The sequence below is a fragment of the Panthera tigris genome, chromosome C2 (assembly GCF_018350195.1).
Source record: "Panthera tigris isolate Pti1 chromosome C2, P.tigris_Pti1_mat1.1, whole genome shotgun sequence".
Classification (NCBI taxonomy): domain Eukaryota; kingdom Metazoa; phylum Chordata; class Mammalia; order Carnivora; family Felidae; genus Panthera; species Panthera tigris.
Window position 1 is genome coordinate 132,693,071 of NC_056668.1, and position 120,966 is coordinate 132,814,036.

General features: G+C 39.9%; 2 long non-coding RNA genes across 2 annotated transcripts; both read left to right on the forward strand.

The window, feature by feature from the left end:
- The first annotated feature begins 2,046 nt into the window (after positions 1-2,046).
- Positions 2,047-65,955, forward strand: LOC122230622. The gene is made up of 3 exons (XR_006207627.1): positions 2,047-2,061; positions 7,028-7,094; positions 65,653-65,955. It is a non-coding gene; the product is annotated as an uncharacterized LOC122230622 (long non-coding RNA).
- Positions 65,956-96,816: 30,861 nt separating this feature from the next.
- LOC122230621 lies at positions 96,817-120,090 on the forward strand. The gene is made up of 4 exons (XR_006207626.1): positions 96,817-96,912; positions 106,092-106,197; positions 118,099-118,296; positions 119,874-120,090. It is a non-coding gene; the product is annotated as an uncharacterized LOC122230621 (long non-coding RNA).
- Positions 120,091-120,966: the final 876 nt, after the last annotated feature.

Consider the following 120,966-nt stretch of genomic DNA (forward strand, 5'->3'; position numbering starts at 1 on the left):
AAAAGCACAGCTTTTGTAAAGGAAAACCTTGTTATTTTGTCATGAATTTCAAAGGCCTGCTTAGAACCTCAAAAGGCATAGAATCAGACTTCAGATTCTTTGCAGTCACCATCTGAGGCAGAAACCCACAGGCCTCAGCCTGCCCTCACCATGCAGTGAGGATAGGGGAAGGTGTAGGGTGAGAAGAAAGTCACTACTGGGTATGGAAAACAGCAGTTAGTATATAGGTATATACACACACACACACACACACATATATATTTGAATGTTTATTTTTGAGAGAGAGAGCATGAGCAGGGGAGGGGCAGGGAGAGAGAGGGGAAGAGAGAATCCCAAGCTGACAGTGCAGAGTGCAACACAGGGCTCAAACCCACAAACCATGAGATCGTGACCTAAGCCAAAGTGTGACACTTAACCGACTGAGCCACCCAGGCGCCTCGGAGTAGCTAGTATATTAAAATAATACCCCCTCTCTCCCATATCTATCAGAAAACATCCCAAAGAAACCAACTCTCCCCACATCCTCCATGCTATGGCTTCTGAGATATACAAATGTCAAACTTTGGACGCAAATGGTCACATCCAAAGATTTTCTCTTAATCTCACTTCCTAATGGACAGAAAGGCCTGTAGATACTGTCTGTTGTTTTCACTGCCCAATAGTATTTCCTAGGAAAACAACAATTTTCTTATAAAGACAAGAGTGGGGCACAGTTCCGGAAAGTAACATAGATTTTTTCCTAGCTTTTTCCCCTTGAAGTAAGGATAGTTAGCAATTATCAGAGCACCTCACAGTTCAGGCTTGAGAAGCTACTGAGCCATTTCAGTTGCAAGCCCACGTATTAGCATCCCCTGTGGTTACATGCTCTTTTTCCTTAGGCTAGTTAACCCAGTTGATTACTGCATGTTGCTGTTGATGTCAAGGTTAAGTCTTCAGTCTCCACAGGGTCTAATGACCTTTGCTGTGTTCCAGCCCTTTCTAAAATACATGCACTTAGTCACCAGGGGGACGAGGCAATGTAATAGGTTGAAACAAAACTTTCAGAGAAATTCCAAGCCTTTGTGAGGGAAGAGGCAAGAAGACACATGTTTTTCTTTTCTGGAAGCCAAATAACAAATTTTGGAAAAATTACAATATTTACCTAATTTTTTGCTTTTCCCCAACATTTTAAATTTTTTGAATTTCAGACATGCAGAAGAGTTGAAAGAATTTTAAGTTAGCACCCATGTACCCATCACTTAGATTCTACCATTAACACTTTGCTATGTGTGCTTCATCATACATCTAAGTACCTATCTACCCCTCTATCGGTCCCGTAAACCTTTTATACACACACACACACACACACACACACACACACAACACATATATATGTTGTGTGTGTGTGTGTGTGTGTATCTTTTTTTTAACTTTATTTATTTTGAGAAAATAAGAGACAGTGCAAGCAGGGAAGGGGCAGAGAGAGGGAGAGACAGAATCCCAAGCAGGCTCTGTTCTATCAGTGCAGAGCCTGACGTGGGGCTTGAACTCATGAACCCAGTGCAGAGCCCAACATGGGGCTCAAACTTAACAAACCGTGAGATCATGACCTGAGCTGAGATCAAGAGTTGGATGCTTAACCAAATGAACCACCCAGGCACCCCAAACCATCTTATATTTTTGATGCGTATTGAAGAAAGTTTCAGCAATCAGTATACTTCACTTCAAAAAATTCTGGCATATTATTAGTTTTTCCTGTTGTTGCTATAACAAATTGCCATAAGCTCAGTGGCTTAAAATAACATGAATGTATTATCTTACAATTCTGGAAATGAAAAGTTTGAAATGGGTCTTCCGTGGGCTAAAATCAAGATGTTGGCGGAGCTGTGTTCCTTCTGGATGCTTTAGGAGATAATCCATTTCCTTGTCTTTCGCAGCTTCAAGAGGCCACCTGCATTCCTTCACTCATGACCCCTTCCTCCATCTTGAAAGCCAGCACTATAGCATCTACAGATCTCTCTCAGATCTCTGCTTCTACCGTCCCATCTTTCTGACTCCGACCCTCCTGCTTCCCCAGAGAAGGTACTTTGTGATTCCATTGCACCCATTTGTATAATCTAGGACCATTTACCCATCTCAAGATTCTTCATTACATCTGTAAAGTCCCTTTCACCATGTAAGGTAGTTGTATCAATCTGGTTGGGCTGCTATAACAAAACACCAGCGACTGGGTGACTTTAACAATAGAAATTTATTTTTTCAAAGTTCTAGAGGTTGGGAAGTCCAAGAGTGAGGGGCTGGTCAATTTGGTTCCTGTAAGAGTTCTCATCCCATCATGCAGATAGCTGCCTTCTTGTTGTGTCCTCACATGGCTAAGAGAGAGAGCTCTCTGATGTCTCCTCTTATAAAGGTGAGTACCTAGTCCTATCAGATCAGGAGTCCCCATCATGACTTTATTTAACATTAATTACCTTATTTTAGGCCTTATCTCCAAATGCAGCCATATTGGGAATTAGGATTTTTTGTGTGTGTTTGGGGAGATACAATTGTCCACAGCAGTAATATATTTGTAGGTTCCAAGGATTAGGACATGGACATCTTGGGGGGGGGGGGCACTATTCTATCTACTACAGCATGTGCAACTTTTTCATTTTTTAAAAATGTTTATTTTTGAGAGAGAGAAAGAGCATGAGGTGGGAGAGGGAGGGGCAGAGAGAGAAGGGGACAGAATCTAGAGCAGGCTTCAGGCCCTGAGCTGTCAGCACAGAGCTGGACACGGGGTTTGAACTCACGAACCATGAGATCATGACCTGAGCCGAAATCAGACACTTAACTGACTGAGCCACCCAGGTGCCCCATCTTTTTCATTTTTAACACTCTCTAAGGACAGTCAGATGAAAATTTGGGAGTCAACATATAGGTAGAAACAAATATTGATACAAAAAGAAGTCTAAGGACTAAGTCCAGGGGCACTTCCAGAGATGAAGGAAATAAGGAAGAATCAGCAAAGGAGTCTCAGGAAGAATAGCTAGGTGAGGAAGAACCCCAGTAAGTGTGGACTTCTGAGAGGCAGAAGAAGAGAGTATTTTTAGAAGGGGCTGATCAACTGGATGTCACTGCTGCTGACAGATCAAAGAGATGAGGGTTGAAACTTGGCCACTGGTGCCTTGGTGGGGTGATCAGGGGGAGTGCTTGGCTAGAGTGGGAGAAGAGGAGAAGAGGACCTGGAGAAGGTACAGTTGTGAATGGAGGAGAGGAGAACACATCAAATAGGTTTCTCAAGGAATTCTGATAAAAAGAGGAGTAGAGGAAGGGATGGTATCTGATGTCATCAGCACTATCAATTTCATATATTTGCATATATGTTTGCAAATATATGACCAAATTTTTTCATGAGCTCCAGAAATTAGAGAATAAAAGAAGGGTAAAGTAAGAGTCTGCAAGTGTTTCATTTGTAAGTCATCTCTACTGCCCCAATTTAGCAGGGAAACTCCTGAAAGAATTCGAAGGGCACTGATGCCCTGAATTCTGATAGTATTATCAATACTCTTTCCTTCTTCCTTCCTTCTTTCCTCTTCCCCTTCTTTCTTTCATCGTATTTTTTACTCGTTTATTCATTCTTTCCTTCATTCATTCCACAAACACATATAAGCCACTATCTATACCTTTGACACTTGGATCCACAAAAGGGATTAGTATGAATTAGCTAACTGTAAAATTCTTTCCATTTTGAACTTAAATTTTTCATTTTTTATCTTCTCCGATACTTGAGAATGAAGATATTCTTAAATTTCAAAACCAGTTGGTTTTATCTGCCAAAAACGCACTCCCTGATTTAGTTGCAGACGTTCCTCTAAATAATTTTTCATGCAAATGTCCCTATCATATAGTTTTTAGGAGTAATTTTTGGAGAGCAAACACTGGGCAGCATTATGCAAATAACTTAGATCATAAATTTCATTCACTTAAAAAGATAATCCATTCTTTTTTGGTTTTCAAAACTTCCCTCAGAAATGAATGGGGAAATTTTATGAATTTTCCTTTTTTTTTCCCCCCAGGACTTCTCATTTCTGAATCTAATTCTTTCTTGATTTTCCCCAAATCCAGAATCTTCCTTTTCCCCATTTCTATACCCACACTATTTGTTTTTGTTTTTGTTTTTGCATTTCATTGTGTCTTTTCCTCAGTCTCCTTGTGATTTCTCTGTCCCAGGCATGTCTGGTAATGATACACATGCCTAAGAAGACTGCTTCATATTGTTCTTTTAATCATTCTGTTTCTATCAGTTCGTTCCTTCAAGTCCATTCTGTGATTAGAACAATCTCACTCTCCTTTGCTAGGATGATTTTCTCACATCTTAGGATTCCCTCTCAGAAGCTTAACAATTAAACTATTTCACTGAAAACTTCCAGGTTTAAATAAGGAAAAAAAAAAGAATTTTTACAACCTTGATATTCACCTGGCCAAATGTTATATGAACACCCAAAACATTACATTCTGGTCTGGACACACATCTTAAGATGGACAGTGATAATTAAAATATGCCCATTGGAGAGTGATCAGGAGTTTCAAAGCCATGACATAAGGAATGACTGAAGGATTTTCGAATGTTTTGTTTGGGGAAAAATAAGTCTTGGGTGGGAGTGAGGCTTGGGGCAGTCAGAGATACCAGATTGAGAGACAGTTTGATTGAGATGGTGACTACCACTATGAACCAAATTGGCTGGCTGTCCCATGAGAATATTGGTAGCTGGGATGAAGGGAAAGGGCAGTACCCTGAGAGGCACCCAGTGGAAAACTGGGTGTTTTTAAGCTTGGACGTTGCTATAGCTTCCAGGTAGATCCCAGAAGCAGAGGTGGTTAATAGTCTCAACAGACTGAAGATAAGCCCACAGCCAAAAATCATGGAACAATTTAAGAAAAACAATTACTGTGAGAGAATAACCACAAACAGAACAACCTAAATCAGAAAAAGACTTATCGATAAGATATGAACAAGAATCTTAATCCTAAGTAAGACATTCCAAATATGAAACAAGAATTGGTGGTTTCAACCAAGGGTACTAGCTTTAAAAAATGTAATTGCTAGCCAACTTTGGTTCAGGTCATGATCACACAGTTCATGGGTTCAAGCCCCATGTTCCATCCCTGCTTTGGATTCTGTGTCTCCCTGTCTCTCTGCCCCTACCCCGCTCACACTTTGTCTCTCTCTCCCACTCAAAAATAAATTAATGTTAAAAAATATAGTTGCTGAGGCGCCTGGGTGACTCACTCGGTTTCTCCCTTTCTCTCTGCCCCTCTCCCACTCACACTCTATCTCTCTCTCAAAAATAAATGAACATTTAAAAAAATTTTAATGTAATTGCCAAAATAAAGAATTGGTTGAAAAGCTGAATGGGTGCCAAATGGATAGAATGTAGAAACCAACCCATATGTACACATTCAAGCTTGGTGTATATAGCACCATCATAACTTGGTAGGGAAAAGATGGATTATTCATCTGTAGTCTTTAGAAAACTGACTCACTATATGGAGAAAACTAGGATTAAGTCTCTACCTTGTCTACACACAGAAATGAATTTTAGGTAGGTTAAAAGCCAAATATGAAAGACTTAGAGCAGGGCACCTGTGTGGCTCAGTTGGTTAAGTATCTGACTCTTGATTTCAACTCAGGTCATGATCTCATGGTTTGCGGGATTGAGCCCTGCATTGGACTCTGTGCTGACAGCATGGAGCCTGCTTGGGATTCTCTCTCTCCTCCTTTCTCTGCCCCTCCCCCTGCTCATGCTTGTGCACACTCTCTCTCTTTCAAAATAAATAAATAAACTTTACAAAAGAAAGACAAAGCCATTTATCTATTAGAAGAAAATGTATTTTTTATGAAATTGGAATGGAGAAGAATTTCTTAAGATGTCAAAAAGTAAAAACCATACAGGAAATAACTGATGAAGTTAATGACACCAAAATTAAAGATTTCTGGTACCATAAACAAAGTCAACAGATGGGTGATAGACTGGAGGTGACAGAGCGGTAATAACATACAAGGAAGTGATACATAAAATATACAGAGAATTCCCACAAATCAGATAAAGAAAAGAAAAGAAATGGATAAAGGAGATTATAGCAGACCCTGCTGATGTATTGCCCACATCCCTTGGCGTACCTCTGAGCTCACCTGCAGCTGTGGTGAGCCGATGGTTCCCTGAATCACACAAGCTTCCTGCCTCAGTGTGGAACCTCTCTCGGTCTGAAGGTTCTCTGAGGTACTGTGGGGCACCCTTCATTTAGGTGCAGTGCAGACTGGAAGTGCTGGTGGCTGGATCCCCCCAGGAACAGCTCTCAATCAATGAGGACCAGGGGGTGGTATATAAATAGCTCAGCTACCCCATTTCTTGGTGGGACAATTCTGAGGAATGTTCAGCACACTTCCTCAGAGAGTCCGCATCAAGACTGAGCCTGGTTGCCTACTCATAACCTACCTTTTTTGTTTGTTTTTTTGTTTTTGGTTTTTCTCCTTTGTCTCCTTGTTCTTACTCCTTCACTTGTGCTTCTGAATAAATGACCTTCTCTCATGAATGGATATTCTAGGCAGGGAGACATAAAATAAATGTGAAAATATGCAATCTGTCAGGAGGCTAGATGTGCTAAGAAGAAAAATAAAGCACAGTAAGAAGGAAGAAGCCAAGGTGGGGATGGGACTGTTACTTTAGACGGGTGGACAGGGAAGGTTTCTCTGCTGAGGGATATTTGAGCAGAGACTGTAAGGATTGAGGGAGCATATAGCAGGTGTAAAGACCCTGCAAGTGGGAATGCTCTTGGCCTGTTCAAGGAACAGCAAGGAGGCCAGTGTGGCTGCTGCCTGGTGAGCAGCAAGGAGGAGAGTGAGGGAGATGAGGTCTTCGAGAGAATAGGGAATAGGGAAGGGAAGGCAGACCATGGAGGGCCTTGCAGGCCATGGTAAGGACTCTGGATTTCCCACCCCCCACCCCCCAAGTGATAAAGGGAACTTCTGCACACAAGTAACGTGATTTTACTTTTGTCTTTACAGGCTCCCTCTGGCTTCTGTGCAGCAAAGGGACAAGAGTAGGAGCTGGGAGTCTGTAGGATACATACAGGTGAGAGAAGGTGCTGGGTGGGACTGAGGTGGTGGAGGGTAAGGAGGAGTGATCTGACTCGAGATGTATTTCAAAAGTAATGTTAACAGGCTTCTCTGAGCCCCTCATCAAAACCAGGTCAGATTCCCTTGTTATATTTTCTCACTGAATCATTGACTTGGCATTCATTCAGTTAGTAATTATATATTCTTTGTGTGATTGGGTGGCGAGATAACATTTGAAACTACTTTCTGTCTTAGGGAGAGAGTAGACCGCTCAGAAAAAGGAATCTTCTCTTAAATTTTGAGATTGAAAAGTTTAGGCCCTGCCTAGAAGGGCCTGGCAAAGATAATAGGTTTGGAAGAATATAGTATGAGGGTCATCAAGACCTTCTACCTTCAGAATGAGCTAAGGATTGCCCAGGTCAGCAGCTGGTGGCTGAGGAGAAATATGGAAAGGTAGGAAAAAGATCATCCCAAAAGACTGAGTTTGTGCCTGAAGGAAGGGAGGGAACAGATATACAGATATATCCATATGCTAGGTTTAATTAATGTCTGTGTGCCCAACTGAATGGTGAACTCCATCAGAGCAGGTGTATCAGTAAAGGAACATTTCTGGCTACAAGTAAAAGAAATGTAAGGAGTTCTATGTTAGGTGCTGGACAGTTGCTGATGCTGGTTCACTACTCAGTGATATAAAGGATGGTGTCTCAATTATTTTCTTTTTGTCTGTATGATTTTCCCTCATGGTTGCCATTACTCCAGCTGTCATATCTGTATTCGGTGCAGAAAGAAAGGGAAGGTATGGCTCAAGCTATATCTATCTCCCTTTATTAGGAAGGTCATGGCTTTTCCAGAAGTCCTCCAACATGTTTAGCTTTATAGTTTTATATCTCACTGGCCAGAACTAAGTCATACAACCTTACTGCAGAGGGAAGCTGGGAAAGTGGGGAAAGGAATTGCCATTATTATCAGAGACCCATAATGATTCATCAGCAGTGACTGGATACATTGCTGCCCTGAACAAAAACCGGGGTTCTGTCAGCAAGGAAGAAGGGGCTCACTAAGAGTGTAAGTGAAAGCAGAGATAATGACTGGGTTTATATGCCCAGTGCTCAGCACATCTTAAATGGAAATTCAGTTCTAAAGCCAGGATTTAAGGTATAAATTTCATACAGTTAAAATTGCCCTTAAACACTTCCTTAGAATTTTGCTATGTTGGAGGCCAACATGCCATCTCTTTAAAAGACTACACTGTCATTTTTACCCTAACATTGGAACGGATCACTATTTCAGCAGGTGAACTATCTAGTTTATGTTAATGCTTCAACAGTAGGATCTTTAAATAACAGCATCACCCTCAATACAGCAAGATACACTTATTCTAAGAGGCACAGGGAACCCCTCTCCCTAAGCTCATTAAATAAACTGGTAGGTAGAAATGAACTCACTATTTAAATAGTCATCTACATGCTAGGAAGCAGATGGTGTGGAGGTATGGTTCAGAGCCTGTCCACTGGAGACAGGCTGCCTAGGTTTGAAGGTCTGTTCCATCACTGACTACTTAGTGTCAGACTCTGGACAAATTATTTAACTTCTGTGTAGCTGTTTCCTATCTGTAAAATGGTGATAATAATGGCGCCAACCTTGGGGAGGTTGTGAAAATTAAATGAGTTAATACTGGTAAAGCCTGTGTGTCTGGCCCATTATAAGTGGTGCAGAAGGTTTAGCTATTACTATTGTTGTTACTCCATAGTTGTGTTAACTTCTGTTAAATGTGCATATGATGCCACTCCCAAGTAGAAGGCATTCAATAAATATTTGTTAGGCAGAAAATTACCAACTTCAGGGTCTAGGTTACATCAAGGAGACTTCCCTTAGGCAGAACTCCAAGTGTTGGAAGAAAGTCTTTGAATTACAGTTAAATTGACTGTCGCACGAAAGATGTTGCTTGCAATTTGCCTCAACTGAAGCCAATTTGCACCGTTTCCTCCCACTGCAGCGAGGTTTATGGGCTGTGAAACTATCTCTCATAATTCATGTAGGTAACATCTACTGGGCCTCCACTGGACCCAGTGGGAAAGTGGAGGAAGCCCGGAATAACTGGACTAGGGCATCACCTGCAGGACTCACTCAGCTGTAGGAAGAGACCAGCAGGAGGTGACTAAATATCCAAATCTGTGTCCATAAGAGAAGAGCAGCTCAAATCCCACCCAGACTGACATTGCTCAAAGCAAGTACATCTGGTGGGGACAACGTGGTCCTGATGCTTCAAAGCCAAGGTGGGCAAATCTATGCAAGCTGTCCTACATTTCCCACTCTGGCATGTGTGCAGTTTCATGATGAGCTTGGGCATGGCCCCAGAGCTCCAAACACCTATCAGCAAGTGATCAGAGTTCACGCTCAATTACCATCCCAAGTCTGGGCTTAACTATTCTCAGAGTGATGTGGGTGGCAATGCTGGTAGGCATCAAGGTCTCATTTATTTATTCAATCATCCTGATATTGAGGAGATAGAAATATGTGCCTAGCACTGTAGTAGGCTTTGGGGACACAATAGTGAACAAAAATAGGCATAGTCTCCACACATTAAAAACCAGCTAAACAGGGACACCTGGGTGGCTCCGTCAGTTAGGTGTCCGACTCTTGATTTTGGCTCAGGTCATGATCTCACGGTTTGTGGGTTGAAGCCCTATTTGGGATTCTCTCTTTCTCCCTCTCTTTCTGCCCCTCCCCCCCAAAATAAATAAACTTAAAAAAATAAACATGTAAATACAAATTCTAGTGAATGCTACTGAGGGTCCAGGAGGCTAGTAATTAAGTCACTGACCCCCCTGCCCCCCCCCCCCCCGCATTCACATCCCTCCTTGGTTTAGAAACTAAGAGACACAGAAGTAAAGGAGATGGAGATAAAAATATCATCTTCATTGCTGTTCAAATGAACATGGCTGAGGTATAGCCAGCTCAGCGTGTTAATGTTTCCCTCCTAAATTGGACATATCGCCCTTCTGCTTCAAAACCTCAAGCAGCAGGGCTGAGCCTGACCCATCAAGCCTACCTTGCAAGCATAGAGGAGTTTAAAGAAGCATCCTCTTCTGGTGTGAGGAATAGGGCCAGGCGTGCCCAGTTCCTTCTCTCAAACCCACCAATCGGAGGAGTTGTTGCTCCTCCACTAGGGGTGGGATAAGTGGTGACACATGTTAGTCTAGTAGAAAGTCCTTTTACTTGGAAACAGGAGGAGTGCAGAGTAAACGATCCATGGCCTCCTCCACAAGGGCTATGATAGGCAAGTAAAGGACACAATGAGGGATTCTAGGAGTTATTCAGTTAGGATCTGGATGTTGGAAAGGCTCCTCCGAGTGGGATATTTAAAATAAGCTCCCAAGCAGTTTGGTTCCAGAACCTAAACCATTTACCTTCAAGAATAGATCTTCAGGGCTTACTTTTAAGAAGTTGGGATTCCCCCACCCCCCAAGAGTAATGACACAATATTGAACAATTTAAGCATGGGATCAAAGTAACGTGATCAGTTTGGCATTTTCAGAAGCTTACTCTGCTGACTGTGAGGACTGGAGACAGACAAGAGGCAGGGTTGCAAGCGTTAGCAAGTAAAATTACAAGATTCCCAATTGAATTTGAAATTCAAATTAACAATAGGTAGGCATGCCCCAAATATTGTATGGGATATACTTAATACTAAAAAGTGTTCGTTGTTTATCTGAAATCAGTGCTTATCAGTTGCCCAAGTTTAACTGGGTGTTCAGTGTTATTTGGCAAGCCTGGCAACGGGGAAGACACAGAGAAACCAGGTAGGATCTCATCACAAGAACTGGTGATGATGGAGATGAAAAGATGGGGTGGATCCCACTCCTGTTTTGCAAGAAGACTCTTGGTAATGAATTGATGTAGTGAGTGAGGAAAAGAGTCTTGGGTCAAGGGTGACTCAGACTCTGGGTGAGCCTTTGGATGGATAGAGATTGCAGTATAGTCAATGTCACAGAATGAGAATAATATTAGTTTTTACATTTCAATCTGCCATTGTCTTGTAAAGCTGTGCACCCTATGTAGTCATATTTATTACAATACTTACCTGTTTATTAACTGACTTCAATATAACCTGGTATTGAACCTGAGACAGAGGGAAAAGGCTTGTGTACTGCAAATAAAAGTAGCATAAACACCTTGTGGTATTAGCATTGCCATACCTAATGTGACATTGCATGTGGCTGAAAAAATTATTAGAAGCCTCTAGGCTCATAAGACAATGAAATTAGTCCAGAGGTGAGGGGAACACTGACTGTGTCACTCTGGGAAAGTCCCTTAGGGTGTTCTGGATTGTGTAATGTGATATAAATGTAGCCTCCCCTATTACATGGCTGTTATGAATGCCATGAATTAAAAATATAAAAAATCCTTTAATAATATTCCAACACTGTTATGGATAAAATATTTGTGTCCACTCCTCCCCAAATTCATGTGATGAGGCCCTAACCCCCAATGTGATGGTGTTTGGAGATGGACCCTTTGGGAAGTAATTAGGGTTGGATTAGATCATGAGGCTGGGGCCTTCATGATGAAATTGGTGGCCTTATGAGAAGAGGAGGAGACCCTCCACCCCATGTGTCTCCACAAGCACACAGAAGAAAGGCCATGTAAGGACACAGTGAGAAAGTACCTTGTTGCAAACCAGGAAGAGTCCTTGCCAGAACTTGGCCACACTGGCCCCCTGGTCTCAGTTTTCTAGTCTAGAGAAATGTGAGAAATAATTTTCTGTTGTTTAAGCCATCTGGTCCATGGTATTTTGTCATGACATCCAGAGATGATTAAAATAGGTACTATTATTTTTACAAAAGTAATCAGGTGTAAGCAAACTAGAATTTTAACAGTAAAGTAAAATCTCTTGCTATTTTTAGTCTGCAAGTGAATGTTTTGAATTTATAAGCTAGGCCGCCCCTCACATACAGTCTCAAGTCTTGGGGTAAATTACATTTCATGTATTTCCATGTCTTCTCCTTTTCTTTCTCCCAAATGCACACTTTAAAGGTAGCTCAGTCAGTTGAGTGCCTGAGTCTTTTTTTTTTTTTTTAAATGTTTATTTATTTTTGAGAGAGAGAGAAAGAGAGAGTGTGAGCAGGGGAGGGGCAGAGAGAGAGGGAGACAGAATCTGAAGCAGGCTCCAGGCTCTGAGCTGTCAGCACAGAGCCCAACGTGGGGCTCGAACCCACGAACTGTGTGATCATGACCTGAGCCAAAGTTGGATGCTCAACCAACTGAGCCACCCAGGCACCCAAGTGCCTGAGTCTTGATTTCAGCTCATGGGTCATGAGTTCAAGCCCCGCATTGGGCTCCATGCTAGGCGTGGAGCCTACTTTAAAAAAAAAAAAAAGTAGGGGCACCTGGTGGCTCAGTCGATTAAGCATCTAACTCTTGATTTCAGCTTTGGCCATGATCACACAGTTTGTAAGCTTGAGGCTGGGTCAAGCTCTGTTCTAACAGCATGAAGCCTGCTTGGGATTCTATTTCTCCCTCTCTCTCTGCCCCTTCCCACACTTGTGCTCGCTCTCTAAATAAATAAATGAATGAATGAATGAATGAATGAATGAATGAATGAATTTGAAAAATGAAAAAAAAAGTAGTCTTAAAGGAGATGTCACAAAGGTGTGTCAGGAAGGGGAAAGGGAACTTGGTTGCTAGAAACCAGGCTAGCTAAACAGTGCTATGTGTTCAGGGGCTGTGTGGATTGTGCTGACTACATATATGTGAGCATCAGGGGCATTTCTCTTTTAGCATCAACTGGAAAACTGGAACATCCAGCCCTCCAGTCAGAAATCTGGCTCTGACATCAGTTGTAAAAAGATGCTGAATAAAGTACTAAACCAGTAAGGCTTTCCATTACTTGAAAATAGAGAATTTTTTTATATAACTGGGAAGTCCAGGGGTGGATATTACTTCAGGCAGGGCTGCATCCAATAAGTAGAATTATGTCATTAGCCCATTTTGAATCTCTTTCTTTTGTGCAGTGCTATTCTCACTTATTTTTCTGCTTCTGAGTGGGCTCCCTGCAGGTACTAGGAAAGAGGTACTTGGGCTTGAGAGAGCTCCATGTTCCTATGTCTCAGGGAACTAAGCCCAGGCAGAGAAAGGTCCTCTCTTTTCCACCATCCATATGTAAAATCCCATGGAAGGAATCTGATAGCTCTGCTTGGGTCAATAGGTCCTGTTTGACCAATTACCATGACCCAAGTAGCAGGGTGCTCTGATGTGCAGCCCCACCAGAACCATATGGAATAGGGAGAGGCAATTCCCCAAAGAAAAATGGGATCTGTTATAGGAAGAGGAGGGAACGTAGTGGGCAGATCAAACAGCAGATACCCACTATCCACTACGTACCTGTAAGGACATAGTGACATGTGACTTTTATCCACAGGAAAATTTTTATAAAAAATTACTTATGAAGGATGCCTTCTGAAACATTGTTTGTAATGAAGGAAAACTGGAAACAATTCCAAAGTACACCTTTAGAGAAATGGCCAAATAAATGGTTACATTCATACAGTGTAATACTAAAAAGAAATTACAAAGGAGGTAGAATTTTATTTACTGACTTAAGAATGTGATTTTGATATATGCTAAGAGGAAGAATAAATTGCAAAATATAAATTTTACAGTATGTAACCGTATGTAAAATGTGCAGTTTTGGTAAAAAATTAATATTTAGAGAAATAACCCTAGTGGCATATGCCATCCCCCACCAAATTACTCTGACTTCCTTGTGGGAACTTATTGGATTCTTTTTTTTGTGTTATGAACTTTTGAAAGTATGATTATTTTACATAAGCATATATTACTTTTATAGTTAAGAAAGATGAAAAAATCAATACGGATGTTTAAAAAGTGACAGCTTTATTGAGCTATAACCCATGTATCAGAAATGCATCCTTTTAAATACACAATTCAGTAGGGATTTTTTTTGTATATTCAGAGTTGTGCAAACATTACCACTATCTAGTTTATTGCCACTATCAGCACATTTTCATCACCCCAAAAAGGAACTCCATAGCCATTTGCAATCACTAGCCAGTCTCCCCTCTTCCACAGCACCTAGAAAACTCTAATTTACTTTCTGTTTTTATAGATTGCCTATTCTGGGTATTTCCTACAAACGGAATCATACAACATGTGGTCTCTTGTGTCTGGCTACTTTCACTTATGATAATGTTTTCAATATTCATCCATGTGATAGCATGTATCAGAGCTTCACTCTTTTTTGTTGCTGATGAATATTCAATTTTATGGATGTACCACATTTTTAAAAATCTGTTCATCAATTGATGGACATTTGGATTCATTCTATTTTTGACTATTATGAATAACACTGCTATGAATATTCACGAATAGGTTTTTGTGTAGACATGTTTTCAGCTCTCTTGGGTATATACCTAGGAGTGGAATTGCTGTGTCATATGGTAACTCAGTGTTTAACTTTTTGAGGAACTGCTGAAACATCTTCCACAGTGGCTATACCATTTTACATTCCCATCAGCAATGTGTAAGGGTCACAGTTTTTCCATATCCTTGTCAACACACTTTATTGTTTGTTTTTTAATTTTAGCCATTTTAGTAAAATGGCTTTATCCACATTTTACAGAAGAAGACATCCATGTTTTCTTTGGAGAAATGTCCATCCAAATCCTTTGCCTATTGTAATAATTGGATTATTTTTTCTCTCTTTTTATAAGTTTATTTTTATTTATTTTGAGAGAGAGATAGAGAGGAAGTGGGAGAGGGGCAGAGAGAGAGGGAGACAGAATCCCAACCAGGCTCCACACTGTCAGCACAGAGCCCAATGTGGGGCTCAAACTCATGAACTCATGAGATCATGACCCAAGCCGAAGTCAAGAGTTGAACTTACACTTAATCAACTGAGCCATCCAAGCACCCCATGGTTATTTTCTCTTAAAAAAAATTTTTTTTTTTTTTTATTTTAGAGGTAGAACGTGCCTGAGTCAGGGAGAGGGGCAGAGGGGAGAGAGAGCAAGAGAGAGAGAGAATCTTAAACAGGCTCCCTGCTCAGCATGGAGCCCGACGTAGGGCTTGATCCCATGGCTCTGGGATCATGACCTGAGCTGAAATCAAGAGTTGGATGTTCAACTGACTGAGCCACCCAGGTGCCCCAAGGGTTATTTTCTCTTTATTGTTGAGTTGTAAGAGTTTTTTATGTATTCTGTATGTAGGTGGAATATTGTCTCCTATTTTGTGGATTTTCTCTTCATTTTCTTGATGGTGTACTCTATTTTTCCTTTTACTTTTGGTGTCATATCTAAGAAACCACTGTATAATGCAAGGTTATGAAATTTTACACCTATCTTTTATTCTAAGAGTTTTAGGGAGATGAAATTATATTTCATTATGATTTTGATATACATTTCCTTAATGACTAATGACATTGAGCATCTTTTCATGTATTTGTTGGCAATTTGTATATCTTCTTTAAAGAAAAGTCTATTCAAGTCCTTTCCCCATTTTTAAATTGGTTTGTTTTTCTTTTGTTGTTGGTTTAGAGAACTTCTTTATATATCCTGGATATAAATCCTTGTTGGATATATAATTTGCAAATATTTTCTCCAATTTTGTAGATTGTCTATTCACTTTTTTGATGGTGTCATTTGACAGGCAAAAAGTTTTCATTTTTATGAAGTCCAGTTAATTTATTTTTTCTTTTGTTGCTTGTGTTCTTGGTGTCATATCTAAGAAAGCCTTGTCAAATCCAAGATCACTGAGATTTATACCTATGTTTTCTTCTAAGAGTCTTATAGTTTTAGTGCTTATATTTAGCTCTTTTATCCATTTTGAGTTAATTTTTGTGTATGGTGTGAGGTAAGGCTCCAACTTCATTCTTTCACATGTGGAAATCTAGTTGTCCCAGCACCATTTGTTGAAGGATAGTAAGCACTTTTTGACACATGGTTTTTGTGGCTGCATACTATTCCATAGAGTATTACTCTTTGGGTACACATTCTTCCTTCACCTAGTGGTATTTTATATATGCATATAATTTAAACTTTTCCCATATCTTTCTTTAAGGAACTTATGCAGCTAACAGCTCTAGAAAAAGCAACACTTAGAGATTACATGATCATTACCTTTAGATATGGCTGATCAGACCACAGGTAGACTACTCAGCTAAGGCTGAGTCCATCAGATTTTTCCTTTGGGAATTTGACATTAGCTACTAAAACTATGTCTGTTATATTTATGGATATGGGTTTAAGGGTAATATAAACTCTGGAGGTTGAGGTTATTACAATGAAGTCTGTATAGAGAGGACAGAAGAAGCTGGCTATAAAACAGAAAGAAATGCTATAGATACATTTAAAATAGAGACTATGTGAAATGGAGAGGTTTGTGGCTTGGTAACTGGTAACTGTCCAGTACTCATGAAGCCCATAAGATCTTCTCCTTCCTTTGCTTCCTCTCTTTTTTGAAATTAATTTGAATGGATGTCTGCTTCTTTGCAAACAAAGTTTCCCTAAGACAGGCCTTTTATTGATTAGGAATCTTGGTTTCAAGAAACAGAAAACTTAATTTAACTGGAGTAAGCCAAAAAAGGACTCTTGTTGGCACACATACCCAGAAAGTCCAGGGAATAGCTTGATCTAGGAACTCAAAAACATCATCAAGACCTGGTTCTCTTCATCCTTCAGCTCTACTGCCGACAGTGTTCACTTAATTCCCAGCTTCTTAGGAACTCTTGTCTTCAATCATTCAGACTATCAGTAGTCTCAAAAAAAAAAAAAAAGAAAGAACTTATTCCCTAGCTCCTGTACAAATCTGAGACTCACTCTGATTGTGACCATATTGTATGAGTCATGGCCCATCCCTGAACTAATTCCAGGGGGGATCTGCCACTGGATCTGAGTCATATTTCCACTCCTGGTGCATAGGGAGACCTCATTGGAACCACATTGACTGAAAATGAGGAGGGAGGTTTACATAAAAGGAATTCTGGATTCTGTTATGAAATAAAAGGAGAAATGGATGCTGAGTAGAGAAAAGAAAGAAACAGCAGAAGTTCAACACAGATATTTCGATTAATTCTATTATTTTACTTATGCAAACAGACTTGTACATTAATATTTGTTGATGTCTCTCATTATTTCTTTAGGATATTGTTTCAGTTCTGTTTGTGCATTACAGACCATCCCAAACTTAGTGGCTTAAAATAACAACATGATTTCTCACTATTCTGTGGGTTTATTGGGTTCAGCTGGGGAAATTCCTTGTGATATAGCCAAAGTCACTTATGTGGCTGCATTGAGCTCTTGGGCTGCATCGTCAAAGACAGTCTCACCTCTTCCATGGTTCTCCATGTGTCTTTCTTTTTTTCAATCCATAGTGAAACCTGAGCTTCTTTGTAGTATGGTGGCTGGCTCACAAGATGGACAAAGTGGAAACTACCAGATAAGCCTTTTAAGACTCAGGCTTGGATGTCCCAATGCCTCACTCTTTTTTTTTTTTTCCTTGCTTGTTAGTCAAAGCAAGGCCTAGGGTCTACCAAGGATTCAAGGGGAGAGGGATATAAATATATACACCTAGAAATGGAAATACTGAGAGAAAGAGTATGCATATGTTAAGACTCATGATGCAGATTATCAAATTGTCCCCCAGAAAGGCTCCTCCAATGTATAACCACAACCCCCAAGCAGCATATAAGAACATGCTTTTCACCATGCAAATGCCAACCCTTAGCAGTTTCATAGATTTAACGACAAAAGTGTGATTGTTGTTTTATTAATGTTGAAGAGTTTCAACTTTTTCGTATACTTATTGGCCATGAAAATATGTTAAATATATATGATATCAAGAATTACAACAAAGCATACATACATGTGCCACCGTCTAGTTTAGTAAAAAGCGTCTTGCTATAAAATGTTCTGTGGGTCCTTCCTTGTTTCCAATCCCTTCTCTCCCCCCCAAAGTTAACTATTATTCTGAATTTTGTGTTTACATTCTCTTGCCCTTATTTTTTCAGCTCTACTGAAGAATTATTGACAAAGTTGCAAGATATTTATCTTTTAAAAGATATTTAAAACATGATTTGATACATATATGAATTGTGAAAGGATTCCCTCCATCAAGTTAATTAACACACTTATCACTTCACATATTTACCTTTTTCTTTTTCTTTTTTAAGTTTATTCATTTATCTTTGAGGGCGAGAGAGAGTGTACGAGGAGGGGAGGGAAAGAAAGAGGGAGAGAGAGAGAATCCCAAGTAGGCTCTGCACTGCCAGAGCGGAGGCTGACATGGGGCTCACACTTACAAACTATGAGATCATGACCTGAGCTGAAACCAAGAGCCAGATCTTAACTGACTGAGCCACCAAGGCACCCCTATATTTACCTTTTTCATAATGAGGCTTGCCCTTATTTTATTTTATCTTTTATAACAGCTTTTCTGAGATATAATTCACATACCATGCAATGAATTTATTTAATGTGTGTAATTGGATGGTTTTTAGTACATTCAGAATTGTGCAACCATCACCACAATAAACTTTAGAACATTTTTGTCATCCAAAGAGAAATCCTAGGCTCTTTTCCCCTTACTTTTCCATTCCCTAACTTGCCCTGTCCCCTCCCTAGGCAACTATTGATCCACTTTATGTCTATTTAGATTTGCTTATTTGGGGCATTTCACATAAATGGAGTTTTACACCACATGGCCTTTATGACTGGCTTCTTTCACTTAGCGTAATGTTTTCAAGGTTCATCCACATTGTAGTCTGCATTAGTACTTCATTCCTTTTTATTGCTAATAAGATTTCCTTGTATTGATAGACCACATTTTATCCATTCGTCTGTTGAAGGACATTTAAGTTGTTTCCATTTTTTGACTATTATGAATAATGCTGCTGTGAACACTTGCATATGTATGTTTTACGTGGACTTGTTTTCAATTCTCTTTGGAGTGTTTCAATAACTCGAAGTGGAATTTCTGGGTTATGTGGTAATGCCGTATTTAACCTTGTGAGGAGCTGCCAGGCTGTTTTCCAAGGTGACTGACCCATTTCACATTCCCACCAGAAACCAGAGGGTTTCAATTTCTCCACATCCTTACCAATATTTGGTATTATCTATCTTTTTTATTATAGCCATCTTAAGGGTGTGAAGTGGTATCTTGTGGTTTTGATTTACATTTCTCTGATGGCTAATAATATTGAGCATATTTTCATGTTCTTATTTGTCCTTCTTTTGTGATAGTATAAGCATGTTTATATTTTTAAATAATATATTGATTAACTTTACATATTTTGAAGTTTGTGTTAATGGATTCTTTATGCAAATTTGATTTATATAGGTATATATTAAATTTGATACTTTAGAGGTTCATCCGTGTTGATGCATGTTGCTACAGTTTATTTTTACTTCTGCATAAAATTTCATTATGTGTATCTAACACATAAGAAATTATTCATTCTTTTTTATTAAACTTTTATTATTTTTTATTGTTTACTTTTGAGAGAGAGACACACACACAGAGCACGAGTGGGGGAGGGGCAGAGAGAGAGAGAGAGAGAGAGAGAGAGACAGAGGATCCAAAGCAGGCTCCATGCTGACAGCAGAGAGACCGGTGAGGGGACTCAAACTCACAAACCATGAGATCATGACCTGAGCCAAAATCAACCAACTGATCCACCTGAGATGCTCAACCAACTGATCTATCCAGGCACCCCAAGAAGTTATTCATTCTTCTATTGATGCACATTTGGGTTATGTCCCTTTTTTTTTTTTTTTTTGCTATTATCCACAGGAAGCTATAAATATTGTTATACACAGATGCAAGAAGTTCTCTAGAGCATATATAGAAGTGGAATTGTTGGATCATAAGGTATACAAAATTTCAACACTACTAAATAATATCAAAGTTCAATATGTTGTACCAATTCATATTCCCCTAACAGTACTTGAGAATTTCGGTTGCTCTATAATCCCTCCAACATTAGATGTTACCAAATGTCATCATTTTTGCTAGCCGGTAGGAGTGGTGTGGTTTTAATTTACATTCCCCTCATTACTAATGAGACTGAGCATCTATTCACATGCTTATGGGACATTCATATTTTCTCTTCTCTGAGGTGCCTAAGTCTTCAGTCACTTTTCCATCTAAATTTTTCTTATTGATTTGTAGAAGTTCTTTTTTTTTGTTTGTTTTTTTTTTAACGTTTATTTATTTTTTGAGACAGAGAGTGACAAAGCATGAACGGGGGAGGGTCAGAGAGAGGGAGACACAGAATCTGAAACAGGCTCCAGGCTCCGAGCTGTCAGCACAGAGCCGACGCGGGGCTCGAACTCACTGACCGCGAGATCATGACCTGAGCCGAAGTCGGACGCTTAACCGACTGAGCCACCCAGGCGCCCCTGTAGAAGTTCTTTTTATAGCGTACCTTGTTACTGATAATTTGTCCATTGTATATGTTGGAAACGTTTCCAAATTTTAGACTCTCTTTTTATTCTCTTTCAGTATCTTTTGATAAACAAAAATCCTTGGTTTTAATGTAACTAAGGCAAGCTATAATCATATTATATGATTTTTGTGCCTTTTGGCATCTTATTGAAGAAATCCTTTCCTTACTTCAAGGTCATAAGTCTCTACTCCTATATTGTCTTCTAAGTGCTTGGCATATGTCTGTTTTTTACATTTAAGTATTTGCTTGACCTAGAACTGATTTTCATGTATAGTATGAAGGAATATGTATAGTGTAGAATAGATAACCAACAGTCCCAGCGCAATAGAAAAGCCCATTCTTTACCCACTGGCCTATTTTGCTGATTCTGCCATGTATCTAGTTTCCATATATGTGCAGATCTATCTCTAGGCTCTCTATTCTGTTCCATTGGACTTTCTGTCTATTCTTCTGTCAATTATGTAGCATTTTAACAACTACATCTTTATAATATGTATTGACATGTGATCAGGCAAGCCCCCATCTTATTCTCCTTTTGGGGAATATTTTGGCTCTTCTTGACACTTTGCTTTTTCGTATAAATTTTTGAATCTAGGTTGTTGAGCAAAAATTAAAGGCTTGTTGCAGTTTTTGTTAAAATTACATTGATTTGGTAGGTTAATTAGGGGAAATTGATAAATTCATAACATCAGATTTTCCAATTCACCTGCATAGTGTAATCCCTCTCTTATTTTTGTTGTTTTAAATATATTTCACAAAAGTTGTATAATTTTCTCCATTATGCTTTGCATATCTCTAGTACAATTATTTCTAGGCACTTAATGGCTTTTTAATGTTACTGTAAATGGTGTCCCTTCAAAATTATTCTTTCTAAATATTGATTATATATAGAAATTCACTAGACTGTTATGTACAGATTTTTGTATCCAGTGAACTGGTTCACATCTTTAATGAACTCTAATATTTTTGTGTAGGTTCTTTGGGCTTCATGTGTAGATATCATATCGACTATAGATAATAACTGTTTTATTGTAAATCACATCCTAACTTTATTCTTTAATATTTTTTTTGTATTGGCTAGGACATTTAGTATAAGGTTGAAAATAAGAGATGATGGCAGGACTCTGTTGTTTTGTTCCCCTCCTGAACTTAAAAGGAATGTCGTCAATATTTCACAATTAAGTATAATGTTTACTGTAGGATCTTGGTACATAACATTTATTGGTTAGGGAACTTTCTTTGTACTAATAGTTGGTTAAGAATGTTTATCAGAAATGAAGGTTTAATTCTAGGAAATATTTTGACTATGTCTATTAAAGTGATTGTATGATATTTCTCCTCTAAAATTATCTTTTATGTTTATTTCTTTTTAAGAGATAGAGACAGAGTGCGAGTGGGGGGAGGGGCAGAGACAGAGGGAGACACAGAATCTGGAGCAGACTCCAGGCCCCAGCTATCAGCACAGAGCCCGACGTGGGGCTTAAACCCATGAACCATGAGATCATGACCTGAGCCAAAGTCGGACACTTAATTGACTGAGCCACCCAGGTGCCCCTGACATTTCTCCTTTAAACTAAGATTATAGTTAATTATATTAATTGATTTTATAATATTAAACTAACCTCTCATTCCTGTGATAAACCTGCTTTAGTCATATGTTACTACCTTTAAAAATATCTGCTTTCTGTATTTAGTTTGCTACTGTTTTGTTTAGGATTTTTGTATCTGTGTTCACGACAAATTGACTTTCAAAATTTTTTTCTCACACTATCTTTGTCAGCTTTTACTATGAAGATTATGTCATCCTCATCAAATTAGTTGAGGTATATTCCTTCTTTCTCTATACTCTGGGATATTTTTCACAGGATTAAAATTTTTGTTACTGAATGTTTGCTAGAAACCACTGGTAAAACAGCCTAAGTCTGGTTTGTTTTGTGGGATTAAAAAATTTTGCTTAACGTTTGTTTATTTTTGAGAGAGAGAGAGAGGGAGCGCTTGCATGCGTGCACGTGTCCGCAGGGGAGGGGCAGAGAGATCTGGGGACAGAGCATCCAAAGTGGGCTCTGCAGAGAACCCCCCTTGGGACTCAATGTCACAAACCTTTGAGATCATGGCCTGAGCCAAAGTCCGACGCTTAACTGGCTGAGCCACCCAGTTGCCCCTGTTTTAGCGGGATTTTAAAGTTTGGCTTAGTTTATTTCATAGTCTTACAAATATTCAAGTTCTATATTTTTTCGTGAGCCAATTTTGTTGTTTTCTATTTTTCTAGGAATTTATACATTTCGTTTAAGTTTTGAAATGTACTGGCACTTTTTTCATAATGTTATCTTATTTTTTACTATATATTTTATTAGAGAGAGAAAGAGAATGAGAGAGAGGCAGAAGCAGAGAGAGAGAGAGAGAGAGAGAGGGAAAATTCCAAGCTTGATCTCACAAATTGTGAGATTGTAACCTGAGCTGAAGTCAAGAGTCAGATGCTCAACCAACTGAGCCACCCAGGTTCCCCTAATATTCTCTTATTTTAATAACAGAAGTATTTGAAATTATCTCTTCATTTTCACTTTTTAGACTTGTCTTTTTTTTTCTTCTTTGATCAATCTAACCCATTTTGATCTTGTTGATTTTTTGATTATATATATTAATGTTTACTTATTTTTAAGAGAGCGCAAGCAGGGGAAGGGCAGAGAGAGAGGGACAGAGGATCTGAAGTGGGATTTGCGCTTACAGTAGTGAGCCCGATGAGGGGCTTGAACTCACAAACTGCGAGATCATGACCTGAGCCAAAGTTGGACGCTCCACCGACTGAGCCACCTAGGTGCCCCGTTTTGATTATATTTTTGATTGTATCTTGACCAACGTGTAGAGTAGTATAACTACTGTGGCAATAAAGATATAGAGCATTTTATCACAAAAGTGTTTTTTCATGCTGTAGCCTGTTCAACCTGAGATTTTATAGTCAAACCCTCATCCACCTCTAAACCCTGTTTTTACTACTGATATGTTCTCTCTCCCTATAGATTTACCTGTTCCGGAATGCCATTTAGTTTAAATCTTACAGTACACAGCCTTTTCAGTTTGGTTTCTTTCACTTAACATATTTTACTCTTAATTTTACTCCATCTTAATTCCTACTGACTTCTGAAACAGTACCTGTGTTTAGAAGCAGAAATTATTGCAGAAGAAATAACCAAACTATTAGTAACTTGCTGCTTTACCATCCCAAGGACAATTTCTTTATCATTTATGTATATTTCTATCTAGTTTCTTGATCCACTCTTTTATCAATTTTTTCAATTGCCAAATTAAAATTTCAAATCATAAAAGCAATATGTACTCATGGTGACAATTTATACAGTGTTGAAGGGCTATAAGAAGCTGTCAGTTTCTTGAGTGTTTTTTTTTTAAATTTTTTCTAATGCTTTTATTTCTGAGAGAGACAGAGTGTGAGTGGGGGAAGGGCAGAGAGAGAGGGAGACACAGAATCCGAAACAGGCTCCAGGCTCTGAGCTGTCAGCACAGAGCCCAGCGCGGGGCTCGAACCCATGAACTGTGAGATCATGACCTGAGCTGAAGTTGGACCCTTAACCGACTGACCCACTCAGGGGCCCCTTGAGTGTTTCTGAGGACATTTTATATGGATATGCATATATTCTTTTCTTCACGTATAGTATCATAATATACAAGCTCATCTTCTTCTTATTTACTTAGTGCAGAGACTTCTGGCTATTACCGGTACCTGTTTTCTTCCTCTTCCTTCATTAAAAAGCCTCAGACTTTTAGCTTAGTATTTGGCTGCCCAGAATAAAGACTACCTCTCATACCTCCATTGTAAGAACACCTGATCCTGTGGCTAAATTCTGGCTGATGAGATGTAAGCACAAGTACTATGTGGAATTTCTGATATTATCCATTGAAAGATAGGTGGTCAACACTCTTTTCTCCTTTTTCTTTTATCCTAATGCCTACTATGCAGATGTTGTGTTTGGAGCATTAGCTCCTGTCTTGGACCATGAAGATAAAGGCTATCCCATAGGGATGACAGAGCATGGACCTGGGGAGAATCCTATGTCCTTGAGGACTTCATTTAGCAGAGCTGCTACACTACCTTAAATGCCTTTCTCCAGACATTTACATGAGACAGAAATAACCCATCATCAAACAGAGTTAAAGAATCCAAATTTTTTTATAGAATCCAAATTTTTAAGCACTGACATTGTCAAATGTTTCTCATTTTTTTCCATAAAAGTTTGCACCATAGTGTTTGAAAGTGCCAGTTTCCACATATCTTAAGATGTTTTCAAATCTTAAAGGAAGATCTTCATCTTAAGATGAAGAGTAACTATACATAGAGTTGGTTTATTGTGCTAAATTTATCAAGTTAGTACAAAGGGAAGACTTTACTCTTGCTGGAACTGGCTGGCACCCCCACGACTCAGAAACAGACTTGTTGGCTGTTAGGTGGAGAACTGTAGCTTGGCTTTTACAAAGAAAATGCCCTTGGAGACCATCTGCTAACACCCCTCATTTCCAATTTATAGCTGAAGACACTGTTTCGCAGAGAGCTTCATGTTGCCTGACTTAATGAACAGAACACATCTGGACTGCATGTTCTGGGTGAATCATATCCTCTTCAGCCTCAGTTTCTTTGTGTGTAAAAGGAGACAACACTCAAGTCTCACAGAGATGTTATAAATATTAAACAGGCTCTTCTATAATATGTGCCTTATACAATCCCTGGCACAGAAATGCTCAAAAATAGCCCTTCCTTCCCCTCTGCTGCCTGCTCACTCAAGACTGTAGCACACTGTCTTCTGTGGGCTTCCAGCCTCAGCTGGGGTATGCTCATAAATGGTCTTAAAGGATGGTTTGCTGAGGCATTTGGCTCTTCAACTTTATTTCTATATATCAGATCAGGTTTCTCTCCTGTAAAACTGCAGCGTTAATTCTTAAGTAAGATCTTAGCAACTGTGATAAACCTGTGACTGGGGACTAGCTTTGGCAATGATGATAAAACAGATTTCCTCAGCAGGTGTTCGAAGCCATGTTTGGCTGAGTTTTTGTTGTTAATCCCTGGTTTCAAAGGGGAAAATGATCTTCGCCTGTCTACTTTGCTTGAGTGGTCTGCTGAGGTCAGCAGAATCATATTAATTATTGAATTAGAGAAGTAGTGGCTTCCTTTAAATCTCCCTGTTCTGAAACTTTGTGTTTTAGAGTTTGGGTTTAGATAGTTTCTGAATTGGAATGGAGCTTAGGCTATGTGGAGCCTTACAGGTACAATTAGACTCAATGTATGCTTGTTTTATTATCTCAGTGAGTTGTCCATGTTCTTAACATCAGCTTTTCTTGAACTTTCTTCTTTGGTCATCCACATCTGTATTTTCAAATTAGATGTCCTTTTAGGGTAGGCATCAAATTATTTGTGATTTTTGTCCTCTACAACACCTAAGACAAGTACTTTTTCTATAACAGATGCCAAATGATTAAGTTAATGAATAAAAAAAAAATGAATGAATAAGCAGACAAAAGCTTTGCTCCAGTTTTCTTTCTTAGATTAAATATTCAAGGGCCGCCTGGGTGGCGCAGTCGGTTAAGCTTCCGACTTCAGCCAGGTCACGATCTCACGGTCCGTGAGTTCGAGCCCCGCGTCGGGCTCTGGGCTGATGGCTCGGAGCCTGGAGCCTGTTTCCGATTCTGTGTCTCCCTCTCTCTCTGTCCCTCCCCCGTTCATGCTCTGTCTCTCTCTGTCCCAAAAATAAAATAAACGTTGAAAAAAAAAAATTAAAAAAAAAAAAATAAATAAATATTCAAGTATGTCATAAAAGTCATAGAAATTTGTGGCCTTAACAGATCATAATCCCACCATGAGAGAACTTTCTTTAGTCTCCATTTTTAAGAAATAAGTGAGTTCTGTATCAAGAATAGGTTCAGCAGAGACTGATAGTCTTTTTTTTTTAACGTTTATTTATTTTTGAAACAGAGAGACAGAGCATGAACAGGGGAGGGGCAGAGAGAGAGGGAGATACAGAATTGGAAGCAGGCTCCAGGCTCTGAGCCATCAGCCCAGAGCCCGACGCGGGGCTTGAACTCACAGACCGCGAGATCGTGACCTGAGCTGAAGTTAGATGCTTAACCGACTGAGCCACCCAGGCGCCCCATAGAGAGTCTTGAATAAGAGTGGCTTGAATAGATGTGTACTTTAGTGTAATCTCCTCTCACATAGTAGAAGCCCAGAGGTATCCATCCAGAAGTAATATGGCCCCTCATGATGACAGGCAATCAAGTTTCATTCGCTTTGTGGCATTGCTGTCCTCAGTATGTGTCTTCTACCTTCATGGTCCAAGGTGACTACTCAAACTCCTGCCATCCTATTAGCAATTCCACCTGAGAGAAGAAATAATACACCCTCTTCTTTAAAGATACTTCCTGGAAGGTGCTTCTATCATTTCTGTTTATACTTCATCGGCGAAAACTCAGTCACGTAAGGGTCTGGGAAATGTAGTCTTTATTTTGAGCAGCTGTGTGTCTGGCTACATTCTGGAGTTCTATTGCTAAGTGAAGAAGGTGTGAACAGATATTGTGGGACAAACAGGGTCTTAGCCATAGTTTCCCTTTGCTATTTGGATAAAGTATGAACTCATTGTTATGGCCAACAAATCCCTGACTGATGGGGTCACTTCTTGGTCTCTGGCCTCATCTTTTATTTGTACTTATTTCTACTGCTTAGCTGTTTTCTCCCTCTCATTTTCTCTGAAGGATCGGGATCCAGTCCCCCTCAGCACCTTTGCACATGCTCTTATTTCTGGGATTTAGGAATCCTAGAATAGGTTTTCTCTGTCCCCATGGCAATTTCTTATCATATCTTGTACTTCCCCTTTATAGGACCTACCACAATTGCAATTGTAAATTATTCATGCAATTATTTGTTTTCTATCTATCTTTCCCACTATTCTATAAGTCATGTGAGTACAGGGACTGTTTTTTGGTTCATGACTGTATTTCTAGAACCTCACAAAGCATTTGGCACAGATTGGGCACTTAATAAGTCTTTGCTAAATGAACGAATGAACTTTCTAATGGAACTTTCTTATTTTACAGGTGAGATAGTAGTTTAACCAGAGTATTCAAGGAATCTGGATTCAAAAAATCTGGATTCTAGGTTTTTAAATCAGTTAAAATGAAGGTTTTTAACTGAAGTTGAAAATGTTTCTGAGATGTTATTAAATTACAGAAATTTAACCAAGTGAAATTTGAAGACCTAATTGACTTTATTTAATGATTCATGAATCAGGCAGCATCCCATCTAGCAAGTAGAAAGGGCTTCCAAAGAACTGTACAGAATGGAAGGTTTTTAAAAGCAAAGAAGGGGTGGGATAAAGTCATTAACAAAAATAGAATTATTTCAGTCAAAGTCACCTTCCTTTGGGGGACAAAAGGGCCCTATTAGGTAGATTACTGGAAGGTGCTGACCAGGAAATTCTAGACTAACCACTTAAGATTGTGTTCCTAAGGAAGATTGAAGCTCCAGTTAAGTTAGGTGTTAAGCCCTGGTTTAGTGGCATGGGCCTAGCACAAGTGACTCCATTTGGGGCCTGTGATTTTCTTTTTAATAATGTTCTGGACTAATTTCTTGCCTTGATAAGGACATTGCACCTAACAATATTTATTTATTCTTCCTTTGATGGTCAGGATCTTTACATGTATAAGGGTCAACATTATAACCATTGATCAACACTGACCAAAACTAGAGATGCAGAATGAGAAAGAAATTGCTGGAATCTGCCCTGACTCTGGGATACAGCTTGGACACTTGCTTTAAACAAAGGTGCTCAACATTAGCCTGTTTTCTTATCAATCACCTCTTTCTCCCAGAGTAGAGTGCCAAAAATTTCTAGTGATTGTGTTTTCCAGTTGATGGAGGATTTATTTTATGCAGGAACTGTTACCCTTGTTTTGAAGGAAAAAAATAGCTTTTTAAAGTGTCAGTCATATGTTGGGGCTGTGAGTGACAGTCATGTCTGAGTTCAACAATTCTTTTTTTAAAACAGTAGAGGAAAATGGCATTTCTTGTCATCCTCATCTTTAAATATCAGCTGCTAGAATCAACAAGAAGAAGGGAGGCCAGGAGAAGGATGATGATCTTTGGAATACCCTGAATTCTGGTGATGGCCCAGAAGCTTACCAAATATCGTGGTTTAGAAGTTTAAATTGCTTTGAAAGCTGTGAGTTTCAGTTTTTCTGGGATAAAAGACTTCGATGGATTGAGGAAACAAAATCTTTACATTTCTCACAGGTTCCTCAAATTACAGTATTTTTTTTTGACATTTGCTTAAGGTTTTAATTTAATAAGACATGTCTTTCATCTTTAAAGAGTTTAGTATTTTTAATCTTTTTCTTTAATTCCCTGTAACTAAAAATGGACACTCCCCCCCCACCCCCAAGCATTTAAAATTTAAAGTAACATTTAACTGTTATATATTTTCCCCAAGGTCAGAGTCTCCTTAGCTTCCCCCAGTACCTCACTGCCTCTGTCAATGTTGGCATCTCTCACCTTTGAAATACTAGAGAATTAGCAAATCACACAGCTAAAAGTAGGAGATGAAAGGATGTAGAAGTAAAATGTATGATGGTGACAAACTTTAATTTGAACAAAAGCCAGTTCTATTCCCAAGCTGTTCCCAAAATAAATTATCATCTAGAGAAATTTAGTCGTCAAAGTCTAAACACCAACCAGGAGTAAAGGCTAAAATTTTATCCATTTAAAAATGTTACTTCACAGTGTATATCAGCAATTAACACTTCAGATGGGGTTGGTGTAGTTTAAAATAGGCACCTATCTCTTCTAGTTAAGAGAGTACTTGTTGACCTCATCTTAGTAGGGAGGTTTGAAATGATAGGGACAACTAAGCTTTCAGGCAAGGTAACTGTCAGTCAATGAATGTTCTAGCTACTTAATATTCAGTACGATATGATCAAGTAGAAAGGCAATCAATCAAATAGGGTGTCAGCTGGGGGTAGAAGAGAAAGGTGGAGAGAAGAAGTTCCCAGGGCAATGACAGGATACAGGTAGTGTCATGGCTACAGTGTTTCTGCCCAATGGGGAAATCTATTTTAGTCTTGGATGCCAAAGAGAAAGTGACACTTCCAGTCACCTAGATGTTAAACAGTACCTCCCTTTGACCTGGCTGGGTGGCAGATACCACCCAAATGTAGGTGGAATAGAAAAGAGTCTTGCACAGCTCAGAATAGAAGAGTCTTGCACAGTACTGCCATTCCTGGGAGAGTAGGTAAAGTAGGGAGCCAGCATTTCTGGTAGGCAGAGCTTATGAAGGGAATCAAAACCTTCTTAACAATACTATGATGAAAGCACAATTCTGTTTCACAAATAGAAATAAGGAAGCAATCAGGGCCAATTCTGAGAGGATGGGTGGGAACAGAGCATGGGGCTCACAATAGAAAACCAGTGCACCATGGAAATTAAACAAGTTGGAAGCTCTGAGTGCCACTCAAAGTACAGATTGGTGGTGGTCTACGGACTATTGGTTACCGGTCTGCAACACAAGAAACAGAGATTTAGAGAAAGCATTCAGAAAAGATTATAGGAATTTGATATTGCTGCAACAACCAAATGTGGTCCTGGATTCTTGTCATTCATCTTGTACCAGAGTTATCGTTTTGTTTTGGTTGGAGGCAATAAGAAAACATGAGAGGTATACACCTGAGATGACTCAAGCCATGCAGAAAGCCATGGGATTCTTGGCTAAATGTGTGGGTATATAAGAGTGAGACTAAGGACAGGTATGAGCCCAAGGGAGCAGAAGCAAGGTAGAAGAAACAGTGTACTTTTCTACTTGAACGAGGTATAGACCTGTTTGAGTGTTGTCAAATTCACACGTAAGTCATGTGTGGTGTAATAGTTTAAAGATTGTTTTGTCAATTTTAACCCAAAAGCATATAAAATCTACAATCCCATTGTTCACCATAAGATAATTTAAATTTACTACTTAAATGGTTAAATGGCTAGAACTGGCTACAAAAGAATTATGATGGGACCATAATTTTTTTAGTATAATAGTGATTCTCAATATTAATCCCACCTACATACATGCTGATGATGAAGCATGTGTTCAATTTTTGTAATTCTTTTCCTTTATCCCTTGATATATTTGTCAGACAGCTATCTGAACCACGTGGTCCCACTGGAATGTTTCAGAAAAAATGCTGTTACTTGGAATGGTCACAAATGGATGCTTTAAACCCTTCTGGAATATTTCTTTACCTAGTGAGACTGAGTTCTAGTGAGGTATGCCACAGATAAATCTTCCCAGTCCTCTGCACTTGAAAGGCTTACATTTCTTCCTCAATAAATTACAGTTTATAAAAAACAACCACCTACATTATCAAAATTTATGGCTTTGTTCCTGGATTCCTATAACTTATCTTGTAATAGCACTATGTTTGAGTTGAAGGCAACAAGAAAAACATGAAGATATACATCTAGATTACTCATGCCATACAAAAAGCTGTACATCTATTGAGGGAAGCCGTTGCCTGAATGGATGAGTATTTAGGAGTTAAACTAGGGACAGGCGTGACAAAGCCCAAGAGAGAGCAGAGGCTGGGTGGAAAAAACACAGTTAAAGTCAGAAGAAGTGTATTTGATTCTTGTGCCTACCTTTCAACCAGCTGTGTAATCTCTGGCAAATAACCTAGCTTTTCTACGCCTTAATGTTCTCATCTATGAAATGGAAAAAACTTGCCTGGGCTCTTGTTCAATCTAAATGAGAGACTGTATGTGAGTTGACACTGTGACTGCAGGTGATGTGAGAGTTAGGAATTAGGGGATAAACAATGGCTTAGAACAGGACAGACATTTTCTGCAAAGGGCCAGATATTTGGCCTAATGATGAGATGAATGTCCTAATAAAAGTTTATTTATAAAACTAGGCAGCAGGCTGGATTTGGTCCAACTTACAAAGTTTGTCAGCTTCTGAAACTAGAAGCCTAGATACCTGAATTCTGGTCTTGACTATCTTTTTAGCTGGCCAGGTGACCTTGTGGAGTTATTTCTAGTTCCTGAACCTCTGTTTCCCCACCACCATTGGACTGTCCTAGGTGTTTTCAATGCTGTGACATGGGGAAAAGTGAGGCAGAAGACAAAGAACCTTGTAAAAGTGAAAGGATTTGAATGAACATTTTGATTAAAAATGAAAATTATTGTTGGGGCTCCTGGGTGGCTCAGTTGGTTAAGCATCTGACTTTGGCTCAGGTCATGATCTCACAGTTTGCCAGTTGAAGCCCCGTATCGGGCTTTGTGCTGACAGCTCAGAGCCTGGAGCCTGCTTTGGATTCTGTGTCTCCCTCTTTCTCTCTGCCCTTGCCCCACTCACACTCTGTCTCTCTTTCTCAAAAATAAATAAACATTAAAAAAAATTTAAAAATATATAGAAATACAGAAGATAAGATGAAAAATTAACTGAAATGTAAGTACAGTGTGAGTATGGGTAGGAGGAAGCTTAAAAAAGTCAGCAAAGAATTGTGTGACTTCTTTATACCCTAATAGATCAAACAGAGTAATGACCTCAACCTCCCTGCTGTCAGGAAATCCCCCTTAGCCCAAGACCAGATGTTGGTCTGGATATCAGGGACTTGACTTCCTTTGTCCCCCAGCCACATGAGCAGAGCTCAGGGCCTAAGTGAGAGGGAACCAATAGCAAATGCCTCAGTGCCCCACACATAAACCCTCCCTCCCTTTGCCTGCTTGGGGAACAGGCCAGAAGTGCTGGGAGTTAACTTTCACAGGAGCTGCCCTGAACCAATCAATGGGAGATGGGATTTGGTGGATAAATACCTCTGCTCCTTCTTTTCTGAGCCAATTCTGAGATGTTTTCTATACTATTCCCCAGATATTCACACAGGTTTGAGCCCCAGATTCCTATAGCAGTAAACTCACTAGCACACCCTTTACTGGCTTCCTTCTCTTGCCTATCTTACTTCCCCTCTCCCTTACCAGTGCTTCCTGGGATGACCTCTCCAATAACCTACTAGTAACCAGGTCTTGTCTTAGGATCTGCTTCTTGGGAAACTCAAAAGAAGACTAAGCCACACAGATAGATATACAGCCATTAGGAGATAGCCAAAGACTTAAAGAGTTGTCTTCATAGGCAGGAGCAAAAGAAAGATTCCTTCTGTCTGACCACCATGGAGCACAGGGTCTTCTAGAAGAAAATTAGAACTTGCTCACAAGTCAAGGAAAATTTTAGTTGTGCAATAGGTGCTGAGTTCCTTCTCTGTGTAAGAAAGCTAGTCCTCTGTGGCCACAGAGATGAGAAGAACACAGTCCTGTCTGGCTAGGACCTTACAATTTGGTTCTTTCAGGACAGCAAAAAGACTTTTCAGCTAATAGACCTCTTTTTCAGTTCAAGTAAAAAAAGGGCTTTTCTGTGAATCTTCACACTTGTTTATGGTTCAATATATGGTCCTATAGAATGTCTCTGTTTCTGAAGCTCTTCTGGCTTTAGCTTGTTTCTGGACTTTTGCCTGTGCTTTTCTTTCTGCCCAGAATACTCATCCCCATTCATTTTTCCTGGTTCCTCACTCAGCACTCCACATCATTTTCTATGGGAAACCTTCCTTGACTTCTCTAGATCAATGTGAGTATCTGCTTTTACCATGTTCCTATAGCGCCTTGTTCTTCTACTGTCATTGCGCTATCAAATTGTATTTGATTATAAGAGGTCACAGTCACAACTTATTTATATCTTTATCTCTAGTGCTTTAGCACAGGGACTGGTGTGCTTAATAAATATTTGTTGAAAAAATGAACAATATGCTTAATTGGTGGAGGATCCTAGGGCTCCACAATAGTTTATAGAGCAATTTTTAAGGAGGATAAGTTGATACAGAGGTATCAGAAGACCACTCATAAATGTCCATATTCTTTTTACTCCTCACCTACACATATTCAAAGGCTCTAGGCCAAAGTTTTTAAGTACTAGAATAGTAAGCCTCCACTGGAGTGATAGGCTAGCCTTCATATATCCAACAGGAAATGTTATCTGTCCATCCGTCTATCTACTCATCCATTCATCCATTCATCCATCCATCCATCTGTCCAGTCAGCCAGCCAGCCAGCCAGCCATTCCCTCTATCTACCTCTTTATCAAAAAATTATTGAATTCCTGTTCTCTTTCAGGTATTATGTTAACCACTGAGAACATGAAGATATCAGATCCCTGCACTTTACACATTAAAAGTCAGCCCAATTGAACAAATAATTAAAAGCTATTGCAATAAATGGATCAATAGAGATATTATGAATAACTTGGAATACATAGGGCAGGAGCTGCTACACTATTATGGTTGCATTTTCTCCCATTCTCCCAACAATGTATAATTTGTTCACAAATGTGGCTCCAGGAGTCAGAGTTACCTCTTATCCGTGGCTAAATGCTTGGCTGTGATGTCACCTGCTTCCCACATACATTTCTATATTCTTCCTCACTTCTTCTTATCTTTATTAGGAGAATATTCTTTGGAGCCTGGAATCTGATGTATAACTAAAGGTTCACACAGGGTGGATGGAGTAGTGGGGATTTATCTTGCCATCCAACGCAAGGAGGATATAGTGATGCTTCCACTGACCCTATCAGAATTATCTGTCTGTCTGTCTGTCTATCTATCTATCTATCTATCTACTTATTTAGAGAGAGCATGGGGGAGGGGCCAAGGGAGAGGGAGAGAGAGAATCTCAAGAAGGCTCCATGCCAACACAGGGCTTGATCCCATAACCATGAGATCATGACCTAAGGTGAAATCAAGAGTTGGTTGCTCAACCAGCTGAGTCACCCAGGAGCCCCCCTGCCCATTAGAATTATTTAGCTTCTTTCCTTGACTTTCAGCTACCTACCAATTTCTATTAAGTCTCTTCTTGTTGGGCCCATAGAATATACATTAATAGCAATACATGCATTTGCATAGTGTTTTATACCTTTTTAGGAACTTCATGGAATTTAGGATTGAAAAAACATTAAATGTCATCATTTATTTATTTTTTTTCAAAGTTTTATTTATTGAAGTAATCTCTACACCCAACATGAGGCTTGAACTCACAACCCTGAGGTCAAGAATCACATGCTCTTCTGACTGAGCCAGCCAGGTGCCCCTAAGTGTCGTCATTTAGTTCAGTCACCCATGTGATGTTCAAATCCTTTTTATAGCATATGCTGAAGTCTACCCATTGGCTTCCAGGATAGCCCCCTCTGCCTCCTTGATCTGGAGCCACTCTTTACTGCAAGGCAAACCAGGCTCTTTGGAAAGTAAATGCCTACTTACCACATGCCTAGAGTCTCCTGGTTCTCAGATTTAGTTCTCAAATTCTCTGATCCCATCTGTTCCATACCTTTCTTTTTACTTTATTCTCCCAATACCCTCGCCTATCTCTTGATACACCCTGACCCCATCCTTCCAGGACAACCCATCATTCAGACTCTCTGCCTTATTCCTGGGTAGGGGGCCACAGTAGTCCTTGGGTAGAACCCCTCTGTTATAGTTACTTCGGTTGATATAACAAATTATCCCAAAGTATAGCAGCAGAAAAACACCATTATATGTTCATAGATTCTCTGGGTCAGGAATTAAGACAGGGTGTAGCAGAATTGGCTGACCCTCTCCTTCACAATGTCTGGGGCCTCAGCTGAGGTGTCAAAGGATGAGAAATATAATCTTCTCAAGTTTCATGCACTCACATGTGTAGCAGTTGATGCTGTCTGGGAAGCAGTTGATGCTGTCTGTTGATGATGTTGGCTGGGAAGACTTAAGTATCTAGGAGGACTTAAACAATAGCTAGAACATCTACTGCATGTAGCATTTCTGTGTGGCTGCTTAGCCTCCTCACAGCTTGGTGACTGGAATCCAAGGAGGAGAACAATGAGAGAGAGGGAGCCAAGCAGAAGATGTATAATTTTTATGACCTATCCCCAGAAGCCACATAGGATTATTTTCTCTGATGGTCAAGATAGTCACAAAGATCTTCTTACATTCAAGGAGCAAGAATATAGGCATTCATCCCTGTTGTAGGAATGGTAACATCACATCTAAGAACATATGGGATGGAATATATATTAGTATGACTGTCTTTGAGAAATATAATCTGCCATATCTCCCTAGTTCCCAATGGCTATTTTTCTATGCCCTGCCCCAAGGAAAGCTGCATGACATGGACAACATCATGGACACAGTTCTGTAGTAGCCAATATTCCTTTGTCATAAATAAAAATCTATTACCAAAAACATCCAAGGAAGATAGAACCCTAAGCTCATCTTGGCCTACCAGTACAACTAGATAACACCCACATCAGTATAAATAACCCAGAAAATGACCCAAAGTCTGGCAGAAAAGACTCTCCACAGCTAAATGTAGAGAAGAGGGAACATTGAAGAGGGAAGGAATAGTAGAGATGCCATCAGGAGCTAACTAGATCTATGGGAGTGTTCATAGGAGGGAGGGATGTCATGGGCATGGAGAGGGGAGAGAAACAGACCCTCTTACCAGGAACCCCAGGCATGGGGAGTTTGCACAAGCAAGATGAATCCCTGTAACATTTGGCTTTGAAAACCAGGGAGACATAATTTCACTAACTCTTACAGTCAGTGGGGCTTAACACTTGGAACTTTAAAAATTGGTGAGATTGGCTCTTGGCGGGGGGGCGGGGGGGGGGGGTGCAGCCAGGAGGGCAAGAGGGAACTGAGTCCCTGCCCTTAAAGAGACAGCACAACAAATAGCTCTGCAGAGATACAACATAGAAGCAGCAGTTTGAAAAACACCTGGGATAAATGGGAGGGAGATTTGTTTCCTAATCTCAGAGTACATGCTGGAGGTTCAGGGATCATTGGGAGATTTCTCTAAGAACAAAAGAGCTGGCAGATGCCATTTCCCTTCCCTGTCCCCCAGCCTGGACACACAGACACCAGAGGGAACCAGTGCAGTGCCAAAAGTTACTACCTAACTTGTTACTGTGTGCCCTGCCCCCACATTCTCCTGCAGACATGCCTCCTCCAGCCCAGCTTCAGGTTCCCTCTTATAGTCGACCCACCTTGCTAACCTTGCTAACCTTGCTAACACCACATACCCTGCCTGCATGGTGTCCTGAAGATATGTCCCCTCCAATATACCCTTGGCTTGAGGCCATCCAAAGTGGTGCCACAAGCATGGCAGAGTGTAAGCAGCCTTGACAGAGACCAGCATCACTCCAAAGTGACTCCTTCCTTAGGAAGAGGGGGAGATAACCACACATATCAGTTGGACTACAGCCCCAGCAGTGGGCTGGGGGCAGATATCTGGTCTGATTGAAGGCCTCACCCACCAATGTAAGCTTCTCAGGGGATAACACAGGGAAAGTGCCCTGCAGTTTGGTGCCACTGCATCTCTGGAAAACACCTAGTCTGACTCAATTCAAACTCAAGGAAGCCCCAGACTTGTCCATTAATACTACAGAGACCAAACACTTCCCACAACAGGCAAGAGAGCCACTGCAGATGACTAGACTAAAAGCAAAAGTGGCTGAGCCACACAGTAGGGTGCATGCAACACAGGTGACACCTCTGAAGCACCAGGTTCTGGTGAACAGGGGACATTTTATTGAAGGGCACTACAGCATCTCTTATTCATAAAGTCACTACTTTCAAGAGCAGGAGATATAGCTGAATTTCCTAACACAGAGAAACAGACAGAGAGTAAGACAAAATGAGGAGATAGAGGGATATGTCTTAAATGAAAGAACAGGACAAAATCAGAGCAAGAGAACTAAACAAAATGAAGATAAGTAATGTGCCTGATAGAAAAATTAAAAGTAATGATCATAAAGATACTCACTGGACTTGAGTGGAGGACCTCAGAGATATCCTTAACAAAGAGATACAAAACATAAAAAGAACCAATCAGAGATGAAGAACTCAATAACTGAAATTAAAATATACTAGATGGAATAAATAGTAGACTAGTGGAAGCAGAAGAATGGATCAGTGACCTGAAGGACAGAGTAATGGGAACAGGAGAGAGAAATGATAGTGATAATAGTGATAATATAATATAATATAATAATAATAAATAAAAATAGACTTAAGGAACTAACTCAGTGACACCATCAAGTGTAATAACATTTGCATTGTAGGGATCCCAGAAGGAGAAGAGAGAGAAAGGGGCAGAAAATATATTTGAAAAAATAATAGCTAAAAACATCCCTAATCTGGGAAAGGAAACAGAAATCTAGACCCAAGAGGCACAGAGATCCGCCCCTCAAATCAACCCAAAGAAGTCCACACCAAGGCACATAGAAATTGAAATGGCAAAGAGTAGTGATAGAGAATTTTAAAAACAGCAAGAGAAAAAGAAAACAGTTACATACAGGAGAAAACCCATAAGGCTATCAGCTAATTGTTCAGCAGAAACTTTGCAGGCCAGAAAGAAGTGGCATGATATATTCAAAGTGCTGAAAGAAAAAAAAAAAAACTGCAGCCAAGAATACTCTATCCAGCAAGGTTATCATTCAGAACAGAAAAGATAAAGAATTTCCCAGACAAACAAAAGTTAAAGGAATTCATGACCACTAAACCAGCCCTATAAGAAATGATAAAGCAGGGGGGAGGTGGCTCAGTCAGTTAAATGTCCAACTTTGGCTCAGGTTGTGATCTCACAGTTCATGAGTTCAAGCCCTGCATCAGGCTCTAGAACCTGCTTCAGATTCTGTGTCTCCTTCCCTTTCTGCTCCTCTCCTGCTCATGTGCTGTCTCTCTCTCTCTCTCTCTCTCTCTCTCTCTCTCTCTCTCAAAATAAACATTAAAAAAAATTTTTTTTAAGTGATAAACGGGACTCTTTGAGTAGAAAGGAAAGACCATAAGCAGGAGTAAGAAAAGTCTGAAGCACAAAAGCAGTAAAAGTAAGTATATCTGCAAAAAATCAGTCAAGAAATTCACAAAATAAAGATTGCAGCATATAACACAATATACCTAAAATGTGGGGGGGTGGGGTGGGGAGTAAAGAATTGATTCAAACTTAAGTGGCCATCAACTTAATATAGACTGCTATATGCATAAGATGTTATGTTTAAACCTAATGGTAACCACAAACCAAAAAACAGGTAATAGATACACAAAAATTAAAGAGAAAGGAATCCAAATATACCACTAAAGAAAGCCAGCAAACCATGAGAGAAGACAGCAAGAGAAGAAAGGAACAGAGTAGAATTACAAAAACAACCATAAAACAGAATAACAAAATGACAATAAGTACATACCTATACATACCTATCAATAATTACTTTGAATGTAAATGGACTAAATACTCCAATAAAAAGACATAAGGTGATAGAATGGATAAAAAAGCAAGACCCATCTATATATATGCTGCCAACAAGAGACCCATTTCAGACCTAAAGACACTTGGAGATTGTAAGAGAAGGGATGGAAAAGCATTTATCATGCAAATGGAAGTGAAAAGAAAACCAGAGTAGCTTCTCAAAGAATACAAAAACACTAATTTAAAAAGATATATTCATCCCTATGTTTATTACAGTATTATTTACAATAGGCCAAATTATGGAAGCAGCCCAAATGTCCATCAATAGATGAATAAAGAAGATGTGGTATGTATACAAAATGGAATACTACTAAGCCATAAAAAAGAATGAGACCTTGCCATTTGCAACAACATGGATGGAGCTAGAGAGTATAATGCTAAATGAAATAAATCAGACAAAGACAAATACCATACGATTTCACTCATGTGTGGAATTTAAGAAAACAAATGAACAGAGGAAAAAAAAGACAAAAAGAGACTCTTAACTATAGAAAACAAACTGATGGTTACTAGAGGGGAGGTGGGTGCAAGGATGGGTGAAATACGTGATGGAGATTAGGAGTGCCCTTGTAATGAGAACTGAGTAGTGTGTGGAATTATTTAATCACTATATTATACACCTGAAACTAACATAACACTGTATGTTTTGTGGGTTTTTTTGTTTTTTTAATGTTGTTTTTTTTCAATATATGAAATTTATTGTCAAATTGGTTTCCATGCAACACCCAGTGCTCATCCCAAAAGGTGCCCTCCTCAATACCCATCACCCACCCTCCCCTCCCTCCCACCCCCCATCAGCCCTCAGTTCTCAGTTTTTAAGAGTCTCTTATGCTTTGGCTCTCTCCCACTCTAACCTCTTTTTTTTTTCCTTCACCTCCCCCATGGGTTTCTGTTAAGTTTCTCAGGATCCACATAAGAGTGAAAACATATGGTATCTGTCTTTCTCTGTATGGCTTATTTCACTTAGCATCACACTCTCCAGTTCTGTCCACGTTGCTACAAAGGGCCATATTTCATTCTTTCTCATTGCCACGTAGTGCTCCATTATGTATATGAACCACAATTTCTTAATCCATTCATCAGTTGATGGACATTTAGGCTCTTTCCATAATTTGGCTGTTGTTGAAAGCACTGCTATAAACATTGGGGTACAAGTGCCCGTATGCATCAGTACTCCTGTATCCCTTGGGTAAATCCAGTGCTACTGCTGGATCATAGGGTAGGTATATTTTTAACTTTTTGAGGAACCTCCACACTGTTCTCCGGAGTGGCTGCACCAATTTGCATTCCCACCAACAGTGCAAGAGGGCTCTCGTTTCTCCACATCCTCTCCAGCATCTATAGTCTCCTGATTTGTTCATTTTGGCCACTCTGACTGGCGTGAGGTGATATCTGAGTGTGGTTTTGATTTGTATTTCCCTGATGAGGAGCAACGTTGAACATCATTTCATGTGCCTATTGGCCATCCGGATGTCTTCTTTAGACAAGTGTCTATTCATGTTTTCTGCCCATTTCTTCACTGGGTTATTTGTTTTTCGGGTGTGGAGTTTGGTGAGCTCTTTATAGATTTTGGATACTACCCCTTTGTCCGATATGGCATTTGCAAATATCTTTTCCCATTCCGTTGGTTGCCTTTTAGTTTTGTTGGTTGTTTCCTTTGCTGTGCAGAAGCTTTTTATCTTCATAAGTTCCCAGTAGTTCATTTTTGCTTTTAATTCCCTTGCCTTTGGGGATGTGTCAAGTAAGAAATTGCTACAACTGAGGTGAGAGAGGTCTTTTCCTGCTTTCTCCTCTAGGGTTTTGATGGTTTCCTGTCTCACATTCAGGTCCTTTATCCATTTTGAGTTTATTTTTGTGAATGGTGTGAGAAAGTGGTCTAGTTTCAATCTTCTGCATGTTGCTGTCCAGTTCTCCCAGCACCATTTGCTAAAGAGACTGTCTTTTTTCCATTGGATGTTCTTTCCTGCTTTGTCAAAGATTAGTTGGCCATACGTTTGTGGGTCTAGTTCTGGGGTTTCTATTCTATTGCATTGGTCTATGACATACCACTGTATGTTAACTACACTGGGATTTTTTTAAAAAAATCTATTTCCCTGGCATTCTTCTCAAATGAGTGAATACATACCTCAGATGTGGTTCCTCCATTTCAGATTAGGAAAGGATGAACATACCTTTTGATCTGGATCTAGACTCCTTTTAATCAGCCCAAGTCTTCTTTGGTTGTTTTTTTTTTTTTTTTTTGGTAGTCACGTGGTACTCTTGACTCATATCCAGCGTGTAGTCAACTAAAACTCCCAAATAATTTCATATGTGTGGCTACTAATCCCTTGTCCTCGTTGTGTACTTGAACTGGAATTATTTTTAGGCCAGAGTTCAAAAATTTTCATTTTCTCGGTTAAATTTCATCACATTAAATTTATCCCATCATTCCAGCCTGTTAAATGTTTTGGGATATTGAGCATTATCTGGTGTATTAGCTCTCTCTCCAAAGCTGCATGTAGCCTAAACATTCTATTATGCCATTAGGGCTTACATCCAAGTCATTGATAAAAATGTTGAATACACATAGGATTTTTCATTTGATGTATACATCAGAAAATCAACCAAAGCCATCCTGGCTTTTGAGATGAGGGCACTAGAACTCAGAGAGGTCCAGGGATATGCTCACAGTCATATTAATAATAGATGTGACAAAAGAGGAATTTGAACCTATGTTTTCTGCTCTTTCTGCTATACTGGGATATTCGTCCTGCCCTGGATGCTTGCCTAAGGAGGGGCTGGGGAAGAGCAAACAAAATATAAGCTATGACTAAATACAATTAGAATGATAAAAATGATGGGCTCTGACAATGACTTCTGGGAAAGATAGCATAGGACATTTCTTTTTTTTTTTTTAATTTTTTAATTTTTTTTACAAGAAAGAGCACGTGCTCACAAGCAAGCGGGGAGGAGGGGCAGAAGGAGAGAGAAAGAGAATCCTAAGCAGGCTCCACACTTAGCATGGAGTCAGTCACTGGGGTCTATCCCATGACCCTGGCATCATGACCTGAGCTAAAATCAAGAGTCAGATGCTCAATCAATTGAGTCACCCAGGCATCCCAGCATAGGACATTTCTTTCTTACTCTCACTTTCTACCATTGCACATTTTTTCTCCTTACCTGCAAATATCTGTATTTCCAATATCAACTTCAGAAAGCTATATCCTGAGCTGTCTCCTTGAACCACAACCCACATGAATACCAATCTCTTGCAAGAAGATGTTACAGTGCAAAAGTGGGAAGGACCTACTGTATCTGTCAAGGTCATAGTGAATCAAGAATGAGCCGAGTAGGTAGAGTGACCAGCCAACCGTGTTTGCCTGAGATAGTCCCAGTTTTAGCCCTAAAAGTCCCCGGAAATCCCTCAGTCCTGGAAAAACAAGATGTTTGGTCACCCTATGAGTAGTTTAGTGCAGCATTTTGTTCTCCAGTCTTCTCTTTAATGGTGTGACAGAGTAAAGATGACCACAGAGTCTTTGACACCCTTTCTATTGAGAAGTGCGGCCTATATTTCCTTCCCTTAAACCTGGAAAGTTCTTTGACTATATAGGATACAGGGGAAGTGATGCTGTACCAAGTTTCCAGTTCAGGCTTTAAGACACTGGCAGCTTCCACTTTCCATTTCTTAGAACATTTTCTGTTGGAGCCTCGAGCTACCATGTATGGAGTCCAATTACTCTGATACAGCTCTGCTGGAGGAATCACATACAAGCACTCCTGTCAATGGTATCAGATGGACACAGCCTTCTATCCATCACCATGGTGCCAGACGCATACGTGAAGCTGTCCTGGACCGTGCAGACCAGGCCATATGTACCAACTGAATATCACCACTGAAATCACCAAGTGATCTCAGTTGAGGGCATACTGAATAGGAAAATTATGCTGCTGTGTTGTATTCAAATTCCTGGCCCACAGAATCCTAAGATATAATAATAAAATGGTTGTTTCCTTAGGTGCTATGTTTAGGGGTAGTTTGTTATGCAGCTAGAGATATCTGAGGTGAATAAACCATACCTAAGTAAATAGATATAAATAAACCACACCTAATTTTTTTATTCACCATTATAAACAGTAGTGGCCCATCTCCAAATTAACATTTTACTTAAGATCTATGCCCTCCTTGCCCAACCTCAGCAAGCCTCTTCTGGATGGGCAAATGGTGCAAGGTGAGCTGAAGTGCTGGCTTTGACTACCTACATCCATTCTTCTTGAACCACCTTGGCATGCCATATTGGCACATTTCTTTCCCTATGATGCTGGCTCATCTCAGTGCCATATGCTCCAAAGTCTCCTTCTTGATGAGATTTACATCTTTCATTCCAGTCTTTGGCATTTTGTTGGCAATAACAACCACACCCTGTAGGGCAAAGTCTCCACCAAGTGAATTTTCATGCAGCCTCACATTTATCTAGAGCAGCAAACACTTGACTGCTCCTTTCCAATGTGGCTCCATGATGGAAAATCTGATTGATGAAACTGTACATTCCTGGAGGGCAAGGGCTGTGTTTTAAGTGTCCTTGGGTCCCAATAGCTTCTCTTCGGATGAATGGACACATTGTCACCATGCTGGCAGCTCCAGTTAGTTTTGCTTCTGCTACTTCCTTTGCTTATTTTTTTTTTTTTCACTTAAGCTTGTACAGGGTCTCCTTATTCATAGAAACAATAGGTCTTAAAGAGCAGAGTCTACTATTGTTTGCAAGGGATTAGAAAATAAGGTAACAAAAGGATTCTGCATCAAGTTTGAGACCTCTCAGCTGAATAAGTTGCTTCTTATTTTCTCCCACTTGAAATCTTTGAAGATTCTTAGACAATGGGAAAAAGGAAGGTGACATAGATATTCATTTGTGATGCATTGGGGTGTCAGGAGAAAATGTCAGGGATAAGGCTCACAGAGTCAGCAGGTAGTGTCAGTTATATGAAAAAAATATTCCCTAAAGAATCTTGGAATGTTGGATCTTAAATACAGAGAACAAATTGGTGGTTATCAGAGGGGGGGATGGGTGAAATAAGTGAAGGAATTAAGAGTACATTTATCATAATGAGCTCTGAGTAATGTATAGAATTGTTGGATCACTATATTGTATACCTGAAACTAATATAACACTGTATGTTAATTATACTGGAATTTTTTTAAATAAAATTTTAAATTAAAAAAATAAAATAGTATTTTAAAAAAAAATCTAGGAATATTGGAGCTGTAAGGGACCAATAAGGAAAAAGAGTGTAAGAACATGGTGACATAGACAGCGGTGGAATTAGGACAAGGACATTAGTCTCTAGCCACCTTGTCAAGTGCCTTTGACACTTCACTATTATAATCAGGTTTCCAGGTCAGGATGAGGGAGCCACATTCAATTGTCTCTCCATTTTCTTTCCAAATCCCATTGAAATTGTGACACAGAAGTTCCAGAGGAAATAAACCCCTAACAGTGTGGAGAGTAGGAGCAGGTTTATCATTACATGGGAGTTACTAATGAATGTTTGGATGGCAGATGGTGAACAGGAACACACTGGCAGGTAAACATATGGAGGAACCCACCACTGTTAGGATGAAGACTGTGGTTCAGCCTGGAGCCCGTCTCCCCCAGGAGCCCCAGAAATGCTGGAAGCCTCAAGTCACCAGGTAGAGAGAGTTAGCATGGGAGGTGGGATAAATTGTGGAGGAAGTGTTAATTGGAAGGCTGCCTGTGGTGAAGCTGTGCCAATATCCCCACCACCACCACCACTCCCCATGGAGCTACAGGAGAACTAGCAGCCACAGGTTCATCCCCCAGGCCAAACCTGGGAGCACTGTTAGCTACAGATGTCACAGGAGCTGCCTGGGGAGAGAGTGAGGCCTTCCAAAGTGGAGTCCCGAAGCAAATCCCCTCCAGATTCTGGTGCTTTGAAGGAGTTCTCAGTAGTGGCCAGCACCCAGTCTCACATTCTTGCTGTGTCCTCACATGGCTTTTTCTCTGTGTGCTTCCATCTCTGGTGTCACTTCCTTTTCTTATAAGGACATCAATCCTGTTGGAGTAGGGCCCCACCCTTATGACCTTACTGAACCTTAATTGCCTCTTTAAAGGCCTGATCTTCAAATACAGTTGCATTCTGAGGTATTGGGATTTTTAAGACTTCAACATACAAACTTGGGAGAGACACAATTAAGTCCATAACACCCATCCTTAGAACAGTTGTTGAATAGACCATAAGATATCCACACAGTGGTATACCATGAAGTTGTAAAACCAGAAAGTATGAGGAAAGTCTCTAAACTGATATGGGACAATATCCAAGACATATTCTTAACCAATAAAAAGCCAAGTGAAGAATATTTTATGTGTTATCTAGGAAATGTAAATACAAGGTTATAAGTGTATATATGCGGTATAATATTTGAATATTTTCTAAAAATTGACTGTTTTCATATTGGGTTACTGACCAGTTCTAGTAGCAGCCCTTCAACCTTTAGTCCTTCCTGATTAATGAATCAACTAATTACCATATTTTCTTCCACTTAACTGAATTTTGATCTGTGGGCCTTCTCAAAACTTAGTTAAATTCTAATTAACCAAAATTGTATTGATCAAATGATACTTGCAGTTGGTTGTCACTGTCACAAAATCACATTTATGAATGTTTTTTTAAAGGGCTTGGTAGATGGTATGTTTAGGATTTAGGAATGCTTTAGGCTACAAGTAACAGAAAACTCAACTTAAGAGTTGCTTAAACAGAGGTTTATTTTTCTCTGTAACAAATGTTCTGTGTACATCAGCAGCCCAGGATAATGCTTAATGCAGACAAGCTCTTTCTTTCTTTTCTATCCACTCAGTCATTATTAGCATGTTGGCTTGTTGCCTCATGGTTGCAAGATGTCTGCTGAAGTTCCAGGCATCATATCTGCATTTAACTCACAAAAAAGAAGGGTAAAAATGGGGCACCTGGGGGGGCTCAGTAGGGTGAAGGTCTGACTTTTGATTTCAGCTCAGGTCATGATCCTGGGGTGGTGGGATCCAGCCCTGCCTTGAGCTCTGCATCGAGCCCCTCATTGGGCTCCCACAGAGCCTGCTTAAGACTCTCTCTCTGTCCCTCTGCCTCTCTCCCACTCGCACTCACATTCTCTCTCTCTCTAAAATAAAATTTTTAAAAAGGATAAAACAGTGATAGCCTATTCTGTCCCTTTTTATCAGGAAAGCAAAGCTTTTCTAGGATTTCCCAGTGAGGTTTTTATTATATCTCATAGCCTAGAACTAATCATATGGCAACTTTTAGCTGCATAGTAGGGAAACAGGGTTGCCACAGTTGACTTAAATCAATCAAGATTCATCACTTGTGGCTGGATATATTGCCACTCTAACAAAGATGGAATTCTATCAGTAAGGGTAACCAACATTTCTGCCATACATAAGTTTAAAGAAGGGAAAAGTGAGAGACTGCTTTTCCTAGTGCAAATCCATCTTTATTTCAAACAAACAAAACACAAGCAAACTCACAGATACAGGAAACAAAATGTGGGTTACCAGAGGGGAAGCGGGAGTGAAATAAGAGTGAATGGGATTAAGAAGTACAAACTTCCAGTTATAAAATAAATAAGTCATGAGGATATAATGTACAGCATAAGGAATATAGTCAATTATACTTTAATAACTCTGGATAGTGACAGATGGTAACTATACTTATTATGGGAATCATTTCATAATGTATAAAATATCAAATCACTATGGTGTACCCCTGAAACTAATAGGATATTGTATGTCAATTATATTTCAATAAAAAAATCCATCTTTCTTTATTTCCTCTTGTCACCTTTATTTTTTTTTTTTTACCTGCCATTTTTTAGCTAGACTGTGAGCCACTTCTGATTCCTTTTATCTCTTTTCCCAGTACACATTTTTAGGGACTCTCTTCCCAACCAGTCCTGCAATAACTCTGCCTTCCTCACTCTAACCCACCTAGTCAGCATATCCTTTTTAAGTAGATAACTCTCTCAAATCTGTACAGTCGTGAGGGAAAAGGAGAAACTTGAACATAACCAATAAAACAGCAAAATGATTTTTAAAAACCTAATTTCCCGCCTTCACAAAATAAAGCATTGTCAGAGCTGGTGCAAAAATGGAAAGATTGGTGAATGTTGCCCGAGTTTGGGTTCCCCAGGAAACCCTGGGACCAGGAACTGAATGCAAGTGGTTTATTCGGAAGATGATCCCAGAAAACATGGGAAAGGGAATGGAAAAGTGGGACAGGGAGGGGAAAATTCTTATGAAATATGAATCCAGGATCACTCTAGGCAACCAGAGCTTAATCCCACTGGAGAACTCCCTAGGAATCAGTGTAGAACATGCGTCTCAGAGTTGTCACACCTGAAGGGAGAGGGAGCTGGGGTATTTATCCTTCAAATTTCCTTTGTTGTTGGCTGAAGGCTGCTGCAGGGGTGTTGACATTAATTTCCCAGCACTTATGGACTCCTGGGTTTGGGAAGAGTGAGTTTAACCACCCAAATAAGCCCTTAAGTGGTTGGAAAGTCAGGCAGTTGTGCGCTAGAATGGTAAGACCGAGAGGGCATTAGGGGCAGCTGCCATAGGTGTACTGTTTTGTAATTCTCAAATCCCATTGCTCATTGGACATGAAAGCTATGAAAAGGAATGGAAAAGAAGAACTTTTAATAATATGGAAACAGAATCATTGAGCATTGGCTGCTAATTTGGGATTTTTAGAGTTTCATAAGACTGCAAGAGTGGAGAAGAAGATTGTCTAGTCCTCCCCACAGTCAGGACACCAGTCCAGGGAGTACCTGGCACAAAGCTCCACTTATGGAATCAAATGAGAACTGTGACTCAAGCTAAGATAAAGAGCACTTGTGTTTAATCTGCTCTAAACAAACATATCTTCATTTCTAGTGATGCTACAGAAGACAGTGGTTGTCGTCTAAAAAGCCAGAAGCTTTTTGCCACCATATGGCTGGCTTGCTCAAGCCACGTAGAGAGGCAAGTTGCCTCTGGAATCCTGGGATCATTAGGACTAAATTGGCCAGGCCCCAGTGCATATTCTGTTCAATGACTCTGCACATTTGATTACTCAAATGGGAAGCAGGACTTGAGGGAACAGATTTTGATAAGGGGTTCTATGTTCAGAATAAATCACATTGTGCAACGAAAGAGCATTTTTCATCTTAGACCCACTCTGCATGCAGGGCTCTAGTTGAGCTGCCCTTGGATGACCTCTTAGGGCTGCCTACTGCCTCTGCCCTCCACCTACACTGTGCTCCAGTGACTCTGGCACATTCCAGACTCCAGATGTCTCTCAGGCCTCCATGCCTTTGTCTCTATTTGTTCCTAGTTAAAGCCTTTCCATCTCTACATCTGACTCTTAACTGTCTTTCAAGGCCTATTGCAAGCATCACTTCTTCTCCATAGTTTTCTTCTTCCTCTTTTCCTTCCCCATCTTCCATTTCTTAAAGTTTGAGTGTCCTCAAAAGCACAACCTATGACAAGGACTTGGAGACAGTTTATCTGCCCAAGTAAAGGAGAAAGTGAGATAGGAGGAAAACCAATGAAGTGTACATCAGTCAGTGGATGACTGCTGTGGGTTAGGGCTCAGCCCTACCAGAGCCCTCTGAGCGATTACATAGAATGAGCCTTGGAATTGGCCCACTAGATGTTTTTATCCCTCATTGTTTGAGAGTTACTTCTAAGGGTGGTAAATCCCCTGTGCTTCCAAGCTATCCCAAGCACAGGTTGAGTAAGATCCACACAGGTGCCCCAGGAAAGCTCTTCCACAGGCATAGTTGCAGAAAGGCTCAGGTCTGGAGGGGGAATGCTGTCAGCACGCACAGAAAATGTCTACCACAGCTTAGGTGGACTTCAAGTGAATATAGTAGGTACTCAATAAATGTCACTTGAATTGGATTATTCAGAAATCATAGTGGAAAGTAGACAGGAAGGCATGGCATTGAACAATGTCATTTTGAGAACAGCATTTCAATTATGAAGGACGTAGGCATAGATGGAATGATCATTTTGTACAAACTGAGTTTGTCAGGAAATCATCAGGAAGAAAGAAATCATGTTGTAAAACCACTCATATGCAAGCTCTCTGCTTTCCCTTGTTTTAGGATTAATCATGAGTTTTTTAGTAACTCTACACCTGCATTTTTAAATATAATTACAAACCAAATTAACCTTCAGTTCTTACCCTTTGATGCAATGCTAAGGAATGGTTTAGAACACAATTTAGTCTCTGCCCAGCATATATTGAAAATAGCCCTACGTAGCTGTCAAAGCATAAACAACTCAGGAGGAAAGCATTGCTGTGGTTTTACTGAACAGATGGTCTGATGACGTCGGTGTCTCCAAATTACCTGCAGCCAAAGCAGATGGAAAAGCGAACATCACAGCCCAAGCTTGATGGCAGGCGGGGAGTCACGGAGAACTTCAGGGAAGGAAAGTCACATGGAATGCTTCCTTTTTTTTTTTTTTTTTTTTTTGCTTTGTTCTTAGGTTCTTCAGGGAATCTTGTTCAATTCACAAATTCCTCGAATAAATAGCAAGAATTATTTCAGCTGATCCCACGAACAGCCACTACCAAGATAGGGCTGGAAGATACGGTATACGGTAATGTTACTGCCACTAAAAAGTGAGATTAATTCTAAAAAGAAGTTATTCAACGTGTAAAAGTATTATCTCTATGAAAAGAAACATCTCAGAGCTATAATTGAATATGATAGTTCTTTGAAAAAATCATCATACTGGCTGCATATTTAGCCCTGGACACATTGTAGTTTGTGGGATTTACATTCCATCTTGCTTCAAGAGGCTGCATTATAATGAACATTTCACCCGGGACTGACTGCACAGCCCTTTATCTCTACCCATCTAATTTCCTTGTTTAGTATTGTGCTTTCACCTTTTCTTGCCCTGCTGGTGTCCCAAGGCCTTTATTTCTTTATGCAAAATTGTCGGCTTCATAAAGGGATGCATTCCAGCCTTAACTATGGATGGGCCAATCGGTGCTGTATTACTTGAGTCCAAGATATGAAACCTTAGAGGCAGAGTCAGAGAGTTTTCTGTTTACAAATGAAGAAGTAGAACTTTGGAGATTCCACCCTTGTTCGAGGGCTGAAGTCACTAAAGAGAAAACAAGAACCCAGAGGTCTACTCTATGAAGCCACATGGCCTGCACAGCTTTACAAACCCAAGTGCCCCTAACCCACCTCTCTCAAGGGGTACAGACCATGAAGTATATAAACCTTCAAACTCAAAGGGAACTCAGACCTGAGAAACATTTTTAATGTATTTTTCCACATCACTCCTGTCCAGTTTCATGGCAGGTTATCAGCATACAAGGTTGTTTTGGTTTCAGTTCTAGGAAACAGACTCTGAGGCAGGAATCTGAGGGCAAAGAATTTTCTTGGGATGTGATCCCAGGAAGCAAAGATGGAGGGCAGAGGAAGTGAGACAGGGAAGGAAAAAAAAAACAAAACATGCCTTAGCATATCCCAGCCAAGAAGTGAGGGAATTGGGGTATGTTTTCTCCAACTCCTATCTGTCATTACATTGAGAGCTACTTCCAGGGGGCATTAGCTCTCTTGTACTTTTGGAACTTCTAATCTGCCCCAGTGGGGTGAGAGAAAGCCCTTGAGTGGAGAGTGACTGATTCTCACAGTAGACTGCATTGAGACAATGAGTGCCATACTGTGGGGGGATATGGGCAGAGCATAGCAGCATTTGCTGTGGTCAGATTGGGGTTCACATCTGAATCCATTGACCTGATGGATGATCTCAAACAAGTTACCTCTCCTCTCTAATCCTCAGCATCTTCATCTGTAGGATGGAGAAAAAATACCATCATGAGATATTGTGAGTAGTAAATGAGAAATAATACATGTAAAGTGCTTAGCACAATGCTTAATACAGAGCGGCCCTTGATATATGTGCTGTTACCATTAGTGTTATTTTCCTTTCTTGTTTCAAGTTCCTGGGGAAAAGATAGAATTTAGGGTCACAGTGTGTTATTGCATTTAGAGACGTTAACTAGCACTTAGATCACTCTCCAGATTTCATAGAAGAGGAAGCTTGAGGATGAAGAAGGAGACTGTCCAAGGTGGGGTATGTCTTCACTAGAGGATGGCAGAGCCAGACCTGGACACTGGGGCATCTGGCTCCATGTGTGGTGCTCTTTCCATCACCCTAGACTTAGACTGTCTCCTTCAAAACTGTTCACAGACTATAGATCTAAAAAGAAGAGTGAATTGTAGTCACATCCTGGGGTCCCTCACAGCTTTGATAAATTAGCAGCGGCTGCCTGTAGGGCTGTGTTGAGAAGGATTCTGGTGATGAGGTGAATTGGGCAAATGAATGTGATTGAATTTCCAACATCTGCCATTGATGTGGGCGAGCATGCTGGCCATATGTATGCTGGTCCTGTTGGTGTTAAGGTAACTGAGAAAGCTGACTGCTGGGCTTGGGAGTTGGCACCAAAAGAATGAAATAGCCATTTTATTTGTTGGTTTTATCACAATAATAATGCATATTCATTGTGGAAAAATTCTAAAGATATAAATGAGAAATTAAAAATTACCTCTAAGTGTTGCAGGGAGTATGCCAGAGTCTCAAAAGATGAGTCCGCAAAGTACAGTTAAGTGAAGGTCCTCATACTCGAGTGGGAATGAGGCCCCGACTCCAGAATGAAGCTTCTTTTTATTAGGATAATTGCTAAAGACCACGTGCATAAAGTCAGCTAAGCAAGTATGTTAATCTAATGGTTTAGCTTTTCAAGGTTGAATTTTGAGTTAATTGGTTTCTATAACACTAGGAAGGGTCAGGTGTGAAGGAGGATCCGGCCCTGGACAATGTTAATGGCTCTATCCTTATGAGCAGCGGTCGCCTTCAGCTGTGTAAACATGTCCTAAGGCCTTGCACCTTCTCCAGCCCTTCCCTTTTGAAGTCTTTTCCTTTGATGCTTCTCTCCTGCATCTCCCACATCTAAGGTGCAGCAAAGAGGAGAACTGATCTCTGGAACGGAGTCTCTGTGCTCAGAATCAGATGACCTGGGAGCAGGAAAGGAAGCTCAAAACAGAGATTAATTGAGGGTCTGTCTGTATAGTCATTGATATCCCCACAACTGGATGCAGAACAGCAGACAGCCAGGCATTTAATCCCAAGAATTTCTTCCTCCAAAAAAGAATGGAAAAAAAAGTCAGATTTCCCCGAGTGGATCTACAGATTCAATGCATTTCCAAGCTAACAAACTTCATGAGGGTTTTTCATAGAATTAGCAAGCTAATTCTAAAGTGTATCTAGAAGAGTAAGGGACCAAAGATAGTCAAGGCAGTTCTGAAGGAGGAGAGTAAGAAAGGGAGACTTGGGGCACCTGGGTCGCTGAGCCGGTTGATTGTCCAAGTTCAGCTCAGGTCATGATCTCATGGTTTGCAAGTTCGAGCCCCACGTTGGGCTCTGTGCTGACAGCTCAGAGCCTGGAGCCTGCTTCTGATTCTGTGTCTCCCACTCTCTGCCCCTCCCCTGCTCGCACTCTCTCTCTCAAAAAATAAACATTAAAAAATTTTTTTTAATTAAAAAAAAGAAAGGGAGACTTAACTTGCAGATAACCAGACTTATTATGAAGCTATTGTAATTAAGACAATGTTGCACTGGTGCTGCAGTAGACAAGCTGATCAATGGAATACAATAGAGAGCCCTAAAACAGACCTATGTACATATGGAACTTTGATATATGATAGGAGCAGTTTGGCAGCGAGGGAAGGAGGGATTCTATCATAAGTGGTACTAAAAATATGCTTATCCAATGGATAAAAATGAAACTGGACCTCTGCTTTACAACATACCCCCAAATACCTCCAGATGAATTAAAGTCTTTAATTATAAAAGCAAAACTTTAAAATTATTAGTAAGAAATACAGAGTGGGGTGCCTGGGTGGTTCAGTCAGTTAAGCATTCTACTCTTGATGTCGACTCAGATTATGATTTCCTGGTTTGTGGGATCGAGCCCCACATGGAGATTCTGCTTGGGATTCTCTCTGTCTTTCTCTCTCTCTCTCTCTGCCTGTCCCCTGCTTGTGAATGCTGTCTCACACTCCCTCCCTCCCTCCCTCTCTCTCTCCCTGTCTCTCTCAAAAATAAATAAACATAAAAAAAGAAATACAGAGTAATATTTTCTGACCTTCAAGGAAAGGATTTCTTAAAGAAGACATGAAAAGTGGGAAAGATCAGAATAGGAACATCCCAGCTCTGGCACTCCCACCATGCTCAGTCATTCCCTAGAGACAGCTTGAGGAGAGTGTGGCCTCAGTGGGAATACTGTGAAAAATCCCAAGTGTGTGACAGGTTCATCCTGGTAGGCTTTCTTGTGAAGATATCTGAATGGCACATTCCCATGACTTCCCCGTGCCAGGATTGAGATGAACTGGTTTCATCTGAACTCTGATAAATTCTGATGAACTATCTTGAGGATAGCACTCTACTGACCCAACTACTTACTAGTACAAATGTACCAGGGATGGTTTTCCTTATAAACTACAGAACCTTCTTTAACGAGTTAAGCAGAAGTGGAATTTGTTAAAGGAAATTCAGGCAGCTCACAAAATCTCTGGCAGGACTAGAGAGTGCAATTCAGAGGGCCTGCAGCCTGCCCAATCCCCAGATGATCCCTCAGCATCGCTTCACTGGAAATCACCTGGGGCACAGATACCATGGACTACACCACAGATTTATAGAATTTCCACCCCTGCAGGCTCTGGCAGCTGGATATCTCTGTCTCCACCAACAGGGCTTCTGTGTGGTTCTGCTTCTTACAGCTTCAAGTCTCAGATGGGAGCCTCTAACTGAGGAAACCTGAGTCGCATGCCTCAGCCTGGGTCAAGCGGAAGCTGGAAAACCAATTTCTGTCTTACATGTTGCCATTTCATTTCTCCCCTTTTATTCCTGAAGACATGCATGCCACATTAAGTTCCCACATTTTTGGATTATTTTTTAATAATTGGGTTTTGTGCTAGTTACTTTTCATACCAATAGGACTTCGGCTGCACAACTCCCTAAGTAAAACTATTCCAAAATCCCAAGTTTGTATTATTTCAGGTGCAATAGATGGCCCCAGCCTTGGCACATGGGTTCTTGTTAGCTTTTTTCTTAGAAAGTGGCTCTTGGGGCACCTGGGTGGCTCAGCTGGTTGACCGTCCAACTTCAGTTCAGGTCATGATCTCATGGTTCATGGGTTCGAGCCCCGCATCAGGCTCTGTGCTGATAGCTCAGAGCCTGGAGCCTGCTTTGGATTCTATGTCTCCCTCTCTCTCTGCTCTTCCCCAACTTGTGCTCTGTCTCTCTCTCTCAAAAATGAATGAACATTATTAGAAAAAAAAAAAAAAGAAAGAAAGTTGCTCTTTCTGAGTTTGTCCATAGATTTGAGTATATATCTTACTTTGGAGCACAAGTTCTTTGTTCACAAAGAGATTTGCTACACAAGTCTCCATCAGACACTGGCTCCATGACAAAAGTATTTTTACTTCATGCAGTGACTGGAAGATTTGTGAAGTGAAAGATTAGAGAAGTACAGTCCAAGAAGAGGTACATGAGGCAAGTTGAAGGGAAATGGTGGTAGATGGTGTTATGGGCACAAAGTCATCCCATCTCAGTAAGCGTGGTCTTTTGTCATGTGACTTTGCTGCGCCTCCATCCAGAGGTATAGCCTATACCCTCTTAAAACTGGGCTGGACCTGTGACTTGCTTTGACCAATGGAATATGGACAAAGTGAGACTCCAAAGCCCAGGTCTCAAGAGGCCTTACAGCTTCTGCCTTTGCACATGTGGAGCACTGCCCTGTGGCCACTATGTTACCAAGAAGCCCAGGGGTGCCTGGGTGGCTCAGTCGGTTAAGCATCCAACTTCGGCTCAGGTCATGATCTCAGTTTATGAGTTTGAGCCCCGCGTCGGGCTCTGTGCTGACAGCTCAGAGCCTGGAGCCTGCTTTGGATTCTGTGTCTCCCTTTCTCTCTGCCCCTCCCCCACTCATTCTCTCTCTCTCTCTCTCTCTCTCTCTCTCTCTCTCTCTCTCTGTCTCTCTCTCAACATAAATAAACATTAAAAAAATTAAAAAAAGAAGCCCAGATGAAGGGCCACATGGAAGGGGAGGCCAGCAGCCTAACTCTTCCTGCTGGGTCTAATCCCCAGCTGACATTCCATGAGTGAGACTGATGTAAGACCCAGTCAATCCCCAGAATTATGAAAAAAATGTATTCTTATTGTTTTGAGCCACTCGATTTTAGAGTAGTTTTTATGCTGCAAGGGGCAACTAAAATAGATATAATCAAGGTCTTTAATGGACTCAGATGGTAGAAAAACAAGGTAAAAAGTAGATGGGGAGTTTATTTTTCTAACATGTAGTGGGTGTCTAGCTAGGATATGCCAGTCACCTTATGTATAGAATTCATTTAATCATCCTAACAGCTTTATGAGATAGGCAGTATTATATAGGTGGAGAAAACAAGGCACAGATTGGTGAAATAACTTGCCCAATGCTGGTAAGTGACAGGTTGGAGACTTGACTTTGTGTCTGCCTGATTCCAAAGTCCTTGCTCATGACCATACCAATACCACTGGCACTTATAACAAACCAATCCAGAATAATCACTGATAAATAGAGACAGAGAAATAACACTCGAGTTTTATAATTCTTTCTATGTGTATTTCCTAGCTAAAGAGAACTTTCATAAGAAGGGAAGAATGATTCTCGAAATGATAACCCGCCTTCCTAGTCAGGCTTCAGTTTCAATAATTCCTTCCTTGAATTATTATTTTATAAAAGATGGATGTTGTAAGACTGACTTGGGTTATAAGAAATAGAAAAATGGGAAAATGTAAACACACTTGTGAAAAATAAACAGACTTGCATATGCTAATAATTCCTACCAAGGCGGAATGCCTTCTGAAACATCACTGACATTCATTCATTCATTCAACACAAGTATGTTGAGTAATTACTAGGTGCCAGACATTGTGCTAAGTGCCAGGAAGACAAATGTGATCTGTTTCTAGCATTCAAGTGTTGTGTAGTCTAGTTAGAATAGAAAATTAAACAAAAGCCCAACACATGAATTTTCTAGTCATTTTTCTAAAATTAAAAAAAAAGTCAGTGATCTAAAGAAAAAAAGTTGCTTTCAGTTGGTTTTCTAATTAAGTGATAGAGTTGTACAAATTAAGGTGTTGTTACCAATCTCCCGTATGACCAAAACCTATGTGGTTATATACCACGTGTTTATTTCATTTCCAGTGAATACTAACTACTCTCCCAAATTTATAATCCAGAACTTGGTAGGAATTTATTTTTTCATGGAACCATAAAGAAGCCTCAAGTTATAGATGACTCTAGAAGAAAATAATTCAGAAATTCCTATAAAGCAATAAATTACCCTCCACCTCTTCTTTTTTGCCTCATGGATTGCATATAAACACTCTAGCTTAGAACTATATCTGTAGCTGATGAGTATAATTTTTTAAATGAGGACCATATGAGAAAATTGGCTTCCGAGGCATGTTCCATGGTAATGGGCAGGGAGTATTCTAACCCCTGCTGAGTGGACTTGCACATGTTCCTTGCCTTCTCTTTGCCTGCATTCCCTTATGTATAAAATAAGGCCATGGGATGAGATGATATCTGGAATCTTCCCCAGATGTAAATTTGTATGTTTCTTTAAAGAGCTCTTGTTGGCTATTGACTGTTTTCTCTAGCTACCTGTGATATCTTCTTTGCAAATCAGAGACAAAATTCCTCAGGATTCCTATCATCAGCTTAATTTTATTTTTTTCTTGATCTTCACTTGGAATTTAAAATGTTTTGGGGGCGCCTGGGTGGCTCAGTCGTTTGAGCGTCTGACTTCGGCTCAGGTCATGATCTCACGGTCCGTGAGTTCAAGCCCCGCGTCGGGCTCTGTGCTGACAGCTCGGAGCCTGGAGCCTGCTTCCGATTCTGTGTCTCCCTCTCTCTCTGACCCTCCCCCGTTCATGCTCTGTCTCTCTCTGTCTCAAAAATAAATAAACGTTAAAAAAAAAATTTAAAAAAAAATAAAATGTTTTGGAGGTGCCTGGGTGGCTCAGTTGGTTAAAGGTCCAACTCTTGATTTAGCTCAGGTCATGAACTCATGATTCATGAGCTCAAGCCTTGTGTTGGGCTCTGCGCTGACAGTGCGGAGCCTACTTGGGATTCTCTGTCTCCCTCTCTCTCTGCCCCTCCCTCTCTCTCTCTGTCTCTTATTTAATTAATAAATTAATTAAAAAAAATTTTTTTAATGTTTTGCAAAGCTGAATTTCCTATATTGTTTTGCAGGATGAGGAATATAGATAGTGTGTGTGTGTGTGTGTGTGTGTGTGTGTGTGTGTGTGTGGTGGTGGTGGTGGTGGTGATGGTGGTGGTAGTGTGGTTGTCCTTTCAAAGGTACAAGAGAAGATGGGCACAGTTGACCACAATGAGCCTACTTATTAGAATTTGGGAATTTTGAGAAATGTCTGGCTTCAGTGTTAGCCATCTGCTGGGCTTATATCACCCACCCAGCAGTACAACACTGTAAACACTGGGATCTTCCACGAATATTCTTCTCTGTCCCTGGGTGAAGGAGTTGGGTGTTCAGATATCTCTCGATTCTGATTCAGTACCAGCTAGGTATGTGAATGAAGAATGGCTTCCTTGATATAAGCTTCAGTTTCTTCATCAGTAAAATAAGCTGCTTTAGTAGATCATGGGATCTACTTAGGTGCATTTTCACACCATTTTAAGAGTTTAGATACATTTAGGTTAACCTAAATTTAACCCCAAAATGATGTTAGCATGTAATATACATATGTTCGAGTGCACTTTAGTGATTAAAAGAGAAGTTACCTGCCGAAACATGAAAGACCAGGAATCATCACAATTAGTGCCTTGCCTGTAGGACCCCAGTGGTATCCCAGAAGTTGCCAATCATGCTCCATGCGGCCCTAACTGAACACCAGCCCTGTCCCGTTTCACATCTGTAGCTGCAGGAGCCACACCATCACTGCACTCCCAGAAAATAACTTCTATTATTACAGGCAGAGGAGGAGCCGAGATGGCCTGGATGGTTCCTCTCTGTGAGCTTGTCCTCCGACAGTAGACCTTTATACAATTTTTAAGATAATGAGTTGAGCTGATGGTATGAGACATGTGGAGCAGGTAATCTAAGGCAGAGTCTCCCACCCTTGACACTACTGACATTTTGGGCTGGATGTTTCTTGGTTGTGGGGGCCTTTCCTATGCATTGTAGAATATTTAGCCCCTACCTGTCCACCCCTCCCCTGGTTGTGACAACCAAAAATGTCTCCAGATTTCACCAAATTTTGCCAGAGTAAAATCAGTCTCCATTGAGAACTAGTCCATCCAAAGGGGAATACCCTTGTATGTGTGAACTTCCACATTCTCAAAAGAGGTCTTTGAAACAAAGAATTGGGTGTGGGTAGTCTATTTGGGAGGTCATTTCAGGAAGTTTTGTGAGGGACTGGGGAGGTGAGTCAGGGAGGAGAGGGAGGAAAGCCAATAAAGGGTGTGCTAATGAGCAGGTTACTAGTGTGAGTGGTAAGAGGCCAGCTTCACTGGGGGCCTCTGGGACTGTGCAGAATACAGCTAAAAATGGCCCCACTGAGGAGCACAGAAGCTGAGGCATGTGTCCTCCATGAAACCATGGGGCAGTATGTCCTATCCTGACTCATCCCATCCCCAGCATTTTTCCTTTGATTCTCATCCTTTTTAGTCTTATGATAGCAATGCATGTCTTTTTTAACTTTAATGCCCGGTTAATAAAAATATTTGTTTTAAGTCTACCTTTTGAATGTTCAGACCCTCCAAGGTAGCTGGGCTAGAAAATCTTCAAAGTCCTCCCCAATATTCAAGGACTATACCTGGTGATTTGAGGCCAACCCTGAGGAAGCTGATGAATAAGTAGAAAGCACAGTTTGATCCAGAGGTATGGGGGTGGAAGGAGAGGCACTCAGCCTTTATCTTGCAAATTGAATACGGAAGTAATTGCAAGAGAACAGGTAAGACTTCCCACATTGTCAGTTTTCACTAAAGGCACTTTTGTAACCATGACTTCACTTCGGAATTGACATTGCATTGGCTCCTCTGACAGCCTTAAAGAGATACCATCAAGACATTGTCACATAAATTGAACAATTTAGACAGAGCTTAGGCGACAATAGAATGAACTTCACCTGGAATGTGCTGGGGGCAGAGGAATGAATTCTCAGAAAATCAACTCAGTGCCAGCTCAACCTTCCTGCATCTCCTTCTCTCATAACCCACCTTAAACCTGTTATTGAGCCGCTTATCAGTTCAGAGCATAAGGAAGACATGTTGAGAAAATCAAACTTTAACATAAAAGAGAAATAACTGCTAATCATCTCAGCAAATGATAGACTGGTGAGTTTCCCTTTTTTGTGTTTTTGGGGTTTTTGTAATGGCATTTGTTTTCTTAACATTAAAACTGTTTAAGATAATCTCTTAAGGGGTTATATTGCTTTCTGGCAAAGAAAACTTTGATATACAATCACTGACTTGGCCATAGCTCTTGATTTTCTTCCAAGGAGTTCAAAGCACTTTCACTGATGTGGTAGCATCTTATTTAGCTTTGTAAACTTGAGGCAGAAGAAGAGAGGGAGGATGGACACATGTGAGTCTTTATTTGTCCAGTGGGGATATTAAGATAACAGAAGATAAGTGGCTTGGCCAAAGTAACCCAGAGAGTTCTGAGCACTCTGACAAGAGTCTCCCAAGTCTTAGGGCTGTATACATCCCACAGATCTGGTCACAGCCCTAGTGGGATTTTGTCTTTAAGAAACCTGCAAGTAGGGGGTACCTGGGTAGCTCAGTCAGTTAAGCATCTGACTGTGGCTCAGGTCATGATCTCATAGCTCCTGAGTTTGAGCCCCGTGGTGGGTTCTGTGCTGACAGCTTAGAGCTTGGAACCTGCTTCAGATTCTGTGTCTCCCTCCGTCTCTCCGCCCCTCCCCTGCTCGCATTCTGTCTCTCTCTGTCTCTCTGTCTCTCTGTCTCTCTCCGTCAAAAATAAACATGAAAAAAGAAAGAAAGAAAGAAAGAAAGAAAGAAAGAAAGAAAGAAAGAAAGGAAGGAAGGAAGAAAGAAAGAAACCTGCAAGTAGGAAAATGTGTCTGAGACTCTGCATGGAAAGCTGTGCCCAGCAGTTTGAAAAATGCACCGCTAGGCCAGATTCGAGGTCTGTGGCATGATTTGTATCCTGACCAGAACAAAGAGCAAAGATTTAACACCAGCTGAGGCTTTATATTTTTTTAATATTAAGAAACAGAAAATAATCACCCCTTTTCCTGCCAACTATGGCAGTGCAAAGACCAGCCAAGCCCACCTTTCTTGAAAACCCATGATCTGCTTTTCAAGGGGAAGATGAAAGCGCCAGGAATAGACAATGGTTCTGAAACACTGGCTGACTTTTGAATATTCATGCCTATTCTAATGCAAATGAACATTTCAAATTGAGCTGTTTTTGAAAAGGTGCTGTTGGAAATGTATACACTTATGAAATTGCTTTTCTAGTTCTGCAGATCCCCCAGAATGACTTCCTTGGTTTATTTATAGTTCTCCTAGAAGGTTCCCCAGGTGTCAGCCTTGGGCTGGAGTTTCAGCGGGTTTCTTTTCCACAAAAACTAGGGCTACAGTTTAGCCTACCCCCCTCAGAAAGTCTGGCTTTGTTTAGTTGGAGCCCGGTCTGATAGGCCCTCCTTGTCCTGCCAGCAGCCAAAGAGGCTTATCACACATCAGATTGTTTTTCCTTTGAGGTAACCTCACACCAAAGCTCAGTGTTCCCTGAGGAACAAAGAGAGGGTGAGAACGTGCCAGTGCTTGGAAGCATCAGATGGTCAGGAAGTCAGGAGGCCTGTTTGGGTTTGGCTGACTTGGCACCAGAAGGGTCTCACCGTGATGGGCATTGGGTGTGGTGTGTGGCTGTGCCAAGTCAAAGGACTTGGAGGAAGACACAAAGACCTCGTGGGCTGATGGAGACTTAGAAACCTCCAGAGCTCAGTGAGCGTTCAGTCCCCTCTGGGGGAGTCTTGGGAATTCCTTCCCATTCGGGCTGGATGCAGGAACAGTAACAGCTGGTCAAGCCCAGGAGGAAGATGGGGGGCTCAAGGAAGGTGGTCATTGCTGGAGGGAAGAAATAGGTCATTGTGAAGCCAAGGTCAGTTTCTGAACTGTCGTTCAGAAGTAGGAGTGAGCCTCTGCTTCAGATGCCTGCAGAGACAGGGCAGGGGAGCCCTTGTCTCAGGCCAGTGGGGTCTCTTTGGAGGAGAGGGTGCTCTCGTAAACCTTTAGTTTGCCTGGGCTTCTTGCACCACTCCCAGCACCCATCGTGAAAGGTCACTGGTGTGGCCTCTGATGCTATTTCTTGAGTGGAGTATACCTTCTCTCCTGCCAGTCTTCCTCTCTCCAGTCCAGCCCTCCATCCACAAATACTCTATGGTCACTCTTTCTCTGTGCCCACGGAGAGGACCCTGATTTACATTTATTCAATGAGTACTAAACTTGCCAGGCCCTTTGCGGGGCTTGGGGACATGAGGTGACTCCAACATGATCTCTATCTGTTCAGTGCTTCCGGTCTATGTATCCAAACATATTTCCCACCCCCGATGTGTCTCTCTGTCCCACAATTATTCTCACCACCATTTCTTTTCCTGAGATGTTTTCTGGAGTGCCCTCCCCTTGCAGCTCCAATTTTGCAAACCTATGCTCACTTCAGAGATATGTAAGTGTTGCCTTTCCATTCAGCCTCCCCTCGGTTTTCCTGTTCTTGCTGATTCCTGTAACATATTTGTTCTGTGTGATTTAGCATATAATTTTAAGTGGCCTTACTCTGTCTAGTGACTATTTTGGGGTGTGTAAACTAGTCTTTTTTGAGGGGTGCAGTCATATGCTGCCCTGTACTGAATCTCTTCTTAACTTCTGTTCCCACACCAGCACTTAGCACAAAACTGAGCACGTACTAAATATCCAGTAAGTACTGCCGATTATTCAAGTCAGGGCCCCAGCGTCATCTGGTCAAGAAGAGCAGCTATCCTTAACATAGACCCTGAAAATGATACACGCAAAGATATCTGTGACTCATAACTAAATGGTAGAAAACATATTTACATAGAGAGCAGACCTCATTCATTTGCCTCCAGGTCCAGGAAAGTTTCTATTTCATAAAGAAAAAAAAAAAAAAAGTTACAAGGGTCATCAAGGTTGACCCTCGGGAGACCTTTGGTAAATCACTTAAACTTTCTGAGCTTCACTTTCCTTGTCTACAAAATGGGAATCATAACGACACCTAATAGAGAGGCTGGGAGAATAAATTAGATCATGCATATAACCCCTTTATCCCCAAATCTAGAAAAGAGTAGATATTCAATCAATGATTGCTATTATAGTTATTATCATTGTTATTGTTCCATCAAACTAGCATTTTCCAAAGTCTGGTAAGTGGATTATTTGGTGGTACATAAGGTAATTTTAGGTGCCTCACTGATCAACTTTTAAAACATTCTAGTGTGTGCTAGGAAAAATATTATTTAATTACATTTACGACATGATGGATATTATTTCTTCTTCAGTTGTTTATTGCTGCATGACAAACCATCCCTAAACTTAGTAGCTTTAAATAACAGTGATGTACTATTTCTTCTGATTTGTGATATGCATTTAAGTTTTTTTAAATTTTTATTTAATTTATTTTTTTTTTAATTTACATCCAAGTTAGTTAGCATATAGTGCAACAATGATTTCAGGAGTAGATTCCTTAGTGCCCCTTACCCATTTAGTCCATCCCCCCTCCCACAACCCCTCCAGTAACCCTCAGTTTGTTCTCCATATTTAGGAGTCTCTTCTGTTTGGTCCCCCTCCCTGTTTTTATATTATTTTTGTTTCCCTTCCCTTATGTTCATCTGTTTTGTACCTTAAAGTCCTCGTATGAGTGAAGCATTTAAGTTTTTTGTGACTGAGTTCAGCAGGTCAGTTCTGTTCTTACATGTCTGGCCCCTGATCTGGGATGGCTGGAAAAGTTGGGGTTAGCTGGGAATCTCTCCTTCTATATGATCTATTTAGCCAGGCAACTGACCTTCTTCATATGGTGGCTCAGGGCTCCAACAGCAAGTGTTCTGAGAGGACAAGTCCCACTGTGCAAGTGCTTATCAGGTGTCTGCTTGCATCATACTTGCTAATGTCGCATTGGCCAAAGGAAGTCACATAGAAAGTCCAGAGTGGGTGTGGGAGGGACTGCATAAAGGTGTGAATACCAGGAGGTGTGGTTCATTGGGTGCCACCAATGTAGCAGTCTTCTATACTCATGATTAACCCAGTGACTCACAGCTAGTAAGTAGCCAGCTGAGATCTGGAGCAGTGTGGTTCTAGAATCTGTGGTCATAACCACCAGGAAATCTCCTCAAGCCGAGTGTTTCAATCATCTATCTCTAAACGTGTTTACTTAAAGCAACAAGCATCTTATTATGTTCATTGAGTACATGGGCCGTGAATTCAGTAGGTCACAGCAAAGACGGCTTATCTGTACTTCACCATGTATAGTCCTAGCTGGGATTCTCAAACTGCTGAGAACTGCCTGAGATGGTTCATCTGGGGTTGGGGTTCTCACTGTCTGCTAGGTTTCTCAGTTCTCTCCTACATGATCTCCCCACGTGACTAATGTCTGAGCTCCTTCATAGCACAGTGGTCTCAGAGGAGTCAGATTTCTGGCATGATAGCTGGCATTTCTTTAGAGAGCAAGGTAGAAACGGCTTTACCACTGCCATGCTGTATTAGTCAAAGAAAGTCACCAAGCCAATCTAGATTTAAGAGAAGGAGAAATGGACTCTACATCTTGACTGGAGAAGCAGTATAAACGTGCAGGGAAGGAAGGAAGGAATTGATGGCAGCCATATTTAGAGAGTTTCTACTGCAGTATGCTTAAGGACTAAAATGTGATCACTAATTTAACGTTTTGATGTTTTTGTTGTATTTATAATAGACTCTTTTTTAAGATCACTTTTAAGTTCACAGCAAAATTGAGAGTAAGGTACAGAGATTTCTCATACACCTCCTGCCCCCAAACATGAATAGCCTCCCCTATGGTCAATATCTTCCACTAGAGTGGTATATTTGTTACAATTGATAAAACTACACTGACACATCATAATCCTCAGAAGATCATTAGGGTTTACTCTTGGTGTTGTACATTCTGTGAGTTTGAACGAATGTATAATGACATGTATTCATCATTATAGAGTCATACAGAGTATTTTCACTGCCCTATAAATCCTCTGTGCTCTACCTATTCACTCCTCCCACCCCCTAATGCCTGGAAGTCACTGATCTTTTTACTAACTCAATAGTTTTGCCTTTTCTAGAATATAATATAGTTGGAATCATACAGTAGGTAGCCTTTTCAAATTGGCTTCTTTCACTTAGTGATAAGCATTTAAATTGCTTCCATGTCTTTTCATGGCTCGAGAGCTCGTTTCTTTTTAGTGCTGAATAATATTCCATTGTCTGGATATACCACACGTTATTTATTCATTCACCTGTTGATATCTTAATTGCTTTCAAGATTTTGGCAATTATGAACAAAGCTATTATAAACATGTGTGTGTAGGTTTTTGTTGTTAGCAGTTTTCAACCCCTTTAGGTAAAAATACCAAGGAGTACAATTGCTGGATGGACTTTTTAAAGGTTCTAAGGTTAGTCAATTTGAAGAAAAAACATCAAGTAATAACATTCAACATTAATATTAAATAATATTAAATCGAACCATATGAAATTTCTGATTTTGTAGATCACACCTAAATATTTTACACCATTCAACTTAATAATACAATGATCTCAGAATACTGCAAAGGCTTTCACACTGATATGCAAAGAACTGAAGTTTGGGAAACATCTTCTAATTGAAGTATGTTATCTTTTGGTGACTTTATTTCTTCGCATGTCTTTATTAGACCAAAGCATAGAAGATGCTTATTTGGACAGTTTGTTTTGTTGTTGGTGGTGGTGGTGGTTTGGGAAAGGGTTGATGTGGGCTGCAGTGTATCAAGTGCCTATTAAACATATTCATTCATCAAAATGTCCTTGGCCCAAAGGACCACAGTCTTTCTAGGTCTGCTGCAAATCAGAAACCTGAGACAGCTGGCAGGCCCTTTGATTTTCCTGGGGAGAATGCTTGATTCTTCTTGATTTCCAATGACAACAGTATTTCCCACATTATCAGATATATCAACAGAAACCCCCTCGACTTGGTGGGACATTAAGACCATTTTCTCAGAGGAGTTGGTACGAGAAATTAGAAAATGAATTATTGGGAACTTTTGGCCATATAGAGTGTACATCTGAAAATACTGTTCTACCAGAACAAACTACCCAACAATTGAAGAGACTTTGTCTTAGGCTGGGTTCTACTGATGAATCAGAACTTCAGATATGTTGGTGGTCTGATTTAGACACTTTACAGAATTTTATTTTGTATTTAGTCTCTGTCAGATTAAAAACATTTTTTTCCATCACCACTGTGGTTGTTTTTCAGCCTGGCAGTCTACTTTAATGGAAAGATTGTAACCAAATTGTGTAATTTTGCCCTGTGGATTTCCAATAAAAATATTACAATGTTGTTTGAAGGTTTGGAATTAGTAAAATAATGTTAAGGCTAACTTTCTTTCATCTCAATTCTTTCAGAGTGAAATTTGTAAGAAAATTTTTTGTTCAGAAATAGCATCCAACAGATTTGAAGTTCCAAATGGAGTCAGCACCAAGTCCAAAAACAAAACAAAACCAAACAAAACCTCGCAAAGCATTTTCCAGTAGGATTTCCTGAAGGAACACTTCAAAAGGTCTAGATATATCCAAGACGGCTGAAGTCACACGCCTGCTTTCAGCCTCAGGAAATGTACTTGTCTCACATTCTCAGTAGCTTCTCAAGTTATTTTAACTGTTCAGCCCTGACAGTTAAATAAAAACTTGATGATAGAAGAGGTTTCATTATGTGTGCAAACGTGTTTTCTACAGCTAATCAGTGAATGGCAGACTGGGAGGTATTCAGAGGCCCAGAACAATAATGTCAAAGCTAATTCAATCCCTCACAGGTCAAGGCTTGTGACCATGGCTGAGCCTTTGTCAGACACACAAATACATACCACCTCTCTTTGCACATAAAATCACACCTTAAAATAAGTGGGCATTGATTTCTCTTGCTCCCATCTGCATTTAGCTTGGGCTCTTTCTCCGAGAATAATGCAGAACTACTGTCACCCTCGCCCAGACAGCGACACTAACATGCTTCTTTCTCCCACAACAATTCAATAGCACATCCCAGGATCACATGCTTGGTACTCTATCGTGACAGGTTGAATTTTAATGTCACAGTATTTTTCTCTTATCTGAACACCCAGAAGATGCGTCTCTTCATTTAAGAACCGTCTTTTCAGGAATATAAATTTATACTCAAATTTTGGATCCAGTTCTCAATCTTTCTTATTCCTGATGTAAGTTAAATAGGCATGATATATTTTATTATGATTTCCTTTGGATCATTCAAATGGTCTTAGTTTTAATAACACCTTCATCCTCTCTCTCTCTCTCTCTCCCTCTCTCTCTAGAGAGAGAGAATATGCAGAATAATAATATTCTTCAGAAATTGCATATGACTGATTTTTTTTTCTAGTTAATGGCAAGTATAGCTAAAATTACCTAGTGAACAGTGGTTTTCTTCAGTTGTCTAATCTGAAAAACATCACAAAATCTATGGCCATACCACCCCGAATGTGCCTGATCTTGTCTGAAGAACCTCACAAAGAAAAATATCTGTAATTTATTATTATAAACATATAAGGTGGAGTGACCTTGCATGCTAAATTTCCAATTAAGAGATGCAAATAGTCACATCCTGTTTCACAATACTAGCCATCTGTTCCCAAGGCCTGCAGGTTCTCCTTTGCTCAAAGAAACATTTAAGTGAAAGAGAGAACCTAAGTTAAAATTTAGGTTTTATAGCCAGTATCAGATTAGAAAACACACCACATATATTTTAGTAGATATAATTTTATTACTTTAAAATTATTGTATTGCTTTTATAAAAGGGTTGCAAAGTTCTCTTTTTACTATTCAGAAATTATGAAGTAGAACATGAGAGAGCTCTAGAATTTCTCAACACCCATACCCACCTCAGAGATAGCCACTTTAGACTCCTTGGCATATATGTGTGTATATGTGTTTATTATCCCTTTGTGTTTCTTACGTGAATCTATTGTTCATCTCTTTGCTTATTTGAAAAGGTAAGTTGTACTTTTTTTTCTTTATTGATTTCTAAGAGCTCTTTATGTATGATACTAAACTGCATTAGATTTGTAGGTGAGAGTGAGACTAAATGTTGTGAGCAGTAAACAAATCTTGAATAAACAAGAATAGGAATAAACCCTCTATAATCAGCATCTTTTATGCAAAGTACTTAATGTATGCTACTTTTATAAAACATGTTGCCCTCATTGTTAGGGAATGCCCCTTTCAAAGACTGGATACGGTGATTACATATCACCAACACCTTGGCTGTGTTGTCTTGGGGCAACACGGTTTAGAGTTGGTCTCTATTTCCTGGCAGAAATTGCCTGCATGGTTGTGCTTTATAAAAATGCATGGTCTCTCATCACAGAGTACAGCATGAAATAGTTGGGGGGATGGGCAAATGAATTTTCCATGGAGAAACATGGCAAACACTGCTTCAGCCGTGTGATCAAGGTTTATATCTACCATAATAAGCCATGTTGATAACATGCAGCTTTGGTATGATATGATGAGAATGGCACTTTATTTCTCTAGTCTTCCTCCCCGAAACCAACCATATTCTAACCATGAGAAAAACCTGAGGCAAACTCAAATTGAGGGACATTCTGCAAAATATCCTATCAGTAGTCCTCAAAACCGTCAAGGTCATTGGAAACAAAACAATCTGAGAGACTATTACAGTCTAGAAGAGCCTAAGGAAACATGGCAAGTAAATGTAAGGTGTTATCCTGGATGGGATCCTGAGATAGAAAAAGAGAATAGGTAAAAACAAAGGAAATAAAAATAAAGCATGGAGTTTAGTTAATAATAATGAATCATTATTGGCTCATTAGTTGTGACAAATGTACCATAGTAACATAAGATGCTAATAATAGAGGAATCTGGGTGTGGGATATATGGTAACCCTCAGTACTACCTTGGAAACTTTTTTTTAAATCTAAAACTATGCTAAAATAAAAGTTTGATAAGAAAAAGCAAATGGCAGATATTTGAATTGGACCATTTCCCCAATAAAACCATAAAATATTCAACTCAACTTCAACTAGTTGAGACTCTAGATAACCCCAATGCTGCCCTTGAAGCTATCAGTCTAAGAGCAGCAGTAACAAAACAAAATCTAACTTGAGGTGATTTTCCAGGGAGGTAGTGGTTAGCAGTCTTCAGGACTACATGCCAAACCAGTAAAAATACTGAACTGGTAGAGAATGTAGAGATATTTCTACCAAATCATTTCATTTATGAAGGAACCAAGGCCCAGACAGAACAAGGCATATACCCCAGCTCCTATGAATCCTGACCTGGAACCGCATTAGGAACCTTTTTGCTAATTCAGTGCTCATTTTCCTCCCTCATGCTTCTTTCTACACCTTTCTGCTCAACATAAAAGCCCCTCCAGTTACTGACATTCTTTTGTTTTCTTTTGTCCAAAGATCTAGGGGAGGGCCACATATTCTCCACACAGTGTATAGAAGACAGCAAGAGAACACATGAAATCTGGGACCACACTGAGTGGGGTCTGAATCCCAACTTCCTTATTGCCTCTGGTTCTGTTTTCCTGAACTATAAAATGACTCCAGTAATCCCTTATCTCTCAGGATTAAGTGAGATCCTGGATATGAACCTACTTTGGGGTTGCCTGGGTGGCTCAGTTGGTTAAGTGACCAACTTCGGCTCAGGTCATGATCTCATAGTCTGTGGGTTTGAGCCCCGTGTCGGGCTCTGTGCTGACAGCTCAGAGCCTGGAGACTGCTTCAGAGTCTGTGTCTCCTTGTCTCTCTGCCTCTCCCCTGCTCACATTCTGTCTCTCCCTCTCTCAAAAGTAAATAAAACGTTTAAAAACAAAAAAACCCTACTTTGGAGCCTGGTCATGGTAGGCCCTTGATCATTGAGATTCCTTTCATGAGAATATGTGTTTGTACATACCAACAGCAGCAGGCAGGATTCCATGGGCCTTTATTTAGCATGTATGGGTTGGTAATCATTGATTGTATTCATGGAAGCTTTCCCTGACCAGGACTTTTCCACGTGTGTAGACCTTCCTCCTCACCACAAATTGTTCTCCACCAGGAGTCACAGCCAGCACATGGAAGAGACTATACTTTTTTTTTTAATTTATTTTTAAAAAATTTTTTGTACTTTTACATGGCAAATTAGTTCATGGGATTCAAGAGGCAGCCCCCTCCTTCAGGGTCCTGTGAGACAGCAGCCTGAATGAATACATCATCATTAGGATAAATTTTTTAAATTTTAGGCTGGGAGGAATGCAATTTGGAGCTTTGAAATGTTTAGCTCAGTCTCTAAATATTACATTGGGATTGAACTGTCTCTTGTCCCCAAAGCTGATGAAAACTGAGATCTATGTTTCAGATGGCATTTAACAAGGTTATTCTCTGTCTTTTTTTTTTTTTTTTGCCTTTTAAAAAACAAAAAGCAGGTAGTGCAGTCTGTGAGTGTTCGTGTGGCCTGCCTTTGATAGCCAGCCTCCTTGACCCTCACCTATCAAAGACACAGCCTAAGAAATGTGGAAAGACAAACCATTGTTGGACAGTTGGTCAAGTTTAAAAGATTTTTTAAAAAATAATGAATTAGCAGCTTTCATTGTAGGGTTCTTGGAAGCTACTTCATCTTAGTTTAGATTCCTTCTAAAGCACTCTGCCACCAGGACTTGGTTGCAGGTAGCTTATTTGCGAGGTGACCCCACAAAGCAGAACTAAAGGAGTAAGGGAAGAGAGCAAGGTTAATAAAACGTGCATGAATGAATGGATTAATTTCTGTGGGTCTCTTTCTGAGCACTCTCTAAGAAACCGTGTTAACTGCATGTCAAACACGTCTCAGAATTTTCCCACTGGAGAGCAGAAGACTGGAGCATTTACCCACTGACTTCTGTCCTCCATTGTTGAAGATGGCTTCTGGCAACACCAAGTTGTCATCACATCTATGTACTTTTGTGTGTGGCTGCATGACCTTCACAGCCTCAAGGAAGGCAGACCAAACAGACACTGTAAAGTGAGCTTGATGTTGGACTTGGGTTGTGGGCATGGAACTGTCAACTACAGCTGCACTGAAACCAGATGGAATAAGGGACAGTGGCATGGTGCATTACAGCATCTGCTACTCTGGTACATTCTAGACTATGCTCTCCAATACAATAACCACTAATCACAGTTAAATCAATTAAAATTAAAAATTCACTTTCTGGGCGCCTGGGTGGCTCAGTTGATTGAGCTTCCCACTTCATCTCGGTCATGATCTTGCAGTTCGAGTTCCAGCTCCGCCTCGGGCTCTGGGCTGACAGCTCGGAGCCTGGAGCCTGCTTCAGATTCTGTGTCTCCCTCTCTCTGCCCCTCCCCCACTCACACTCTGTCTCTCTATTTCTCTCAAAAATAAATAAACATTAAAAAAAATCACTTTCTTGAGCACTGGGTGTTGTATGGAAACCAATTTGACAATAAATTTCATATATTGAAAAAAAATAAAATAAAAAATAAAAAAAAAATCACTTTCTCAGGGGTGCCTGGGTGGCTCAGTCAGTTAGGCATCTGACTTGATTTTGGCTCAGGTCGTGATCTCGTGGTTTGTGAGTTCAAGCCCTGCATCATGATGATAGTGTGGAGCCTGCTTGAGATTCTCCCTTTACTCTCTCTGCACCGCCCCCCTCAAACTCTGCACCGCCCCCCTCAAAACAAATAAATAAACCTTAAAAAAAAAAGTAAAAAAAAAATTCAACTTCTCAGTCACACTAGCCACATTTCGAGTGCTCAACAACCAAATATGGCTGGTGGCAATAGTATTGGACAGAGCAAATATAGAACATTTCTCTCATTGCAGAAAGTTCTATTGCACTATTCTAGAGCGTAGCTTCTTGGGTCTCTTCAGTTCTGTAGGCCCTGACAAACTTGTATGGACTGGACATCTATTAGTCAAAATATACTAGGCTTTGCTGCAGACAAAGGTTGTGTTAGACATACTGCACATCTAACACAGGATCCAGATTGAGAGAAAACCTACCATCTGGAAAATGGCCAGTCACCATGGCAGAAGGGGAGAGAGCTCTTTGGGTCATGTACCAGCAACTGATGCCCCAGATCAGAAATGACATTCACAACTCATTGGCCAGAACAAATCATGTAATCCCACCTAACAACTCTACAGCTAGGAGTTTCAGAGAGAAAGACTGGCTATGAATGAGCTGGCCTGCTGACTAGCTCTGTTGGCATGATTGTTTATTCTTTTACTTATTCATACACTTATTCAACACGTATTTGATTATCTGCTGGGCATGGTGATGAGTCAGGGTATGTATATAGATGAATAATCAGGCATGATTCTTGCCCTTATGGAGCTTACCTACCATTTGCTGCTAAATGGCCATTAAAAGAGCAATTACAACTAAGGGAGATAAGTATTCTAATAAGGAAAGAATGAGATACTTCAGTTTCAGCAAGGCAAACAGTTTTCTTGCATATTAATGAGATAATTAGAACTGTGAGTATTTTGTCCAAGTTAGGGAGTCCAGAACGAGCACTGAGATAGGAAAACAAGCGCATCTGTTTCTCCTTCCCTTCCCTTCCGTTGTACCTTTGTGCCATTCCTTAACAAGATCCAAGAGAAGTGTTAGGCTAGCCCCTGTTAAGCAATGGCCATGACTCCACATACGTTGGGCAGGTGCCTGGAGGTTGCATGGGAGTTTGCCTACAAGGGCACACTGGCTCCTGCTCACAGATTCACCATGGCACTCAGCATTCGTGTTCCTGACACAGAGCTTGTGCTGGGCAGCAGGCCTGGGAGCCAGCAGGCCCTTCTTGATTTTCCCCTAAGGAGGTCAAATCAGACCAGCCAAGAACACGGGGCCACCTGACTGTGTCTTCATGGCTTCAGGGTGGAAGAAACAGGGAGCCGTGGCAGGGAGGTGCTTCCTGGAGCTTCTCACTCTCTTTCAGGTTCTCTGTGGATGTTGGGACCCATGTCCTTATCTACTGATCTACCTGTCCTCAGAATAAGACATGTGGCTAAATGTCACAGTTCAGTTCCTGTCATCTGGTTTAGGGGATGTCTACAAAGTGAAAGTTTATTAAATTCTATTTGTCAGTGACATATCTTTTTCTTTGTTTTCCACATTTAAATCCGTCCATTTAAAATAGACGTGTGTGGGGGCGCCTGGGTCGCTCAGTCAGTTAAGCATCCGACTTCGGCTCAGGTCATGATCTCGCAGTTTGTGGGTTCGAGCCCCGCGTTGGGCTCTGTGCTGACAGCTCAGAGCCTGGAGCTGCTTCGGATTCTGTGTCTCCCTCTCTCTCTGACCCTCCCCCGTTCATGCTCTGTCTCTCTCTGTCTCAAAAAATAAGTGAACGTTAAAAATAAAATAAAATAGAATAGAATAGAATAAAATAGAATAAAATAAAATAAAAGTAAATGTGTGTGGAGGCAGCATGTTGGCTAAGTGCATGGACTCTGGGTTTTGCCTCATGGGACCTCCTGGGACTTCTGCCACTGAACATGTTATGTAAAGCTCCGTGCCTCCATTTCCTCACCTATAAAATGGGGGTAAAAATTTTACCTACTTTATATGGCTGTTGTGAAGATTGGTGAATAGAAGTAAAGTGCTTAGGAAGGTGTTAGGCATATAATAAACACTCAGATGAACTCGTATGCTATTATCATCAGTGTTGTCACTATTTTCATTACTGAGCACCTGCTGAAGTGATCAGCAGCACACTTATTTTGTGCTTGGTCTGGGGGAGATACAGAATCAGCCCAACAGCTGTGCAGCATGGTGGTTAAGATGATAGCTCTGTGCCACGGCTCCAAGTCTGGGCTCCGTAACCTACTGGCTGAGTGACTCTGGGTAAGTAACGAAGCTCTCCAGCCTTCATCTGTAAAATGTGGATAAGGAACTCCCATGTCTTTCACAGGGATTGGCTGAGATAACGTACGTACTTCAGCATTTAGCACTTAGGGCACACGCAATACAATTTGGCTATGGAGGTAATTATAGGGAGAAGAGAAGAAACTTGGTGGATGCTGGATGACCAAAGACAAGCACACAGTGGATGGTTGTGTTTGAGAAATGCTGGAGAGTGGTAGAAGCCAAGGGTCCCAGTAAGGAAGCGGTGATCTCAGAAGGTTTCTTGTAGGAGGCGTCATGGAACCTAGGCCTTGAAAGATGGATAGGAATTAATCAGGCAGGGAAGGACGGAGGGAGCATTTTGGGTAGAGGATGGGCAGGCCTCAAACACCAAGCTATCTCATCTTATTGTAGATGAGTAGACAATAGGCAGCCATTGCAGGATTTGAATTGGGGACTGGCCTAGTCACTGGGATCAAAGAAGGAAGTGGAGAGGTAACTGCACCAAGCTATGGGGCCAAGTGAAATGTATCTTCAATAGAGGAAATAAAAATGCTAATGGTGGCATTTAGAGCTCTTACTATGTGCCTGGTACTGTCCTAAACACTTGGATTAATTCATTTTAATCTTCAAAGCTGTTCCATTGGATGGGTTCTCTTATTACTCCCAAATTACAAGTGGCACAGAGAGGTTAAGTCACTTTCCCAAGATCACAAATGGAGAAAGTCCAGATCCAGGATTAACCCAGACAACTTGGCTCTGAGCCTGGCTCTGTACCTGCACTTTTAAGATGCTTACACTTTTGGGATGCCTGGTTGGCTCAGTTGGTTAAGTGTCTGACTTTGGCTTAGGTCACCATCTCAGGGTTTGTGGGTTCGAGCCCTGCACTGGATTCTCTGCTGTCAGCACAGAGCCTGCTTCAGATCTTCTATCCACCTCTCTCTCTCTCTCTCTCTCTCTCTCTCTCTCTCTGCACCTCCCTGCTCTCTCTCTCTCTCTCTCTCTCTTTCAAAAATAAATAATTTTTAAAAAGATGCTTACACTTTTGTGAGCATCAGGGAAGGAGAAGGGGAAACAATATACAGAACTTGAGAGATGTTGCTGCTTGAAAAAGGAATGATGGAAGATGTAATTTAAAGTACAGCCAAGTGTTTGTCTTGGGATAGGGGAACCTTTGTTCTCTGCAACATGAAAGAGAAACCATAAGTAGAAAGGGGCAGTGAGAGATGTCAGCCGTTGAGGGGTCTCCTGGGAAACAGCTTCAATGTTCTACTCTCAGAAGAGCTTAGAGGGAAGTGGCAGATGGGTGGTACTCTTTTAGGGGCTCATAAAGGGGAAATGGGCTTTTGAAATAGTGTCCCTGACCACACAATCAAACAAATTTTTTGTTGTGCCGAGCTAGGCATTCTCTGGGATAGCAGTGTAGCTGGAATTGGACTGGCTGGATTCTAGTCTAAGCTCTGCGAATCCTAGTTGTGTGACCTTGAAAATGTCACTTCACCTCTCTGTGTCTCAGTTTTCTCATTGGAAAAATAGGGTTACCTACCTCATAGGGTTGCTGTGACGATTGGATCTGTTAGTTTATGGAGAGGGCTTAGGGCTTAAGACAGTCAGCACTGTGCAAGTATTGGCTACTCTATTCTTGTTCCTCTTTCCCCTACAATCCCAGAAATCTTGACATCCCACAACAGAGAAAGGGAATGTAGCAGCTCATGTTCTGAGCCTCTCAGGATGAGCCCCACAACCCAGTGGCTGGAGTACAGGGCTAGTCATGAAATGTGTACAGAATGAATCTATCTTGGTCACCTAACTCTCCTTTCTAGTGGGAAATTCCAGAACTACCGTGGAAGCCTTCAGATTCAAATTCCTGCTTGGAGAACAAATGTGTTTAATAGAATTGCTCACTAATAAGATACCAAGCCCAGGGGAAACTGGGAGGCTTATAAAAAATACTGGACAAACTACAAAGGAACCTGGCTAATCTGTGCTTCAAATCACAGATGCTGCCATCTCCTCATCAAGGTTTCAGTTGGTTTAAAAGCCTCCCCCCACCCAGGTTTCCCATTTTAGGGCAGACGTTGTGCTGTACAGAATTCTTATCTTTCCTTGCCCCCACCGCCCCTCTTCCCCATCCAGTAACATTAGAGTTTCGGATCGCCATCAAAACTGATGATTTGGGGACAGGTTATTTATAAACAAGCCTCTCTGACAGAGCAAGGTGAAGACAATTCCATTTTAATTTGAGAACACACTGTTGCACTTTAAGATGTAACACACTCAAGTGATAATAAATTCACTATTCAACAGTATTTCTCACTCAATCTGTCAGCATCTCAGGTGAGATGAGTGTCAGAGGTACCGTCTTTTGATGCTGGGAATCATGTTAGAGGCCCCTGTTTTCCTATTGGCCTGGGTCATTGGGATTGGTAAGGTTCAGGGTAGTGGCAGAGACATGCCTACTCCGTGGCATACACTCCTACACTCCCCTGGCTCCACAGGCTTATTCCAGTCATTAAAGATCACTTGGATTCACAGATCCCTCTTTTAAACACACATACCTAGGGGCACCTGGGTGGCTCAGTCGGTTAAGCGTCCAACTTTGGCTCAGGTCATGGTCTCGCGGCCCGTGAGTTCAAGCCCCGCAATCAGGCTCTGTGCCGACAGCTTAGAGCCCGGAGCCTGTTTCAGATTCTGTGTCTCCGTCTCTCTATGACCCTCCCCCGTTCATGGTCTGTCTCTCTCTGTCTCAAAAATAAATAAACGTTAAAAAAATTTTTTTAATAAAGTAAAATAAACACACATACCTATTCACCTTGTGAGAATTCTCGCTGGTTTATCTTCTGCCACCCAGTTTAATCAGAAACTCCAGGGGCTACCTGAATATCCTGAAGTCAGAGGGCAGAGGTGAGAAAGGAGAGCAGAGAGAGGAGATGGGGAGGTTCCCAGAAGCATTTCACCTTCTCTGCAAACTTTCCCAGGATCTTGGGGTCCTCCATTGCTGAATGCTACTAAAAGATGGCCACTGGGGAACTTCATACAAAGGCTGCAAAAATATGTGCCTAACTGAAGGAAAGGGCATTTTCATTTCTTTAAAAATAAGTCACTTTGAGATGCAGCTGAAACCAAGGAAGCATAAGGGATTGGCGGCCACCACCGTAAGCTAGAATTAGGCAGGGATGGGTTCTTCCCTATAGGTTTCAGGGGGAGCATGGCTCTATTGACACTTGAGTTTGGACTTCTAGCCTCCAGAACTGTGGGACAATACATTTCTACAACTTTAGTACACAATCAATCACTCAGAGGACCATTATTTATTGAAAGGGCTTGTATCAGAGGTTCTTAATCTTGGCTACACATTAGAATCACCTGGGGGGACTAAAAAACTCCAATGCCCAGGCCACACCTTTGACCAGTTAAACCAAATTTCTGGAGGCAAGACCCAAGCATCAGTATTTTTTTTAAAGCTCCCCAGATGCTCCCATGTTGCAGCTGACATGCATAGTGCTTGCCATGGGGTTCATGCCTATGAATATACTTAATCTTTGCAACTATCTTTTAAGAGAGGTGCAGACATTGTTCTCATTTCACAGATGAGGATATAGAAGCACAGTGAAGTCCCATGCTTTATCCAAGATCATATAGCTGGTAATTTCCAGGGTGTGGATTTGAGCCCAGGTCATCTGGCTTATAGCCAGCAGGTTCATTTCCTCTCATGATGTGGGAAACACAAGTTCTTGGCAAAGCCCCATACTGTAAAGTTGCCATGGAGCAGGGGACAGAGAGCTTGTATCTGCTTTCCGAGAAGCCAAGTCAAAGATCTTCCCAAGCAATGCCACATTTATAGTCAGTGATTTTTAAAAATTTCTACTGGGAAGTTCAGACTTTCCCGTTCCTCCCACAGACTGTCTGAGGGTAAAATTTTCAACCTTTCCTTTTCTTCCCCACATCCACCCAAAAACCTGAGAGCTAGACTCCAGCCGGAATCAAGTGGAGAGAGGGGGGAGTTTGTCAGTTGTGTCTTCTATTTGTGATCGAGGTCCAGCCCATCAAGTTGAAGGCTTACTGACACATGTTGGGGTGGAAGCCCCATCATATGCTCATCAAAAATTAGTCTTCTGTTTTATTTGTCAGACTGAAAGTCTGAGGAAAGAGGACGGGATTGGAGGGCACACTGTATCTGGTCCCAGTTCTTTGCCCAGATGAGCCCTGGGCCTCTAGGTGAGTGACACCACTTCTCTCTGGGCTTCTTCCTTAAGACGTAGAGAGTTGGATTCCATCTGAGGTCACATCTCAGTTCAGCCAAGAGACATGTTTTGTTTGGCCCTCACAATGCTTTCAAATTTTTTGAATTGATTGCCAACTTTTAAAAGTTGGAATCATTTACATAGTCTAGATTTCCTGATTCTCTTGAAGTATCAGAAGAATTATTGTTGCTGCACTGGGTCCTATAGGGTAGCCATGGTCTGGAGTTGAGAGACAGCACTCTCTTCAGATGGGCACACTCTCCTCAGGTGTCTCTCTCCCCCACCTGGCCAATATCACTGTTTACTTACCTGTCTGGCCCCTGCAGGGACTGGAAACCAGATAATCTCCAAAGTCTCTGCCAGAGGTTGAGATTCCTTTACTCATAGGGTCTTCACATCTGTGAGGCAGGGATAAAGTCTTAAAGATTCAGGCTCAGTCAATATTTTCATATAGACATGGGGAGAGTCAAAGTAAAACTAATAAATGGTAATGTTCTCTTACTTGCCTGTGTTTTATCGTTAACCTTGGCACATAAAATTTACAATGTTTGGCATACTCCCTGCACATTTTTATATTCTGGCTCACTTTTTGAAGGCATAAGCAAAGACAAAACAAAAGCCATAAAAGGTTATGAAGAAATTGCACGGTCAAGAAGAGAGAGGACACCAGGATAATGTGTTCTCAGAAGGACAGTCTGAAATTACAGAAGAACTACCTGTTCTTCAAAACAAGATCATCTGAAGTAAATTCCAGGAAAATCTGTTAGGTGTGTGCTGAGTCTGATGTTTTTACACAGACCATATTCAATAAAACTCGCTTCTCTTGATGGGATATGAAGTTCTCAGGGAGCTGGGCTATTTATTTAGGAACTTTAAGATGACCACATAGTCACTTGAAATTGCACATACATTTAAGAATCATTGACTCTTGGAGCTCTTCATACGGGCCACTAATAAAAATATAGCTCAATGCAGATAGGTGATTTTCAGTCTCTCTGACCACTCACAACTTTGTTTTATGCATTGCTTTTATTTTTTACTGGGCTATTTATGAAAATGAAAGTAATATATGCATATAACAAATAGAGTAGAAAGATACGAAATGAGACATAAGTTGTCTCTTCTCCTTATCTTATTTTTTATTGTGGGTGAAATACACATAACATAAAAGTTACCATCTTAGCTACTTTTAAGTGTACAGTCCAATAGCGTTAAGTATATTCACATTGTTGTGTTTTCTCCCTATCTTAACCCCAATGTTAACTACAGTTATATTCTTCTGTGTCCTTTCAGAAAATTATGTGCACATTCTTTGCTATTAATACAAATGCACTTTTCCACATAGACCAATCTTGCTGGTTCTTTTTAGTGGCTGCAGAAAATTATCTTTTTATGGATAACCATACTTTGCTTATCCATTTTTTTTATTAATGCCAAAAAGAAAAACCTATAATGGACATATTTGGTGTATGTATCTTGGTCTGTGGCCTATGCCCACGTATATCTTGTGGGTAAATTCTCAGTAGCCCTTAACCCGCGACGTTTGTTTGGTTGGTTGACACTTTTCTGTCTGAAAATGGGTATAGCTTGCATAGTAAGAGTTTTTAGATTAGAATACTTACCATAAACTATAATGGCATAAAAAATAAATTGAAATAGTAACCCAGATTCCGGAATTGGATGAAGTCTAAATTTAGGCCCTGCCAGACTGTCTGTGAGGCTTTGGGAAACTGGCTCATTACATCACTTTCCTCAGCTTTTTCATCTGAAAAATGGGAAAAATAATAGTATCTGCCTCTGAAGGTTGTTGGAGGACTAAGTTAATAGTACCTAGCCCATATTAAGCACTACTTGCATTAGTTACTATTTTAGGTCTCTTCTCTTTCATCATAAAGTTTGAGCCTAACATTTGAAATATAATAGCTTATGGGGCACCCAGGTGGCTCAGAAGGTTAAAACATCCGACTTCAGCTTAGGTCATGGTCTCACAGTTCGTGAGTTCAAGCTCGGCATTGGGCTCTGTGCTGACAGCTCAGAGCCTGGAGCCTGCTTCAGATTCTGTGACTCCCTCTCTCGCTGCCCCTCCCCTGCTCATGTTCTGTCTGTCTGTCTGTCTCTCTCTCAAAATTAAATAAACATTTAAAAAGTTAAAAAAATAAATATAACAGCTTACAAGATATTTTAAACGTTAAGATTTTAAGATGACAGAATTTTATTCTGTAATTAAATTTCCAAAATATTGGTAAAATAGACAAAAATCCATCAATATACAAAAACTGCCCTATGAAAGGCCTTCTCACATGTATCCAATCAATTTTTGTTACTCTCCATTTCCTTAGGAATACTTTGGATTTACCTTTTTTTTCTTCTTCTTATATTTGGCATGGAAATTCCACTTATTTTTTCCTGAACATACATACTCTAGGTCAAATGAAGCCAGAGCCCAGGAATGACCTTTTGAGAGAATGGTTCTTTACACACCATAAATGTCTGCAAATCTCTCCTGTACTTTGCCTTATAATCTTGATTTTGCTTTACCTGAAATGATTGGTTTTCTGTTACAAATGAAGTAGAATCAAAAGAATCCCTGTAACATCCTTGTCCCTCAGTTGCCTTGACTTGTGTGGGTGGGAGGAGAGGGATGCAGTTTCACCAACAGCCCATCTCCCTGGGGGGCCGCTGGATGCCTGCCTGGATCCCAAAGATCTTACTTGTATCCTGGAGTCCAAACCACCCACTCTTTATTCTAGGCTGGCTCTTCCTCGTTTTAGCCTTACAGAAACCTCCTCTTGTCACTCTTCATCACTGTAATTAATGATCTTAAAAAAAATCCTAATAAAGGATGGTTTGGTAAGCAATAGCAACATTGGCGGGGAGAGGTTGTTGGCAGAAGAGATGATGAGGAGGCATGTGGACAGGTCTTTGTGCAGGTGGACTCTGTCCAGTGCAGTGTCTACAGCAACTCTTGAATGAGTCTTCATCCTAGAGACTCTTACACACTCTTAATATCAAAAGGTCCCTTAACTTCTGCACCACTTTGTGACCACAGGAGGTCTCTCCACCCTAGGTTGTCAGGTAGTAGAAAAAGATACAGTCACTAAGGCCTCAACTCTAGGCAGTTCTGGGTCTTGAGAACATGCTGAGATGGTGAGGATGTCCTTTTGGAGGGTTTACTCTGAAAGGTCACAGAGAATGTAAATATTTGTTGAGTACCTACTATGTGCCAGGCTCTGTTCTAGAATACCTGGAAAGGCAGTGAACAGAATAGAGAAAGTACCTGTCTTCCAAGGAGCTTACATACCAAGAAGGATAGTTATAAACAGATAAACATCCAATGTGTTTGATAATGGGAAGGTCTATGGAAAAAAAAAAAAGTAAGGTAAGAAAAGTCAAGAGTAGCAGAAGAAAAAAAAAAGAAATAAAAGACCTCATATTGGAAAGAAAGAAATAAAACTATCTTTATTTTCAGATAATATGACCTTGTATATAGAAAATTCTAAAGAATCTAGTAAAACATAAGAACTAATAAAGGAGTTTAGCAAGGTTGCAGGATATAAGATATACAGAACAAAAATCATGGGAATGCAAGCTGGTGCAGCCACTCTGGAAAAACAGTATGGAGGTTCCTCAAAAAATTAAAAATAGAGCTACCCTACAACCCAGCAACTGCACTACTAGGTATTTATCCAAGGGATACAGCTGTGCTCTTTCAAAGGGACACATGTACCCCAATGTTTATAGCAGCACTATCAACAATAGCCAAAGTATGGAAAGAGCCCAAATGTCCATCGATGGATGAATGGATAAAGAAGATGTGGTATATATATACAATGGAGTATTACTCGGCAATCAAAAAGAATGAAATCTTGCCATTTGCAACTACGTAGATGGAACTGGAGGGTATTATGCTAAGTAAAATGAGTTAGTCAGAGAAAGACAAATATCATATGACTTCACTCATATGAGGACTTTAAGAGACAAAACAGATGAACATAAGGGAAGGGAAACAAAAATAATATAAAAACAGGGAGGGGGACAAAGCATAAGAGACTCATAAATATGGAGAACAGACAGAGGGTTACTGGAGGGGGTATGGGGAGGATGGGCTAAATGAGTAAGGGGCTTTAAGGAATATACTCCTGAAATCATTGTTGCACTATATGCTAACTTAGATGTAAATTTAAAAAAATAAAATTAGGGTGGGAGGGAGAGGAGGGTGGGTCGATGGGCATTGAGGAGGGCACCTGTTGGGATGACCACTGGGTGTTGTATGGAAACCAATTTGACAATAAATTTCATATTAAAATAATAATAATAATAATAAAATTAAAAAATTAAAAAAAAACCAAAACAAAACAAAAATCAATTGTATTTATATACACTTGCAATAAACAATCTGAAAAGAAGTTAAGAAAACAATTCCATTTGCAATAGCATCAAATAGCATAAAATGCTCAGGGATAAATTTAACAGAAGACTTGGAAAACATACCCTGGAAAACTATATAACATTGTTGAAAGAAATGAAAGATCTTTAAAAATGGAAAACGTCCCATATTCATGGATTGAAAGATTTAATATTGTGAAGATGGCAATACTCCCCAAATCAATCTACAGTCTCAGTGCAATCCCTATCAGAATTCTAACTGGTGGGGTGCCTGGGTGGCTCAGTTGGTTAAGCCTCTGAGTCTTGACTTCAGCTCAGGTCATGATCTCACAGGTTCACGAGTTTGAGCCTCACATTGGGCTCTGCACTCAGTGCAGCGCCTGCTTGGGATTTTGTCTCTCCCTCTCTCTCTGCCCCTCCCCTGTTCACGCTCTCTCAAAATAAATAAATAAAAATAAATAAATAAATAAATAAATAAATAAATAAATAAATAAACTGGGAAAAAAAGAATTCTAATTGGCTTCTTTGTAGAAATTTGAAAGCAAAAGTTCATGTGGAATTGCAAGGTCCCTGGATAGTCAAAATAATTGTGAAAAAGAAGAACAAAGTTGGAGTACCCACTTCCCAATTTCAAAACTTACTGCAAAGCAACAGTAACCAAGTCAGCAAGGTACTGGCATAGAATAAGCATTCAGGTCAACTGGATAACCATAGCAAGGGAATGCGTTTGAATCTTTACCTCCCACTGTATGCAAAACAAAACAGAACAAAACCAAACCTTAAAATAGATCAAAGACTTAAATTTAAAGCCAAAAACTATAGGACTCTTAGAAGAAAACCTAGGGGTAAATCTTCTTGACCTTGGAATTGGCAATAGATTCTTAAACATGACATCAAAAGCATGAGCAACAAAAGAAAAAATATATAATTGTATTTCATTAAAATTAAGAACTTTTGGATTTCCAAGAGCACCATCAAGAAAATGAAAAGACACTAATAGAATGGGAGAAAACATTTGCAAATCATGTATCTGATAAGGGACTTGTATCTAGACTATATAGAAAACTTACAAATGAATAATGAGAAGACAAATAATCCATTTAAAAAATGAGCAAAGGATTTGAATAGGCATTTCTTGAAACACACACACACACACACACACACACACACACACACACACACACAAGTGAACAATAAGTATATGAAAATAGGCAGGGTGCCTGAGTGGCTCAGTCGGTTAAGCATCTCAATTTTTGGCTCAGGTCATGATCTCACAGTTGGTGAGATGGAGTCCTGCATCAGGATCCATTCTTTAGTGTGGAGCCTGCTTGGGATTCTCTCTCTCTCTCTTTCTCTCTCTCTCTCTCTCTCTCTCTCACTCTCTCTGCTCCTCCCCTGCTCTCTCACTCTCTCTTGAAAAAAATAAATGAACTTAAAAAAAAGAACATGAAAAGAGGCTCAATTTCATTAGTCATCAGAGAAATGCAAAGATATACCACTTTACACCTATCAGGATAGGTATAATTTAAAAACCAGATAATAACAAGAGTTAGCAATGATGTAGGTAGATCAGAAACTTCATCTGTTACTAGGGGGAATGTGAAATGCTGTAGCACTTTGGAAGACACCCTGGAAATTCTTCTTGAAATGATTAAATTATAGAGTTACCATTTGATCTAGCAATTCCCCTCCTAGATATATACCCAAGAGAAATAAAAACATGTTCACACAAAAACTTATATATGAATGTTCATAACAGTATTATTCGTAGCAGCCAAATGGTGGAAACAACCCAAATGCTCATCGATTGATGACTAGGTAAACATAATGTAGTATATCTATTGAGTGGAATACTTATTCAGCTATAAAAAGGAATGAAACACTGATACATGCTACACATGGAAGAGCCTTGAAAACATTGAGTTATAGAAGCCAGTAACAAAAGACCACATATTACATGATTTTGTTTATAGGAAATCCGGCTTAGACAAATGCAGAGAGACATTAAGTAGATCACCAGTTGTTTAGTACTCGGCCCAGGGCTGGAGAGTATGGGGAAAATTTGAGAGTGGTAATTAAAGGGCATGGAGTTTCCTTCTGAGGTGATGACAGTGTTCTATAATTAGTTGTAGTGACAGTTGCACTACTCTGTGAATATATTAAAAAACACTGAATTATGAATTTTAAATGGGTGAATTATGTATCAATAAAGGTGTTACAAAGAGAGAAAAGAACAGAATGAAGAAAGGGCAGAGAGGAAGAAGGAGGGAGGGAAGGAAGGAAGGAAGGAACGAAGGAAGGGTGCCACCATCAAAATTTGCAGAAGAGCCAGAAGCTTAGAAGAAAGAAAGAAAGGGGGAAAAAAAAAGAATTACAAGGGTGGAGAAGGTGGAGTTATTTCTTGGAGGGGTTGTGTCTTGAAGTCCTCTCTAATAGAATGACATTTACTTCAGGTGAGGCCTTCAGAAAGGGAGGGAATGAACCGTATGGGTGTCTCGAGAAAGAGAGTCCAGGTAGAAAAAATAGCAAGTGACAAAGGCCCTGTGGTAGGCATGTGTTTACTGCATTTGAAGGGCAGCAGGGAAGCCCAAGTAGTAGAAGCAGACTAAGTAAGGAAATAGGGGGACAAGAAGAAGAGGTTTAAGGAATAGGCAGGACCAGGTCAGGAAAGGCCTTATAGACCACCACGGTGAAGACTTTGACTATTTACTAAGTAAAATGGAGAGTCATTCACAGAGTTTTGAGCAGATCACCTACTCTGATTTCCATTTTACAAAGATCATCCTGGCTGCTATGTGGTGAACAGACTGAGGGATGGAGTGCAAAGTAAGTGTCACGGTCAGGGCAGATGCCACTGATACAGCCTAGGTGAGATGCCTTTGTGTCTATACGTTGTGCTTTAGTTTCTCCCTTAAAATTAAGGAGACAGGACTCAAGGTCTGTAGACTGCACAAATCATTTAAAAGCAGAATTGTGTGGAAAAAGTGTGGACAAGTGACTGCTCCCCCAGAGTGCATAAAGCTGCTTGCTTTGAATTTCACTTCCACATCCACATGATATGAATTGTGAAAGTATCTGTTGGATGTCTGTCTCCCCCATGAGACTAGAAGCTTCGTGGTTGTCAGAGTCGTGTCCAATGTGTTCTCTGTTATATCCCTAGTGGGTAGAACAGGGTCAGACACAAAGTACGTCCTCAAAGAAATACTCATTGAATCTCCATTCTCCAGCCTCCCTTCCTCTCCATTCTCCAGCCTCCCTTGAAATTATTTGTGGCTGTATGAATGTAGTTGGCCAGTAAAAAGGGAGCAGAAATAACATGCACCGAGGTAGTTAATGACTGGAGTGTATCTTTCATCACTCAATTCTGCTGAAATGCTCTTGAAGACCGTAGGTTCCAGATGGCATAGCCTTGAGATGGAATGGGACCACCTGCCTATGTAAGACTTTGCAAGAGTAAGAAACAAACCTTTGCTGAGTTAAGCCAACAAGACTTATTTTTGCAGCAGCTAGTTTGATTACCCCAACCCATTTTCCATTTTTTTACAAGAGCTTCACAATACACACTACACTGTCAGATCATTTTGGATAATGACAGTTGGAAGTTGACCATTGCCCCTCAAGTGTAATTTTCCTTGCTGTTGTCTCCTTACAGAGTGAGATAGTTTATGCTTTTTCAACTATTCCCATCGCAACTGGAATCACGATAGTAGAAGAGCGGCACATTTCATCATTTGTGGAAGGCGCTCTGTAGTTGGACAAAACGCCCTCCTGATAATAATGGAGGCAATCTAGTCAAGTTCTAATAAATGGGGCTGGACCTCCTTCCATAATTTTCCCAGTAATTGGAGGCAAAATGTGAAATCTTCATTCAGCTGGGAAAATGGGTTGGCAGCTGTTTGGAAAAGATGAGCATTGACTGAACTTCCTTTTAAATGTCTCTGGCTTGATTTGTTCATTTCATCTTTTTATTTTTCCACTCAACTTCATTCTCACTTTCTCACTGGCCAGAAACTAGTCTGCAGGATCTAGAAATAAAATGGAGAGAAAGCTGGTTAGGATAATCAAGATCATATTCTATTTTTAACACTAAATCGGCAAACCCACTATTTTTACCCATTATACCCTGATTAAAAGAACACGCTTAGAAGATCAATGAAAACAGCTTGTTTTAGAAGGAAACTGAACCTGCAGGCAGGACAAAATTCAAAAGCTCCTGAGAGCATCAATAGGGCTCAATGTTAGTCTTAGTATCAACTATTTACCCTGTACTGATTCAAGTTCTGTGTAAGACTTTTTAATTATAATAGTAACTTCCACTTTTGAAAAAACTTGTATACCTTTCAACCCCACAAAGTAACTCACTCAGTTGGGTTTTTTTTTATTTTACTTTATTAATTTTTTAAATGTTTGTTTGTTTATTTATTTATTTATTTATTTATTTATTTATTTATTTATTTATTTTTGAGAGACAGAGAGAGGCAGAGCATGAGTGGGGAAGGGGCAGAGAGAGGGAGACACAGAATCTGAAACAGGCTCCAGGCTCTGAGCTGTCAGCACAGAGCCTGATGCAGGGCTCAAACTCAAACTGGAGATCCTGACCTGAGCCGAAGTCAGACGTTCAACCGACTGAGCCACCCAGGCTCCCCTACTTTATTAATTTTTTAATGTTTATTTATTTATAAGAGAGAGTGTGTGAGCCAGGGAGGGGAGAGAGAGAGAGAGACAGACAGACAGACAGACGGAATCTGAAACAGGCTTCAGGTTCTGAGTTGTCAGCACAGAGCCCAATGCTGCACTTGAACTCACAAACTGTGAGATCGTGCCCTGAGCCAAAGTCAGACGATTAACCGATTAACCGACTGAGTCACCCAGGCAACTCTCACTCAGTTGGTTTCTAAAGAGCAGGTGGTTGCTAGGTCAATTTGACATGGAGGTAGTGCTGGTAGCCTCAGGACTGTCACCAGGGCACAGCAGGTAATCCCATGTTGCAGTAGCACTCCACACCTAGCACTCAGCTGGGCTGCCGTTCCTCTCACATACCTAGGGGTTACTCAGCCTTGGAAGCTTTAGCTTCATCAGCTTTAAGGTAATGCCACCACTGCTCTAAACACGTATTATAATCCTTCCACTGTCCAGAGAGTTAGATACCATTGAGAACATTTTACAGGCCAAGAACCTAAGGCTCATGGAGGTAAGTACCTTTGCCCAACTCCGACAGATAGCCAATAGCGGGGCGAGCTGAGATTCCTACCAGCCTTGCCCCTTGCACGTTAGAGTTTATAGCAGCTAGGTCCATTGGTTTGGTCTTTCTGGTTAGAAGAGGACTTGGGACAGCAGAGCAAAAGCTTGGGCAGAGAAAGCAATAGAGAACCTTGATAATTCTTCCTCACAGCCTTTCTCCCATGGCCTGATTTCCTATCAACTGAAGAAAGTCTACTTTTCTTCACAGGCATATTTGTTTATTCTTTATGAATTTTCCCCTTTCAGTAAGGTTCTTGGTGCAAAGTTTACTTCCTTTGCTTGTATAGAATCATTGGGGGAGATGTGCCCTGATGCCAGACCCAACAATCACCCACACTTCTGGGGCTCCACTAGGTGCTGAGGCCAGTGTGATTTGGCCTGTTGCCCTCCCCACCTCCGACCATCCCAGAGTAGGCTTACATTCTCTACCCCACATCCCTATCATGATCTTATTCACTCATTCACTCATTCACTCATTCACTCGTTCAATAAATAATTACTTGCCAACTTTGTACCTAACACAATAATAAGAACAGCTGGGGACACTCAGTCTCCCTTAATACCAGAATATTCCATAGGAAAAACAGAATAGAGCCCTTCTATGATGGTCAGTGTTATGTTAGCTTGACTATGCCATTGTACCCCACTGTTCAGTCAGACACTAATCTAGGTGTTGTTGCAAAGGGATTTTGTATATGTGATTAAAGTCCATAATTAGTTGACTTTAACTAAGGAGACTACCCTCAATATTCTGGGTGGGCTTGACTCAGTGGAAAAGCCTTAAAAGCATAACTGAGGTTTCCCTGAAGAAGAAATTCTACCTATGAGCTCCAGCTCCTGCCAGCCCCTCTTGCTAGCATACTTGAAGATTCATGTGTATCCAGCCAGCCTTTCCAATCACATGTGCCAATTCCTTTCTAAATCTCTTAATATCTATCTCCTACTGGTTCTGATTCTCTGGCTAACCCTGACTGATATATACTCCTTGATAGCCATGAAGTAATCTGTTTCAAGCATACTCATTTTCTTCAGCCTTCAGCTTTAGAAAAAAGACAAGAGTAATGTCAATACTGGCAAAGCAACTTGGTTAGCCTCATTGGTGATCCCACTCACACTGAAATCTGAGCCAGAGGTCACTGTTTTAGGTGACTTCAAAGTTTCTGGGAATGGGTACAAAGCAGGGATGGAATTCAAAATGGAAAAATCAGATGCCATTCGATTGCTAGTCCTGGTTTCATAAGACACCAAGAAGCCATGGGGCTATGAATAGCAGGTTTAACAGTCATTGCTCCCCACCAGCAAAGCAAAATGGCACGAAGTGTGGATTATGCCAGAGAAGGCCCATCTTAGTTGTTTTTAGGTTTTTCCATTTTAGACATTAAAGGTGTCATCTGTCATTAAGACCTTCATGGAAAACAACTAAGAAATGGTGCTGTCATTTCCAGACACTAAAAACCCAAGTTTCCATTTCTTGGTGTGTAAAATATGCGGAGGGGACTTCCCCAAGGTTTTCTCCGATGCCAGTATCCTATGATTCTCTTTGATAAGCCTAATAGCATGCACTATGAATTAGAGTGGTCTTCACAGTAAAAAGTACTTCGTCATGGATTTGGGCGGGCTCAGAGAATGTGAATTACCAAAACCAGCCTTATCAGAAGGCCTACTCCAATGTGTGGGGGCTATAGCTCCCTAACGCTCTACAAGTCTACCTTCTGAGAGGCATTCGCACAATTATGGGAATCCTCCGGAAACTGAAAATTCTGCCAATTACTGTTTATCACAGTTTCTAGATTTGCTTTTCCAGCACCAGATTGTGAGAGAAATACCTTCCTGGCTGAGACAACATTGGTTTTCTCAGATTTTCAGTGAGTGAACCTGAGACCTGGGGTCAATATATACAGAACCTTCTAGGAAGTGAAGATCTGTGTGAGGGAAAGGTAAAAAGGGATCCTCCAAATTTGGATTGAGATTAGTTTGATTTGAGAAATGAAAAGCAATCAAGAAAACTGATTAACTAATTCTTTTCACATCCCTCCCTGGAGGCACATGGGGGAAAAGGAGATCAATGTACCTAAAATCAGGGCAAAGGCCACCACAGAAAGTGGCTTCAAGTCTCCAATGCCACAAATATCCCAGGGAGGCATAAATAATGTAATTTCTTTTTTTTTATTTTTAAAAATATTTATTTTTAAAGAGAGAGAGAGATTGAGAGAGAGAGAGATACTGAGTGTAAATGGGGGAGGGACAGAGAGAGAGAGAGTGACACAGAATCCAAAGCAGGTTCCAGGCTCTGAGCTCTCAGCGCAGAGCCTGTTGCGGGGCTCAAACTCACGAACTGCGAGATCATGACCAGAGGCGAAGTCAGACGCTTAACTGCCTGAGTCACCCAGGCGCCCCAATAATATAATTTCTAATCAAGTATTCAGCCCTGAAGTCCAATTATATGATCAAAATGTTCTGTCTGTGCTTCTTAATGGGCAGGGGACCTCCAATCCATCTGTAGACTGAAAAAATAACTTGTTTCACAGTTTTTGTGTAACTTGTTCCCAAATGTATATAAACAGTATGGTAAGGAACAAACTACAAATTAATTTTAAAAGCCTTATGAAATCCTAGTGGCTTTCAGTCTTTCGACCACTGAGACCACCTCAAGTATAACTACTTGTACACGGGGTCCTCAGCACAGTTTTTGACTTTGAAAGAGGGCCCTCTGAGCACAGAGGTGGAAAGCACAAGCCTGGCCTCCACAGACCTCTGCTCAGGTGGTGCCCTCTTGGCCGTGGGAGGGAGAAGAGGCTTTGCAGTGCTAGGCTCTGCCCAGCCTGCCCGCCCTCGGCTGCATGGGGTCCTGCCAAGCCCACAGTTGCTGTTCTGTCCATACACTCCCACGCCCCAGTTGTCAGCAGTGAAAGACATCCCCAGCTGTCCCGGGTAGGAGTGGACACAGAGAGAGGCGTCTGGGCCTGCTTGTGTGTGCGCCTTAACCTTTGAAGCACAGTCCTGCGTAAGGGCATGGCGATTTCATGAGACTCTGGAGCTTTAACTCAGCGTTTTTCCTTTTCCTTGTTTTTGTTTTTTTTTTTAATTTTTTAATTGTATCTCTTTCTTTTCTTGCTGGGCTGTTTGCGTTTCCTTCAGCAGAATGTGTGGTTCCCATCTCATCCAGCAAATCTAAGGTAATTTCAGTTTTGTTTCTAAAAATGTCATTTTCTGCTCTTTTCCCCCACCCCCTATCTCGTGTCTTTGGAAAATACGGATATTTAGCAACGTAACATGTGGAGATTCTCTTCCTGATGCTTCCTTTTAGAATTACCGAGTCCAGATCTGAGTCAACAAAACACTCATCTTTCAGTTTTTAGCTCTGATACGAAATTTGATAAACGAGTTAAGCATACATTACATGAAGCAGATTGTGAACCACTGCAATTTTTTGGCTGCATTTTTTTTTTTTTTTTTTTTTTTTTTTTTTGGTATGGGAAAAGCATGACACTGAATTTTGGATATGCTTTCCTATTTCTTCAACGAACTCTAACCGTTGTTGTCTGTTAAACCCAGGGGATTTCAAACACTGATACATCGTGTTTTCAGTATGACTGCACATGTATCTGGAAATGTCCTAGCCTTCGTGTCATAAAAGCACCCATCATTTCTTGCTGCAGGTACCTCAATATTGGAATGGTCAGTTGTCAGACATTGTGTTTTTCCCATTCTCAACTATTCCTGAAACTTAGCTCAGTGTATTAAGCTGATTACGCTGCTGTCCGATGGATTTCCTGAATTGCTGGTATATCAAGTACTTTGCTTGCTTTGCTTGACATCCAGCTTCTATTTATAGCCAACAGATGATCGGAAGCCAGGGTCAAGGGCAGTTGCTGTTTGGTCAAGCCCAGCTGTTGAATGCTGATTGGTAATTGGCAAGGTGTGGCGACTGCCATCTGGCTGTGCCGAGCCCTGATAACACTGCCCCTATTTATTTAATTCAAGCAAAAGCAATTAACTTCAGCTTTGCAGAAGCAAAGTTAGTTAACTATTTTGGACACCCCAGCTAGTCAAGTGGGTTCTCAAGTTTAGACACAAGTTGAAAATTAAGAACAGCACCGTCTGAAGTCACGGGGTCTATCACGACACACTTTGCCTTTCTATCCTACTTAGGATTCAGAGACAGAAGCATGTATATCTCAACCCCTTTCTGACAAGTAGCAATGAGTACTTTTACAGACCATAAATGAGAAAACTGACTTCTGTAGCTCAGAGGGATGAATATTTTCATAGCTCTCCAAGTACTGAAGAGAGAGATGTATTGTTTCAATCATATGAATTAGCTTGGTATCAGAAATTACACGCATGCTACAATAAATCAGGCAACAAATAAATATACATTTCAGGGGGAAATAGAGTTCAGGTTATTGGAGTTTTTTCATTCACTTATTTTAGAGAGAGAGAGTGAGGGTGGGGGGAAAGCAGAGGGAGAGAGAGAGAATCCCAAGCAGATTCCACACTCAGTCCAACACAGGGCTCGATCCCATGACCCTGGGATCATAACCTGAGCCAAAACCAAGAGTCAGATGCTCAGCTGACCAGCCACCCAGGCGCCCCTCAGGTTTTTGTTTTTAATTGGTGGATTATAGGTAATGCTATTGTGTGTACCTGCATTGTAGGGATTGAGGTGCGAAAAATACCTGCTCTGGTAGTTAAAACTTTTTCTAGGATTGATATGCACAAATTCACAAGATTTGTGCAGATCCTGCTTTGTACTTGCAAATGACTTTCCCAATAATTTCAATCATCATTAATCAGCAGGCATTGTATGAATGACAGATGCTGTGTAACATCTAGTCCTCGACACTTGATATTCCATGGTCATTGCCCTCATCTGAGGACTAACAAAGCCCAGAATCATCTTCACCATCTTTCTGAGGGAGTGAAGGATCCAGGCAGGTGTGTGCCAGGGATCCTTCCATCCTTTCCTTGGAGAGTTCACAGGGAAATGGGGTTCCTTGACTAGAGATGCGTATTTTACTTTGAGGATAAGAATTATAAGTTGCCTTGCTCATGTAACTTATTTGAAGCTCTCAGAATATTTGGCATTCTTAAGTACAGAGACCCTGTTTTGAAGGGAAGTGACATGAGTCACTAAGAGTATTCACTTTGGGGCCCATTAGCCCACAGTTGAATCCTTACTCTGCCACTTACTCTGTGACCTTTCTTAACCTCTTGCAGTCACGGTTTCTTTATCAGTAAAATGGAGGTGGTGAGAGATGGGGGCCGCCCCTGCCTTGCAACGTGTCATCTCCCACTCTGGATTAGCCGAATCACAAGTTGCCAGCTGGGGAGCTGGGTGTGTTACTTCTGGGTCCCGAATGTGTCTGTGCCTGTTAGGAGCTCAGAAGCTCACTTGGGACTGAGCACAGATAAGATGGGTGCCTAGGGCATCTAGCTGCTGCCCACCCATTTCTCTCCCATTACTCTTACACAGAATCTTGCTAACGACCACTGTATGGGTGCATGTAGTGGGCCTTTGCCTAATATTTATTAGTTGTGTGATTAATTTAAGGACATCTCTAATAAAATCCCAAATGTCCTTACTGTTAGTCTCTCCAGGTATGTGTAGGAAGTGATTGTGTTTCTGAGTTTTGATATGAGAAACATCACACACAAAAGAAAACCCAAACCATTATTTGACTGATAACATATGTTTTCCTATAAAGTTCTTGAAGGCATAATTCATAGAAGAGGCAATACAAATGGTGCATGAATATGAAAAAATATTTTTATTTCGTTGGCAATTTTCTTAAAACACAAAATCAGAGAACAATGGAATCTAATGCTCACCTATGAAACTGGCAGATTTAAAACAAGGAAATTTACAGCTAGAGAGGGTGCAGAAAGGTGAGCAGTCCCACTCATGCCTGGTGGAAAATTTGGTATAATCACTGGGAAGCTATTTGCCAACAGGTAATAAAAAGCCTTTACAATGTTTGTATCATCCAATGTAGTCATCCATTTTAAAGAAATAATATTTTTAAAAAATGAACAATAAGTTATATTCAAAGATGTATGTTGCAATGCTATAATTTTAAATAGGAAGAATTAGAAATAAGCTTTTTATAACAAAGCATGGTTAAATATGCTACTTAGAATGAAATTACTATTCTGGCATTAAAATAAGATTTTAGTAATGATCTGTGACCATACCTACCATTTATGAAGAGTTTACTGTATGTTGAGCCTCAGGCTAAGCACTTTGAATATATGTTATTTCTTTTAAACCTTACGACAGATTAGCAACCTGCTAACTTCCAACAATTTATTTAGAATCTCATTTAAATTTATCTGACAAATTAGAAAATTGAAAAAAATGTTAACGTGGGAGAATGCCATTTATATTCTTTTCAGCAATAATAAAAACTAATAATAGTAATAAGCATACAAAATTGCATATAGTTTTAGCTCAATTATGTAAGTAGAACAACACCCCTCCCCCAATAAGTAGAGACAGGAACTCCACACTGCATAAAATGTAGGTTGTGTTGTCACAAAGTTCCTGAAGCAGAAGTAGACGACAGCTCATTCCTGATTACCTTCCATCCAAACTCACATTATCCCAGGGCTGTGCATGTTTAGTGAGACATTTGCCAAAATATTAAGAATGGCTCTCTCTGTATTGTCGCATTATGGGTCATTTATGCTTCTCTGTATTTTCTAAATTTTCTACGGTGAGCATGTAGAAGTGTCGCATAAAAAATAAAATGCTTCTAAAAGTTAAAACGATGTAACAGCAATTTGTCTTACTAATTTTTTTTGATAAATGGGCAATTCCTTCTTCTTTCCTCCACTCGCTTGAGTTCTGATAGCTCAGTAATTTAAGCAGGAAAGGGAAAAGGCAAAGCTCAGTGGTCAGCCGGGGGAAACAAGAGGCGTGTCTCCCTCCTGGCCCCGCGGAGTGAGCCACGTGATGCTTGTGGCAGCTTCTGTGGTTGCATATGTTACAAGTGAAAAAAATACCACAATGAGATTGGCAAAGCCTTGGGCATTACCCAACCTCATGTAGCCACCGAAAATGCTTAAAAAAAAAAAAAAAAAAAGAACAAAAGAACAAAAGAAAGACACTATTAAGGAGTAAAGCCCCTTTTCCATGTTCTCTAAGAACAGAGAGGCTCCCCCAAGTCAGCATGGGAGGCTGATTAGGAGACCGTCACTCTCTGAGAAGAAACAAGAAGTAAGTAGGCTCAGATCCCCCTTCTGCTGTTTGCAGGATCTTTGAAGACTAAACGAGTAAATTTGAGGTGGTCCCGCATCTACTGACTCTGAGGTTCTGAGGCTGGCCCCAGAGCAGGGTGTGCCCTCAGCACCTGCAGAAGCCCAAGCAACAGGGGGAAGGTCTTGGCATTCTAAGCACTGGGGAACCCCCACCCCCTGTGGGGTGGGATGCCAGACTGGTTGGGCCCCACAGGAAGCACCCTGCTTTTGTTGAGGTGGCTGTGCTTAGCAACAGAGGGCCCGCCCTTGTTTGCTGGGGCTTTCCTGCTGGGTTCTGTGACTGGGTGGCTAAAAGCAGAAGGCTCAGAGAACCCCCAGCCCCTGGCTCAGGCCAGAGGGCTGAAGTTAGGTTGAGTTCAGAGAAGTGTTAAGTTGTTCTCCCATCCAGGGGCCGGCTGAGCAGCTGGGAGGGAAAAATGCCAAGTTCGTGCTTCCAGATGGGCTCCTGGCAGCATAACGCTAATTTTTCAAGAAGTGCCTTCACATTTCTTCAGAGCTACTGACTCATTCATTCAGCTGACACTCAGTATTCTTATAGGCCTTGGAGAAACTCAGAGAAATGAGACACCATAGCTGTCCTCTGTGAATCCGGGGTGGGGGCAGAGAGTCAACAAGCCTCAATGGTGGACTGGAGACCAGACGACTGTGGACACTCTTTGGAGAAGAATCTCACTGAAGCCACAAAGCAGGGGTGGCGAGGGGCAATCAAGGAAGTGACAGTGGCAATCTGGGTCTTGTCTTGGCAGTTCTCACTTTAAGAGGCATAAGAATCACCTGAGGATATTGCTAAAATGCAGGTTCTTTCTTATTCAACAGGTCTGGAACAGCCTGAGATTCTGCATTTCTAACAAGCTCCCAGGTGATGACAGTGCTGCTGGTCTGAGGTCCATACTTGGAGTGACAAAAACCCTAAGTGATAACTGAGAAAGAGCTGGCCACGTAGGAAAGTGGGAAAGGGTGTTCCTAAGAGAGGGGGTATCCCATGAGGGCCAATTCGGGAGTAGGGAGGTTGACAGAAGTTGAGGTTTTGTTAGATAGCCTTGAAATGGCTTGCCTTTGATTCTATTAGGGGCTTAATTCACTCTTTAAGACTCAGCCCCAAACATGGTGTTCCTAGAAATATATTCCTAACACAAACTTGACATGTGTTCTTCTGCTTAAAGGTCTCGTTTCCTTCGTAATCCTTCCCTGCCATGTAGGTAATAAGGCTCTCACAGCTAACCTGGTGGTGGATGATTAGTCACTATGATTGAGTTCAAGTCCTAGGCTATGAATCCCCTAGGAACCTCTTCCACTCCACAGCTAGCACAGTGCCTGATATCTATGAGCAGCTAATGTTCATTATATATTGAGTTGGAAATGAATGAAAATTAATACCTCAGATTGGGTTTAGCAGGTGAGCAGAGGGATTAAGGGCACAAGCACTGGAGTTAGAATGCTTGGGTGCAAATCCTGGCTCTGCTCTGTGCTAGCAGCATTGATCTAGGCGTATCCTGCGACCTCTCTGTACCTCGCCTTACTCATCTGTAGAGTGGATATGACAGTAGTTCCTGCCTCAAAGAGTTGTTGTGAGACTGCCATAATGCATGTACATTACTTCCAGCAATTGTAAACATTCAATAAATGTTACCTGTTATTTTCATTAAGAGCTAAAGTTGACATTAGCCAGCTTGAACATATTGACCGGTTGGTACACTTTGGTGAGGATCTCTCAATTTGTATAAAGTAGAACTTACAAGTAAACATCATTTATTTTTGCTATGCCTGCCTTTCAATGAGCATATATAATAACTGTTCTATTTTTCATAAAGTTTTTCCTTGAATACAAAATAGGAAAACACGTATAAAGACAGAAATGGGCATCTCGACAGAATACTTCAAGTGGGACCCTTAGGTGTGAGTTGGTTTCAGAAGACCACCCCTAGTTTTTAGGGAATGTCATGTGGGAGAATTTTATTCTATCTCCCTCTAAGATCACCTGAACTGGGCTTCTGGAATTCCAGCAGACCATAAAAATAGAAATGCTTGGTCAACAGACAGCCCATAGGTATAGTCCTAGCTGAAACTGTGTATTATATGGATGAGAAGGGTCGGGAATCTCATGACATCACTACTCAAAACATTGTGGAATACTTACAATTTAGAGTGGTTATTGAAAAGCTCTGGGGCTAATACTATCTACCTTCTTTTCTCTTTTGTCTGTGAATACTTAGGCATGTACTATCCAATACAATATACACTAGTCATATGCGGCTATTTATATTAATAATGATGAAATAAAATTAAAAATTCAGTTGCACTAGGCACATTTCAAGTGCTCAAAAGTCTCATGTGCCTAGGAGTTAACAAATAGGACAGCACAGATAGTTATAGAATGTTCTATGGAACACCACTGAGTTAGTAAGATTTTTACTTTAAGTTGCAGATTGTAATGAGATACCCAGAGATGGCAAAATCCAGAACTCATGAAATGAGGATATTGCAGAAATGAATACAAAAATTAGGAAATGTAAAGGGTAAGTTTGCTTTTGGACAGTAAAATCTGACTATTTTTTTGTTCAACAGCTATTGAATAACTACACACTCTATGTGTAGCTCTAAACAAGGGGCTGTGGGGAAGATAGCAAAGTCGGCAGATGTAGTTGCTGCTCCCAACTTGCCTCCCACTGAGTTGGATAGATGGTAAGTACGTGGAATGACATTAAACAGCAGTCCAAGGAAGTGTGTCAGAAAAAAACAAAAAAACAAGAAACAAACAAACAAAAAAACAACAACAACAGTGAAACACTGTGAGACCAGAGTGGGTTTGATAAAAGACACAATGCCTGACTTTGACAGGACAGGATGCACAAGTAGAACCAAGCCAAGGAGACAGAAATGGGGACAGCACCCTGGGAAAACTGAAAACAGATACTCTAGATGAAATAAAAATATTAGTAGGCTGTCAGATTGGAAATGGGACTGGGGTCAGATTTTTGAAGGACTTGAATGCCAATTCAAGATGATTAGACTTTATCCTGCAGACGATGAGAGCCATAGAAGGATTGTGAGCAGAAGAATACAATTATGCAGGTGGTATTCTGCCAATGTGAGTCTGGTCAGGGTTAAAAAACTGGACTGGAGGAAGCAGCCATCTCTGCTTGGATACTCTGCTGGTTGTGGGAATCCAGACAAGAGATGAGAAAGACCAGAAATAGGTCAATGAAAGGGGAAGTGGAAAGAGAGATGACAAAAAGGAAAACTTAATAGGTTTTGACTGAGTGGGAAACAGAAGTGGCACCAACATGGACAAAGATGGCTTACTGGCTTTGGACATTTGAGGTTTAGGAAATAACTGTTGATTTGCAATTTGAGAGGTAGCTTCTAGATGTAACTTCGTTGGATCCTATCTCATACCTCCTTGGACTGCTGTTTAATGTTCTTCTATGCATTGAGTACTTCTCTAACTCCAGAGCAAGCAATTTAGGTCAGTGATTGCATTGGCCAGGCTGTGCTTTCTTTTTCAAAGCCTCTAGTTTAGTGCCCTGTAAGGACAAAGTACCCAGCTAGTGAACAGCTGTTCTGCAGCGAACTATAAAGTCAAGCCCTATTGTCTAAACCTACCCTTTAAATTTACTAGGGTAAAGAGAAGAAGGAATTACTTATTTGTTTTAAAATCAAAATCCTGAGTCCCAAAAAACAAGAGTCCAGGGCCAGATGGCTTTCCAGGGGAATTCTACCAAACATTTAAGGAAGAGTTAACACCTATTCTCTTGGAGCTGTTCCAAAAAATAGAAATGAAAGGAAAACTTCCACACTCTGTGAAGCCAGCATTACCTTGATTCCAAAGCCAGACAAAGATCCCACTAAAAAGGATAACTATAGACCAATTTCCTTGATGAACATGGACGCAAAAATCCTCAACAAGATATTAGCCAACCAGATCCAACAATATATTAAAAAATTATTCACACGACCAAGTGGGATTTATACCTGGGATGCAGGGCTGGTTCAGTATCTGCAAAACAATCAGTGTGATTCATCACATCAATAAAAGAAAGGACAAGAACCACATGATCCTCTCAATAGATGCAGAGAAAGCATTTGACAACATATAGCATCCTTTCCTGATAAAAGCCCTCAAGAAAGTAGGGCTAGAAGGATCATACCTTGAGATATAAAAGCCATATATGAAAAACTGAGAGTTTTCCCCCTAAGGTCATGAACAAGACAGGGATGTCCACTCTTGCCACTGTTATTCAACATAGTATTCGAAGTCTTAGCCTGAGCAGTCAGACAACACAAAGAAATAAAAGGCATCCAAATCAGCCAGGAGGAGGCCAAACTTTCACTCTTCGCAGATGACACAATATGCTATATGGAAAACTCAAAGGATTCCACAAAAAAAACCTGCTAGAACTAATCCATGAATTCAGCAAAGTTGCAGGATATAAAATCAATGCACAGAAATCAGTCACATTTCTATACACCAACAATGAAGAAATAGAGAAATCAAGGAATCGATCCCATTTACAATTGCACCAAAAACCATAAAATACCTTTGAATAAATCTAACCAAAGAGGTGAAAAATCTATACACTGAAAACTATAGAAAACTTATGAATGAAATTGAAGAAGACAGCAAAAAGTGGAAAAATATTCCACACTCCTGGATAGGAAGAACAAATATTGTTATAATGTCAATACTACCCAAAGCAATCTACATATTCAATACCATCCCTATCAAAATAACACCAGCATTCTTCACAGATCTAAAACAAACAATCCTACAATTTGTATGGAACCAGAAAAGACCCCGAATAGCCAAAGAAATCTTGAAAAAGAAAACCAAAGCAGGAGGGATCACAATCCCAGACTTCAAACTGTATTACAAAGCTGTAATCATCAAGACAGTATGGTACTGGCACAAGAACAGACACTCAGATCAATGAAACAGAATAGAGAACCCAGAAATGGACCCACAAACGTATGACCAACTAATCTTTGACAAAGCAGGAAAGAATATCCAATGGGATAAAGACAGTGGTGGTGGGAAAACTGGACAGTGACATGTAAAACAATGAACCTGGACCACTTTCTTACACCATACACAAAAATAAACTCAAAATGGATGAAAGACCTAAACGTAAGACAGGAAGCCATCAAAATCCTTGAGGAGAAAGCAGACAAAAACCTCTTTGATCTTGGCCGCAGCAACTTCTTACTCGACAAGTTTCCAGAGACAAGGGAAACAAAAGCACAAATGAACTATTGGGACTTCATCAAAATAAAAAGCTTCTGCACAGCAAAGGAAACAATCAGTAAAACTAAAAGGCAACTGATGGAATGGGAGAAGATATTTGCAAACAACATATCAGATAAAGGGTTAGTATCCAAAATCTATAAATAACTTATCAAACTCAACACCCAAAAACCAAATAATCCAGTGAAGAAATGGGCAAAAGACATGAATAGACACTTCTCCAAAGAAGACATCCAGATCGCCAAGCGACACATGAAAAAATGCTCATCACTCATCATCCAGGAAATACAAATCAAAACCACAATGAGATACCACCTCACACCTGTCAGAATGGGTAACATTAACAACTCAGGCAACAACAGTTGTTGGTGGGGATGCAGAGAGAGAGGATCTCTTTGGCACTGCTGGTGGCAATGCAAGCTGGTGCAGCCACTCTGGAAAACAGTATTGAGGTTCCTGAAAAAAATAAAACTAGAACTACCCTATGACCCAGCAATTGCACTACTACTACTTATCCAAGGGATACAGGTATGCTATTTCAAAGGGGCACATGCACCCCAATGTTTATAGCAGCACTATCAACAATAGGCAAAGTATGGAAAGAGCCCAAATGTCCATCGACTGATGAATAGATAAAGAAGATATGGTGTATATATGCACAATGGAGTATTACTCGGCAATCAAAAAGAATGAAATCTTGCCATTCGCAACTACATGGGAAGAACTAGAGGGTATTATGCTAAGCGAAATTAGTCAGAGAAAGACAAATATCATATGACTTCACTCATATGAAGACTTAAGATACAAAACAGATGAACATAAGGGAAAGGAAACAAAATAATATAAAAACAGGGAGGGAGACAAAACATAAGAAATTCATAAATATGGAGAACAGAGGGTTACTGGAGGGGTAATGGGAGGGGGGATGGGCTAAATGGGTAAGAGGCATCAAGGAATCATTGTTGCACTAACTAAATTGAATGTAAATTTAAAAAAATAAGCAAAAAAAAACAAGGAAAAAATAAAAATCCTAAGGAAATGTTCAATTATTGTCATGAATAGAGGTGAATGCCTACAAAATGCCAGTTGTTTGCAAAATGGGGGTGGAAATACCTACCTCATAGAGTGTCGAGGAGTAAATGAATTGCATACAAACTACCTAGCAAGTAGTAAACCATCAAGATGTGTCATTTGTTTCTAATCTAATGAGCTGAACAAGCATATGTGGGAATGAAGAACTCCATACATAATTTTATGGCATCCACTATCTTTCCACTTACTCATTTACTGGGTGCCATAAAATGAGGGAAGTTCTACGGTTATTCTAGATCACTCCAGGCAGAATTGATAAAGTTCTTGTTTGTTCAATGAGGCAGAAGTCAGGGAGGGCCTAGCCCCAGAGATAATCACACACTCAGGTTTCTGGCTCACCCCTCACATGTTCCTGCCTCTTTTATTTACTCTTTGGCAGTGAGACCATTGTCGGTGGTGCATTGGAAGGAAAGACACATAATAATATTAAAGAAAATTTTCCAGAAAAGAACAGCATGGCCATTTATATGTGATGTGACTGATGTTTTTCATCAGCACGAGAAAATCAGTGTCATTGCACTCAAATTCACCATGTCGACTACTGCCAGAACCTATGTCAGGTTGGGCCATGACATCTAGGTAAATTCCACAGCCTCTTCCCAGGGTGCCTTTCACCTAGTTCTCCCTTTGGGTATCACAGTCATATAAAGCTATTTAATAGATCACCTTCAACTTATAAAGAATCCCCAAGGAACCACTCTTACCTGAACAGGAAACCTAAACTCCACTGAGTGGTTTCCCTCCAAATATTTCATTCTCAATGTTCATTCAATCATGTTTTCTCATTTTCCAAGTGAACCCTTAGCTGTAGAAGTACACTATCTACTGGATTTAAAGATCTAATACTCAGTTCCCTTCTGGGCTTGGCCACTCTCCTTACCCAGGATGACCTCACTATTGCTCTCTGCTTTGCTAAATTTTATCATTCTTCAAGACATAGCCAAGACCTACTTCCTCCATGAAACCCTTTCTGGAGATTGCAGCCTGTAGGCATGTCCTCTTTTCCTGGACTTCACTTATTTTCAGTGACAAAAAGTTTACATTCTTTGCCCCTTGTTTCTTACGTGTGTTTTTCCAACCAGACTGATGTTAGCATGAACTGATGTTCATGTCTTGCCCTTTAAAACACATATGCTGGAGAGGATGTTGAGAAATGGGAATCCTCTTGCATTGTTGGTGGGAATGAAAACTGGTGCAGCCACTCTGGAAAACAGTGTAGAGGTTCCTCAAAAAATTAAAAATAGATCTACCCTATGACTCAGCAATAGCACTGCTAGGAATTTACCCAAGGGATACAGGAGTGCTGATGCATAGGCAGACTTGTAACCCAATGTTTATAGCAGCACTTTCAACAATAACCAAATTATGGAAAGAGCCTAAATGTCCATCAACTGATGAATGGATAAAGAAATTGTGGTTTATATACACAATGGAATACTACTTGGCAGTGAGAAAGAATGAAATATGGCCTTTTGTAGCAGCGTGGATGGAACTGGAGAGTGCTATGCTAAGTCAAATAAGTCATACAGGGAAAGACAGATACCATATGTTTTCACTCTTATGTGGATCCTGAGAAACTTAACAGAAGACCACAGGGGAGGGGAAGGAAAAAAAAAGTTAGAGAGGGAGGGAGGCAAACCATAAGAGACTCTTAAAAACTGAGAACAATCTGAGGGTTGATGGGGGGTGGGAAGGAAGGGGGGGTGGGTGATGGGCATTGAGGAGGGCACCTGTTGGGATGAGCACTGGGTGTTGTATGGAAACCAATTTGACAATAAATTTCATATTTAAAAAATAAAATTTGATTATCTGTCTTTTACTGTGAAAAAACATAAATAAATAAATAGATAGATAGATAGATAGATAGATAGATAAATAAATAAATAAATAAAACACATCAAGGTTGAAGGTAACATTTGAAAATCCTAACTCTGGGTCCAAGTTTTCACAGTGACATCTTGGAGGGGCAGCTGGGTGGCTCAGTTGGTAAGCGTCCGACTCTTGATTTTGGCTCAGGTCATGATCTCATGGTTTGTGGGTTCAAGCCCTGCATCAGGCTCGGTGCTGACAGTGCAGAGGCTGCTTGGGGTTCTCTCTCTCTCTCTCTCTCTCTCTCTCTCTCCCTCTGCCTCTCCTGAGTATGTGCTCTCTCTCTCTCTCTCTCAAAATATATAAACTTAAAAAAAAAAAACCGTATCAAATTGACATCTTAGAGACTTGACCAAGGGACAGAGGCTCTGTCTTCTTCCTCTTCCCCACCTATCCCCATTCTTGGCTTCTACAGAGAAGTTCTGATTTTACACACTTGACGTATTGAGTACCTGAGTAAACTTGTGTTTGAAGAAAAGATTCCTTAGCTAAAGCTTGAGAACTACAGATTCCAGCAATTAGAAACATGGGAGTGAACTCACTACTTATAGTGGTGAGGAGTATTCTAGATTGACACATTCTCATTCATGATTATCTGAAAGTTGAACTACTCAGGACAAGTCAAGTAGAGGATAAGGCTCAGCCCTTGGGAGATCCATCCCCCCGATAGAAAAAGAAATTTGTTCCTTTCAGGAAACTTTCCAGGAACACAGAAAAGTATAAAGAAAATTGAAGTCACCTCTAATACCACCACCCAGTAAGAAATATTGTTAATCTTAGTGTACTTTTCCAATTTTCCAACCATACACACTCACATGAATATAATTTGTCATAGTTAAGATCATCCCATATGTTGAGTTGAGTAACCTCCTCTTTTCACATGCAATAATACCGTGATCGTTACAAATCCTCTTAAATGTATTTGTGATGGTTCATTATGGCAGGTTGGTTTCCCAGGAAGCAAACTCTGAGACGCAGATTGGCATGCAAGATATTCATTAGGGCATGCCCTTGGAATCAACAGCTGCAAAAACGAAAAGAAGGAGGCAGGGCTAGATGCAGAGAGGGGATGAGCTCTGGTATAGGTCCAATGAAAGTCTTACCCAACTCCATGGGAAACTCTGCAGGAGGGATGGTTCCGGAGCTGTCCTAGGTTGGTGTGAAGGGGATGCACCTTTAAATCCCTAGGGGGACCATTGACTGGTTTCAGTCTGCCCCCAGAATGCATGATTTTAGGCTAGGCATGATCTCAGGTTTTTCAGCCCAGGCATTCTTCAAGAAGGGCTCACAGCTGAAGCCCACTTTGTGGTAGCATTCCCAGAAGCTATGAGAATAACTCCTTCATTCTGAAAGGGGAATCTGGACAGCACATCACAGCCCCCACTACACCCATAATACCATGCTATATGGTCAATTAATAATGGCTGAAATTGAGTACATACCTATGACAACATTGTGTTAGGTGATCTTACTTAGACCACAACTGCTCAAGAGGTGATAATTAATGCTATTCTCTAACTGGGTGCCACAGATGATAAGTCGGGGAGCCAGAATTTGAACCCTAAGTCTTTGTTTTGGTAAGTACTTAAAAGAGTGTTTTTAGGTAAGAATTTAAGTTTCCAGGGGAAAATCTTACTGAGATTGAAAAGATAAGAGGTATGCAGTACTTTCCTTTCATCTTTGAAATGAATTAGAGGATGATTTTCGGAAATGGTAAAAATGATAGTTGGTAGCCCGCAGACTAGGAACACTTAAATTACCGCATGAGGGCACAGTTTTAGAAGTTGTGAATAAAGAACAATAGGTTATTTACAACACATTCCATTCAAATCTTTTATTCAAAACACAAAGCAGTAGCTACAAGTAAATGTGGAACCTCCAACTCAACCTGTTCTCTTCCTGTTGCTATGCATGCAAATCATTATTTCTACTACAAGTGAGAAGGGAGGGTAATGCTAGAGTTGTAAGTGGCCATTCCAGATCCTTTTATGCAAAGGACATTTAATGTTATTCTTATTTTTGAAAAGTGTTTCAATTAAGAAACAATAACAATTAATATTTTATTCTTTATATCAATATAGATGTTAGGATTGGAGGGGTTAGATTCAGCTTCCATTCTTACCATTTTACTTATTTTTTTCCATAAGCCTACCTAGATTTTTCATATTTTTTATACAAAATCTTCCTAAAATAGACAAACCCTTTATCAAATTTTTATATCACTCTATTTGCCATTCTATACTCTTCTACACATGTTGCTTATTAATCAAAATGAATATTATTTCAGAGAGATTGCCTTTTTAAATTTATTTATCCCACTTAAGCTTCAGCACAAAAATTAAAATTCAGGGTCAGTTATTATTGCTGGGGAGTGTTCACAGCAATGTAATGTGGTTGCCAAGCAACCTGTGGGCGGGCATTAGAGAGAGGAAGAGAACGCTCCATTAGCCAGCACTTCAATAGCAGTATTGGCTTTCATTTGAAACGTGCTAAATAATAGGGCCATGCAATTTGCCTCCCTTAGCCCAAGTTGCTTACTTTTCTTCCTGAATGGAAAATTAATCTGGTTTAGTGCCCGGTAACATTTGCAACCATACTTCTTCTGCCAGGCATTGGGGGGGAAAAGTGTTTCCTACTTTAGGAAATAAGGAAGTTGAGTTTTTTTCTTAATGTCTTTCTTCCTTCCTTCCTTCCTTCCTTCCTTCCTTCCTTCCTTCCTTCCTACCTTTCCTTCCCTTCCCTTCCCTTCCCTTCCCTTCCCTTCCCTTCCCCTTCCTTCCTTCCTTCCTTCCTTCCTTCCTTCCTTCCTTCCTTCCTTCCTTCCTTCCCTTCCCCTTCCTTCCTTCCTTCCTTCCTTCCTTCCTTCCTTCCTTCCTTCCTTCCCTTCCCTTCCCTTCCCTTCCCTTCCCTTCCCTTCCCTTCCCTTCCCTTCCCCTTCCTTCCTTCCTTCCCTCTGTCCCTCCTTCTTCTTTTTCTCTTATTTCTTTTTTTGTTAAAAAAATGCTTTATTTACAGTCTGTTAACCCAGGATGAAGGCAAGAGATTGTAGAACTCAAAAAGAAAAGAGCATCCAGGACAGCATTTTATGAATTATAAATACCACTCATCTTCTAGAAAGCTATGTTTAATAGTCTTAATTTGTTACCTGCTATCCTTGGGCTTCTGAATACTCACACACACACACACACACACACACACACACACACACACACAGAGAGAGAGAGAGAGAGAGAGAGAGACAGAGAGAGAGAGATTCATGCATCAGACTGCCAATATTGAATGCCTCAAGTAAAAGAGAGTTGTTCTAGAGTGTAGGGTTGGGGTGATGGTAGAAAGAGTCCCCTAGGGCCTGAGAAGATTTTTGAACTGACCTAGGCACCAGGCAAGGCTAGGGGAATTTGTCAAGAGGTCCAAGGGGGCTACATTTCTACTGCAGCTCAGAGTCAGCCTATCTCCTACTTGCCATCTGTTCACACATAAGGCTGAACATAGGCTTAACAGTGCTCCTAGCACAAAGTAGGTGCTCAGCAAACATATTGGCACTGCACAAATCTTCATGTGTGGAGCCTGGATACAGGAAATTCTCTCAGAACAGCTGCACTCACTCTTGGAGCTGTAGGGATGCGTATTTTGGGCCTCACGTAATTTCCTGTCTTAGGGATGGAGAAAATGGACTAGCAGCCAAGGCTGGCAAGCTGCTCCTCACTGAATGTGAACCAGGCTTCAGCTCTGCATCATCAAAAATCTCCTATGCTTTTTTGCCTGTGAGTAATTTAGTTTTCATCTGCCTGTTTTAAGTTAGTAAACTATTGAAAGTGGGTTCAGTGTTACCTTCAGAATGACTTTAACAGAATTCCCATACTTTTGCAGATTTGTAAAACTTGGTCCAGCCTAAGGATGCCAAGATACTAACTTGAGGTTCTCCTTTGAAAACACCTTTCCTTTTCTTTCTTCCTTTCTGCTGCTATTGGTAATTTAGATCTCCCACTGTCCAGGGCCATGCACCAATCCAGCCTGCTAACTGGGCTTTCTGCTGGCAGACTTCTACTCACCCAGTCTTCCTACTGTGTCCTCACATCCTCCTTCCTTCCATGAGCTGTCTGTTGGCATAATCTTCACCAGTTGTTTGTCTTTTCTCTTGAATACCACATTTGTCTGCTATTCCTTCATAGGGTCAGATCAGCTCTTTTCACAATCACAGACAACAGAACTCCCAGGTCAATGTGACTTAAAATGGGATCCAGGCCACCTTGGTGGTTTTTGTAGGTTTTCTCCAAGGCCTAGAAGCCCTGTGAGTTTGAGAAACAGTGCCCTGTAATTTTTCACTTGAATTCTTGAATTTGCCATTGCATAGTTCTTATATAGTTGCATTTTTGAACCCTAGATAGTGTTTTACATTGATTTTGTAATGGACAGTTACAGGGCAGAGACACAACCAGGGGAGAGAGAAAAGAAAAGAGGGCAAAGAGGAAGTTAGACATCCAAGTGGAAGTGAACAAAGGAGAAGAAGCAGCCATCAGTGGAAGGAGGCAGAAAGAGAGTCTATGATTGAGGAAGCCAGTCAGGGCCTTCATGAATGATCTTAGAGTAGGAAACATGCCCTCAGATGATTAAGAGGTAATGGCAGTGGAATAAGAGAACCCAGGATGCTGGGAAGACATGTAAGCCCAGCATAGAGGATTTGAGTGAGTCTTCTGGGCCCATTAGAACCAGCAGGCCCTGATGGGCAAGACAGGTTGTAGGAATTAGGATCCCTCTTCCCCTCACTCTTCCTCACACTTTGGACTTTTTCTATCCTTTCCCCATTTCTTGGATATTTTGGGGTATCTTACATTTCTTTTTCTCTTTCCTGAATCAATCAATCTCCTTCCCTTCTCCCTCTTTCCCTCTCTTACCTTAAAAATGTTTTGCAAACTGTAAGTGTTAACTTATCAATAGGTCAGGAAACCAGTGTTGAAGGATATAACAAATATAAATAAATTTATATATATATAGTACATTAGTGTCAGCTATTGTCATCATATTGTGCATTATATCCCTAGTAGCTACTTATCAGATATAAATATACAAACTGGAAGTTAGTATCTTTTGACTGTCTCCCTACAAATTCCCCTCTCCAGCCCTCCACCTCTGATAACCACAAGTCTGATTTCTTTTTCTATAAGTTTAGTTTTTTGTTTGTTTGTTTTTTGGATTCCACATATAAGTGAGATCACACAGCATTTGTCTTTCTCTGTCTGACTTATTTCACTTAGCATAATATTTTCAAGGCCCATTCATGTTGCACAATTGGGGTAGGATTTCCGAATTTTGTTATGGCTGAATAATATTCCATTGTATGTATATACCACAACTTCTTTATCCATTCATTCATTGATGGACCCTTAGGTTGTGTCTATGTCTGGGCTATTATAAATAATGCTGCTATGAACATGGGGGTGCAGTTATCTTTTCAAGTTAGTGTTCTAATTTCCTTTGTGTGTATACTCAGAGGTGGAATTGCTAGATCATATGGTATTTCTACTTTTAATTTTTTGAGGATCCTGCATACTGTTTTTTATAGTGGCTGTACCAGTTTACAGTCCAAGTGCACAGGGTTTCCTTTTGTCTACATCCATACCAGCATTCATTATCTCTTATTTTTTTCATTATGGCCATTGTAACAGGTATGAGGTGATATCTCATTGTGGTTCTAATTTGCATTTCCCTAATGACTCTTGATGTTGAGAATCTTTTGATGTATCCATTGGCCTCTCATATATCTTCTTTGGAGAACTCTTTATCCAGATCCTATCTATTTTTTAATTGGGTTATTTGCTTTTTTGCTATTGAGTTGTATGAGTTCTTTATATATGTTGGATATTAACCCCTTATCAGATATATGGTTTGCAAATATTTTTTTCCATACTGTACCATCTATTTTATCTTTACTGTTCTATACACTCTAATAGTAATATATATCTGTTGAACAAAGTCAGACAATACAGGTGTATAAAGGAAAAACTCAAAGTCCTTTTCCTATTGCATCACCACCCTTTATGTCTCACTTAAGAAGACATTTGTAACTTTTTGATCTGTATCCTTCTAGATACAGGGCAGTGTTACTCAGACTTTATTATGTACATGAGTCACCTGCGATCTCTTGTTAAATGCAGGCTCTGATTCAGCAGGTCTGCGGTGTGACCTATGGCTCCACATTTCTAACAAGCTGTCAAGTAATGCCGATGCTGCTGGCCCAGAGACCATACTTGGAGTAACAAGGGCCATATTGCTTCACTGTCCAATATAATAGCCACTCACCACATATGGATATTTACATTTAAATTTATTGACATTAAATAGAATGAAAACTTCAGTTCCTCACTCATACTAGCCACATTTCAAATGCTTGGTAGCCATGTGTGGCTGTTGGTTACTGGATTGGACAGCTGAGATAAAGAACATTTCCATTATCACAGAAAGTTCAGTTAGAGAACATGAGGAGATCTCTCAAAAGGTCAATATAACACATATGTACATTTTGCTATGGTGTTGAAGAAGGGATGACTAAATTCACACAGATGTAAAATGAGGGTTTTTTGTTTTGGGGCGGGGGGGGAGAGAGAGAGAGACAGTGCCCATGAGTGGGGGAGGGATTGTGGGAGAGAGAGAGAGACACTTAATCTTGATCTCATGATGGTGAGATCATGACCTGAGCCAAAATCAAGAGTAAGATGCGTAACCACTGAGCCACCCAGGCACCCCAGGTTTTGAATAAAGAAAGCCGGATAAATATGGAAGTGCAGAAAGTGCCTCCCTGTGGACATCTGGCAAACTCAGTCCTGGGAAGGAAAGGGGTGGGGTGTGTGAGAGCAACCAACTTTATGTGGGTGCCTCAGGAAGACACCAGACCAATGGTGCTTTTAAGTTACCACTGGTTTCTGACCAATCTAATCAATCTGTTAATTAGACCTGTGACTCTGGAAGAAGCAGAAGCTGCTTCTTGGACTAACTACCTCATGCTTAACATCCTAAGGAAATAATCTCTTAGGATAGACTGATATACAACAGGTTCTCACTGTGTAATTAAAATAGTGACGAAATGGAAACAATTCACAGTAATAGGTACTTGGTAAACAGGTCATGCCACTATGTAACCATTAAAAATCAGGTTTCTAAGAATATTTACTTATGTGGGAACATACATAGATGAGAAATGAAAAACTATATATCTCCAAAATTGTGTCTTTTATCTGTGTGATGGGATTGTGGGTGATTTTTATATTCTTCATACTTTCCTATATTTTCCACATTGTTTATAATTAACGTTATTGGGCTTTTTTTCTCTTTACCTCTAAGTATTCAGCATGTATTTTCTAAGACCAAGGATATCCCTTTATATGACCACAGTAAAATTACTGAAATCAAAAAACTTAGCATTGATACAGAACTATTATCTAATTCATGATACATAATCACATTTTTATTTATTCATTTATTTTGAGAGAGAGAGAGAGAGCGAGGGAGCAAGCGAACAGGGGAGGGAAAGAGAGAGCTGGTGACAGAGAATCCCCAACAGGCTCCGCACTCTCAGTGCAGAGCCCAACGTGGGGCTGGAACCTATGAATCGTGAGATCAAGACCTGAGCTGAAATCAAGAGTCTGACAGTTAACTGGCTGAGCCACCCAGGTGCCCTACATAATCATATTTTTATAGCTCTCATGCCCCCTGCCCATCCAGGATCAAAGCCAGAATAGCATGTACTATATTATTTCTTAATTATTAAAAAATAATAAACTACTTCTAAAATTTTAAATAAAAAGGCATATGAGTGTAAACAACTGTCAGGGCAAAGGAAATATTCTCTCACAGGCTTCCTGTGATTTTTCCTGCTTAAATCATATATATTATTTTTTGATCACTCTCAAGTGTTTTTGTTGTTGTTTTGTTTTTATTATATGGTTATATGTGGCAAGGCATATTGAGACCAGATATAATTTTTTGGTGCACATCTGATAAAATTTTTATTTTATAGTGAGTGAAGGATATTCACTCATTTATTTGTTCAGTCACTCATTCATATCTTCACTCATTCATCCCACAGCAGTTGCTGAGTCCCACTGTGATCTAGACAAAACACAGGCCTTGAAATAAAATTATTAAAAAAAATTTTTTAATCTTTATTTATTTTTGAGAGAGAGACAGTGTGTGAGCAGGGGAGGAGCAGAGAGAGAGGGAAACATAGAATCCAAAGCAGGCTCCACGCTCTGAGCTGTCAGCACAGAACCCGACACGGGGCTCGAACTCACGAACCGTGAGATCATGACCTGAGCTGAAGTCGGAGGCTCAACTGACTGAGCCACCCAGGTTCCCCTAAATAAAATTATTTTCAAGTTGTAAATTGAAAGCTCAAAACTTGTAATCTATCATCCTATTGGTAGAACTGTCCATAAACCATCCTTAACCAATAATTAGCTCTTTGTTGCTTATGGAAACACACACACACACACACACACACACACACACACAGAATAAATCCAACAGTCTTGATAAGATCCCACAGGGGGATGGATTTGATTTAAACCCATGCAGTCTTAACTAGGTGGAATTCTATATCCTGATATGTGCCCAGGGAAAAGGACTCACTCACTTAAATCAGTTGCTTCCATGAAAGGAATATTCTCATCTTTGAGTTATACAAGGTTTATTTTTAGAAAGCATGTGAGTATTTAGAAAATGGTTATTAATCAACTATTGGGGTGTAATTTTCCTACAATAACATGCATAAGTATGGTATAAATAACGTGTATCATTTGATGAGTTTAGACAGTGTGCCACCACTCAACCATGATGCTGAATGTCTCCATCACCCAGTGTAGTTCCATCCTGCCAGTCTAAAGCCAAGCACACCTAACACTTCATCCCCTCATCCCTGCCCTAGATAACTAACGCTGTTCTGATTTCTATCACTGTAGATACTCTTTCCAGGTTTTAGAATTTTTTACAAATGGAATTATGCAGTTTTACTCTTCTGTGTCATTCACATAACAGTTTTGAGAGGCATTATGTTGTGGTGTCAGTATTTTGCTCCTTTTTATTACTGAGTAGTATTCCATTGTATGAAGATATCAGTTTCTTTATTCACTCATGTGTAAGGACATTTGGGTTGCTTCCAGTTGATGGCTAATTATGGGTAAAGCTGTTATACACATTCAGATACATTTCTTTTTGTGGATATATATTTGAATTTCTCTTGGCTAAATACCTCGAAGTGAAATTGCTGAGTTTAGAATATACATTTAACTTTACAAGATTCTGCCAAATTATTTCCTAAAGTGATTGTACCATATTCTATACCCACTGACAATGAATGAGAGCTCCAGTTTCTCTACATCCTCATCAACATTTGGTATTGTTAGTCTTTTCACTTTTATGAATTCTAGTGAGTGTAGAGTGGTATCTCATTGTGGTTTTTAATTTGTATTTCTTTGATGACCAATCGTGTCGATTATTTTTTATTTCTGATTTCCGTATTAGGTTTATTTGTATAACTTCTTTTTTGAAATGACTATTCTACCCTTTTGCTTATCCCCACCCCCCGCCATTCTAATTGAGTGGCTTGCTTCTTCTAATTGAGTGGTAAGAGTTCTTTACATATTTTGGGTACAAGATATTTGTCAGATATATTTATTGCTAATGTTTTCTCTCAGTCTGTTTTATCTTTGCATTTTCTTAATGGTGTCTTTTGAGGGGCTGACATTCTTAATGTTGATAAAGTGTGGTTTCTTACTTTGTTCTCTTATGGTTAAAACTTCCTATTTCGGGGCCCCTGGGTGGCTCAATCAGTTAGGCGTCTGACTTTGGCTCAGGTCATGATTTAGTGGTTCGCGAGTTTGAGCCCCACATCGGGTTCTGTGCTGACAGCTCAGAGCCTGGAGCCTGCTTTGGGTTCTGTGTCTTTCTCTCTCTGCCCCTCCCCCACTCATGCTCTGTCTCTCAAAAAATGAATAAATATTTAAAAAATTTAAAAAAAAGAAAACTTTCTATTTCTTAAGAAATCTTCACTGAATCCAAATCATGAAGATATTCTCTCGGAGTCTTTCTTCCAGATGTTTTATAGTTTTAGCTGTTATGTTTAGGTCTATGATCCATTTTGAATTAATTTTTGTGTATGTTGTGAGATAAGGGTTGAGATTCAGTTTCTTCCGCATTTGACATCCAGTTGTTCCAACATCATTTACTTAAAAGATTATTCTTTCTCCATTGAATTGTCTTGGCACTTTTGTCAAAAATCAATTGATTGTATATGTCAATTGTATAAATATAGTCATAGTGAAGCACTGGTATATTTAAGCATTAATATATTTTGTATCTTTTTCAACCTAAATTTATAGCAACATCAAAAACTAAATTGTGATCTGTTATTTTACTAGCCAAAGGAAATTGAAGTGAAAACCTTAGAGGTGACTCATCTCCAATTTGACACGCTGATCATGAGCTTTGCCCTCTGTTAGGAAGACAATAGATACAACCCATGGCATTTTTATTGTTTTATTGAATTATTTTACATTATTAATTTATATGTTTACATATGAATTTTAGGGATTTTTATTGAATAATATATCTGGTTTTTGTTGAATCAGAGTATGCATTTTTTAATTTAAGCTACTTTTTCCTTGAAATATAAATTTAGACAATTTTTAGCTAGAAAAATTGTAGCCTGGGATTATTTTGATGTTTTGGCTTATGTCTTGAATGTATTCAGGCTTGGGTTGGTGACTGGAATTGACCTAGAAAATAATCAAATAGGGTGCATTGCAGTACATTTGAAACTCAACTCCTGATTCTGTGATGCTCCTTAATGCTCCATGTGGAAATTCCACATTAGGCACATAATCCCTTAGTCCAATCTGAGAGTGGATCCTGAAACTATGTGGTTCTATTCCTTTACCCTTCACCCCATTTTGCCCCTTCTCCAAATCCTAAAAGTACTGAGGATCAAACTCATCATAGTTTGACACAGAACCCACCACACTGATGGTAAAGGTCTGAATGAAGCCTTCCTGATAGACATGCAGAACTCCCTCTCTGCTACCAGTGGCCCTTTCTGTGGAGTCAAAGGGGGCAGGAAGAGTGTAGGAGAGTGTGGGGGAGCATTTAATCTCTACTCTATAGCAAAACATGGTTGTTAGGGTCATAAGTCATGGTTAAGTGCATTACTGGTTTTTAAAATACCCACTGATTTCATTCAGCAAGGAAGAATGGTCCAAAGAAAGAACGAATTCAGAAGTCGGAGTCAAAAGACTTGGGTTGGAGTACTGGTTCTTTCACTTGCCTCTTTGTGGACCCGTAAATAATAGGAATGATACCAAGCGACACACAGGGTTGTTGTGAGTATCAAGTAGGAGCACTCTGCAAACTGTGGTATTTAAATTTAAAAGTATCTTTCCTTCAGTAGCTCCCAAAGTTGCTGATATTCAAATCTGAGTCATTACTTAAATAGGCTCTGTTGAAATCAAGTGCATAATGACTTCTGGTTATTTGCTGGATTCACTCTCTTTAAAAGCTCATCAGCAAACATTTGCTTGCTGAATGACTCCTCTGCAACCTTGAAATACATTAGAGTTTTTCTATAGAAGGATAGTTGCTAGGAGCTTAGGTCATAGTAAACTTGTCTTTTGTTGAGGATTAATGCTTTTGCTGCAGCAACATTGAAAATACTGGCAAGACCAAGGGCTGGCTATAGTGCATTTTTGTCTATGACATAAAAACAAAAAATTAAAACCTCTCCCCCAAAGGCTGCATAAACACCTTACTTCAAGTATTGTAAATTAGACGTTATTACATCTTTTCCCTGATACAAGCTAATTTCAGTAAATATTTTGTTGGTAACCATTTTTCCCCAACAATAATAGTAGTGCAAACTCAAAATGTAAAACTTGGAGACTACAGATATGTATAAAATTGAAACTAAAAATTGCCTACAATTTATGCACCCGGAAATAACCATAAAATAGTTTAATGAATATTTTCTAGTCATTTGTATGTATGTGTTTTTAGAAAATTTACAAACTCTTCTTGATATAGTCTTGCATGTTGCTTTTCCCCCCACTTGATAGCATACACAAATTCCAATGTCTAAAATTATTCTCAGAGAAAATAATTTTGAAGGTTGCCTGATACTTTATCTGAACTTAGCATACCTAAAAATTATTTACATATATTTTTCCCAAATTACCTTTATTAAGTTAAATTTATGAACATTAAATTTCATCTACTTAAATTTGTAAATGTTAAATCTAAGTTGTTGAAAGAATTATAAATGCTGTTTAGAGTGAAGAAAATAAAATATGTATACTCAAATACACGCATGAATTTTCAAGGTGAGCCACATGTTCTCAATGGGGGCAATATCCCTCCAAAGGAAGCAAGTATTGGTTGACGGGGGCGGGGAATGAAAAAAATCTACCCTTTTTATGAATAAAGCATAAATACCCAGTACATAGACTATATAAACAGATACATAATATATCTGTAGTATTAAAATTTCATGAGGGAGAGGGGCAATTAGTTAAAAAAAAATCTAAAAGAGTTTCTTAGGAGGGTGATTATGAAAAAAAGGTTCAGAAGCATTGAGATAATCTGGTAGGGGATTGCAATCCTGCAGAGCAATTCAATTGCTTAACACCCAAGTTCATATCACATAAGTTTCCTCTCTAACATGCAGAATCACCTGAGGTAATACTATAAGTTCTATCTGATATTAGTCTGTCATTTATTTTTGAGTACAGGATTCAGAGGAAAAGAACATGCAAGTTAAATGAAGGTTGAATTTAAGGTTCCAATGGTTACAATTATGTTAAGTGGTATCATTGTATTATAAAACTGTCCTGTCAAAGGGAAAACCCAGAATTAATACCTTAATGCATGGAACCCAGAATTAATTATTTACTTATACCTTAAAAACTCAGAATTAATTATTTACCTGCTAAAAGAAGATATCAGCTATGTTTTTTGTATTTTAATTTACCACATTTCAGTGGTTTTCCCAGAGCATGAATTCTCATTTCATACATGTCTAAACATTTAAAAGACACCACCTCCAGAAGAACAAAAATGGTAGCAAGATGCATTGACTTAGGTTTAGAAAAAAAAAAAACACAGCTTTGTTGAGATATAATTCACACACCATAAAATTTATGCTTTTAGAAAGTATATCCTTTTAAAGGTATAGTGGGTTTTAGTACATTTACAGAGTCACACAATCATCACCACTATCTAATTTCAGAACCATTTAATCACCCCGAAAAGAAACCCCATACCCATCGGTTGTCACTCCCCATTCCCTATTTCCCACAGGCCCTGCAACCACTAATCTACTTCCCATGTCTACAGATTTTCCTATTCTGGTTGTTTCCTATAAATGGAATCATACAAGATGTTGCCTTTGTCAATCACTTTCATCTAGCATAATATTTTCAAGATTCATTCACATTGTAGCATGTATCGGTACTTTATTCCTTTTTTATGGCTGAATAATATTCCATTGCATGGACATACTCATTTTGTTTATCCATTAATCAGTTGGATATTTGTATTATTTCCATGTTTTGGTTATTATGAATAAGGTTGCCATGAACATTCGTGTATAAATTTTCACATAGACATACGTCTTTATATTATTTTGGGTACATACATAGGAGTAGAATTGCCAGGTTATATGGTAACTATGATTAACATTTTGAGGAATTATCAAACTGTTTTCAAAAGTGACTGCACCATTTTATAATCCCACTAGTAGTGTGTGAGAATTGTAATTTTTCCACATCCTCACCAACACTTGTTATTGTCTTTTTTTTTTTTTCAGTCATCCTAGTGGGGGTGAAATGGTATCTTGTGGTTTTGATTTGCATTTCACTAATGAATAATAATGTTGAGCATCTTTTCACGTGCTTATTGGCCTTTTATATGTCTTCTTCAGAGAAATGCCTATTCAAATCCTTTTATCATTTCTAAATTGGGTTATTTGTCTTTTAATTGTTGAGTTGTAAGAGTACTTTATATACTCTGCATTCAAGTCCCCTATCAGATATGCAATTGACAAATATTGTCTCCTTTCTCTGGATTGTCTTTTCACTTTCTTGATAGTGTCCTTTGAAGTACAAAAGTTTTAAATTTTGAGCAAATCCTATTAACCTATTTTTTTCTTTTGTCATTTGTGCTTTTAGCGTCATATCTAAGAAAACAGTGCCAAATCCAAGGTCACAAAGATTTACTCCTGTGTTTCATTCTAATAGTGTTATAGTTTTGTTCTTACATTTAGGTCTTTGATCCATTTTTGAGGGAATTTTATATTTGGTATAAGCTAAGGGTCTGACTTTATTTATTTATTTATTTTTGCTTGTGGATATCTAGTCATCACAGCACTATTTGCTGAATGATGGGTTTTGAATCAAGATACAATAATGTATCCTATTCCTTAAGTAGGAATAGGCTGGTGTGTGTTCTGGTGAGGAAGGGTTTTTAAAAGAAGAGGCAGTGAATCCTGCCAAGAGCAGCAGAGACTGAGCTCTAATAAAGGGGCTCTAGATTTAGCAGTCAGGATATCATTGGCAAGCTTTGAGGTAAATCTCAATAATTGTTTGGTGTAATGGTTAGTTTTATGTGTCAACTTGGCTAGCCTCCAGTACCCAGTTATTCAATTAAGCACTTATCTAGGTGTTGCTGTGAACATATTTCATAGATATATACTCAGCTGATTTTAAGTAAAGGAGATTATCTTTGATAATCTGGGTGGTCCTCATAACAATCAGTTGAAAGGCTTCAAGAACAAAACTGAGGTTTTCCTGAAGAAGAAATCCAGCCTGCCAGTTTACCGTATGGGTTTTGGACCTGCCAGCCCTATAGCCGCAGAAGCCAATGTCTTGAAATCTCTCTCTCTGTCTTCATATATACATATTCTATAATATTTTATATTATATCTATGTAAAATCTGCCTCTGTATAGGTAGTATATTATGTATATTGTTATATATCCTACTATATAGTAATATATATGTGTTATTTAATATAAATATACATTAATATTATATATAATATAATATTATGGATATATAATTCATATATTACTAATGATAGAATTTAAATATTAATATAAATGATATATATATACTTTAATATACATTAACATATATTACATTATACATATTCTGTCTATACATTTCACCTCTACTGGTTCTGTTTCTCTGCTAGAACCCTGAACTAATATGGGGGAACTGAGTGAGGGAACTGAGGCTGATTTAGAGATAAACTCCCTGGAGAAGTTTGCAAATAAAATAGAGGGGAGAACAGAGGACAAAAAATAAAGTATTTTGGAGAGAGATGAATATTTGAGAGAGAAGGGTTCTCAATAAGTTAGATCTATAATGTAATTCTTCATTTATATTTCATAACTTTTTAAATCATAAATAGATCTAACATTTTAATCTCTCTCACTTCTTTTTGTAATATTGCATCCAAGTAAGTTAACTATATAATCTGATGGTATAATTTTTAAGATTGTCTCATTAAAAAGCTATTTCTTTCGTTGAGTGCCAGCCACTGTGATTGCATATTAAATAACAAGTAATGATCAATCAGCCTCCATAACATTTTCTTTACAAAGTCTTTCTTTCCTTGTGTTGGCAGACATCATAGAGGAAAGTTATGAAAGAGTCTTCGTTGGGAAAGTTATAAAAGCAAAACTAAAAATTATAACTTGATAGCCATGAGGTCATGGCTATCATGGATCAGTCATGGAACAGCATGATTATGAAGTTCAATGGAAAAAAGTGAAGAAAATATATTTTTTATAAAATTTAAGGAAGAAAGAATTGGTCTTAATTGGTAAGTGCAGAGATGTAGAGATTTTAATTTCTTATCTAAGTCAACAAAATGATAAGAGTCTTTTAACTTACACATTACGAGTATAAATTCACATTCTAAAATGAATGCTTTAAAGAAAAAAAAATAAAGAACTTGGTTTACTTTGGTGCAGAGCTGGACATCGTATTTTACAAAACCAGCTGGCATATGTTGGCACCATTTGACTATATACCTTCTAGTTCCTATTACACTCCTACTGATTGCATCCTAAGGCCATGTTAGTTTTGACAAAATTCAATTCTTTTGATGAGTGTCAGGTTTACTGGGCTGCTAAAAACATGTAGTTAATAGATCAGGAAGACTGATAAGTATCGTCATATAGTTTTGTTCCAGAAGAACTCCATGCAGTTAATATACAAGCATCCAGTCTGTGTGAGCCCAGGGACTTCTAACCTGTTTGATATCTTACATATTATTGTGTCATGCTCAATTGTTAACATGTGAACATTTATCAGAGAAGATTATTATAACTGGTTACTTACATTATATCCTAAGTGTACTCTTCTTTTTTTTTAAAAAAAAATTTTAATGTTTATTTTTGAGAGAGAGAGAGAGAGAGAGGGAGGGAGGGAGAGAAAGAGCATGAGCAGGGGAGGGGCAGAGAGAGACAGAAACACAGAATCCCAAGCAGGCTGCAGGCTCTGAGCTGTCAGTGCAGAGCCCAACACGGGGCTGGAACCCACAAGCTGTGGGATTGTGACCTGAGCCAAAGTCGGATGCTTAATCGACTCAGCTGCCTTGGTGCCCCCCAAGTGTACTCTTCTTAATGATTTTCAGTAGTTATCCTTTGGGAGAATAGGAAAACAGAGGCTACCTGTGGAAGAAGCTTCTTAGAAGGGCCAACTTCCATTGGCATGGTTAGATTAAATGGATTTAACAGACTTAAATCTTGTTGCTGCTTGATATATCATAATTGTAACAATTTCTTTTTTTAAATTGTGACGGTTTTTATGGGAATACATTATATGAGCTAAACCACAAAATTATATTGAGATAGAATTTTTAAAATTTCTCAACAGAAAAGGTAGAGATTAGGAAGTTCTTGAGGGCAGGGATTCTGGTCGACCTATCTTTTTATTGCCACCAGTAGCATAGGAACTGGCACATAGTAGGCATTCAGAAATGTTTGATGAATAAAATAACCAGTCAATTCATTAGTTGGAATAGTTGGCTGAGGAATATCCTTATGATCTGGCATTGGCTCTAAGAAGCAGTTTTTAATTAGGTGATGGATTGATATGAAGTTTGGTTTTCAAGTGTATAACTGCATGCATGCTTGACTCAGAGGTCGAATTAAATCTGATGGACAATTAGAGACCTGTTATGGAGTAGTAAGAACTCATTTGTGGAGGCATTTGGGAGTTGAATGTCTAATGGAAAGAAAGCTCAGTGGCTCCATCTAGTCATCCTTCTTACAGCAAAATTCAGGGAGATTTAATAACTGGGTATGCTGTATTCTGTAGAGGAAGATCATATGTATGTTGTTTGACAGACTGAACATTAAGCTCATATGGTCAACTCTTTTCCTAACTTTGTAGGGAGTAGATATTGTTATGGATGCATTCTGGTTTCCTGTAAAAACATGCTGCTTCCATCAATCATCCTTTCTGTCAGTATCATCTCTGTCTTCAATTCCAGCACCAGAAATGGGTACTTCACAGTAGGTTTTACTGGATTTCACAAAAGACATTAAAGACTTCGATAATCTTCTCAGCTTTTCATTTGGTGCCTTTATTTAAGTAAATCATTGCATGCAGTTGCCTAATGGCTAATCATGGCAAGCCTAACTTTACGAAACCTGCTCAAGATATGTTTGTCTAAAAGTTGTTCCCTTCCAATTGTCAGCCTCCAACAGCAATGTCTGCACAATAATTGTGATGAATCTCTAGTGCATCATCAGAACTAATCTGTAGTAAAACTGATTCCACTTCTAGAAAAAATTATTTTTTATTGGGTCATTTCACTTAAAATGTAGGAACAGCAAACATGCATGGATGAGTACAGAAGGAAATACAAAGTATGAGAAATTGTCCTGCAAAAATATAATTGGTTGTTTTCTCTTACATGTAGAGAATTTAGTCTAGCCACTTAATTGAGTTTATTTTGAAAAAGGCCATCAAAAGAAGCATAATTTAAATCTGAGAATATGATTATAAAATGGAAGAATGAGGACTAATTTAAGGATATTTGTTAACATTGGGAATTTACATTGTTCCAGAGGTTAAGCCAATGTAATAAGATAAGAAAAATATATAACAATACAATTTTTAAAAAATAAACAGAAATAGAAATGTGCCCTATATCTTTGAATGCGGATAGAAAACTGAGAGGATGCATGCTAAACTATTAAAAATGGTTGTTTTGAGAGGTGCGACTGTGACGTGGAGAGGAAATTGGTGTTTATTTGTTTTTCCCTCTACATTTTAGTGTAGCCCGAATTTTATATTTTACAACAAATATGCATGAATTTATTGCATTTTTAAATTAAGAAAAATTAAGGAATTAACACAATCATAAAACAGGATCTCCACAATACAGAAAGAAGAACTAAATGGGTTATCAGAACAGAAGTTATGTCAGAAGGAAATTTTTAAGAGCTGGGTGATGGAGTCATAAGATTGGAGAGCTGGT